The 126,666-nt window shown below is 41.7% G+C and overlaps 2 protein-coding genes, 1 long non-coding RNA gene and 2 pseudogenes across 5 annotated transcripts in view; 4 read left to right on the forward strand and 1 right to left on the reverse strand.

Annotated features, from left to right (window-relative positions):
- The window catches only part of syn3 (synapsin III), a 208,297-nt gene extending 192,620 nt beyond the window's left edge, over positions 1–15,677 (reverse strand). For both annotated transcript variants that reach the window (XM_088348464.1, XM_088348463.1), the window contains exon 1: positions 15,537–15,677. The gene's annotated coding sequence lies outside the window, so the exon portion shown is untranslated. The remainder of the gene's footprint in view (positions 1–15,536) is intronic.
- A 25,360-nt stretch (positions 15,678–41,037) lies between these two features.
- etv6 (ETS variant transcription factor 6) lies at positions 41,038–106,583 on the forward strand. Of its 2 annotated transcripts, XM_088348017.1 has the most exons (8): positions 41,038–41,336; positions 47,762–47,894; positions 74,324–74,488; positions 91,348–91,476; positions 95,084–95,614; positions 97,564–97,706; positions 98,705–98,805; positions 106,219–106,583. In XM_088348017.1, exons 1-8 carry the CDS (start codon positions 41,307–41,309, stop codon positions 106,319–106,321), a joined length of 1,335 nt encoding a protein of 444 aa, XP_088204143.1. In that variant the 5' UTR covers positions 41,038–41,306; the 3' UTR covers positions 106,322–106,583. The 2 variants fall into 2 exon arrangements, with proteins under 2 accessions (XP_088204143.1, XP_088204144.1); XM_088348018.1 differs by lacking the exon at positions 47,762–47,894.
- LOC148357376 (U2 spliceosomal RNA) lies at positions 99,490–99,638 on the forward strand (annotated as a pseudogene).
- On the forward strand, positions 99,611–101,493 carry LOC148357377 (uncharacterized). Its single transcript, XR_015852025.1, has 2 exons — positions 99,611–100,701; positions 101,118–101,493. It is a non-coding gene; the product is annotated as an uncharacterized LOC148357377 (long non-coding RNA).
- Positions 99,859–100,113, forward strand: LOC148357378 (U2 spliceosomal RNA; annotated as a pseudogene).
- Positions 106,584–126,666: the final 20,083 nt, after the last annotated feature.

Genomic DNA, 126,666 nt, shown 5'->3' on the forward strand with positions numbered 1-126,666 from the left:
CTTAGATTTAGCCATCCTGTATTGCCTAGCAAGATCAGACACTCGCACACCTCCTTCATATTTTGCTATTATTTCTTTCTTAAATGTAATAGTTGTACGCACTACTTTTATTTTTTCACCTGTAGCAACTTTGCTGCTTGCAGTGACTTTCTTCGGAGGCATAATTAGGGGCTAACACTTCGTACACCTATATTAAAAGCGAAAGCAAAACGAAGTACGTCCGCACGCGATAACAGTTGGTCACGAAAAGAGCGATCTACACCCATCGCCGCTCAGCATCGCACCCTAGCATACGCACTCACGCATTACCGGCGTTCAAAAATACTTCTTTGACCAAACAGCGAAGCAAGAATATCTAGAAATTTTTGGTCGGACTCCGATTTGTTCGAACTGAAAGGCGTTCGAAAACCGAGGTTCCACTGTACTTCCATATATCTTAAGGTTCTCCAGCAGTGGTGGAATTGATAAAGAGGGCTCTTTCAGCATTACCAACAAGTCATCTGCAAAAAGTGATATTTTGTTTTCTTCTCCTCCTTTATCGAATATTCCCCTTATTTGCTCATTTTGTTTCATTGATTCCGCGAGAGGTTCTATGCTTACTGCAAACAAGACTGGACTTAAACAGTCCCCTTGCCGGACTCCTCTTTTGATATCAAATAAATCTGAACAGTGACCATTGACTCTAAAACGAGATTTAGGATTTTTATAGATTATTTTCACCCACTCTGCAAACTTTTGAGGGAAGCCAAAAGCTATTAGTGTTTGATGTAAAGAGCTCCATTTCACCCTATCAAAAGCTTTTTGGGCATCCAAGCTCAGTAACATCGAGGGTTGGTGTTGGAATTATATACATATATTTATCCTACAGTTGACATTAATATGTTATAAGTGTTCTCAGCCCTTTTTGTTTTCAGCCGTAAGCTGTTCCTCAAGGCCATGAGTTATTTTTGTGCAGTCTGTTACACATTCCAGTGGGTGCACCCTGACCTGTGCATGCCATAACTCAAGTTGTTTTTCACCAAGAACCTTAATGAAAAGAAGGGAGGGATCGGAGATTTCTTCAGAGTGAGGAAGAGATTTGTAACAGCCTGGTCTCCGCTGCTCTCATTATAATGATTAATAAAATAACCAATTCTCAATGACCGATTCTCTATGTCTTCTTTTATTTCAGAGCGTTTTATTAAAAATGTTGGGGACTTAAACCTAACAGTTGGGCTTCATATTTTATGCTCGGAATTATGTTTAATATCCTCCTAATATTGTTTGCACCCTGTCTTCCCGGAATAAACCCTGTTTGATCATTTTTAATTAATCCCGCTATGAATTTCTGCATTCTTTTTGCCAATATGCTTGTAAGAATTTTTAAATTGTTACACAGTAAACTAACTGGTCTATAGCTTTCACACAACATTGGATCTTTTTCTTCTTTATGCAGGACTGTTATGATGGCTTCTGACCATGATTTGGGGGGGTCTCCTTTTGTTAGCACATAGTTAAATATTTTATGTAGTACTGGTGTTAATTCTTCTTTAAAGCTTTTGTCGAACACCCCTGGTGATTTATTTATTTTCAAGTTTTTTATTGTATCCTTTATTTCCTGTTTTGTAATGGGGCAAATAATTTCTAATGTATCGCCTCCTGATAAGAGTTGGTAAATGTAGTTTTTCCAAAAAGTTGCGTGCCGTGCAGTTATCCAAATCATTTTATGAGTCATTGTATAAATCCTTATAATATTCTGCAAACGCTTCTGCAATACCTTTGGGTTTTGTTACACATTGTTTAGAAATAGGATGTTTTATTTGTGAAATAATTCTGTTTGGGCCTTTCTAAGTTGGAAGGCTAGCAATCGACTGGCTCTATTGCCCATTTCATAATATCTCTGATTTTACAAAGTGCAAAGACCCTTCTGCCTTATTTGTCAAAGGTTCATCTAATGGTTATTTTTAATACAATTTCATTGGGCGATTAGGTTGGCCATGGTCCAAAAATTTTTGCTGTGTTTTTTTTTGCTAGTTTTTTTCCCTTTTATTTTCTTTGTTATTGTATCGGTTTGTCTTGCTGTCAGTCACCCCTTTTGGGGGATATGACCAAGGTAGATAGAGAGATAGATATCTTTAATACCTGCAATCTGGATTCATTTGGTGTTCTTTTATGTTCTGCTTCTAGTTCCTTTACCTTATCCTCCAATTCCTTTTGATTATTTAATCGGGCTCGTTTCAGTCGAGAAGATATTTGAATTATTTTCCCCCTTATTACAGCTTTCCCTCCCTCCCATAATATTGGTGGAGAAACCTCCCTGTTGTCATTGATTTGAAAACATTCCTTCATACTTTGTTTTATTTCCTGTTCTACATTTTTATCTGAGAGGAGAGATACATTCATCCTTCAATAACTAAAATTTGGTTCATTGGCCAACTTAATTTTAAAGTAATTGGCGCATGGTCACTTATAGTAATAATAATAATATTCTCTATACCACACTTCACTACTGAATGATTGTGGTTGTCTTGAAATGTAAAATAAATTAATCCTTGAATAGCTGCCAGGAGGGTTTGAATAGAAAGTATAGTCTTTAGTTTGGGGGTTCTTATATCTCCATGGATCTATCAGTCCGAATTCTTTAGTTATGATATTTAACACTCTCAACCTCTTTGTACTTGGTCCATGTACTGATGGGTACCTGTCAACTTTGCCATTTCGTACAGTATTAAAATCACCCCTTATAAGTAACATTCCCTTTGCACAATTTGTTACTTTGGCCAATAATTGAAAAAAATTTCCCTTTTCTTCAATTGGTGCATAATCATTATATATCGACCCAGATTGTCCTTCAGTCGAGAATATATTTCAATTATTTTCCCCCTTATTACAGCTTTCCCTCCCTCCCATAATATTGATGGAGAAACCTCCCCGTTGTCATTGATTTGAAAGTATTCCTTTATACTCTGCTTGATTTCCTATTCTACAGCTTCAAAACAATACATGTTACTAATACCAACCTTGAACTTATATAAACCTTAAACATACATTCCATACAAAAAAATAGTACTGGAGCAACTTACGAACAAATTCAATTTACGAACAATTGTCCGCAACCTATCTCGTTCGTAAGTAGGCAGCGTCTAAAATCTCATGACAGTATTTAGTAGTGACCTGTTTGTTCTCTCACTTCTGATCAGAGAAAAATATTTCAACTAAGACTTAGTTACTAAGTGAAGGGCTGTCAAACTCATTTAAGCTAGGGGAACACATAGTAGAAAAAACATTCTCATGGGGTCAGACTAATAGATAATGACATAGAAAGTGCCTTCGCTGGAGAGCTGGGGGTCTTTTTAGAGACTCACAATTAAATTATGATTTAGGGAAGTAAGATTTAATCATTAAACGCGTATTATTTGTATTGTTGATTTCTTTCCTTTGATAAGATTTAATCTCTTGTAGTGTTTATCAAAAGTGTATTTGTAAACAAAATAGAAAAGCAACATTTTAATTAATTTCTACCACAGTTGGGAAAACCCGTGTAGACTAGGAAGTGAGAAAACTAGCATAAAAACACAAATGTACATTATTGATAAATATGATTCAAATGTCTTCCTGCAACTCATCTTTGTATGAAAATGTTTACCCGAATATATGGGATCTTCACTGTTAGATTTCATAACTATTATAGAAAGAAGCTAAAGCTTCTTCAAACTTCTGCAAAGACACCCAGGTGCTATTTTTTTTTCCGTCTCAAATTGCGCGTCCGTAACCTTTATTCTAAATCAATTTTTGCTGGTTGATTTATGTCCAGTAGACTGTAGGTCTTTTTGGCTTACTTTTTTCATGTTTTTCTCTCAGCGTTGACTGGCGGCCCTCCTAAATGATGTGTTGCCTGCGGTCCATGAGTTTGACACATGTGACATAGTGTATTGCCCGAAACTATATGATCCAATTCCGCAAGAATTATATATGTTATTTGTGGTCTATCCATCCATCCAATACAGTGCATCGGGAAAGTATTCACAGCGCTTCACTTTTTCCACATTATGTTATGTTACAGCCTCATTCCAAATTGTATTAATTTAATCTCTTATCTCAAAATTCTACACAAAATACTCCATTATGACAATGTGAAAACGTTTTTTTTTTTTTTAACTTTTTTGGAATTTATTAAAAATAGAAAACTAAGAAATCACATTTACATAAGTATTCACAGCCTTTGCTTAATACTTTGTTGATCCACCTTTGGCAGCAAATACAGCCTCAAGTCTTTTTGAATATGATCCCACAAGTTTAGCACACCTATCTTTAGGCAGTTTTGCCCATTCTTCTTTGCAATAAGTCTCAAGCTCGATCAGGTTAGATGGGAGACGTTTGTGCACAGCCATTTTCAGATCTCTCCAGAGATGTTCGATCAGATTCAAGTCTGGACTCTGGCTGGGCCACTCCAGGACATTCACGGAGTGGTTCTGAAGCCAATCTTTTGAGATCTTGGCTGTGTGCTTTGGGTCGTTGTCCTGCTGAAAAATGAACCTTCGCCCCAGCCTGAGGTCAAGAGCGCTCTGGAGCAGGTTTTCATCCAGGATATCTCTATATATTGCTGCATTCATTTTTCCTTCTATCCTGACTAGTCTGCCAGGTCCTGCTGCTGAAAAACATCCCCACAGCATGATGCTGCCACCACCATGCTTCACTGTAGGAATGGTATTGGCCTGGTGATGAGCGGTGCCTGGTTTCCTCCAAACATGGCGCCTGGCATTCACACCAAAGAGTTCAATCTTTGTCTCATCAGACCAGAGAATTTTTTTTCTCATGGTATGAGAGTCATTCAGGTGCTTTTTGGCAAATTCCAAACGGGCTTCCATGTTCCTTTTACTAAGGAGTGGCTTTCGTCTGGCCACTCTACCATACAGGCCTGATTGGTGGATTGCTGCAGAGATGGTTGTCCTTCTGGAAGGCTCTCCTCTCTCCACAGAGGAACGCTGGAGCTCTGACAGAGTGACCACCGGGTTCTTGGTCACCTCCCTGACTAAGGCCCTTCTTCCCCGATCGCTCAGTTTAGAAGGCCGGCCAGCTCTAGGAAGAGTCCTGGTGGTTCCAAATGTCTTCCTTTTACGAATAATGGAGGTCACTGTGCTCATTGGGACCTTCAAAGCAGCAGAAATTTTTCTGTATCCTTCCCCAGATTTGTGCCTCAAGACAATCCTGTCTTGCAGGTCTACAGACAGTTCTTTTGACTTCATGCTTGGTGTTTGTGCTCTGACATGCACACTCAACTGTGGGACCTTATATAGACAGGTGTGTGCCTTTCCAAATCATGTCCAATCAACTGAATTTACTGCAGGTGGACTCCAATTAAGCTGTAGAAAGATCTCAAGGATGATCAGTGGAAAAAAGGTGCACCTGAGCTCAATTTTGAGCTTCATGGCAAAAGCTGTGAATACTTGTGTAAATGTGATTTCTTAGTTTTCAATTTTTAATAAATTCAAAAAAAGTTAAAAAAAAAACATTTTTCACATTGTCATAATGGAGTATTTCGTGTAGAATTTTGAGATAAGAGATTGAATTAATACAATTTGGAATGAGGCTGTAACATAACAAAATGTGGAAAAAGAGAAGCGCTGTGAATACTTCCCGGATGCACTGTATCTGCACCGCTTATTCTCAGTCGGGTTGCGGGTGTTGGTGGAGCCCATCCAAGCTATCTTCGGACAGTGGGTGGGGGACACCCTGAACCAGTTGACAGACAACTCACTTGCTCATTTACACCTTGGGACAATTTGGACCGGCAAATTAACCTGACATGCACAGAGAACATGCAAACTCTGCACAGGAAGGCTGGTAGCTGGGTAAATGGGTTGTTATGGGCAGGATTTATCAATAACTTAGCCGAATGAGAGTTAGGTTTTGCCTAGGGTGCTTTTTTTAACAGTCGATTTGGTGGAGTTCACTTAATTGAAAGATAATCATCAATAATTTATATTGTTGAATTGAAACACATATTTTAATAGGAATGCGCCATAATTATCAGACTGATAGTTAGCGGACCGATAACGGGCCAGTTGTTGTCCCAATCAAAAAAAATAAACCTGATGATTTGTCTCTTAATGTCACACCTCTATATTTAATTAATACTTGTTTTAAAGACACTTAACATTTGAGAACACTTCCAGTGGCGGCATGTGGTAGACGACAGCAAAGAAAGTAGCTCCGGCAAAAACCACTACAAACTAACTTAATACCTACTAGGAGAAAGACAGAAAGGGGATAATTTGTAACTCATATCAAAGAAAAACACTTCAATAAAATATGGTCAAGAAGGGGAGACTTGTTGAGGAAACTGGCACGAAGGAGAAAAAGAAAGAGGGAGCAGAGGGGACGGCGGGAGCAGAGGGGACGGCGGGAGCCGGCGGCGGACACGACTCGGCCATTCTCGAAGAGATACGTAAATTAAGGCAAGAACATACCGAAACAGCCAGCGAGAACAAGATTACCATGGCAAGACTTGAGAAAAGCATCAAAGAGCTTTTGGAAAGGGCTGTGTTGCTGGAGCAAAAAGTGGAGCGCATTGAGGAGCTAAACGCTAACACGGAAGAGCGAACGGCGCGATTGGAGCGCTGCCCAGCCTTCTTTCTCCAACAAGCCGCCAAATTAGCAACAAAGTATGAGGATTTGGAGTCAAGCTCAAAACGCAACAACATTAGAATACATGGCATTTTGGAGGGTACAGATAGGAAAGATACAATCGGCTTCATAACAGACTTCGTTAAGTCGAACATTCTGAAAACGGGGCACATGGACTTTCGTATTGAGAGGGCACACCACACAAGCCTCAAGGTAATACGGCACTGCCGCGACCAATTATCGTGCGCTTCGTTGACTCCAGATTAAAAGAATCCGTGATGAAGGAAGTATGGAAACAGAAGACAACGTACGTGGGCAAGACCGTTTACTCCAATCAAGACTACACCACGAAAATTCAAAAGAATAGAATAGAATAGAATAGAATAGAATATACCTTTATTGTCATTGTTACAAAATGGGTTAACATATTGTGACAACGAAATTGGGCATGACACTCCAGGTTTACACCTTCACAGTGAGGTATGAGCCAAGAAGATAAAGGAACAGAGAAGATAAGGTTATAAAACAAGGGGGTTAAGGCTATAGTTAATATTTACATGGTATTTACACAAGAAATGTCGAAAATGTGGGATGTTACATACAGTGTTATCGAGATACCGTTGGTATTGTAAGGGTTGTGCAATATTGCATTTGGTGCAAATTCATTATAGTGCAAACAAAAAATAGTCAGCATATGCATTGGTAAAAACATAGACATCATAGTGAAGAAAAAGGAAATGGTCAGACATTGTGCAGGGTGAGCAGTAAACGTAGTGCAGTCGGCATGTCCAAGAACATAGACATGAGTACCATTATATTCGTATGAGGTAGTGTTGGCACGAGTTTTCAGTTTTTTTGTGCGGTGTCTGTTTTGAGCAGTGAACAAACATAGTGCAGACAGCATGTATGTGAGTACCATTTTACATTCGTGTGAGGTAGTTTTTTGCAAGAGTTTTCAGTTTTTTGTGCGGTGTCTGTTTAGGGTGGTAATGGCTGTGGGGAAGAAACTGTCTCTGAGTCTGTTTGTTTTTGCTTTGTGTGACCTGTAGCGCTTGCCGGAAGGCAGTGGGTCGAAGAGGTGGTGGCCGGGGTGAGAAAAGTCTTTGATGATGTTTTCTGCTCTGCTGAGGTAGCGAGAGCAGGCAATGTCCTCCAGACTGGGCAGAGAGCAGCCGACGATTCTCTGGGCTGTTTTGATGATCCTCTGGAGCTTTTTCCTGTCTGCTGCTGTGCACCCAGCATACCACACCGTGATGCAGTATGTTAGAATGCTCTCCACTGTGGCTTTGTAAAAGGACACCTGCAGCTGCTGTTTTAGATTATTTTTCCTGAGCAATCTCAGGAAGTGCAGTCGCTGCTGGGCCTTCCCTACCACCGCTCTGGTGTTTGCAGACCAGGAGAGGTCGTCGGAGATGTGCACACCCAGAAATTTGAAGGAGTGGACTCTCTCTACACAGTCTCCTTTTATGGTGAGTGGTGCTGGATTCCTGCCATTCCTTCTGAAATCCAGAATCAGTTCTTTTGTTTTTGTGGTGTTCAATATGAGGTGGTTTTCCGAACACCACGTTGAAAGTGACTCCACCTCATCCCTGCATGCCGCCTCGTCCCCTTCAGAGATGAGGCCGATCAAGGTGGTATCGTCAGAGAATTTAATTATAGTGTTCGTGAGGTGGGTCGGTGAGCAGTCGGAGCTGTAGAGGGTGAAAAGCAGGGGGCTCAGTGCACAACCTTGGGGGGAGCCAGTGTTCAGTGTTAGGGTGGGAGAGACGTGGGTACCGAGTTTCACCGACTGTGGGCGGTTGGAGAGGAAGTCCATTATCCAGTGGCAGATGGAGGGAGAGAGTCCTAGGTGTGCAAGTTTCTCCACCATGATCTCCGGGATAATGGTGTTGAAGGCTGAGCTGAAGTCCAGAAAGAGCATTCTGACGTAGCTCCCCCGGTGGTCCAGGTGTTTCAGCACGGTATGAAGTGCTGTGTTTATGGCGTCGTCAGTGGAGCGGTTTGCCCTGTAGGCAAACTGGTGGGGGTCCAGTGTGAGTGGCAGGGAGTTTTTGATGTTCCGGGACACTAACCTCTCGAAGCACGTCATGACCACAGGCGTAAGAGCTACAGGCCTGTAGTCGTTGAGGCTTTCCACTGCTGACTTTTTGGGGATGGGAATGATGGTGGAGGTTTTGAGGCAAGGTGGGACGGTCGCCTGTGACAGGGACCGGTTGAAGATGGTGGTGAAGACCCCAGCCAGCGGATCGGAACAGTCCCTGAGTACCCTCCCTGGTACTCCATCTGGGCCAGTTGCCTTCCTGGGGTTTATGGTATTCAGCGCACGCCTAACTTTGTGCTCCTAAAATGTGAGGGAGTTGCTGCTGGTTGTTGGTGGGTGTGATGTGGCTGTTTGTGGCCGTCCAGCTTCAAAGCGAGCGAAGAACTGATTAAGGTCCGCAGCTAGTGAAGCCTCAGCCTCAACAGTTAGCAGGTTGTGGCCTCTGAAGTTGGTGATGTGTTGAAAGCCCTGCCACATCCTCCTCGGGTCATTTCCAGCGAAGAGGTGCTCGATCCTCCTTGTGTAGGCTGCTTTTGCTTTCTTGATGCCTCTCTTCAGGTCAGCCCTGGCCACCCCGTAAAGAGCCTTGTCTCCAGACCTGAAGGCGGTGTTGCGGTGTTTGAGGAGGGTGCGCACTTCGCTGGACATCCAGGGTTTTTGATTTGGGTAGTTTTTGATTTTTTTATATACTGTGACTTCATCCGTGCAGTATCGGATGTAGGATAAAACAGTGTCAGTGAATTTCTGGAGGTCATGGTGTTCAAATACCTCCCAGCAAGTTTGATCAAAACAGTCCTGCAGCTTAGAGAGGGCTCCCTCAGGCCACGTTTGTATTGTCCTCGTTACAGGTGTTGTTTTCCTTCGGATGGGGGTGTATGAGGGGGTAAGGGATAGGCATAGGTGATCGGAATTTACTAGGTGGGGTAGGGGGGAAGCTTTGTATGCGTTTTTGATGTTGCTGTAAACGCGGTCCAAAGTTTTTTCACCCCTTGTTGCACAGTTCACATGTTGAAAGAATTTTGGAAGAACAGTCCTTAAACATGCCTTATTAAAGTCGCCAGCGATAATGAAAGCTCCGTCGGGGTGTGCAAGCTGTTGTTTGTTGATGGCAGCGAGCAGGAGGTTTAGCGCTGTGCTAGCGTTAGCATCCGGAGGAATGTAAACAGCTATCACAATGAGCACAGTTAGCTCTCGCGGTATATAGAATGGTCTACACGATACTGCCAGAAACTCTATATCGGGTGAGCAGTGTGTATCAATAATTCTGCTGTTATTGTACCACGCATTATGTACGTAAATGCATAGTCCCCCACCTCTTTTTTTGCCGGAGTCTTCGTTGCGGTCGTATCGGTGTAGCCTGCGTCCTGCTAGCTGAACTGCGGCGTCGGGGATCCGCGGGTCAAGCCATGACTCCGTGATCACAAAAATATTGCTATTCCGTACGGAGGTGTTGGTAGCTATCCGCAGCTCAAGCTCACTGATTTTGTGTACGATGGATCTGGCGTTGGTCAGGGAGATACTCGGAAGCGCTTGTCGGTGTGGTCGCCTTTTTAGCTTCTCCGCTAAGCCTCCCCGAGAGCCTCGTTTTTGTTTACGTTCCCTCCGCCGTCTCCGTCGCTTGTTGGGCAGGCAGGTCACCCAAGGAGATCCCAGTGGTCTTCGTATGTCCTTTGGGATGTTGTTGTTGGTGTTGTAATCGTGAAATGAGTCGAAATCTAATCTTAGACCCAGGTTAATAAGTTCCTGGCGACTTAAGGTGATAGTTGCCGAGCAGGTATTTATCAAAGAAATGATGAGAGATAAAAGAACACTTAAAGTAAAAAGATTTACTGGAGAGACACGTGAAGCCGCTGCGTATAGACGCGCCGCCATGTTGAAAAAGAGGAAACAAGTAAGGAACATCATCAAAAAGCTAAAGGAGAAAAAGGTGAATGCACAATCCCTGTATCCCGCCCATCTGAAGATGTTTTTGGACTCGGGAATAAAGACATTTTTTCACTGATGAATGCAGCACCATTGCTAAAAGAAATAGGAATCAACGTGGAAGAAGACAATACGGAGACACTACAGAGGATGTTGGTGAAGAACATTTAGACCACAGTGACCAGAACGAGAGGAAGGCGAAGGAACACCCCCATCACAGAAGGTAACTTACAAGCTCTCATGGAGCAAAACAAAGCTATGTTCTGATTTGGGGTGAAGGGGTAAGGACCATTTCTACCCTTTCTGTTAAGTATTCAATAAGTTAGAAGTCAGTAAATTTATTATCTTTAAATCAAAACAATATTTTGGTGTTTTGTGAAGAGCTACACTAAAATATTTAGTTAGTTATAACTATGGACAACTGTACAAAAGTTGTTCAAGAGTGCATATTTCCAGGAGGGTAGCCACAACTCCAAGATTGGACTCTTGGAAGACATGTGTTTCTGTTTTTTGGGTGTGTTTTTTTTTTTTTCTTTTTAGTGGGGTCTAATGTGTGTTTGTTAGATAGATACTTTATTCATCCCCTAGTTAGTTTGTTTGTTTTTTCAATAGAGGTGTTAGTAGTTAATGTATTTTTTGTATGCTTCGAAAATCAGCGGGTCTCAATACAAATCATGAGCTATCTAAATCTTGTTTCATATAATGTACATGGGCTGAACCACCCCATTAAGAGAAAGAAGATATTGAATCAACTCAAAACAAATGCAAAGCTCAGTAGCTTTATTACAAGAGACACAATTGACAGAGATTGAACATAAGAAGTTAAAAAGAGAATGGGTTAACCAGGTGTTTTACGGCTCTTAACCAGACTTTAAACCTGGGGTTATGGATGTAGGATTTGAAAAATGGGCCAAAAAGTTTTGATGTTGATTACCCAAGTGTTTGAAGGACAGGCATTAAAATCGTCCGAACAACTCCAACAAGAATTTGACCTAAATGATTTTTACAAATATTTGCAACTAAGGCATTACCTCTAGAACAGGGGTCGGGAACCTATGGCTCGCGAGCCAGATATGGCTCTTTTGATGATAACATATGGCTCGCAAATCTGGCTCGCAGATTTGGGTTTAAAAAAATTATCGTTTGCTTAAATGCATCCATCGATTTTCTATTGATCATGTCTTGTGCAGAGTTGCAGTTGCACGAGCGATTGTCTATTTTAATTGGATGATAATACCCTATGTTGGCCGTTACTGGGGGGCACAGGTACACGCCCCCTTTTACGTCCATTGGCACTTGGCCGTTGGTCATTAACTCAAAGCTAACTCTTCGACGGAGAAGATGGCGAAACGAAAAAAAGATGATGAATATCGTACATTTTAGGACGAATAGCCCGAAGAATTTGCCTTTGTGAAGAGGTATGCCTAATTTGCAATGACAAAATTGCATCGATGAAACAGTCGAATGTTAAGCGGCACTTCGACACACGCCATGCCTCCTTTCCACGGTCTGCTTTTGCAGTGCAATGTGCGCTGGTTGTCAAGAGGAAAAGTGCTCAGCCGTTTTACGGCTTGCCTCAACGAAATACGGATTTTTCTTGAAACGAAAGGCAACGAGCATCCTGAGGTAGCGAAAATTGAGTGGCTCCTCAAGTTTTATTATCTCGTCGATATTACCGAACATCTAAACCAGCTCAACGTTAAAGTGCAAGGCGTTGGAAATACAGTGTTATTCCTTCAACACGCTGTGTTTGCTCTTGAAAACAAGCTGGAGCTCTTGATCAAGGATTCTGAAACAGGTCGCTCACTACATTTCGAAAAAAAGAGTTTACAGAGGCATACACAACAAGTGAGCCCACTCAAAACATCTCCACCAGCTAGCTGGCTTCACATCCGGTCTCCTCCAGTCGTTCAAAGCGCGCTTTGGAGAATTTCGTGAGCACTGTGGTCTTAAGTTCACCACCCATCCAGACGAGTGTTCACTGAACACAGCCGACCTGAGTTGCATTCCTGATGTCTCCCTGGTAGATTTTGAAGCAGAAGTGGCTGACCTGAAGGCCTCAGAGATGAGGATGAGCAAGTTCAAATCACTGAATGAAGAATTGGAAAGAATTGCACGACAGAAAGCGGAGTTGGCGAGCAAGCACATGAGGACAGAATTGGACAAACTTCAATCCAAAGATGAGCTGATTCTCAAAGCTTGGAACGCGCTTCCAGTCACATACCACACACTGAGGCGTGTGAGTATTGGTGTATTGACAATGTTTGGATCGACGTATTCATGTGAGCAGTCATTTTCACATCTCAAAAACATCAAGTCCAACCTACGATCACATTTAACGGATGAAGGCCTCAATGCCTGCATGAAGCTTAAACTCACCAAGTACCAACCAGACTACAAAACCATCAGCAAATCCATGCAGCACCAGAAGACGCATTAATGGTGAGTATTATAACATCATTATTTAAAATAATAAATTAAGACGCTTGTTATGCTGACATTTAATTGAATTCAGTCTTAAAATATATTATATGGCTCTCACTGAAACACATTTCCAAAAATTGTGCTTTTATGGCTCTCTGAGTCAAAAAGGTTCCCGACCCCTGCTCTAGAACCATGATGAATGGGGGGAAATATGTAAAGAGCCAACTAAAGTTGAGGAATTATTAATATCATTCTCAAAAGGACAATCAATAAAGGGGGTTATCTCAAAATTGTATAAAGCTCTGCGAATGGATCTAAGAAATGATGACATGGTGGTTAAGGAAAAATGGGAACAAGAAGCTAATGTAGTGATAAAAGACTACGAATGGGAAAAAAACTTTGAAAGAGGGACACAAAATAACCAGCAGTCCGACATGGAGGGAGTTTGAATGGAAAGTAAAAATGTTTCTATACACCTTCTACCGCTTCAAAATATAAAAATTGCTCCAATCTATGTTGGCGTAATTGTGGGAGGGTCGGAGATTTTACGCATATTTTCTGGAATTGCCCTTTAATATTAAATTTCTGGAGAGGTATTCAGACAAAAATAAAATTAATTATTGTTTGGGAGTTGCGGTTGGACCCAGTGACCTATTTATTAGGAATTTTGCCAGAAGAATTATTGACTGGTCAACATAAATATGTACTCAAGGTTATGCTTCTGGTAGCAAAGAAAATGATCAGTGTCCTGGCTGAAACCACAACCTGTTGACTTAAAACAATGGAGAGACAAATTAAAGCAAATGTACATTATGGAAAAAAATCACTGCAATACTTCAACTGAAACTAGATCAATTCGAGAAAAGATGGAAGCTTATCACACAATGTTTACTTGATGTCTAAACCCCTCACTTTTTATTGTATTTATTTTATTAACATTTTTTGTTTCTTTTGTTATTTATGGGTATGTCAATTGTAAATATTTTTTGTTTGTGTTGCTGTATGATGGAGGAATCGAACCTCTGTCAAAGTGTGTGTGAGAAATAAAAAGTAATAAAAAAACTAAAAGTTCAAATTGCTTTGTATTTTATCTCTTTTTTTGTAGATTTATGAATATTTTAATTAAATTTGCTGTGTTTTTCAGTGTTTATCTGTTAATATAAAAATGTAAAGTTTTGTTCTATTTTCTTATTTAATCCGTCTTTTCCTTTTGATAGTATTTTTTTGTTTTTGTTCTGTCCATTTTCGTCTTTATTCTTCTTTTTTTTTTTTGAGTCTTTTTAACTCATTCCATGAATAATGTTACATTGTAATTGGTAATGTAGAGATTAAAACAACAACAAAGAAAACCCTGAAGCCCTTTAGGACCCAAAAGTGCCGGCTCTTTTTGGTGAACCGAGTCAAAAGCTCGTTCCTTAAATATAATCGGAATTCCCATCCCTACAAGTAAACTCCAGTCAAGGACGTCACAGTGTTTCATATTTGTTTTTCAAATTATTTGGGATACAACAACATAATCTTATGGAAATAATGAATTTCCCTGGTAACTAGTTACAAATTGCTATTCAATACTAACTCAGTTACTTTTGGACACTGGGTGAAAGCATTTGTTGGCCTAGAGAGAGATGGGCTCCACTAGGCTGTACTTGCCCAATACACACCACAGGATATGTTGCCTCTATGACCCTAGTGGTTATGGGCTCCAACCAACCAACGAGTAAGTAAAAATATTTACCACTTTAAAGTAACCTGTGCAACACTGTCTGTTATTAGTATCAGTGAAGACATTCATTCATTCATTCATTCATTATCTGCACCGCTTATCCTCAGTAGGGTCGCGGGGGTGCTGGAGACCATCCCAGCTGTCTTCGGGCAGTGGGCAGGGGACACCCTGAACTGGTTGCCAGCCAGTCGCAGGGCACACAGAGACAGACAAGTCACTTGCTTAATCACTCCTAGGGACAATTTGGACCGGCCAATTAACTTGAAACGCATGTTTTTGGAATGTGGGATGAAACCAGAGTGCCCGGAGGAAACCCAAACAAGCACGGGGAGAACATATAAACTCCACACAGGAAGGTTCGATCTCATGACCTCAGAACTGTGCTGCACACGTGCAAAGCACTGCACCACCGTGCTGCCCCTCAATGAAGACGTATCATTTCAAAAACATTCCAAGCCCAAAGAAAGATATGTGCACCAACGAACATATAATTTATTTGTAAGGTATGAGAAATTAAAAACAGCCAAAATACGACCCCCGCCCGAGGCTTGACACCTGCCCAACACAAATTGCTGACTGGTTGTGGGAATCCCTGCACAAAGCTGCCTTGCTGTGACACCGCCCCCCACCCCCAAACACAGCAGTAAAATAAAAATAAAACAGCTCGATGCACCACACTAGCTTCCCTACCCATTCTCTTTTATTTTTTTTAAAGAAAAAAACAGTCCCATAAGGCAAAGGTTTCTTTCATTGCTCTATTTTTGACATAAAGCAACTCGAGCCTGGACAAGCTTATCAATGATAGCTTTTTTTTCTTACCTGAGCTGTTGACAGTGACGGGAGAAGCCGTTATTTAAATGTATTTTTGGGGCGGGGGGGCGGGCTTTCAAATGCGATGCTCCCTCTTTGCTATTATGCGATTAATTCCAAGCAACCCGGGCAAGTCCCCCCCTCCACACATTCACTCTCGTTCTCGACTCTCTCGCAATGCACGCCGGGAAAAAGAAGAGGGGTGCGTTCATTACCGCAGTAGCATCTCAACGATGATTGGACAGGAGGCAAATTGGGGGCGCGGTTATTTTGAATTCATAGCGTGTGACTCCAACAACTACAATTTAAAGACTCTTTGTTTATAACGCACTTATTGGTGGTGTTTATTATTATCATTATCATCATTATTTTTATTATTACTATTTATTATTATTATTATTATTACTTTAATAATATATTATTGTTGATTTTTCCAGTGTTTTTTGAATCAGTCATGAAAAGAAATCGTCTGTGAATGTGTCCAGAGATATAAACAGCATTATCTTATGGACAAATTAAACACAGGGGTGGACATTCTTTTTGAGTTGCAGGCCGTATTCACATTGGGGCGAGGCCTAAGAATAAAAATGGTTGATAAATGTACAGTGGGACCTCGCTACTTCGCGGGTTCAGAGCTTCGCAGGTCTAAAAAATAGTAATAATAAAATAAAATAATGAAAATAATAATAATAATAATAATAATATATATATATATATATATATATATATATATATATATATATATACATATATATATATATATATATATATATATATATAAAAATTCAAGCATTTTTGAAGGGGCGTTGCTACTTCGCGGATTTTCACTTTTCGCGGGTGGTTTTGGTCCCCATTAACCAGGTCTAAAAAATAATAATAATAAAATAAAATAATAAAAAAAAAATAATATTAATATATATATTTTTTTAAGCATTTTTAAAGGGGCGTCACTATTTCGCGGATTTTCACTTTTCGCGGGTGGTTTTGGTCCCCATTAACCGAGGGAATACTGTATTTAATTTTTTGTATAAGCTGATAGAGAGGTTGAAATCAGACAGTTTAGGGGGACTCGAGCATCCCCAAATTCAACACAAGCACCCCCCCTAAATTGTAGTATTTTAAAAATTCTCCTTTTCTTAATAAAAGACAGGATAGGATGAGATATGATGAAAAACGCTCAAAAAAATTTAAACAGTAACACAAAACGAAATTGTGAATGACGCACGATCAAAAATACTCCATTACTCTGCTCTTGGCCTCCTCCCTGCTCCTCTTTCGCTCGGCTAGTGTGACTTGCGGCATAGCGGTGGAGTCTGCGCAGGCTCTCTTGTAGTACAGTAGTGATACAATTCCAAATCCATTCATCCATTATCTTCCGCTTATCGCAGGGGCAGCAGCCTTAACAGAGAACCCCAGACGTCCTTACCTCCAGCCACTTCCTCCAGCTCATTTGACGGGATCCCGAGGCGTTCCCAGGCCAGCCTAGAGACATATAGCCTCTCCAGTGTGTCCTGGGTCGTCCCCGGGGGCCTCCCGGGGGCCTCCCGGGGGCCTCCCGGGGGAGGCGTCCAGGGGGAATCCTTTTAAGATGCCCGAGCCACCTCAACTGACTCCTCTCAATGCGGAGGAGCAGTGGCTCTACATAGAGTCCCTCCCGGTTGACTGAGGTTCTCACCTTACCTCTAAGGGAGAGCCCAGCCACCCTGCGGAGGAAACTCATTCCAGCCACCCTGCGGAGGAAACTCATTCCAGCCACCCTATGGAGGAAACTCATTTCAGCCACTTGTATCCGAGATCGCTCGCTGCTAGGGTCCTTCTGCTGTCTGTCATATCACTTACTCCACTACTGAAGGCAACGTGACGTCACTTGCAAAGGGTCAATACCTCTTCAGTGGGTGGTGCAGAGTGAAAAAGACAAAAAAGGCCAAGCAAGTGTCAAAAGAATCTATTTGTTTACTTTACGTAAATGACTTTATTGGGTCTTGAAAACAATCCTCTATTATAATCGCCTTTACATGTAGAATTGAAGCTTAACACTTAAGCACTTTTTCTGTTTTTTTGGGCGCAAGCTTGGATTAAATGCTGCCACAAGCTGGCAGTTATTTTTGAGAAAGTGTGGGCAGTGAACAAGAGCAATGTTCCTCGGCCTTTCTTTATTGATGTACCCTGGAATTTTTTCTGCCAAAGGACCTCCTAAGCAATACCTAATTACGACTCTTTGACATTTAACAATCATCCCATTGCAGATTATTTTTATTAGATTTGTTCTTTGAATTTATGTACTTTTATGTCAGGGTAAAAAAAAAACGCTTTGTATAGACCGTTTTCATTTTACTATATTTTTACCTTCTCTTTTAACTCTTCTAGCAAAGTAGGAGTAACTACTTGAAGGTGGGGTCAGCTGGCGAGCGCCTGGTGGCCGGACCTTTAACCCCAGGGTCCAGCCGGGCACATCCCGAAGGGACGACGTGGGACCCTCTTCCCATGGGCTCACCACCTGTAGGAGGGGCCAAAGGGGTCGGGTGCGCAGAGAGCTGGGTAGCGGCCATGGGAGGGGTCCTTGGCGCGACGATCCCCGGCTACAGAAACTGACTTTTGGGACATGGAACGTTACCTCTCTGGCAGGGAAGGAGCTAGAGTTGGTGCGTTAGGTTGAGAAATTCCGACTAGATATAGTCGGACTCGCCTCCACGCACGGGATGGGCTCTGGTACCAGTCCTCTCGAGAGGGGTTGGACTCTCTTCCACTTTGGAGTTGCCAGTGGTGAGAGGCACATAAGTCTGGGCATATAAGTTGCTCCACAGCTCGGCGCCTGTACGTTGGGGTTTACCCCAGTAGACGAGAGGGTAGCCTCCCTCCGCCTTCGGGTGGGGGGACGAGTCCTGACTGTTGTTTGTTGGTTGGATCCAACATGGCGGCGCGTATGGACGCTGCGGCTAGTTGCTCTCCAGCTAACCTTCTATTTACTACCGTTCTCTTATCCTTTTTGCTTTCTTTTTTGGACACATGCGTGGCCAATAAAACTTATTGGGAGGAACTTATTCAATTGGGTCGGCGTCTAAATTTCGACTTTTCGGGCACTTTTTATACCACCTATGATATCCCGAACGAGCTACAAAGGGCTCCGGCATCTCCGTGGTCGGCAACCCCACTTACGAGGCAATGGAGGCGCCGTAAAGACAGAAAGCAGAAGCGGGGTTGTCATGCAGGGAAGCGTGTGGAGTCGAAGGAGCAAGAAGGACACGAAGATGTGTCTAATTCAATCATTATTTCTTCATCGATCTTGCGGGTTAACCGATGCCTGAAACCCAACTCACCCGAAGGGCGACATCTGGTGATGATCTCTACAAAGACTACAAAGACTTCAGCTAAGTTAAATGATTCAGCAAAGCTAAAATTTGGTCTTTTAAATATTAGGTCACTTGCTCCTAAAGCTTTACTTGTTGATAATATTATTCGCGATTACAATCTTAACTTGATTGGTCCCTATGAAACTTGGTTGAGACCGGATGAGTTTTTACCGTTAAATGAGGCTTCTCCTCAAGACTACGTGAGCAGCCATGTAACACACCCTTTAAAGAAGGGTGGCGGTGTCGCGCTAATTTCTGAAAAAACGCTCAAATTTACTCCTCGTACCTCTAATAATTACAAGGCGTTCGAGGCTTTTGTAATGCGGTCCTCTCTATTGTCAATTTATGTAGTAACTATTTATCGCACACCAGGGCCATACACAGCTTTCTTGGACAAATTCGCTGAACTTTTGTCTGAACTAGTAACCTATGCAGACAAAATTATAATTATGGGTGTCTTTAACATTCATATAAACTCCCCACTCAGTTCACTTACTGTTGCGTTTCGGTCTCTAATTGATGCATTTGGTTTTAATTACCGTATTTTCCGCACTATATGGCGCACCATGTTATAAGGCGCACCTTCAATGAATGATATATTTTAAAACTTATGCCATACATAAGACGCACCCCATTATAAGGCGCTATAAGTGCATGCTGGTTTAAGATCAGGTAATTGTGCAATTTTGTAATTGTAATCCTGTGCAGTCCTTCGAGACATTTTTGGGATTAAGGGCTATTTACGGTAAATAAATGTGACGACTTGACTACAGTAGAGAATGTAGTTACTTTATGCAACCTCTAGATGTTGCCACGCTCAAGGGAATGTCAACAAAATATTCAAAAAGGTCAAACTTTATTAACAAACAAGCTTTCCACAACTCCATTCACTCCCAAAATAAACAGCCGTTTTATTATTTTCTCTGAGGTAAAGCATTTTCGTGACACATCTTTGACATCTTTGAACAACATCGACATATCATTTTATTTTTTGTCCATTTAGTCAACACGCAAAGAAAAAAACGTCTGATACTGTTATTTTAAATGAAACGTTAGTGCAATCGCAATAAAGTGACACTCGTAATGTGCAAAAACAACGAGTGCAAAGCAATAACATAATAACTGTAAAATGTAAAACGTAAACACACAAAAGAAAAACAAAGATCACTCTATAAGCTCCTCATCGACGAATCCCTCGAATTCTTCTTCTGCTGTGTTCGAATTGACCATATCTCAGTGAATGGGCCATCCAACACGTCCGGTGTTTTTGTGCCAGCGCTGTTGCCTTCATACGTATAGTTATCGTACTGACACTTCTGCTTGCCGCTCTTTGTTGAACAACCCACTGTTCAAGTGTCTCCTCTAACTCTGGCCATCTTGCTTTATTGCCACGGAAACTTTGTTGAGTTTTCCTTACTTGGCGGAGCTTATCTTCATCCTTTCTCCACTTCCGTACCATCGATTCATTTAAGTTTAACTCTCTCGCTGCCGCTCTATTGCCGTGTTGTGCTGCGTGACTGATCGCTTTGAGTTTAAACTCGGCGTTGTACGCGTGTCTCTTAACAGGAGCCATTTTCTTATACAAATGCACGTATGAAAGAGAATCTCGCTCTCTCTCTCTCTCTCTCGCTCTCTCTCTCTCTCAAACGTGACATTCTGAATAATTCTGCGTTTGTTTAAGGTAAATTGTGCTTTACATCTTCACCAGTCATAACCCTGGATTCAGACAAATACTGTATTTGTTGAATATGAATTAAGCAGTTTAATGGGGTAGCCATTTTGCCACTTAGTAAACAAATACAACACGAGCCCCGGCAACTACCAATCGTTTAATATTTCCCAGTATGCACAGCGCGAAAAATGGAGTCGGCGGCTGTTTCTCGTAGTTGCGAGACCTTGCGAATTTAATATTGAGCCATATATAAGGCGCACTGTGTTATAAGGCGCATGGTCAGCTTTTGAAAAAAAACAAGACTTTTAGGTGCGCCTTATAGTGCGGAAAATACGGTAACTGGTTAATTTGCCAACTCATAAAGATGGAAACACGCTAGATTTGGTTTTGACTCGAGGAGTTTTAATCTCAAACATGACGGTGTTACCGTGTACTACCGTTATCTCAGATCATTATTTAGCTACATTCAAGGTGCTAGCTAAATGTAGTACTAAAAAAGCTGAAGGATTTAGCGGACTGGCACAGTTTCTGAGCTCTCCGATCTTCTTTCAGGAGCAGTTGCGTCCTTTCCTTCATTTAAATGTTCTATCAACTCACTCATGAATGAGTTTAATGCTACCTTTGCTAGTGTCCTGGATTCAGTAGCGCCCATACGGCTTAAATCACGACCTAAAAGACGCACGCCTTGGTTTACTGATGAAACTAGATCCCTTAAACAAGAATGCAGGAAATCTGAAAGAAAATGGTGCGCTACCAAGCTTGAGGTTTTCCATCAAACCTGGTGTGACAGCTTGTTAAAGTATAAAGCAGCCCTTGCCTCTGCAAAATCACCCAATTTCGAAGGTGATTGCGTCACAAAAGAACAATCCCAAAGTCCTTTTCGACACTGTAGTGTAGCGACCCTCTTTCATGCACGACACAAGGTTTCACAATCTCTGGGTTTATTGCCTGCATTCAATAAACAAAACAATACAAAAGTCAGGGGCCTCTGTTCACGACTGCAATTATCTTCAACGCTTACAAACTCACTTCAGCTACGGCAAGTGCTGAAGCCCATAAAGTGCCAAACGAAAAGAACAGTCGCAGACGCCCATGACTTAACAACTGAATGAGGTACCGGAATATTAACAGTAATACAACAAAAACACAGATTTTGTGAGAATTCAAAAAAACATTCAAAACAATCAAATTTCAACTCTGTTACACCCACCCCCACCGAATTCTGGACAAAATCTGACACTTGGTTATAAAATCAAAATCAATATCTAACAGTAGTCATTGGGTCACACATATTAGGACCGACTTGAGAAGTATCCTTTAAGGATGCAGTGGACAGAGAAAATTCTCTGAACCAGCCACCGGCTATAGAATGCCTTACACATTCCACATTCACCCAAGACATATATAAGACATAAATGAGCACAAAACATTATCTCCAAAACCAAGTTATTTCAGAAGAATTTTAAAGGGAAAAAATGTCATGCCCCAAGAGCTCGAACTACTGTGTTACGCATAGTCTAAACATTACACTGTAGGTGTCTGGTGACATCTTGTCTAGCCGTAGTGTGAAGAAGCCTGTTGACTGGTCGTATAACACGACCCAGGCGTGTAGTGCGGTGTGGTGCAGACTCTGGTTGATCAGTGTGGCTAACGTTACCTCCAGAGACAGCAGCCACTACAGATTGAACATGATCATGCTCACTAAGAGTCGAAATGTCATCCCTAACAGCAGTGTCGTGAGTATGAGTGGTCAAGGAATGACCAGAGTGATCAGAACTTTCAGAGTTCAGCCCATGCACCCACTCTCTGGTTCTCTCCCCAGACGCAGGCGTGAGATCTGTGTAGTTGTCAGGGCCTGAGATGCTTACAAGACTCTGCGCATCATCTGCAGCACATCCAGACCGGTTTAGCTGAGCAGGCACTCGAGCATGAGATTCTTCGGAGACAGTGGGACTGGTCATTGAAGAACAAACAGAGGCAGATGATTGTGCAGAGGACAAAGATAAATCAGACTGGAGAGAGGGCTGGTCTTGAACTGGGAGAAAGTTAACCAACATCAGCAGGTTACGGTGAACAACCTTCTTATTCCCTGTGATGGTGTCTTGAATTTTGAATGTGTGTGTTTGAGGGTTAGTCTCAATAACAGTGTAGATGGTAGACTCCCACCTATCAGCCAATTTTCGCTTGCCCCTCTCATTTTTGTTCGCCACAAGGACTCTATCTCCAACTCCAATTGACGGCCCTTTTGCTGCCCTGTTATAGAGTCGAGTCTGTCTGCCCTGATCCTTTTTTGCATGTTCCTGAGCAATTGACATAGCCTCCCTCAGGTCTTCAGACAGTTTTGCAACATATCTGCCGTAGGTGGTAATGTCAGGGTCAGACAAAATGTTCCCAAACAGAGTGTCGACTGGGAGGCGAGGAACTCTCCCAAACATCAAGTAAAATGGTGCATATCCAGTAGTTTCATGAGCAGTGCAATTGTACATGAATGTGAGTGTTTGTAAACGTCTTGGCCAGTCCTGCTTTGATTCAGGGGGCAGAGCTCTGATCATATTGCCCAAAGTACGATTAAAACGCTCAACACTTCCATTTCCCATCGGATGGTACGGGGTAGTATGTGACTTACGCACCCCAGACAATTGTAAAAGTTCTGCGACCAAATTGCTCTCAAAGCTTGGGCCTTGATCACTGTGGATCCTCTCCGGAAAGCCATAAACACAAAAATACTTTTCCCATAGAACTTTAGCTACTTGCCTGGCTGACTGGTCTCTACATGGAAAAGCTTGTGCCAATCTGGGGAAATGGTCTGTTATCACTAATACGTCAACAGATTTGTTGTGTGAATCTTCAGCGGACCAGAAATCAATACAAACAAGTTGCAATGGGCGGGAAGTGGCAATGCTTTCCAGAGGGGCCCTCCCTGCAGGCTCAGTGACTTTGCTGACTATGCAACGCTGACATTGACGAACATGCATCCTCACATCTCTGTCCATATGCAACCAAAAGAATCTCTGTCTGGCGATGCTCAGGGTTCTTGACTGGCCTTGATGGCCCGCACTGTCATGCACCCCTTTTAAAACTTCGGCCTTCAGGCAATCAGGGACCACTAACTGATGGCGTTTTGCATTTGAAATCTGATTACGGGATACTCTGTACAAAACATCATCACTCAGAACAAACTTCTCCCAGTGCTTCAGGAGGCCCAGAACTTGACTTGTCTCGTGTGCCCTTTCACGTCTAGACGGTCTTCGAGACCGTTCTACATAAAACCGAAGACGAGACAAAACTCTGTCCCTGGACTGAGCCTCTCGCAGGTCATCCATAGAGAAGGCAGGCAGACTGGGTAGTGTATCTGGAATAAGGTGGGGCATGTGGCTTATCAGTTGAGCTGCACGAGTTCTCGCACCGGAGGCCCATTCAGTGTGTGACTGGACAAAAGCAGCAACTTCTTGATTGGATACAGTCTGGGCCGACACGAGTAATGACTGGACATTTGTAGCTATAGAATGGGACAGCTTCTCTGCCATGACAGGCTGATCTGTAGAGTCTCTGAGAGTCTGTTGGACGGCTGTATCAGACAAAACCGCAGCTTCCGCAGTGAGATCATGAAGAGGTTCACTGACTAGTCTGTGGCCAACATTCTGACAAAAAGGGACACGGCTGAGAGCGTCAGCAACCGTGTTTTTGGGACCAGGCACATATTTGATTTCAAAATTATAACTGGCCAGCTTTGACACCCATCTTTGCTCACAACAGTCCAATTTGGGTTTAGTCATAATGTGTGTAAGTGGATTATTGTCAGTCCAGACGGTAAACTCATGGCCTTTCAACCAATGGCTAAACTTCTCACACACAGTCCACTTCAGTGCAAGAAATTCCAAACGGTGAGCTGGGTAGTTCTTCTGTGACCGGGTCAAAGACTTGCTAGCGAACGCAATTGGCCTAGCCACTGTGTCACCTTCACGTACCTGGGACAAAACGGCTCCAAGGCCATCCAGTGAGGCGTCAGTCGACAGCAAAAATGGACGACTAAAGTCTGGATCAGCCAAAACCACAGAATGGATAAGGGCCTTTTTGAGGTCTGTAAATGCCTGGTCGTGGTCAGCAGTCCAGTCACCTGCTTTCAGTTTGCGGCCCACTACAGTGCATTGGGGCTTTCTGCCTTTCTTCTGTTTCTGGCCAGCCAGCAGATAAAACAAGGGCTTTGCGAGTGTTGAATACCCCGGAATGAAGTGTTGATAAAAATTTAACATGCCCAAGAAAGACCGTACACGTTTCTCAGAAGGTGTCGCTCCATCCGACTCCATCAAGTCCGCCACAGTCATTTTGCTTATACTTTCAACTTTTTCTGGATCGGTAGACACTCCATGTTCATCAATAATGTGGCCCAAGAATTTTACAGATTTCCTTAAAAAGTGACATTTCCTGGGGGCCAGTTTCAGATTGTGGGCACGGAGTCTGCTGAACACCATTTCAAGACGTCTGAGTGCAGAACTTTCATCAGGGGCAAAAACTAAAATGTCGTCCAAGTAGCACAGCAGACTTAAATAGTTTTGGTCCCCGAAAATGGAAGTCATCATCCTCATGAAACTCCCTGGGCTATTACAGAGCCCCTGTGGCAACCTGTTGTACTCATAAAGCCCCATAGGCGTAGTGAACGCTGAGTACTTCCTATCATCTTCGTGTAAAGGCATGTTGTAAAACCCAGACGTCAAGTCCATTGTACTGAAGAAGGAGTTGCCACCAAGTGCTGCTAAGCAATCAGCCTGATGTGGCAGAGGATGAGCGTCTTTCAGAGTCCTCTTGTTCAACCACCTAAAGTCAGTGCACACACGCATATCACCATTCTTCTTCCAGATGAGAACTAAAGGTGAAGCATATTCACTTGTCGACTTTCGAATGATCTCTTTCTCTTCCATTTCATTCAAGACTTGGCGTAATTTTTGATACTGACTCGGTGGCACACGTCTGAAAGGGAGTCTGAACGGCTTTTGGTCAACCAGATGGATTCTGTGAACAAAGTCCTTCGCCTTTCCGCAGTCAAGGTGATTACGCGAGAAGATGTCTTGGTAGTGAATGATCAGCTCTGACAACTTGTCTTTACATTCAGACGATGCATCACAACAGCCAACATCTAGTTCACCCAGGCCAATAGACTGTAGCTTCTCCTCAGCATTACTTACATCAGAGCAGACAGGAGGCAATTGCACAACGGAAGTACTCTGATGGCCACTGACCAGGTCTAGATCCTCCAAAGCAACACAAGGCACCAAGTCAGCCAGCTTTGTATTGCGTCTCAAAAACAGCGGATATTCTGTGACATTCATGACCTTCAGTGGAACCCATCCATCTGCCCACAGAGGTGTGACGATTCTGGCGACCATTAGACCCTTGGGGGCAGATCGTGCCGACGTAGGTTCTGTCATCGCTGCGCTCCCAGGAGATACTCGTGCAGTTTTTGACAGCTTCCCCCACAAGAGGTACTCACGGCCAGGCTCAAGGCATGTGGCTGAATTGCAGAGCACTGTGCCTATCTTCTCGGGCATTTCACCACCACTCCATCTATGCAAGCCAGCTAGCATTGAAAGAAATTGCTCCGTTTCAGCATTAGTGGATGATGGAGCAGAGATTGCTGTTCAGTACGCACTAAACTTCTTTGACTCATGCAATATGTTTCTGATAACATTAGTTCCAATGATTAGGTCATCAGGTTGCCCCTCAACAACAATTGTTGGCACAATCATTTTACAGTTATTGATTTCCATATGGATGTTGAAAGCTGACTTTGGGCACACTCGTCGACCCCCAACACCAATGAGTGTCACGTTGGTGGAAAATTCGTCTTCTGTACGTACTGCTCCAACAGAGAGCATCTTATGCAGAGCAGTCTCACTCACGGTACAGGCCATGGAGCCACTATCCAACATCCCCCCCAAAGTCATACTGCTCCCCACTCTAACTGGTACATAAAACAAACTATCGCTGCCCCCTACAGTATGTGTGTTTTGATAAACAATATTAGGCAACTGAGATTGTGTGAACGTGTCAGAATTAAAAACTTAATTGAAATTGAGATCAAATGGGTGGGAGAACTCATTTTGACCTGTACGGCCTCCCTCTGAATACAGGTCAGCTAGTTTCCCGAAACTGAACTGATTTGGGGAGAAACTTTGTCGGGGCAATGCTGCTTAGAGTGACCAGGGGCTAGGCACTTGAAACACAGATTATTCAATTTGCAATGATATAAAGTGGAGTGATCAGCGCCACCACACACCTTACATGGAGGGGAGTTGAAAGGACTTAAGCGCCTCTGAATACGCTCAGGATTGCGTGGCTCCACTCTAGACAAAACTCTCTCTAGCATGCTCATCATTCGGCCAAGGACATCACTGTCATCTTTCTGAGCAGGCTGTGGGACATGCTGTGGTAGGACATGCTGTGGTGGGACATGCTGTGGTGGGACATGCTGTGGTGGGACACGGACAGGCGGTGAGACATGCTGTGGGCGCTGGGCATGCTGTCGAACACACGAAAAATCTGTATATGGATCGGGGTTAACATGGTGGGGACAAATGGACTGGAGACCCGTCTCTATAGAGCCAGAGTAGGAACAACAAGAAGATTCACTGTCAAGCACTGCAGTCGGGTAATTCTTCAGTGGAGGGACACTGCAAGACCTAGTTGACGCCCCTGATTCCCTTTGATACTCATCTATCCTGAGTTGAACGTCCTTAGAGGTCCACTCATTAACAGGCTTGCATCTGAAAATGTTTGATAGCTGTGGATCAGGACAGTACTTTGCAAACATTTGTGCCACTTCCCCGCCAAGGTTTTCCATTTTTCTGCCCAAGCGACGCAAACCCTCATCAGCAGTATCTGCTGCTTTGTTTAGTCTGATCCAGTAGTCAACTGGATTTTCCTTTGGCGTGGGTAGCGTGGTGTAAAAATCTTGCAACGGGAGAGTTGACGAGGAATGACTAAAGTATCGTATTAGAATGTCATAAATGATATCTGGGTCTTGCCTCACATCAAGTGCCTCATCACTCCTGAGAGCTACTCTGACAACGTCTCTTGCCCTCCCTAAAAGCCTGCTTAGTATCTCATCTGCTTTTTCAGCTGTTGTATAAGACTGTTTCCGAAGCTGGGCTTTAGTCATGGTGATCCATTCTTGAATTGAACACTTGTCAGAACCATTTCCCCTGAAAGTCACAATTTCACGTTGAGTCTTGACATGGACAATTACCGGTGTAGTGTTTTCCTGCGTTGTGTTATGTGGTCTAGGGTCATCTTTAGTCATAACAGTCGCTGCTTTTCCAGTCATTGGTGTGTCATGTGCATGTGTGCGATCAATGAAACCAGAAGAGAGCAGACTAGCCAATACTGAGTTGCCTATCTGCTCTCCAATTCGGCCTACCATGTCAGTCAGGTGTTGCAGGGCAATATTATCACTCATTGGGGTTGAAGTCTGTGCACTCTCCCTCAAGAACTGTTCACTTGGAGACCAGTTTGGGCTCATACCACGCCCCCTGTCCCTCCCATCACTAACATGTTCTTGGAGACCACCTACACCTTCACTTCCATACCCACTAGTAAGTGTGTTTGCATTCAAACCATTAAAATGAACACCCCTGCCAATAGAAAAGCCCTGAAAATCGCCATTTTGACTACTATATCCTTCAGCCATTATACTTTCAGTAATACAAAGAATTGAAAATAAAAAAGGGATAAAATAAAAACCAGAAATGAACTAATAATTTACGTATTGATAGCAAATGCACAGTGGCACAAATACATAAAACGAAATCAAAGCGCCAATGCAGTGCAACAGTACCCTCTAGTGGACACAAGAAGAATATGCAGCAACGCCGGGATCTGCTCAGAGGCTGATCAAAATGATCCAGTTGTGTAGTCACGGCACTAGTGTAGCGACCCTCTTTCATGCACGACACAAGGTTTCACAATCTCTGGGTTTATTGCCTGCATTCAATAAACAAAACAATACAAAAGTCAGGGGCCTCTGTTCACGACTGCAATTATCTTCAACGCTTACAAACTCACTTCAGCTACGGCAAGCGCTGAAGCCCATAAAGTGCCAAACGAAAAGAACAGTCGCAGACGCCCATGACTTAACAACTGAATGAGGTACCGGAATATTAACAGTAATACAACAAAAACACAGATTTTGTGAGAATTCAAAAAAACATTCAAAACAATCAAATTTCAACTCTGTTACAGTAGCATCGCTTACAAGGCAACAGACTATCCCAGATAGTTCCACCCGTTCAGCCCATGACTTAATGGTCTTCTTTACTAAGAAGATTCAATGCATACAGGAAGAAATTGCTAAAGACAGTATTAATAAACCACATACTAAAGGGCTGAAATCTATAGATGGACGACATGGTGGCTGTCCAGGGAATTTGTCCCGTATTAGTGAACTGTCACTCGATAATTTTAAACAGGTGGTGAATACGGCCAAACCGACGACTTGCCAGTTCGACCCGCTTCCGGGTTCTCTTATTAAATGTCTTTTTGGCGTCCTTGGACCTTCAGTTCTAAATATTATAAACATATCACTCTCCTCAGGTGTAGTTCCAGCGCGGTTATTGACAGACACTGAAACGACCCAACCTTGATCCAGAAAGCTTATGTAATTATAGACCTGTGTCCAACCTAACGTTTCTTTTTAAAGTACTTGAAAAAGTAGTGGCACGGCAGCTGAATGATTTCATATCCGAGAACAATCTTTTTGAATCAATGCAATCAGGATTCAGGGCTAACCACTCTACTGAGACAGCTTTAATTAAGGTAACCAATGACCTCCTACTGGCAATGGACTCTGGCGCTTCATCACTCTTGCTGCTGCTGGACCTTAGTGCTGCTTTTGACACAGTGCACCACAATTTCCTACTAGAACGGTTGGAAAAATGGATTGGTCTCTCAGGAACCGTCCTCTCGTGGTTCAGATCCTACCTCTCTGATAGGACGCACTGTGTTGAATATGGCGAATTGACATCTGAGCCCTTTAGTGTTATATGTGGTGTTCCGCAGGGTTTAGTGCTTGGCCCCCTTCTTTTCAGCATTTACATGCTTCCATTAGGTGATATTATTCGCAAGTATAATATCAGTTTCCACTGCTACGCAGATGACACTCAACTATATCTTCCGTTGGAGGAATCTGCCACACTAAACTGTGGAAATATGGAGGCCTGCTTCACTGAGATAAAAGAGTGGATGTCACTCAATTTATTGCGTCTTAACTCTGAAAAGACCGAAATGTTAGTTATTGGTCCATCTAAATGCCGCGACTTATTCTCAAAAACTGCTGTGAACATTGACACATGTCACATCACACAGAGTGACTCAATTAAAAATTTAGGTGTCATATTTGACCCCGATCTGTCCTTTCAAACACATGTGAAGAAAATTACTAGAACCGCTTTCTTCCATTTTCGTAACATTGCTAAAATTCGTCCTATACTGTCTCAGTCGGATGCGGAGATTATAATTCACGTGTTTGTTACCTCCCGTCTCGATTACTGTAATGCACTTCTGTCCGGTCTCCCGAAGTCCAGAATCAAGAGTCTTCAGCTGGTACAAAATGCCGCAGCGAGTTTTTTAACTAGGACAAAAAAGTACGATCACATCACGCCGATTTTGGCTAACCTTCATGACTCCCTGTTACCCTAAGATGTGATTTCATGGTTCTCTTAGTATTATATAAAATCATACATGGACTTGCTCCCTCATATCTTTCAGATCTGATTTCCCCCTATGTTCCGGTCATAAGCCTTCGTTCTGAGAGCGCCGGTCTTCTGGTGATCCCAAGAGCCAAGAAGTGTTCCGCTGGTTCGAGAGCGTTCCATCTGGGCACCGGTGCTGTGGAATGCTCTTCCCCCTGAGATCCGATCTGCAACCTCAGTGGAAATGTTTAAATCCAAGCTTAAAACTCACTTCTACTCTATGGACAATATCTGTGTATTATTTGTGATTGAACATCCTTTGGGATACCACATGTGCGGTCCCTTCACAAGGTTTCTTCATTTTCCTCATGTCGAAGTTTTTTGAGTTTTTCCTTGCCCTCATGTTGGATCCAGATCAGGGGATGGTGTAATAATATATATATATATATATATATATATATATATATATATATATATATATATATATATATATATATATATATATATATATATATATATATATATATATATATATATTAAAATAGTCTGTGTAATAACCTGTGAAGCCCTTTGAGACTATGTGATTAAGGGCTATACAAATAAAAATGACTTGACTTGACTTGACTTGTGCTTATGCACCAAATAGCAGTTCAGAGTACCCACCCGTCTTGGAGTCCTTAGAGGGTGTGCTTAAGAGTGCACCCCCTGGGGACTCCCTTGTACTGCTGGGAGACTTCAACGCTCACGTGGGTATTGACAATGAGACCTGGAGGGGCGTGATTGGGAAGAACGGCCCCCCTGACCTGAACCCAAGTGGTGTTTCGTTATTGGACTTCTGTCATAACGAACATCATGTTCAGACATAAGGGTGTCCATATGTGCACTTGGCACCAGGGTACCCTAGCCCGTAGTTCGATGATCGACTTGGTCGTCGTTTCGTCGGACCTGCGGCCGCATGTCCTGGACACTCGGGTGAAGAGAGGGGCAGAGCTGTCAACTGATCACCACCTGGTGGTGAATTGGCTTCGATGGGTGGCGAAGATGCCGGTCCGACCCGGCAGACCCAAGCGTTGTCACAGACCAGTACGAACACAGGACTCAATTGCATGTGCTTCTCAGATTTTATTGAAAGAGAGTGAGAGTAAGGCTTGTTTGATTGCTTGGTTCCAGGATTGGCGAAGAGCGGGAATGAGCAAAGCGGGAGTGACACCCCTAGGACGACCTCGGCGAGGAGCAGGCTGGTCCGGATGCTGACGATGGAACTCCGTGATGATGGACCGGCCCAGAATTTGTCGAGCTAGGATCCACGAGCGCTCCTCCGGACCATATCCCTCCCAGTCCACCAGGTACTGGAATCCCCTTCCCCTACGACGAGAGCGAAGAAGGCGACATACCGTATAGATGGGATCACCATCCAGAAAGCGAGGGGCTGGAGGAGGAGGAGTCTCAGGAACCAGCGGGCTCTGGCGGACCGGCTTGATCCTGGACACGTGGAAGGTAGGATGGACCCTCATGGTACCAGGCAGACGAAGTCTGACCGCAGTAGGACTGATTACCTTTTCCACCGGGAAGGGACCCAGGAATCGAGGTGCCAGTTTCTTAGACTCCACCCGCAGCGGAAGGTCCCTGGAAGACAACCATACTTGTTGGCCCACCTGGTACACCGAAGCCAGAACCCTCCTATGGTTGGCCACATTAGAGTAGGTGTTGATTGCCCGTAGAAGATTGGCACGTGCCCGAGCCCAGATGTGGCGACAGCGTCGGGCGTTGGCAAACGCCGAGGAACAGGAGACCTCACCCTCCTGGCTGGGGAACAGAGGTGGCTGGTAGCCATATACGCACTGGAAGGGGGACATGCCAGTGGACGAGTTTATCAGGGAGTTATGGGCGTACTCCACCTACACCAACTGTCTGGCCCAAGAGAGGGGATCCCTGGAGGCCATACAACGAAACGCTGTTTCTAAATCCTGATTCAGCCGCTCGGACTGACCATTGGACTGCGGGTGAAAGCCAGAGGAGAGGCTGACCGAGGCCCCCAGAAGACGGCAGAACTCCTTCCAAAAGCTAGAGGCGAATTGGGGACCTTGGTTGGAAACCATGTCCATAGGTATCCCATGGAGCCGGAAGAGGTGTAACTGGACCGCCTGTGCAGTTTCCCTGGCGGAAGGTAGGGACCATTTTACTGAAGCAGTCCACGATCGTCAGGACAGTCGTCATCCCTTCCGAGGCAGGCAGTCCAGTCACAAAGTCCATTGAGATGTGGGACCAGGGGTGATTGGGAACCGGAAGGGGTTGTAGCAGACCTGCAGGAGGTCGGTTAGACGCCTTGTCCCGGGCACAGGTCTGGCAAGCTCCGACGTACTCCTGAACTTCCTTAGCCAAGGAGGACCACCAAATAACTGTACCAGCAACTTCCTGTCCCAACCACCGTTGAAACAGGAAGATGCTGGTACGGGCTGCTCTCGGGTAGCAAGAAAGGCGGGAGTTGTGCCCCCATTGGAGGACCTCGGGACGTAATCCTTCCGGAACAAAAAGACGACCCTCCGGTCATGTACTGGGTCCTGCTTGGTCCTGGAGAGCCTCTCGGACGCGATCCTCAATGTCCCAGGTGATCGTGGCCACCACCCGGGAAGCAGGAAGGATGGATGCCGGGATTGGTTCTCCTCCTTTTGAAACTGTTAGAGGACCCCGGGCGATAGGAGAGGGTGAAATTAAACCTGTCGAAGAAGAGGGACCAGCGGGACTGTCTCGGGTTCAAACGTTTTGCAGAGCGGATGTACTCCAAATTTTTATGGTTGGTCCACACAAAGATGCAACCGCCACCCCCTCCAGCCAGTGACGCCATTCCTCTAATGCCAGTTTGATGGCTAACAGTTCGCAATCCCCCACATCATAATTACGCTCAGCGGGGGAAAGACGTCGTGAGAAGAAGGCGCAGGGGTGCATCTTGTTATCATCAGCCGACCTCTGGGAAAAAAACGCCCCAACTCCTACGTCGGCGGCATCCACCTCAACCACCAATTGACGCTCTGGATCAGGCACTTGCAGGATAGGAGCCGTTGAGAAGTGGTTCTTGAGGGTGGTAAAAGCATTGTCGGCCGCTGAAGACCATCAGGACGCACCTTTTGGACTGGTGAGAGCCGTGAGGGGCGCTGCTACCATGCTGTACCCCCGAATGAAGCGATGGTAAAAGTTGTCGAAACCCAAGAACTGTTGAAGCTTCTTCCGGTCATGGGGAACGGGCCAGGAGGTAACCGCTGACACCTTCGTGGGGTCCATCTGTAGCCTCCCCTCCACCACGATATATCCCAGAAAGGATACGGTCTGAGCATGGAAGTCACATTTCTCCGCCTTCACAAAGAGGGAGTTCTCAAGCAGTTGGCGAAGGACGAGTTGGACGTGCTGCGTGTGTTCTTCCTGGGACTTGGAAAAAATTAATACATCATCCAGATAAACGAAAACAAACCGGTTGAGCACATCAGGCAACACGTCATTGATGAGGGACTGGAAGACAGCGTTGTTTAGTCCAAAAGGCATGACCAGGTACTCATGGTGGCCTGTGGGCGTATTGAAAGCAGTATTCCACTCATCCCCCACCTGGACCAGGAGATAGGCGTTTCGGAGTGCTAACTTTGTGAAGACCGTGGCCCCTTGAGAAGCTCAAAAGCGGAGGAGAGCAATGGTAAGGGGTACCAATTATTCACTGTTATGTCGTTGAGCCCCCGGTAGTCGATGCATGGCCGTAAGAAGAACCTGGCGTCCGCCGGCGAGGAGGATGGTCGTATAATGCCGGCTGCCAGAGCATTGGAAATGTACTCCTCCATCGCTTGCCTCTCGGGTGCTGAGAGAGAATAGAGTCGACCCCTAGGGGGAGTAGAGCCAGGCAGGAGGTCAGTAGCACAGTCGTAGGGGCGATGTGGAGGTAATGGAGTAGCCTTGGCTTTGTTAAATACCTCCCGTAGGTGGTGGTAGCAGGCAGGAACCTTGGACAGATCAGGGGGAGGCTTAGAAGCAACGGGTCGGTCGCGGTGAGATGCGGCGTGCAGACAGGTTTTATGGCACTCGACGCCCCATTCCATCACGGTTCCAGAACGCCAATCGAAGTGGGGGTTGTGCCGTACCAGCCAAGGATGACCCAAAACAAGCGGCTGACCGGGGGATGGGAGCAGGTGGAACCGAATCCGCTCCTGGTGGTTGCCTGATAATTTCATCTCCACCGGTTCGGTAACTTGCGTGACTTTACCCAACAGGTGCCCGTCTAACGCTCGGGCAGTGATCGGGGACGAGAGAGGAACCTAGGGTATTCGTAATTTGCGTGCAAGGGCGATGTCCAAAATGTTCGCCTCTGCGCTGGAATCGATCAACGCAGGTAGGGACTGGGGAATACCGGAAATCACGAACCGAGCCGAGAGGACAGTGCTTGGAGTTCTGGAGGTTGGAATAATGCCTTCTAACGATCAAGATGAAATTCGATGTCCCTCGCCGCCACAGTATAGGTAAAGCCCCTCGGAAATCCTTCGCCGGCGTTCCTCCGCAGATAACGACGTGTGATCCACCTCCATGGCTTCGTGAGGATTCAAATTCATGGGTTGTGCAGTTGTAAAACCCCCTGGCTCTTTGGGCGAATTGGTGGTGAATCGTCTCGGCTAGCCCCGCTCCTGTCTTCGTGCCTGGACTCACCGGTCAATTCGAACCATCAGAGCAATAGCTTCGTCGAGGGTAGTCGGTGGGGCATTGAGACACCAACTTGTCTTTCAAATAGTCTGCCAGACTGTGGAGGTAAGCGTCGACCAGCGCCTCAGCTTTCTGGCTGGCCAGGGTCCGAAAATCAATGGAGTAGTCGGCGACTGTGGGTCTACCCTGGCGGAATTTTCAGGAGGGAACGGAATGCATCGGCCGCTGAAGATCCAGTGTCAAACACCTTTACAATCTCCTGGGCCAAGAGATCGAATGAAGTGCATGCCCCTGAACCACGCTCGAACTCGGCGGTTCCCCAGAGTCGAGCTCTTCCGGTCAGATGATTGATGGTAAACGCCACTTTCGCCGCTTCGGACGCGAAGTTACCAGTTTGAAACTTGAAAATTAGACAACAGTTCACCAGAAATGCACGAACTTGTGCCGGATCTCCACTAAACTTTTCAGGTGCGCCCACTCTGCCAATCTGATGACGTGAGAGGTAGGAAGCAGCATTACCAGCGTCGTCGATCGGGTGCTCGGGGACGGAATGTCAGAAGGCGAAGCTGATGACGTCAGTTGTCTTGACATCTGTTCTGTTAGTCTGAGAGTAAGGGTTGCTTGATTGCTTGGTCCGAGGACTGGAGAAGAGCGGGAATGAACACAGCGGGAGTGACACTTCGTGTCGGAAGAAAGGCAAGTCGTTTGACCAGGGATGGAGATCAGAGGCGATGTAAAGTTCATAATAGTGGTCGTAGGCAGGCGGCAGGAAAAACAGGCGTAGTCAGGTTCTGAAACGGGTCAAAAAACGGGAATAAGGCAGGAAACAGGTTTTAACAGGGACAAAGTCGGACGGGAACGCTCACTGAGTGAAAAACAACAGCTCGCAACGATCTGACAAAGTTTGAACTGAAGTCGGGGCTTAAGAAGGGTGTGGCCACCAATCAGCTTGTCCGGGCTGTTGGCACCAATCAAGCTGCCACAGGTGTTCCAAATAGGGTAATCATGACAAGCGTGTTGTGAGGGTCTGTTGGGAACGCCTGGCAGAATCTCCTGTCAGAAGAAATTTCAATTCGCACCTCCGGCAGAACTTTGCCCATGTTCCGTGGGAGGCGGGGGACATTGAGTCCGAGTGGACCATGTTCCGCGCCTCCATTGTCGAAGCGGCTGATCGGAGCGGTGGCCGTAAGGTAGTCAGTGCCTGCCGCGGCGGCAACACTCAGACCCGTTGGTGGTCACCGGCGGTGAGGGATGCCGTCAAGCTGAAGAAATCGGGCCTTCCTGGCCTGTGGGACTCTGGAAGCAGCTGGCAGGTATCGGCTGGCCAAGCGGAATGCGGCTTCAGGGGTTGCCTAGGCAAAAACTCGGGCATGGGAGGAGTTTGGCAAGGCCAAGGAAGCCGACTTCCGAACGGCTTCGAGGAAATTATGGTCCACCATCCGGCGTCTTAGGGGGGGAAGCGGTGTGCCATCGACACTGTGTATAGTGCCGACGGGGCGCTGCTGACCTCGACCCGGGACGTTGTGAATCGGGGGGCGGAGTACATCGAAGACCTCCTCAATCCCACCGACACGTCTTCCTCTGGGGAAGCAGAGCCGGAGGACTCTGAGTTGGGCTCTCGCATCTCTGGGGTTGAAGTCACCGAGGTGGTCAAAAAGCTCCTTAGTGGCAGGGCCCCAGGGGTCGATGAGATCCGCCCGGAGTTCATTATGGCTCTGGATGTTATACACAACAGATAAGATAAACAATTTGGACATAATTGTAGGCATAGAAAATAAAAAGACAGCTTTTACTGTGAGGTATGAATCATGAAAATATGTAGAAATGATCTTTTTTTCATATCCAATGACAACTCTTTTGAATTAAATTCCCTATGAACTAAGGTGTTTGGGTCCTACAGGGAAGTTTGGTGACGATCATGTAAGCTTAAGGGTCAGGTGTACTGTTCTTGTGTTTGCTTACTTTTCATCGTGTCACACATTAAAGACCCCTACTATATGTCATAAAATGGCATTAAGGTACTAATAAGTAGGTTGTCATTTATGTCTACACAAACATAGGGTATTATGCGTGCGTTGTACGTTAACCCTTACGGTATTTGACCGAACGGGTCATTTGATTTTATAATTAGTGGACGTACCTTGTAAAGATGAATCAGTGCTACATAGCGCCGAAGCAGTCTTCAATATCGCGCATTTCTCCTCCGTTTATTGGAGACACGGAAAAGGTGATGAGCTTCCAGGCAATCGGTAATAACACAGCTGTAGCGGGCATTTTTAACGTTGCACGGACTCTCCAACTGCCACACCACAGGTTGAGACTCAAGTTGTTCACATGTGACGTAGGCCAATACGTCACTGAGGTCTCGACCATTTTGTATTACGGCCATCTACTGGACTGGGGTGGAGCCTTGCAAGCCCGTCCAATTTCTTAGGGGGCAAATCTTCACTTTGCACTCCACTCATCGAGGGGATTTCCCTATGGAGGGACCTCACTGGAGGGTTCTCAGGGCCAAGTGAGAGGAATGGGATTGGGCCTATGTCTCTCGGCTGGCTTGGGGACGCCTCGGGATCCCGTCAGATGAGCTGGAGGAGGTGGCTGGGGATAGGGACGTCTGGGCTTCCATTTTAAGGCTGCTGCCCCCGCGACCCGACCTCGGATAAGAGGACGATAATGGATGGATGGATGGAAGAAAATAAGAAGCCCTATAAATAGAAAAAGTATTCACTAATTTCATTTACTGAAGAAAACCAAAATAACTATCATAGTTATTAAACACTAATTTCCTGTAGGTGTAGTGCAGGAGTGGCCAACCCGGTCCTCGAGAGCTGCATGTCCTGCATGTTTTATCTGCTCCAATACAGGTGATTCCAATCACATGCATCATTATCAAGCTCACACACAGCTTGGTAACAAGCTAATAATTTACATCCTCCTAGTTCAAGAGAAACTTCCAAAACATTGGTGTAGTGCAGGTAGAAGGTAACCAAGTGTTTTCATTGATTATTTTCTAAATAGATAAAGAAATCTCATGCACTCCTTAAAATGTATCTAAGGGCCCGGTCACACAGCCGTTTGCATCTGTATCGCGGGTAAAATTTTGCGTTTTTTTTTGCCCGTGGTTGCCCGCGATGGAAAATGCGCAATATTGGCCAACCCGCTGTTCATCGGTGGTATGCCCGCAAAACAGACGCCGGCGACTGTTCCGCTTCCTCATGGCGTCATTTCCGCGTCATTTTCTCGTGTGGACCACGGGTATAAAAACTGCCGAGCCGGCGTTATGCCGAGAAATGCATCCTTGCCGAGATTTGCATCCCCTCGCTACTACAACCACTTTTACCTCGTTTTAACTAACTTTTATATCACTTTTAGGGAATTTAATGGCGAACATATAACCAAAACTACTTCGTCTTGCATTTGTTGGGAATGTAATACAACTTAAACCATTCCGTCTTTGTATTTGTTGGGAATGTAATCGATCGGTAATGCACGGCGTATACAAATCACTTTTGAGCAGGTTACATATTTATTTTGCCTTTTTCTATTCAAATCGCTCGTATTGAAACTGTTATGCACTCTACCATAAAGCTTATTTCTGCATAATAAGCTTTACGGTAGAGTGCATAACAGTTCTCAAAAGTGATTTATATACGGTGTGCATTCCTGTTCCACCTTCCCAGCGAACAGATTGCTGTTTTTTTCCTCTCCCCCTGATCCCCCCGATACCTTTTATAAAGTGTTGTGTGAAAAATTACACATTTGGGTCCACTGTTTGTTCTGGTCATGACAGTACAGACTGACCAAGAAATGAACCCAGCAAACATTCGCATGAGCGCTGATCGGGAAGATACAAAGGCTCCCTCCGCCCTGCAGTATTTGCAATGGACTGAGGGGGAGGTCTGAGGGATGTCGGGTGACGTCTCCGCCCTTCTTCAGCATGTTCAACAGCTTCTTCAGCACCAAAAACAACTGGCTACGCTCACTGATCTCCTTACCTATCAGCTGCCGCCATCGGCCCCGCCCGCCGGGGATTCCCCACCAGTCGTCCCGCCGCTTTCCCTGCCCGTCTAGCTCATGGACTCAACTGCCATTGGTTTCGCTGAGCCTTGAGTCGGCTCTCCGGAGAAGTTCAGCGGCGATCCTGCTCAGAACTGGGCCTTCATTACCAACTGCAGACTGGTATTTGGTCTTCAGCCCAGGAACTTTGCCACCAAGGTGGCTAGGGTGGCGTACACTATCAATCATTTGTCCGGAAGGGCTCGGCTCTGGGGAAAGGCAGAGTTCGTGCGGGGTTCTTCGGCCTCATTCCATCTGCTCGCCCAGGAGATGATAAAGGTTTTCGACACTTGGTCATCATCAGCTGAGGCATCTAGAACCCTCATGAGCATCCGGCAGGGGCAGCGCACCATCGCCGACTACTCCATCGACTTCCATACCTTGGCCAGCCACAGCAACTGAAACTCAGAAAGCATTGGTTGACGCCTACCTCCACAGCCTGGACAATTACTTGAAGGATGAACTGGTGTCCCACGCCTCACCTGCCAATCTCGACTATGCAATTGCTCTGACGGCCCGCATCAATCGTTGGGTCCTGGTGCGACGCCGTGAGAGAGGTCGCCAGAGTCGTCCAGTTCCCTGTTCGTCCGTAGGGGTTGGCACCACCTCTCCATCACAGCCACCACCCGCGATCCAACAAGATCTTGTGTGAATATTGTGTAAATTATCTTCTTATCTTTTTAATTTTTTTTGTCCTTAAGTAACTGGAGTGCTACGTCCAATTTCGTTGTCACAATATGTTCAACCCATTTTGTAATAAAGGTATATTCTATTCTATTCTATTCTATTCTATTCTATTCTATTCTATTCTATTCTATTCTAGAAGCTATGGAGGTGGGTCGTGCATCCCTGTCGGTGGCAGAGCGCTGGCGATGTCTGTCTGAGGGCCTTTGTCTGTACTGTGGCGCGCAAGGACACCGGGTCTTATCTTGCCCATTAAAAAGGGAGAGCTCACCAGACGTTTGGACGAGTCCGACTGAGCTTAGCCCACCTCCAGACTTCCAAAACCAGAAGACCAGTACTCTAGGCCCACCTTCTTATTGCCGGTTCCACACAATCCCTGTCCGCCCTTGTTGACTCTGGCGCTGAGGCCATCATCTTGGACACGGTCTTAGCCCGGAGAATGGGGTTAAAGCTCTTCCCCCTTCCGACCCTGGTTCCTGCCTGACTAGTTCCAATCGACGACCACGTTTCGTTCTCCTGTCTCGGCTACCCGACTTGTTCCAATTCAAGACCAGTCCCCTGTCCGCTTCGCCACCTGTCACTGGCCGCGGGTGCTTCATGTTCCACCTGCCCATCGAGCACCAGATCGCTATTGTTTTGCTCTCTCCCTGATCCCTTAATAAATTGTTGTGTGAAACGTTACGCATTTGGGTCCACTGTTTGTTCCGGTCGTGACATGCGGCCTCTGTCATAATATTAATAATACGTGGCCCAGTAATGTTGACGGGAATATAGTATACTTTTTTATACACACGAAAAAGCACCTTTTGCCAGGTAATGGCCATCTTGCCTTTGGCATTTTATGAGATTTCAGCACACTCCATTTTCATAGTGGCGACTGTAAATTCAAGAAAGAAGGTTGACTGTAAGGACCGTCGCTTCCAGGACAAGAGGAAATTTGAATATTTTTTTCTCCAAATTCTATACAACTGCATCTGCCTAATTTGCCAAAAGACTGTGGCTGTTTTCAAAGAAAATAATATCAAGAGGCACTGTCAGACCATTCATGATTCCAAAAAGCTAACTTGAAACGAATGCTGTGAAATGGTGAAGCAACTGGAAGCTGTTTTAATGGCACAGCAACGCTTTTTCATGAGACCCTGTAAACCGCTATGAAGGTGTTCTAGGTGAATTTCTTAAAGACTGTTCAAAGAACGCCAGGCCCTCACACATTTTCAGTTTACCAAATGAGGCCCGCTTTCTTTGGACACCCCTGCTTTAAGAGATCAGTATGAGATTGTAAAAATTGGTAATTTACATTATTTTATGTCTGGCCCTTTAATAGTAGGCAAGGCCCAGTGCTGGGAATTGACGTCATTTCGCCGTTTTACACAGGTCTGGATCAATGAGCGCCTGAGTGCGCCTGCGCGCGCACGCCGCGCTTCCAGGAAGGGATTATTTGCGTGCGCGCCGCCGATACGCAAAAAAGGGAAACACACCAGGACGAGACAAAAGAAGTTTGTCTCTTCTTTCCGTGCAGAGTAAATGGAGCGTTGAGGCACAAGGAGGAAAAATCGACGGCAGTGTTTGCCGACGACAACTCGGCTACTCTGCTCGGAGAAACAAAGGAAAATAATCACTGTTTTTATTGGAGGAGGAGACAAGAAGTTGACGGGAGATCATGTCTGAATCCCCAACGGCTGCAACCAAGGTAACTAGCCACACGTTGGTGGTTGGTCTTGGGGTGCGTTTGTTTTGTTTTGCCCACTCATTTGTTCCACTCGCGCGCGTTAAAATCGTGACGGGTAGACTCAGTGTTTAGCACGACCACTTTAGTTTTGTCCCCGAAAACTAAAGGTAACAAAACGAAACCAATCCACGTGTTGCCGGAGTCGGAACTGTCTCTCCTGTGTCAATGTTCCACGCGCAGGGGCTCGCTTGTTATTGAAAGCAAACACACGTTAAAAGTAGAGCAGCTTCGTTTTTGGGGTTATTAACAATTAATTAAAGTACAGATATATTTGTATTGGTAGCTGTTTTACATTGATAAGCAAGCGTCAAGACTGTTCTTTCAATAAAAAAACACTTTGTTTGACCAGTTTCAATCTCTATTAACTGGGAGGCTGCTGGAGTTAAAGGTAATCCCATATTCATTAACATGGAAAATGTATGCAAAAACCACGTACCAATCTTTAAAAATGTAATCGTTATGTTCCAATTATTTTTCGCGATAACTCATTTTGAAGACTGCATTTCTTGTATTCGTCAACCTAAATTGTGACGTCACATGAGGAGCTCCAGCACCCTAGCAAGCCAGTTGCCAAAGTGTTTTACGTGTTGCAACGAACAAATGAACAAATAGCCTGAAGAGAAAAAAAGGATGATAAGTTAAAGCCAAAGGCTTATAAGAGACTTGTCCACCAAATAACTTTGGACGCTTCTTCTATCAATCATAGAAACTAATGATCACATCTTGCATCATTACTACAATCATTTCTCATCTCATTAGCTGCACCGCTTATCCTCAGTAGGGTCGCAGGGGTGCTGGAGCCCATCCCAGCAAGCAGTGGGCAGGGGACACCCTGAACTGGTTGCCAGCCAATCGCAGTGCACACAGGGACAGACAACTCGCTCGCTCATTCACACCTAGGGACAATTTGGACCGGCCAATTTCAAGTCAAGTCAATTTGTTTATATCACAACATTTTATGCAGTTTCTGAGTTTTTTTTTATCCAGAAACATTATTAATTTTGGCACAAGGTTATCAAAGATCATCTGGCTGGCTAGAGAAATTATATACAGTGAACCCTCTTTAGCACTTAGGTTACTCAGAAAATAACTTGTGATAGGCCACATTTATGAAGTAGAAACCTTTAAATCAACATAAAACATTAGAATAAAATAAAAGAGTGTACACTTAGTACTTATTATGTGTAACATCAGTGCATCTAATGAGATGGCATCATAAATAAATTTACACGAACTGTGTAGGAAAAAAATGTATTCCCCTTTTGTTGTAGTTATCCTTTCCCGTTACCATGTTTTGGATCTCGAACTAAGCTCAATAATTTGAGGGATGTATTGTAATGAGGAAGGTTCTAATCAGTAAAATATCAGTATGTGATGGGTAAGCTTGAATTACTTTGCAAAGCATTTTGGGAGGTCTTCAGTGAAAACCTGCTATATAAATGCAGACCATTTCCCATTGTCATCATTCTTCTTCCTACTTTCCAACAACAATATTTTGTGTAAAACCAGACGAATAGGCATGTTCTCATGAACATTTTGCAATAATAATTAAAAATATTTTATGCAAATACTCTAACATTGCCTAGGTCTTTTATCCACTTAATCATCAGTGTTTTAATCTGAACTGGGAGGCTTCCTTTAGTTTTAACAAAAACTTCACAAGTTACTGTCCAGGTAAAATCCAGAGTAATAGCACAAGGTAGTGAGAAGGAAAAAGCATCCTGTCTCGTGAGACTCCGTAAGTGATAAGTAGTTAAAGAGGTTATGAGTAAAATAAGCGAAATTGTTGTGGAGAATGCTTAGACTTTGTGTTGCAGGTGGAAGGAATAATTGTACAACAACCCGCGAGCAGCCCAAAAGGTGCTAACTGGCAAAAAAAAAAGAGGTTTAGCCATTAAGGCATTTCAATGTTCTCTAAAATCTTTTTTTTGCTGTTGCAATAAATAATAAGATCTAATAAGATAAGAATTCAAAAGATATCAATCTCTAATAAATAAAATAAAGTGGCAAATAAAAAGAATAAAATATATAAATAAAAGAAAAACAAAACTTTGACACCACGACTTTTGAATGTTTGTTGCATATCATTTTTAGTTGTTGCAGATGACCGCAGGGGAAAATTTCAAGAATAAAATAATTAATTTTAGTCCCAATGTGATCATTGAAAGTCATAATTAGTCACACTCAGATGTCATTGTCAATTTGTTGCCATGTTTCTCAACAAGTCTTAAAAAATAGTGATGACAGTGCTCTCTAGTGGCTTTTCTTCGAAATTGCATTTCTTCTTCCGTCGCATTTTAAAATGACCAATCGCTTCAAAACGCTGATTTAGCTGATTGTTTTCTTTAAGATGATTTAAGAAACTCATGCTGTCATGTGTGCTGCTTTAATAACCAATCTGCACTAATCTCATATCCTCGTATTGGAATCAAAATGGTGAAGAACAACACATGCCTTTTGTGAGTAAAGGCAAGTCATTAGGGAGCATGACGTCATTGCAGGGACTGGACTAACCGTCTGACAGCCTAGCACGGTCTTTTCTCTTAATTTTATGGCAAACGATGTGTGTGAAAGAGGAAATGGAAGCCTGAGCGATTGGTTTATGGCTTCCACAGGAAATTCCTGGTGCATTCAGTTGGTGCACGTTGGGGGGGGTCAGAAGGCTGAGGGAAGAAGGAACAACTGATCTTCATTTCCTCTTTTATTTTATTTTTTTAAAAAAGGGTTCTTGCTCTGCTCTGGCTCAGAAACAGAATGACACTCCGGATAAAGCTGACGTTTGGTCTTTTTCCACACAGAAAAGGAAATGTTTTCTCGCAGCTTACGGCTGAAATTTTGGAGCCCCGTGTTTTTCGTGATTATTATTATTTTTTAACCAATTTTTACATACCTATACCGAAGCCATATAGAACACTCACATTCATTCCACTTTTCTCTTGCCAACCTGACACCGAACATTAAGCCCACAGCACAACAAGGGGTGAGTTGCTGTGCCATGCAACCACTGATCAGCAGAGAGGCTTGACCGCATACAGTGGTTTACTCCCTCTGCATCCTTTATGTGTCAATATCAGTCCTTCTTAACTATTCTTCGCCATTCACATATATCCCTAGAACACACTCTTGCAGTCACTAAATGCAGTCACCTTACATCCAGACCTTCCTCTCATTCTATTTCCCACCATTTCTGCACTACATATTCTTTTATTCCAAAAGCCTTCAGCCATTATTTTATTATGTCCAAACCATCTCAGAACATTTTATTAACGTTCTCAGCCCACGCTTTCACCACACCAGTTATTCTCCTTACTTCCTCATTCCATGACCTGTCCACTCGTGTCCCTCTACATATACTATGCAAACATCTCATTTGAAAGGCATTTAACCTACTATGCTCATTTACCCTCAAACCCCACGACTCAGTCACACAGCATTGTTGGTACCACCACAGCGTCATACAATCCTCACTTTGCTCCCATTCCCAGAGCTCTACATTTAACCAATCTGTTCAGCACACCCATTGTCTTGCACCCTTAACTCAACCTCTTCCTCACATTTCTCACTTCGCTTGGATACCCTTTTCAAAATTATCCTCATCTTCAGAATTTACATTTCCCATGAGCAAATATTTGCCAATATTAATTGGTCACCGTGATAGGAGACCAGTTTCCGTATTTTAATGAACATAGGGCGCACCGTGTTAAAAAGTGCAGTCTCCATACCTGGTTCTATTTCTGTATTTTACACTACACGGGGCGCATCGCACAATAGGGTGTGGGGCCCCTTCTGCTTGCAGCCGCGTTACAACAACACAGACAACCATCAAAGTGTGCAAAAATGGAAGCAAAAATGAGTTCCGTCGTGGTTTATTTATGTATTGATTACAAAGTAAAACCCATGGATAAAACAAAACATTAGGAAAGAGCTTGTGAAAAACAGTTTGGCACTCACATTTTTTACCGGTCATCCATAACATAAATGTCAAAATCCTCGTCCTCTCTTTCTCACCTAAACAGCTTTGCTGAATCTCCATTAAAAAGTTCACTTTCTTCACTTTCAGGGTCACGTTCAGAGTCACTTTCCAAAAGCCGGAACACCAGCCCTGCCCAGGTGTTGACAATCAATTATTTTCATTATAATCTGCTGCAAGTTTTTGCGCCACCGTAGTCCTGATTCGGGTGGAACAATGACACAATTTCATGAAAAGAAAGACCCAAGACCATTTTAAAAAAGCAAATTTGCCACATATTTGTTGACTGGGGACACAGGCTGTGGCACTGTTATTTTTTTAAAAATGCTATCAAATTATCTAATGTCACAAACTAAACAAAAAAATGTAATTTGGTCCAAAGAGCGGGTTTGGTGGTTTTGCTGAATTTTGTCTTGAAATATATGGTATGGCCCACTCTCTCAAAAAAATTGTTATTAATTATAATAGAGACGGCAATATCCAAGGAGATGGGGCAGTCTTGGGACCAAAGAGGTTCGATTCTCTGCTCTTCTAAGTAAAATATGGGAGTTTCCTTGGGCAAGACAGTGAACATTTAATGCAGGGGTCTCCAACCTTTTTCAAGCGTCGGGATTCTTTTCGTCATTAATTAGCGCAAAGTGCACCCAGTTTGATATGTATTTCTAAAATAGAAACGTAGCTAGATGCTTTTCCAAATAGCAAAAAGAAGCATGAAAGTTAGCTAGAAAAGTAAACAAGTAAAAAACTAAAAGGAAGCTAGACATCTAGCTAAAAGAGTAAAAACCCAACTAAATAAACAGAAAGAAAGAAAAAAAAGCTTGCTAGCTATAAAAGAGGCCAAAGATATGTCAATACACATAAAATTGGAAAGCTTAAACTCGGGATTTAAGATATGATGACCATTTTAAAATAATACCCATCACATCAGTCTGAAACAAGCTACCCGAACTTATATAAACAGGATAGCTCACCTAAAAGCCCTGGGAACTTCTACTCAAGACACTATAACCAGCTCGGTTGCCTAGATGGTAGGGCGCCCGCTCTGAGACTGCGAGGTCGCTCGTTCAAGCTTTGGCCGAGTCATACCTAAGACTTACAACATTGGTACTCATTGCCTCCCTGCTTGGCGCTCAGCATTAAGGGTTGGAATTGGGGGTTTGGTCACCTAATGACTAAAAATGGCTGTGCCCTGTTTGGCTGCGGCTGCATTGGCTCGCTATAGTTTAACTCTACGGGTCAGGTGTATTGACATTTCGTTCAGTGTGCATTGTTACAAAGAATGACAATAAAAGTACATTTTATTCTATTCTATACCCCGCAAATATGGTGTGGTTACATTCACAACAGTCCAGTGAATCCATCCGTGTAAAATATTTACTCAAACACACGATTATGCCAACAGATTAAAAAAAGCATTCCTGATTTGTTTGATGATTATTGTTGTCTTTTTCGCTCCATTTTATTCTTTGACCTTTTGATTGACACCACTCTTGGCCAATTGAAACTTTTTTTCACGGTCCTTAGCCTGTGACAACCTATGAGTGCTTGTATTGAAAAAAAAAAAAAAACTTAATGACAAATTCAGCCTCAAGAATCTTTAGCTAATGGTAACCGATTCAAATGTGGGTAACACTTCGGTTGGCCAATGAAAATCCCAACGTAATTTTACGCAATTTTATAATCTGAATTAAAATCAAAGCCAAAAATAAATGTGTGCATATGCAACCCATGATCAATTTTTACGTGCAAGACTTGTAAAAAGAAAAGTCAAACATTTACAACTGTTTCATAATGTCTAAAAATTGCCCAAAGTAAAATACATAATGCAGAGGTTTTAGGGCTGGGATCTGGTCGTCTCCAAACGCCGAGACCTACCCTTAGAAAAATGTGTAAAATGTTTAGTTTTTCAGAGATCAAATTTGACAAGGTACTAAGTAGGGCTCCAAGTTATTGTTTCGTCTGTTTTCCAACTAAGATGCCTATGCTACACTCCTCTGCAGGCATTTGATTGGGAAAAAAGAAATTTAGGGGAAAATAAAAACCCTCTATTTCTGTGTGTTTCATTTGAGATGACTCGATGTTAATCACTTGCAGTGATTATTTCAGTTTGGGATAAAACTTCATAGTCTTACCTTTCAAACGAGACCAAAACCGTCCATATTCTCTAAATAGTTTAAGAACAGCATTCAATTTACTTTGGGTACGTCTTGGATTGGGATTTTAGGCGAATTTTACAGGAACCATAAATGGTTACGGATTGTTAACTTGCACATTTTAAGTGGAGAACCCCTTGAGTTGGAATAAAAAATGTTAACCCAAGGTGTATTTTGGCCTGATTTTGAGTGTCTGAGTTGAAGACCATTGGCGAGTTTGGCCCGTTTTGTGAGCCTGGCTTTTGTGATTCTATTCATAACAGGAGAGACACTCCTTCAGTCCTTCCGCCAACCCGCTGCCAAACTCTACTTCCTCCCCAGTCCACGGCCCCGCCCCCAACATCAGGCCAGCCAGCCGATTGGAGGACAAGCCTTCCAGGCTGCCAGCTCACCTGCGTGAGTCTTTCAGAATGCTTTAAAAAGTGTTCAGATGATAAAACGCGAATTTAATTATTTTGTGACCACTAATTGTGCAAGTTCCCCCTCTTGAAAATATTAGTGGGTCCTGCAATTGTCAGCATAGGTAAGCCTCAACCATTAGACAGAATGTGGGAGGAAAAAAAAGAAAATCACTGTTTGATTTTTTTAAAAATGTATTTGCAAATTATGGTGGAAAATAAGTATTTGGTCACACCAAAAGTTCATCTCAATAATTTCTCATGTAAAGTTAGTTGGCAATAACGGAGGCCAAACTTTTTCTTTAACTCTTCACAAGCTTTTCACCCACTATTGCAGGTATTTCGACCCACTTCTACATGCAGATCTCCTCTAAATCAGTGATGTTTGGGGGCTGTTGTTGGGCAACGTGGACTTTCAACTCCCTCCACAGTTTTCTTATGGGGTCGAGATCTCCACTCCAGGACCATGAAATTCTCCTCACGAAGCCACTCCTTTGTTTCCCTGGCAGGGTCTTTGGGATCATTGTCCTGCTCAAAGACCCAGCAACATCTCATCTTCAATATTTTTGATAGGAGATTTTCACTCAATCTCTTGATACATGGCCCGATTAATTGTTTCCTTTACACAGCTCAGGCGTCCTGGTCCCTTTGCAAAAAAGCAGCCCCCAAACTTGAGGTTTCCACCCCCATGCTTCACCGTGGGTACGGTATTCCTTCTCCTCCAAACACGAGAACCTGTGTTTCTACCAAAAAGTTTTGGTTTCATTCAACCATAACACATTCTCTCAATCCTCTTGCGGATATATTTTCCATTCACAATATCTGTGTATTAATTGTTATGGCAACATGTGTTGCAGCCTGGTCATCCTGGAAGGGGGATTACCTCATGTTCAGTCTCTTCTCAAGGTTTCTTCATTGACCTCTGTTGAGGTTTTGAGTTTTTCCCTGCCACTATTATTTTATTTGCAGCCTTTTGAGACTCCTTGTGATCTCATCTCATTAACTGTACCACTTATCCTTATTAGAGTCGCGGGGACTCTTTGTGATATAGCTATACAAATAATCATAATGTGGATCATCCTAATGCTTTCTAGCGAACCGCAGACGGGCTTGGTCGTGTGCTGGCTTCAGCAGGGGGACATGTCTGGCAGTGCAGGATTTGAGTCCCTGGAAAAGTACTGTGTTACTGATAGTTGCCTATGTTTCTGCGATTCCAGCTCTCTTAGGTCAATCACTAGGTGGCCCTACGTGGTTTGGGGATTTTGAATCACTTTTATTGTTATTATTTTGATGCCACGGGGTGAGATCTTGAATGGAGCCCCAGATCGAGGGAGATTATCACTGGTCCTGTATATCTTGTTTTCTAATAATTGCTCCCACAGTTGATTTATTTACATCATGCGTTTTGCCTATTACAGATTAAGTTTTCTCATTCTGGTGCAGGTCTACAATTTTGTTTCTGGTGTTCTTCGACAGAACTTTAGTCTTGGCCACTTCTTTTAGTATGTGGCCATTGTAAGTTTGGTGTGTGACTGATTGACGTTTGTGAAAGGTGTCTTTCATACTGATATATGGTTAAAACAATTGCCACCAATACAGTTAACGAGTGGAACCCCTTTAGACTCATTTGACAGACAGAAATTTTGTGGGTGACCAAATACTTATTTTACACTATAATTTGAAAATACATTCTTTAAAAATCAAACAATGTGATTTTCTGTTTGTTCTCTACATTATGTCCCCTATGGTTTGGGTTTACCTATGTTGACAATTACAGGCCTCTCTAATCTTTTCAAGTGGGATAAATTGAACAATTGGTGGTTAACTTAATACTTATTTGCCCCACTATACACAAACGGCATCTGGTTGTTTAATAACCTTTACATTATTTTATTACTATAATCAAGTGTTTCTCAACTGGTGGGTAGGGACCTTAAAGTGTGTCGTGGACCCCTTTTCAGTGGGTCGCAGGACTTTGCCAAAAATTTTTCAATATAACGCGAAGAAGAAAAAGAGAGGGTTAATTACACAGTAGATGGTGATAATACCCTGCTCAATATCTTCTTGCAGTTCAATCGGCGCATCTCAATTTTGTTTGAGAGTGACCACATCTCATTTTATTGTGATTTTGTTTTTGTTTTCCTGATAAATTAGCGATTAGGATGAAGAAAAAGTGAAAACCTGCGACAACAAAAATCAAGTTGAAATGATTGCAAAAATATTTTTCAATTTTCTTTCTTTAAAGAGCTGCTTGAAGGTTCAATAAATGGTTTAAAAAAGTTATATTTCTAGGTCTTTAACCAGTATATATTTTTTATTATGTTCACATTATAGTAATTATCGTTGTTTAGGTACATTTTTAAAAAATATTTTGGGTACCAACTTCTTTTAGTATGTGGCCTTTTTTAAAGAAGTTTCAGGGGGTCACTTATGTGCAATGTAGGCTGATATGTGAGTACTATCTCTGCTTTAAACTGCACAATAATTTCAGCCGTTAAATTGAATAACTTGATATTTTTACTTGATTTGGGTCACAGCTTATAATTAGGCTGGGATGTTGGGCCCTCAAGTCAGACCAGTTGATAGCCACTGTTTTAATTCCTCGTTTATCACGGTTAATGGGGACCAGACCCCATTGCGTAAAAAAACTTTTCTTAAATCAAATCTCCACCAAATATAAAACATTCCGAAGATTTCCAACATAGGAAATCAAGTTTTATGATTCTAGCACGTATGGTTGGAAAGTTATTGTCATTATTAGATGGTTGCTTTTTTGGCATCCTTGGGCTGACAGACTTATAGTCGCCCTTTTAGACTGCCAGTCACACTTTTTTAAAAATTTTGACCTATTTCAGCGCCTCTTGGTGGCAAAAGAAAAACCTATTTTGAAAAATCAAAACAATATCCATTTAAATAAGCATATATGAAATAACTATGCGTTTTTTATTTTTTTATAAATAGTTGTCGGTGGATAAATTAGCAATTATTTAACATGAGATAATCCTTCACCCCGAGGGAGCTGACGTTGGCTGCTATCTTTCTGAAAGGGTACCCTCGAAACCTGTATTTTTTTTTCTTTCTTTTTTTCCCTTTTGCACATCATTTTTTTTACCAATACCAGAAAACAATTTAGTAGCTAGAGGAAAAAAAGTTTCTACTGTAAGGTCATTTTTGCTCATTTGAAGTATTATTTTTGTTCTGACTTCTTTATTTTCTTTTTTCACCAGTTGTGATTCATTTTTACGCACCATTGTTATGTACATGTGTGCACCATCATTGATTTGCTTCTGAAAAGAAAAACCAAACATTTACAACTCTTTCAAAATGTCTAAAAAATGTACTAATCTAAAGTACAAATTTGCAAACGTTTTAGTGTAGTAAAGTGGTCGTCTCCAAATGGCCACTTTTGTAAACTCAGAAACCTTCCATTCGAAAAATGTGTAAAATACAATGTTTAGTTTTTCAGATAGTGGTCAAATTGTAGAAAGTACCAAGTAAGGCCTCAAGCTATTCCCCTGTTTTCCAGCTGAGATGCCCATGCTTCACTCACCTGCAGGCATTTTATTGCAAAATGAAATTCAGGCAAGAATAAAAACCTTCTATTTCTGTGTGTTCCAACTCAGATGACTCAATGTTAGTATTACTTGCCATGATTACTTCAGTTTGGGATAAAACTTCAGAGTCTTACCTTTCAAAAGAGAACAAAACCGTCCATAGTCTCTAAACTGTTCAAGAACAGCATTCAGTCTATAATGTGTATGTCTTGGACTGCGATTTTAGGCAAATTTTACAGGACAAGGGATTAACACGGCAAGAGACTGCAGAATAAAATGACTTGTATTATATTATTTTATTTTTATTTTTTTTAATGAAAATTTGAGTTGTCAATTCATTTCTCGGGCCGTTAGATAACATTTACAGGAAACTCTTCATGCTTTGTTAAAGAAAAAGGAAGTGGCGGCTTTTTGCTACCTTTTCCTGTAAAGTGAAGGCGACCGGGTCACTTCCACTTTTGCGGACGGAACTTTTGAGCGGCTATTCATTACGCCGACCCAGCAGGAAATGAGACGTCCACCCTGTTCAAACAGAGAAGAGAGACCAGAGAAGGGGGGGCGGAAGGGTGCTTGAAAAAAAAAAAGGAAGGAAAATAAGAATGTGGGAGGAAATTGCACTGTGGGCAGAAATCCGTCCTTCTCCATTTCCTGGGGAGGAAGTGCATCACATGCGGAGGGAGAAGCGGTAGCGGAGACCGGGTACAGTTGTAATACATTTTGCTTCCTCCCTCCCCATTTTATGATCTTTTGTGCTTGTCATCTTAAACTCATATTAATGGTACCTTAATCTGTTTTATACAAGTAGGCGTTAATGGTTGCTCCAAAAGTATGTGACAGTCTCTCAGAGAGATGCAGTGTTACACTGGTAGTGAGTAGACAGTTGTAACAGTGTGATTTATTATTACAAATAAGCTTTAAATACGCTAATACATTTCCTTTTTTCATGGAAAGCATTGCTAATAAGCCTGGCAAGGAATTGGGGCAAATGTACAGCCCCTAACAAAAAGTATGGAATCACCAGTCTTGGGCAAGCCCTCACTCAGACTTTTTTTTCTGTAGAAAAAAAACTAAGATCACAAACATGAAACAATCGTAAGAAAAAAGTAAGATCTATCTCTCTCTTTCTCTTTCTCTCTCTCTCTCTCTCTCTCTCTCTCACACCAACTCGACTATAAACAAATGTGTTGATGCAGGAAGTGCGGCTCTCCAGGACCGGGTTAGCCACCCCTGCCATATAGCGATACCCTTTCTAAACAAAGTCAGTTAAAAAAATATTTTTCCTTTATATTGCATTTATTCCATGCCTATTTACCATTCCTTTAATTTCAGGCCTCTTAAAGGCTGTAGGTATTTAAAAGCTTAAAATTTAAATGGTCTCAATTTTCAAAATAAATTCATATTAAAACATTATATATAAATTGTAATTTTTTTAACTGTTTGCCAGGTTGAACACTAGGAGTGGGGAATGGCAGAGCATACTGTAATGTTTGGTTGACTTATTATCGTAAAACGCCTTTATAACTAGAGGCAACATTTTCCCGTTGAAGGTACTTTGTAATTTGAAACTTTTTTTATGTAGAGATATTTGTAAGAAGAGGTAGCACTGTATATGGAAGTAAAAGCTTCCAGATTTAAGGCTGACTCAATGTCCATTGGCATCACCACAGCATGCTGCCTTTGCAAGCATGCATACTTGATGCACAGAAGTGAGTGGTTGAACGTATACAGTGCGTAAGTAATGAGTTATTACACGATACTACATAATAAGGCGCTAAATGTCCTTTTCGTGGTACTTTTCGGTGCCATTTTTTGTTTGTGTTTTTCTCGGGGGGAAAATTTCCTGCCCCTGGAAGCGGGCCTTGTCCTCAGGAATTTCCTGAGCGGGCAGACAGCGCTTCCTGAATAAGTGTGTGTGTGTGTGTGTGTGTGTGTGTGTGTGTGTGTGCGTATGCACGTTTTAACTGGGCTGCTTGTCTCCCCTACTTAGAAAGGGAAACTGTTCTCGCATGCGAGAGAGCGAACTGAATGCAACACTCCTCTCTTCCTGCTCTCCACACACACTCTGCATGAGAGGGGAGGGCATAAGGAGTGGTGGCTGGGGTTACTGACAACAACCTAATTCAGGGGTGTCCAATCTGTTCAGAACGCGGGCCAGATATGGTAAGCTCAAAATGTGTGAAAGCCGTCTACTCAGCCTGGTATTCTTCGAACAGTCTTCAATAAATTTACCATCTGTGAAAAGTTTGCAGTGCTTGGCAATCGGCGTCGGCTCCTAGTAGTTTGCCTTTGTCGCGTTTTCATATGATTCGCAGGGTCTCGTGTAAAAGTGCTCCTATGCCTTTTAAAGAGCTTCTAGTTGCTTCACCTTTTCACAGCGTTTATTTTCAGTTGGCTTGTCGTAGTCAGCATGTTTCGTCTAGCAGTGCCTTTTGATATTATATTCTATGAAAACGGCCAGTCTCTTGGCAAATCAAGCGTACACAGTTGTTCTGTTCTTTTGGTGAAACAATATTCCATATTTTCACTTCAGATTCAGATTCAGATCTACTTTATTGTCATTCTAGTACACGTGTATACAGAACGAAATGTCGATACATCTGACACGCACAGTTTCCTTGAATGTACAGATATAAGTAAAAGTTGTATTGTATTATGGCTACGTATAGTATTTTACCATAGTGCCGATAGTGCAAGAGGAGTAGCTAACCGGATGTGCAAAATGGGCAGTCAGGTTAACAAGGTCCTTGTCCTGGAAGTCTCAGCCGTCACAGTTAACTCCCTTTTTTAATTACATTCGCAATGTTGGAAAAGGGGTGGGCTAAAATTCTCACAGAAAGTTAAGGGCAAGGTGGCCATCATCGGGTCAAATGGTAACATTCTTATTCTATACTGCAATCAACATTACTGTGGCGGGCCACATATTATTAATTTTATGACTGAGGCTGCGGGCCAGGAAAAATTTGACAGCCATAACTGGCCCCTGGACCGTACTTTGGGCCTGTCCTAATGAACGCCCTCACTCGACAACTTACACATCCTGATCTTTGCAAAATTAAATTTACACAGCCAGTCTAAATGTATTTATCATAACAATATTCAAGCAGAATAAAGATTGTTTTTGGCTGCCTAGAGTGGAATTTGTCTGCCAGATGGTGTTAGAAACCCCATAGAAGTAGCCCACAAATGTTTATCAATTGTGTAGTATTTATTGGAGGTGCCTTGACTCGAAACTCTGCTGAAGACATTCGCTAAAGCCTAAAGTACAAATGCGTCAAGTTTCCTGAAAATTGGTTCAGCCGTTTTGCAGCCTATTTGTCTTATACAAGCACACAAATTGGGATTTATATAGTCGTTTGGACACGTATGTATATGTTTTCGTCTAGCAGTGCCTTTTGATATTATATTCTATGAAAACGGCCAGATATATGTATATATATATATATATATATATATATATATATACACAGTGGGACCTCGGTTATCGCGGTTAACGGGGACCAAAACTACCCGCGAAAAGTGAAAATCTGAAGTAGCGACGCCCCTTCAAAAATGCTTAAAAATATATATATATATATATATATATATATTTTTTTTTTTTTAAATTATTTTATTCTATTATTATTTTTTTAGACCTGCGAACGTGGAACCACGAAGTAGCGACGCCCCTTCAAAAATGCTTACAAAAAAATATATATTTTTTAAAATTATTATTTTATTTTATTATTATTTTTTTTTAGACCTGCGAAGCTCTGAAACCGCGAACATGGAACCACGAAGTAGCGACACCCCTTCAAAATGAAATATTTATCCATTTTAAAGTGTATTTATTGTAAAATATTTCTCTACTTTATTTAAAAGTATATTAAAATATATTTTTGTGTGTCTTTATTTAAATTATTTTAAAATGTCATGTTTAAAATATCTTTATTTGAAATATTTTCAAATGTAAATTCATCTATTTCATTATAATTATCTATTATAAAACACATTTATTTTAAATTAATTATCCATCCATTTTGTTTAAATTGTATATTTTTTCTTTTTACTGTAGAATTGGTGACTCTTTTCTAAATGATAGTATCATCCTTTACGGAATCTGCTATAGAGATCTATCTTATGAAAAAAAAAAAAGTTACGTCCTGTTTCAGGTCTAAATTATTCTTAATATAATATCCCACCACCACCACTCTTGGTTATATTGTATTCTTAAAATGTTTTGGGGGTCAAATATATCAATGAAAACAAGTTTAAGTGATCAAATTCTTGATTAATTGGCAAAATAATCAAACATGATTTGGTTCCATAGGTTTTATCAATTAGCATCTATTCAATTATAAACAGCAAATGTTTTTTTTATTCATAAAAAAATAAAATAAAAATTCTCAGAATCAGGTTGTCGAGTCTATGGCGCTGGTTTCCTTCATCTTTCACTGGGCTTTCGGATATTTTTTTCCGCTGATTTCCACCCACTTTTGCTTAGAAGTGAAAGCCAAACATTTACCGAAAGTTTGGCCTTTGGAGCAAAGTCCCGACTTGGCTGATAGAGCCGTGTTTGTTTTCATTTTGAGTGCAAGTTTGTTTTTATGACACGTCCTATTTTCAAAAGAAATCCATAGATCTTTTATTAGTGACTCTGATTATTTTTTTCCATGCAAGGACATATATATATATATATATATATATACAGTGTGCGTATATTGAATACATTTTATGTGAATATTTTAGCTTCATTTACCATCAAACCTTTATCTCTCTGTAAAAGCAGCTTTAAGTAAGCCAGGCATGTCCAAAGTGCAGCCCGAGAGCATTATACGGTGCATGATAGAATTTTAACTGGACCGCAACCTCCGTCATAAAATTATTATGTGCCCCGCCAGTAATGCTAACCGCAGTAAAAAATAAATGTATACATCAAAAAAAAGAAATCACCGCTTGACTAGATGATTGCCACAGCCCTTTACCCACATTGGCTTTCTGTGAGAATTTTAGCCCACCCCATTTCTGACATGGCAACTGTAAATAAAAAAGGAAAAGTTGACTGTGAGGGCTGCTGCTCAAGGTTTCTTAATTTCCTCTTGCTGAAGTTTTCCCTTGCCTTCATGTGGGTTTTGGATCGTGGGATGGTGTAATAATAGTCTCTAGTCTGTTCAGCCCTTTAAGACTTCTTGTGACTTGATTTGACTTGGGCTGTTTTCAAAGAATATGATATCAAGAGGTAATGGCAGACAAAACATGCTGATCACAAAGAACTAAATCTAAACAAACGCTGTGAAAAATGTAAATCAACCAGAAGCTGTATTAACAGCACAGCAGCGATTTTCACGAGATTTAGAGAGTCAAACAAACATGCTAAAAAGGCGAGCTTCCAGGTCGCGACGCTTATCGCCAGGCACTGCAAACGTTTCACGGAGGGTGAATTTATTTAAGACTGTTCAAAGAATGCCAGGCTGAATAGTCGGCCCTCACACATTTTCCCCTTACTCATATAAAAAGTGGCCTGCAATATGAAAAGTTTGGGCATCCATGATATAGGCTTTCACTTTATGCTTAAGTGTTAAAACTTTGTCTTAGTTAAAATGGTAATAGAGTGTTAAAGCAACTTGAACTCTTGGCTAAAGCAGCGTTAAAAGTTTTGACTCCGAGTTGAATCAGCATTGGGGGTCACTATCTTTAAGTGTATTAACATTAAAGCATTGAAAGTAGTGTTGCAGCCACAAACTTCAGCTTAGGCAGCATAAAAGCTTTAAAACAACTGTTAAAGCAGCATGGAAGCTATAAACATCCATCTTAAGCAGCATTAAAGCTTTAATTCAGTGGTATAGCAGAACTGTGGTCACTATTTTTTAGCTTAAGAAGCATTAATGCTTTAACTCAACTGTTAAAGCAACATTGAAACCACAAACATCCATCATAGGGAGCATTAAAGCTTTAATTCAGAATTAAGGCAGAATTGGGGCCACTACTTTCAGTTTAAGCAGCATGAATGCTTTAACTCAGTGTTGAAACCACACACCTGAAGCTTAAGCAGGGTCAAAGTTTTAACTTTAGGCTGAATTGGGTCCAGAACATTAAACCTGTTCCTGTAAAATTTGCCTAAAATCCCATCCAAGACATGCCCAAAGAATGCTGTTCTTGAAGTGTTTGGAGAATATAGACTGTTTTGGTCTCTTTTGAAAGGTAACAGGCTGAGGTTTTGTCCCCTACTGAAATAATCACCGCAAGTGCTACTAACCATGAGTAATCTGAGTTGGAAATCACAAAAATGAGTTTTAATTCTCGACTGAATACTCAACTTTTTTGTTTGCATTCAAACACCTACAAAAGAGTTTAGCATGAACATCTTAGCTGGAAAACAGAGAAGACGATATCTTGAAGCCTTACCTAGTTACCTGTCAAATTTGATCTCAATCCGAAAAACTAAACATTGTATTTCATACATTTTTCTAATGGTAGGTCTAGGCATTTTCAAAAGTGGCTATTTTGAGATGACCAGTTTACAGCCCCTAAAAACTTTGTGTTTGTGTGGCACGACGTATTTCAGTGACTGGTGACATTGTACAGACACGTATTTGTTTATCAAAAGTCTGGTGGCCCACCAGCGGGCTGGAGGATAGTTAAGGGGTTAAAGTATCGTATATTAACTCTTTCTGTGTACTTTCTTTCTCTGTAAATATCTCATGTTTCAATGTGGGCACATGCTGTTTATGCTATTGTGCGGTTTATGTAGGTACAAAATAAAATGTTTTTTACTTTAAAAATGTGCTGGGTGCGCCTTATAGTCCAAATTGTACGGTACATTTAATTTTGATGTGCCTTTCAGAACACCCAAAGTTGCTGTACACAGAATAACAGACAGCCATGTCAGCAATAAAAAAAAAAAAGAATAAATAGATAGATTCGGAAAAAAAGAACAAAAAATGGAAAAAATGAAACAAAAGGAAAAAAACAATAACAAAAGGAAAAAGAGAGATGAAGAAAAAAAGAAGAAACTTTACATTTTGATAACAACACATTGACACTACAGTAATTTAGATAGCACTTGTCAAATGGGGGGGCTCACACTAGAGAGAGATGGGCACCACTAGGCTGTACTTGACCAATACACACCACTGGCAATGTTGCCTCTACGACCCTAGTGGTTATGGGCTCCAACCAACCAACGAGTAACTAAAAATAATTACCTCTTTAAAGTAACGTGTGAAACACTGTCTGTTATTAATATCAGTGAAGACATTCATTTATTTATTCATTCATAATCTGCACCGCTGCCCATTTTGCACATCTGGTTAGCTACTCCTCTTGCACTATCGGCACTATGGTATGGTAAAATACTATACGTAGCCATAATACAATACAACTTTTACTTATATCTGTACATTCGAGGAAACTGTGCGGGTCAGATGTATCGACATTTCGTTCTGTATACACGTGTACTAGAATGACAATAAAGTAGATCTGAATCTGAATCTGAATCTTATCCTCAGTAGGGTCACGGGGGGGGCTGGAGCCCATCCCAGCTATCTTTGGGCAGTGGGCAGGGGACACCCTGAACTGGTTGCCAGCCAGTCACAGGGTACATAGACAGACAACTCACTCACTCATTCACACCTAGGGACAATTTGGACCGGCCAATTAACCTGACAGTTTTTGGAATGTGGGAGGACGCAAGTACGTGGAGAACATGCAAACTCCACACAGGAGGTTCACATAGGAAACATATCTAAAATATTTCTAAATCTACAAAAAATATGGAATACTAAACTATTTTAACCCTTCATTGACCAAGTATCCTACACACCGCTTGCAGTTTTTTGTTATTTGTTATAAGAGTCAGAACTTTTATGAGAGTGTTGAATGACTACTTTTGCCACTTTTTTCAGAACAAACCAAACTTGCATTTTTTTAACACATAGTTATGGTCAATATTGAAATAACTGTTTAAAATGAAAAATTAGATAAAACAGACTTGGGATTTTCAGGGTTATAATGAAATGGAGACTGGAACTGAACGTGAACACATTGTACGATAACAAAAACTGGAAATATAAACTGTTATACATATATATAAAAAGGTTTTTGAGTCTTGCTCACTCAGTGTCCTAATATTTCACTGGATCTCTGGCTCTGACTCTGACCCTGAATTTTCTCCAGTACATTGGGAGAATAGTGTTCAGCAGTATCATTCCTAAAATATAGGCATGTCTTGAAGGAGGGTAATTAATTGAAAGGTAGGTACACTGAAATAATAACAATAATAATAATGCACAATAAATTACAAAAATATAGTTGGATAAAAACTAAAAAAGTAGAGTAGAATAATAACATATACATGACCCACCAATTCACTCCCTTTGACAATCAAAACTAATAAATTATTGTTCAAAGGATTTCATTATTTTTGTTATTTTTCTAATTCTGGACAGATAACAAAAAATGTTTTACTTACCCTGGTTGAGATCAATCTGCTCCAGACAAACGTGTTCCTTCACCCAACCCTCCACTACCAATGCTGGAAAGATTATCCATTGAGGGAAGTTTCTGCCAAGCTGTGCCATACTACTTTGATATAATATTATTGAAATTAAGGTTTTTATCCAAAGCCCGCCTTCTTTTCTTTCAGAGTAGTTATTGAATTGTTTTTTTTTCGCCCCACTATCAAGGAGCTACAATAATTTAAATAGCACTTGTCAAATGGGGCGACTTGTGCCCCCAAGGTAAGTAAAAGGTTGACACTTTTGTGCTCAACGAATTAACAGTCAACAACACAGAATTCTAAAACAAGGCATATTGATAAATCTTAAGAGAAAAAAGTCGTCTCAGAGGGAATTGGCTGTTGATTTGTGGTGAGCCGAGTCAGGTGCTGTCAAAACTCAGTCGTCATTCGCCCTTTCTTTCGCCAAACTAGTAAATACTTTATTCGTAATCGCTATCTAACTATATGGTATTCACTATTTTGAAGGGTGACATGATCCAAAAATCCAAAAGTAAACCACTTGGAGATTAGAGAACCACGCGGCTGAACACTGTCAGGTTTGCGGGGGCACGCTTTCGTCAGCCTTTTGCAGCCAAAGTAACGCACTGCTTTTGACTGTCAGTAACGGTAATGGTGATGTAATGGTGGAAAAAATAAGTGGTTTGATTATCCTGTTACTGAACAGATTGCGCTTGTCCTCATTTAGATTTATTTACTTAGTTAGAATTATTTATTCCCAACACTGGTCAGGACTGAAATAGACCCCGGGTAAAAATTGACACCGATTCATAACTACATCAAGGTTAAAGCTACATTAACTCTGAGTTAAAGCAACATGGAAACTTTAACATAAAACAGTGTCATATTCGAGCCCACCTCCTGCTTTAATATATTTCTACTTGTTGCTTCCCAGAATAGATGTGATGTCCTTGCTCTGAACCGTTGGCCCACTCTCCTCTAGTATCTGTTCCCTCGTCTGTTTGACTTTCCCTCGCCATTGTAAATCTTTGAGGCCTCTCTATTATTTTTCTTTCATCAATCAATGTCCCTATTTCCTACGCTGACTTAGTCAGTTTGCTGGTTGTCACCATTAACCTTCTCCGTGCTAAAAGGAATCTCAAGCTGTATTGCTTACTGCCTGAGTGTGTTGCTTATTTTTATATAGATTTTTTCTCCCACGCTTCTTACTCAGCGGATAGACGAAAACGGACACAAAGGGGATTTTAGAGTGTGTTTTTTTTTTTTGCACACAAAAGCATTAATTTTATTTGTTGCAATTAACAATATTACTATTTGAATTAATTAAACATTGTTTAGAACATGAGAAAAACGACAACAAAAGAATTAAACAATATTAATGTAAAATGTCCGAAAAGGAATAAGAAGCATTTGCTTATTTACCCCATCGACTTCCTTAATAATCATGTCTCACAACTTGCTCCTCTGTGTATTTACATACAACAAACATCTCACAAATATACATATTTACATAGGTTCATATTCCAAGCAATAGTGAAATATTAATAATAATAATAATAAAAACATATGTAACGGGTGTAATAATAACTTTTATTTTATTGAAATTCCTGCTAAAATATGTGTATAGTTTTTGGTAAATGTCCTGCAATGATGAGTCACAACACCTCATCATCCAGTCCAGCGTGAATGTGGATCTTTGGTGGGACACGTACAACGCGGTTACACATATATACATATTTCTTCTTATTTTATACTCAGCTCTATAAAAATAGAACCAAAAAAAATTGGATAATAGAATGTAACAAAAAATAGCAGAAGAGGGGAGTGGGTGGAAGACATGCTTATTTGTGCCCACCCCTGTTCAATCTTTTATCTTCTGTTGATGTCACTTATCATCATAATCATCAGTAATTTTACCGTCATTATCATCACCATTGCTGTCTCTATATATGTTTAGCATGTTAAATAATATGAATATCGATTATAATAACATTAATAATAATTCTTATTGGTGATTATGGTGACAACTGACTGTTTTGTGGTGTGTGTTGTCCATCATACAAAGCATCTTCCACTTACTGCTGGAAGGGGGCCGCTCCCAGGCAGCAGGACAGGTACTTGGGTTGTTATGTGGCTGCAATTGTTGGAATGGAGTGCGAGGTATTTCACATAGTAAATCAAGGAAGCAAGGTTTTGGGTGCTCTGGGTAGAGTTATTAGCTACAAGAGTATGTGTATGGATGTTAAGAGGGGACCGTATGAGGGTGTGATTGTGCCGACTGTGTTGTATGGAGCAGAGACTTGAAGCCTGAATGCAGATTTGATAAGGAAATTCAATCTTTTTGAGATGAAGTATTGGAGGAGTATGTTAGGGGTGACAAGATTGGATAGATTGAGAAATGAAATTGTGAGAGACAGAACTGGAATAGTAGTGAAACTGAGCAAGCGTGTGGTAATGAGAGTACTCTGTTGGTTTGGACACATGTCGAGGATGGATGAGGAGCAAATGTTGAAGAGGATCTACAGAGCAGAAATAAATGGAAGGAGACCAAGAGGAAGGCCGCAATTGACATGGATGGATGGTGTTATGAGTGCACTGCAGAAAAGAGGTCTCAATATAGTGGAAGCTAGAGCTCTTGTTCATGATAGGAATGAGTGGGGATGTCTTGTAAAAGGATAGTGGGGTGTTTAGATGTGTTCTAAGGGATGGGCAGGGCACTTGTATGATGATCTGGAGGGACGAAAGCATAACCAACTTGGGTGCCGAGGTACTTAACTTGTTTGGGTGTTTGGACATTTGGGTTGGCCATGGTCCAAATTTTGTGTGTGTCTTTTGCTACTTTTCCCTTTTTTTTCTTTGTTCTTGTATGTGTTTGTCTTGCTGTTGGTCACCCCTCTCATGACCGACACCAGGGTAGATAGATAGATAGATAGTTTCGATTCCCGGCTCCTCCATGTTATATGTCCAAGTTTCCTTGGGCAAGACACTGAATCCCTAATGCCCCCAATAAGCAGGTAGGCGCCTTGCATGGCTGACTTCCGATTGGTGTGTGAGTGTGTGTGTGAATGGGTAAGTGTTAAGCACATTGTAAAGCGCTTTGGGAGGTCTTCATTGACTTGAAAAGTGCTATATAAATGCAGACCATTCACCATTTATTTAAAGTTATTTCTATGTGACTGCAGCCCCATTTATTTAGTTTTTGTTTAGTTTTCACCATCATCACTAACATATTTATTCACCTCATTGTTTTTGTTTAAATTCATAATAGAAATAATATTTTTAAGATTTTATTGGGTTTAGGAGGTCCAAAGCTACTATTAATACACATATACTCATCATATTCAACTTGACATTAGGGCTGCACGATTAATCAAAATCTAATCTATATTGCGATGTGATGTAGTGCGATTGTGTAATCACAAGACACTGCGGTTTGAGCCTTGTGTGAACAGACAGGAACTATAAAAAGCTTCCTGAAGTCAAGTCATGTTTATTTGTATAGCTGTTATTTTAAGATTAATATTGCATGTCAATATGATTAGGATTCATGTTGTCTTCCTTTGGAGGCCAATTTTTGTACTTTTTTTTGGAAAAGGTGAAACAACATTTCGTTTTTCTATTGTTTCGACCAATCTAGGAAAAGTCATTACATTTAAAGTTGAAGGGGGAATACGGTGTTTGAAAACTTAAGGCTGCAATCATGACTTTAAGCCAGTAAATGGCTGCAGAGTACCGTAAAATCCGGACTATAGAGCGCACCTGATTATAAGCCGCACGCACTACATTTTACGGGCATTATTGGTTTTGTCCTTACACAAGCCGCACCTGTATATAAGCTGCATGCGCCCACATTAAAACATGTAGCAAAGTCAAAAGCTTATCCCAAATTTGACTTGGTGCCGCGATTGTAACTGTAAATATAGTATACAATCCAAACACCACAATCGGCAACAAGAACGGAAAATGATACCTGTAATTAGAATTTAATGTAGACCTTTTAAGTCCGGGTCCCGTTGAAAGTAATTCAATGAAAAAAATGTATATTTCCAAAGTTAAGGGTGGGAAAAATATATACCGGTATCCACTATTGTCCGCTGCAACAACAAACAGATTTAACTAAGCTTCACCCCACTTCCCGTCAGCCTGCGTTTGCTCCGCCCCTTCTTTTTGATTCGCTCGTAGAAAACATATCACAATAAGTCTCTAAAATAAATACATTACAAAAATCTACAGTTGCAAATACATATTATACATGGTTACACATATTTACAAAGAAAGACTGTACACCGAGAGACTTTTCAAAGCTTTAATAATCTCATCTCATCAGCCGTACCGCTTATCCTCATTAGGGTCGCGGGGGGGCTGGAGCCCATCCCAGCCATCTCCGGGCAGTGGGCAGGGGACACCCTGAACTGGTTGCCAGCCAATCGCAGGGCACACAGGGACAGACAACTCATTCGCTCATTCACACCTAGGGACAATTTGGACCGGCCAATTCACCTGAAATGCATGTTTTTGGAACGTGGGAGGAAACCGGAGTGCCCGGAGGAAACCCACGCAAGCACGGGGAGAACATACAAACTCCGCACAGGAAGTCTGGAGCTGGATTTGAACCCACGACAGGTTCCCATGACATGAACTGTGCCGCACAAGCGCTAACCACTGCGCCGCCGTGCTGCCCAGCTTTAATAATAATAATATAATTTTCATCCCAAACCGTGCCTGTGAAAGGTACCAACGCGCTACCAATAACACGCTCGCAACGCATCATGCGTATCTGTTAAAAAAAGCCATACCGCAATTGCGAAATTAGAAGCTAGGTACTTTGGCTTTGATGCTAGGTCCTTAGCTTGGCCTCTCTGTCCACTCCACGCATCGGCCCGGTATTGCAGTACCTCCGGGAACGGTGCATTCGCAATGATCGCAACAAGGCTTTAGGGCTAGGACCTTAGCTTAGCCTTTTGGCTGAGAGTAAGTGTCCCGGCTCCTAGGCTTTGTAGCGTATAATGAACTGACCGATAACGGATAATGGATAATGAATAACGAAGATAGAACAATAACCCTTAAAAACCCCAAAACCCCATTCACGGTTAACCGTCCTCATCTTTCTCCTTATAACTGCCGTCATTAAGGGCGACTTCCTCATTATCGGAAAGAACCTTTGTCAAACTGACAATTCGTACGCAAACTAAGAGGATGCCGTCTACCTCGGCGCACTTATTCCACCGGTCTAAATCTTACTTTTTGTACTCGAGTGCCGCTGGTGGCAGTTAGAAAAATTACATAAATTCGCCGCTTCACTGAATAAGCCGCAGGGCTGAACATTTTGGAAAAAAGTAGCGGATTATAGTCCGGAATTTACGGTAATTAATACATGATTTGCTTTCAAAGGAATGGCATTTCTGAGAAGCGCTCAAATAAACCATTTTTCATCTTTTATGGTTTGGTTCCGCCCCAAACAGGCCTGATAAAAGTAAGATAATAGCAGATAGACGCAGTGGAAAATAAAGTATAAGGGCTCTTTGAACTTAGTTGGGCATTGTAAACACACACTTAATGGAGAAAATATATACTTTCAACATCCTCAAAAGACACACCCCAACTTTAAAGAAAATATAATTTAAAGGGATTTTTCTGTGTTTTTAACAGTGTCGGGTCTTTTCACCCGAGACAACAGGAGGGTTAAGTACTCACTAAACACAAAACTAGCTCAGAAAATAAACTTTACTCTTAAAATAGAAAATCGCATCATAATCGTAATTAGTTTTTTTTCCCAAAATTGTTCAACCATACTTGATGTTATTAATACCAATACAGTGGAACCTCTGTTTTCGAACGCCTCTCAGTTCGAACAAATCGGAGTCCGACCAAAAATGTCGAGAAATTCTTGCTTCGCTGTTCGGTCAAAAAATCGGAGATCGAACGCCGGTAATGCGTGAGTGCGTACGCTAGGGTGCGATGCTGAGCGGCGTACGGGTGTTTTAGCCCCTTATTATGCCTCTGTAGAAAGTCAGTGCAAGCAGCAAAGTTGCTACAGGTGAAAAAAGAAAAGTAATGCGTACAACTATTGTATTTAAGAAAGAAATAATAGCAAAATATGAAGGAGGTGTGCGAGTGTCTGATCTTGCCAGGGAATACAGCATGGCTAAATCTACGATCAGTACGATACTAAAGAATAAGGAGGCTGTGAAATCTAGTGATGTGGCTAAGCGAGTGAGTGTTATAAGCAAGCAACGGCCGTCCACCTGGGCCTTCTGTTGACCACCACAAAGGTAAGAAATCCCATCCATAATTCTTTTCTTTATGCTTTTTAAAAAAAAATTTACACGTTCATGTTAGCGTAATCTTTCGTACGGAAGATTACGAAAACGCGAACGTACGATTAGCCTGGGTTAGCTTTATGTGGGCGTTGGAACAGAGCCCAACTTTCAGGCTGTTGGAACGGAGCCCCCTTTCCAATGAACCGCTCACCACTTGTTGTGGAGACCCGGGTGCTAAATGACTTGTAAACGACTTAATTTTTTAAAAATTTTTACACGTTCATGTTGGCGTAATCTTTCGTACGGAAGATTGCGATAACGCGGACGTACGATTAGCCTGGGTTAGCTTTATGTTTACGTTAAACATTCAAGGTAAACATTCAGGGTGTTGGAATGGATTAAAACGATTTACATTATTTTTAATGGGAAAAATGATTTCGGTGATCGAACAAATCGGTTTTCGAACAGGGTTCTGGAACGGATTATGGTCGAGAACTGAGGTTCCACTGTACTGGATACTGACAACATTGGGTACACACCACCTTTTGAAATTCAATGACTTAATAAATGCAATATTCATCCCTTTTGATTAAAAAAAAACAAAAAAAAAACAGCACTACAGGACAACCAAACTCTTATCAAAAACTGTTACCGATTCCTTAAAATAAGACTCGCCCATCCCATAGTAAGTGTCAATATTTTTTTAATTTAAACTTGGCAATATTTTTGTTTTTATCAGTGTAGAGTAAGATCAGGCCTTGAGAATCCATCCCCATCCGACCCGGCCAGCAAATATTGAAACCCTACCCGAAATCCGACTAATTAACTAGATTGACAAGACCCCTCCGAAGCAAACCCCAGCACAAACTAGATAATTGATAAAGAATAAAACAATTTTTTTTTAGTTATTTGCATCGAAACACACACAAAAACAACCTGCATTAAGAAGCGTTAAAACAAAATTAATAGGAACTCTTTCAGAAACACTTTTTAGAAAAATGAAAAAATCACACCAAAAACAGATCTGCTGTAAAGAGTAACTTAATAAATAAACAAGCTAGATAGAATACAACATTACAAAATTGAATAAATAAGAACAAAAATAACGTAATAAGACAACTATTAAAATAAATTAATAACCAAACAAAGGTAAATATGAGTAAAAATAAGCCTACTAATACCGTAACTACTCCAACAAGAAAAAACAAGATAAAAAACAATCGTGTTAAAAAAAAAAAAAGCAATAGCTCAGTGTAATACAATATATTTCAAACATAAATAGACAAATAAATGTTATAAATTTTGCAACATGAATAGAATAAAAGCTTTGACTCTGCTATTGCCTTGCCAATGGTTTGCAAATTGCAGCCTCGTTTCTTGGTCTTCATTGCAGTGAAATAAAGGAAATGGTTAAAGCCCCAGAAAATAATTAAAATGTAAATTTCAAAAGCAGGATATTATTTTCGTGGTTTAGGAACAATATGGCAACTGCTGAGCAATGTTTAAAAGACATTCTCCGCTGATCTGTCGCTGCGTTAAAAACCCACTCGCTGGTTGCACTGTTATACAGCAAGGATCGTACTAAATTTGCAAGTTTGTAGTATAAAATGGAGCTTATTCCCCTGCATGGATTTAAAATAAGCAACAAAAGAGAAGTGGTGGTTTAAAAAACAATTTAAAAAAAAAAGCTGCGCCCGGCCCATTACCTAAACTGATGATTAACCTTTCAGGCCCGACCCAAATTTTGTTGGGTTCGGGTTTACGAATTTACCTCCAGTGTAGAGTAATTTATCTTTATTTTGAACTAAAATCAAATTTTACTTTGAAAAATAATCTGCAATTGCCTGGTATCGGCATAATACTGATACAGGACGATTTTTGGACGGCAAACTATTAAGAACAAAAAAAAGGACATCAATATCTATTCTTGGAATTCAGTTTGTTCTCGACAAAAATGACATCTATTAACTAAAAAAATATATATTTAAAATGATATGTTTAAACAATATTCAAGTTAGAGCAGCACGGCGGGGCAGTGGTTAGCGCGTGTGCGGCACAGTTCTGAGGTCATGATATCGAACCTCCTGTGTGATGTTTGCATGTTCTCCCCGTGCTTGTGCGGGTTTCCTCCGGGCACTCCAGTTTCCTCCCACATTCCAAAAACATGCATGTCAGGTTAATTGGCTGGTCCAAATTGTCCCTAGGTGTGAATGAGCAAGTGAGTTGTCTGTCTCTGTGTGCCCTACGACCGGCTGGCAACCAGTTCAGGGTGTCCCCTGCCAACTGCCCGAAGATAGCTGGGATGGGCTACAGCACCCCCGCCACCCCTACTGAGGGTAAGCGGTTCAGATAATGGATGGATTGATGAATATTCAGGTTACAAAATGAGCCACATTTTTCTATTAAATGTCAGGCTTTTGAATTTAGTGGGTAAAGTCTTCTTTCAATAAACAGTACATTTTTAAATCCAAAATAAACTTTAACTTTTTTTACTCATTTACTGTACAATTTTTGGGGGGTGAAAATTCTGTGTAGTAAAAGTTCCAATGGATAATAAAGACATAGGACTTTGCATCAGTATCAGTTTAAAAAATGGTATTGAAGGGCAGCACGGCGGCGCAGTGGTTAGCACATGTGCGGCACAGTTCATGTCCTGGGAACCTCCTACGTGGGTTCAAAACCAGCTCCAGACTTCCTGTGCGGAGTTTGTATGTTCTCCCCCGTGCTTGCGTGGGTTTCCTCCCGCATTCCAAAAACATGCATTTCAGGTGAATGGGTTCGGGTCCAAATTGTCCCTAGGTGTGAATGAGCGAGTGAGTTGTCTGTCCCTGTGTGCCCTGCGATTGGCTGGCAACTAGTTCAGGGTGTCCCCTGCCCACTGCCCGATGATTTCTGGGATGGACTCCAGCACCCCTGCGACCCTACTGAGGATAAGCGGTGCAGCTAATGAGATGAGATGAGAAATGGTATTGAACATCTCTAACTTTCATGAATACTATTTTTTTCCCTCTCATTTTGCATACTATATCGCATTTTCAACGAGCCAATCGTCACTACAATTTGTATGTATTGAATAAGTGCTCTAATATTTATATCACAAATTGGAAACATTTATATTTATTCCTTTAAAATATATACATGTATTAATCTTGCGGCTGTTTGATAAAAAATGTATGTTGGCCTTGGTAGGGACGGGTGCCAACAGGCTGTACTTGCCCAAGACACACCACAGGGAATGTCGCCCCTATGACCCGAGTGCAGTGTTTTTCAACCTTTTTTGAGCCAGGGCATGCTTTTTAAATTGCAAAAATTTTGCGGCACACCACTATACAAAAAATGTTATAAAATGACACTGAACAGTATGTTTAATTACAATATAATTTATAATACCCCCAGTTTTTACAGCACAGACACTTGACAATGACATAATATTTGTAGAAAATGATTCATAAATGTTTTATAAAATTTTTAATTTTAAAACGTGACATTGGATAATTCCTCTCGGCACACCTGACGATCTGTCACGGCACACTAGTAGTGTAGTGAATTTCCCTTAGGGGATGAATAAAGTATCTATCTATCTATCTATCTATCTATCTATCTATCTATCTATCTATCTATCTATCTATCTATCTATCTATCTATCTATCTATCTATCTAGTGGTTGAAAATCACTGCCCTAGTGGTTAAGGGATCTAACCAACCAACATGTGAGGATTCAAAGTAATGAATGCATTTGTGGGGACTATTTGCTGCTTCCTGTTCATTCCATTACTTTAACATGTTCAATGCTATTACATATAGATACGTTTCAGAAGCATTAACCCTGAGGGCAAAAAAAAAAAAAAAAAAATTTTTTTTTCTTTTTTTTTTCAAAAAACTCACAAAGGGTTTGGCCCTGGTCATCGGTAAGTATTAAGCCTCTAGGAATAATTTCAGTATTGAATGAAATACTTGAATGAAAACTTTATTTCCAACATTAAAATAAAAACAGGACAAAAACAATAACTCAACACCAAAAGAATGTTACATAACATGTTCGAAAAGGGGTAGTAAGAAGCAGATGCTTATTTTCCCTACCCCTTCATCTTCCCTATTAAATGCATTTTACAGATCCTCTTCTCCTCTTGTGTCTAATATAACAATGGATATACGTATTACATAGGTCGGATATCTATAATTATAATAATAACAATAGTCACATATTTTATACACTAATCTTCGTAGTACCCATCCTTCATAATGCCTCTAGTCACCAAACACCACTGCGTCACCAATGTTAATTACAACAATAGTAATAATGTAATTAATAACAGTTATGATATAACAATAACAACAATGTTAACCATAGTTGTAAACGTACTATTCCCAATCTCTCGTATCACTCATACCCAATTTTCTTCATCTCTGTATTCCTCCATTGTTTTTTTGTATTTATATTTGAACAAATGATTAGTTGGACATTGTTTGATCTCGTCTTGGAAATTGTTCCAAAGTTTGACTCCACACATAGACACACAAATACTTTTCCTGGTAGTTCTTACCTTTGGGATTATGAATTTACTACAGCCCCTTAAGTTGTAATTTCCCTCTTTCCAAATGAATCATTTTTGGATGTTTTTGTTGACCTTAAATACCAGTTGTGCAGTGAAAGATTTTACTAAATCATCCAATTTTAATAATTTGGACTGCAGGAATAAAGTATCAGTATGATCTTGATATCCTACCCTGTGTATGGTTCTAATTGCACGTTTTTGGAGTATGATTAATAACCATTCGATGGCAGCAGTGGCTTTAATCAGATCTTAGTCCACACATTGAGGAGGCCCAACTTCCTAGTGTTGCTTCCTGTTTCCAATGAATGAGTGTTTGTAGGCGTCCCGGTATAGCGAGTAGGCAGAGTGAAGCATCTGGTGAGTCGCGAAATATGGACAGATTGTAATAGACAAAAAAAAAAGACAAAAGTCCCATCGTTATTGTCCAGTCAGAGAGGTATGACACTTCTGCGTCTGCGGGAATGCAGTCGCCAGAGGGAACGTGATCGTCATGGTGATCAGAATCGTGTCTGTAAAGTAAGCTATTTTTAGTTGTGTATTTCTCAGATTCCGATGCTATGAAATCAACTTGTTTAACCTGTTTTTCTATTTTCAATATGCAAGTACCGTATTTTCCGCACTATAAGGCGCACAGGGTTATAGGGCGCACCCCGAAAAAATAGTTTTTGGTCCTATATTTGACATACATAAGACGCACCGGATTATAAGGCGCTACAATGGGAACGTCGACAAAACAGTCAGATAGTTTAACTTTCAAACTTATTACCCCCTTAACATTCCGAAAGCTTGCAAAGAAGCAAATACGTGTCGTAGACACGTGCGGATGCGGTGTCCGCACGATGTCACTCAAATGCATCGTTCCAAATATCATTCGGAAGGTTAAAGTCTTGGGATTCAAGAAATGCCAACCATTCCTTAGTTTCTATTGTCTTTTTCGCTCGCAACTTTACTGTGCATATGACAATAAACACTTGGAATTGAGTTTAATTTAAAAATAGACACTCCATTCCATCCATTATCTGCACCGCTTATCACAGAAACATCGAGTTGAGTCTGAAACAAGATACAGGGAAAATATATAGCCAGAGTAGCTCACCGAAGTCGTTGTGTTCAATAATAATGTGCAACCATGGTCCTCTTATATCCGTGAGTGTAGTAAATCCAGGAGAGTAAAATATTTACAAATACAGTACAGAATAGTAAAATACTGTTTTATCTATGCCGTCAACCCAACGTGCTATTCACATTCATCTTTTTCGGCCAATTGCAGGCTTTGTTTTGCCGCTTTAGCCTATGCCAGCCTGGAAATGATAAAAAGGATCCGCCCCCTTTACCTCCGAATAACTTTAGCCAATAGTGATTAATTCAACTGATGATTGACACATTGGTTAGCCAATGAAACGCCGGTAAATAAATCTCACCAGACACCACGGACTACTTGGCGTTCGGGGGAAAATCTAGTCGGGGGCTGCTGTATTAGTTGCAAGACTTTGCGACTTAATATTGATCCATAAATAAGGCGCACTGTATTATAAGGCGCATGGTCAGCTTTTGAAAAAAATAAAGGCATTTACGTGCGCCTTATAGTGCGGAAAATACAGTAATCATTACACACACACACACATAGTCACGTATCAAAGATCCATATTTTCAGTCTAATTCCATTGTTTTAATACGTTTTCAATGTGGATCTATTGTATGTAATGTAATATGCATGCGCGACTCTATCCATTCACTGCGCATGTGCGACCTTTCAATAAACCACGCCTACTGACCCGGATGTTGTCAGTTCGGCCTGGGCGGCCAGGCGGGATGGCGGCCGGGCCGGGCTCACTACATTTGCGCAGTAGTTTTGAACTTTATAAATGCCTGGACTTGAATATTTTTGCCAGAAATGGAGTTGTATTGATATATAGCTCGGACAGTGTCATCATTTCACCAAATTAATGCATTGTCTATGCATAGTTCATGCGTCCCTTCAGTTTTCTTCCAATACAGTGTTATTTTGCTAGCAAAGTGTGGGCAGCTCATTTGACAGTGTGTAATATTTAGTGCTTCCTGGTGGTACAAAAGATTAATTTACCAAAAAAGCAAAACATTAATTTGAATACTAGGAAAGATAAATGAAATTGCATACCACTTTTAATTTAAAAAAAAAGAAAATGTATATATTGTAGGTCGATACAATTGTATTTCTTTTACTAGTGGAATACCTACTTGGGTTGCCGGCATATTTGTGTGCCGTGGTTTTTGCTCGCATGAGACAACAGTGCCATGTAGTCAAATAGTACACACTAGGGCTCTGAGGGTGCACCCTGGTGCCCGTGGGCACCATGTTGGAGAGCCCTGATTAAGATATTGGAGGTAAGTAAATTTCTGTTTAATATGCATCCCAGAAACATACCTTATTTTCTAATGGAGGATGAGCCTTCAAGGTTTCTTTTGATGTCTTACAGCTATTTAACTACAATACTAAATTTTCTGTTGGCCTTCAAAATCTGATAAAAACATCAAATATTGAAAGAATCGGACTGTTGAGAAGCAAATGATGGTCTTCACGATGTCACCAGTCACTGGAAAGCTTTAACTCTTGGGATTCAAGATATGATGACCATTTAAAAATATACTCATCACAGAAACATCATGATCATTCTGAAACAAGATACTGGAATACTAATGAGCCAAAAACGTCATATTGCAGCTATCACATTCGATGTTAGTATACAACCATGACCTCGCTACATCTGCAAGAGTCTAGTGAATCCAGTGTGTAAAATATTCACTCTAAACACACACAATAATGACCACAGATAATAAAATAAGCTGAAAAGCATCTCTGCATCAATGGGCGTTCCTTGTTGCTAGCCGTCTGTCTAACCAATGTAAAGTAAAAATTAGCAAATATTTTAGGTTTGAAAACTGGTCGTCTCCAAATGACCACTTTTGGAAACCCCTAAACCAACCCTTGGCAAAATGTGTAAAATAAAATCTTTAGTTTTTCTGATTGTGATCAAATTTGCCAAGGCAGTAGTCAAGGCTTCAAGCTATTGTCTTACCTGTTTTCCAGTCATTTATTTGCAAAATAAAAATCAGGCGAGAATAAAAACCTTCTATTTATGTGTATTCTAACTCAGATTTGTCAATGTTAATAGCATTTGAAGTAAATTTTTGGGGAAAAGTTACCTTTCAAAGGAGACTAAAACCATCCATATCCTCCAAATGGTTAAAGAACAGCATTCAGTTTACTTTGGGTGTCTCATAAATTGGGATTTTAGGCGAACTTTACAGAAACGTTTAAGAGGTTAAAAGTGAGAAGCAAAAAATATACAAAATATGATAAATAACAAGTCTGGTTGACATTTTTTTTTAAACATTTTTATGTTAGCTGCTCCCTTACTTATTAATTTTAGACCTATCCTCTTTGAATATCTCATGGTTTCTCTCCTCCATCAGCTGACCTTTTTTTCCCTTTTATCGCTCCTTCCTTTTTATCTTCACTTCCTCAACATCCCCTTCACTGCCTCACTCCCCCGCACTAGATCCGGCCTTTCTGCTTTCTTTCCGCTTTCCCTTATTCCTAACTTTTCTTCCCCCTCTTCTTCCAGGTCTGCAGCCAGTGTTCTGGAGCCGGGATGACGTGGCCCAATGGCTGCGGTGGGCGGAGAAAGAGTTTGCGCTTCGGCCAATCACAAGTGGCTCCTTCCAGATGAACGGGAAAGCCCTCTTACTGCTCACCAAGGAGGACTTCCGCTACCGCTTGCCTCATTCTGGTACTCACTCTAGCGGACATTTTTCATCCAATTCATAATCTGAACAATTATTTGATTACAATAATATATCCAGGGACATGGATAGTTGTTCACAATTTCTTAACGTTGAATCTGTGGGGAATCGAACCAGGAGGCGATAGGGTCGGATTCTATCCACTAGACCACTAATAGATACATGTGAAGAGGCATTTAATCTTATAAGATTATCACACTATTTTTAGTCACGGTACCAGATATGTTAGATAAGAGAGAATTTTGTTTCACATGTTCCCTAGCTCAAACTAAACCTTGCACGGGACAAACGTTTTGATTACTTGCAACCATGTGTTTGCTTACAGTGCCATGAAAAAGTATTTGCCCCCTTCCTGACTTCTGTGTTTTTTGCATATTTATCACTCACAAAGGTTTCAGATCATTTAACCAATTTTTAAACCACAGAGACAACCCAAGGAAATACCAAATGCAATTTTGAAATTTTGATTCCATTAAGGCACAAAGAAAAAGAAAACCTATCTGGCCCCATGTGAAAAAATAATTGTCACCTAAACCCAATAGCGAATTGGGCCATTTGGCAGCAATAAAAGGGATCAAATGTTTAGGATAAATGGTAATCATGTTTATACAACCCTGTGAAGGAAATCTAGCCCACTCATCTTTGCCTAATTGAGGTGATGAGGTGCATGTAGATGATACCTGTGTCACAGCGCTCAGGGATCTACCCTGGTGAGAAGCAGGAGGAGCTAGGCCCGGAGCCAAACAACGGGGCCCAGAATCTCCGCGTGACACAAGCATCAAACCAATGCAGAATATCAGAACACTTCTCAGTGAAATGGCCCCAAACAAACAAACAAACAAACAAGGAGAAGGAGCGGCTCCAGTTTGATGCCAATGCATCTTGGATGCAACAGCAAAAGGAGACGCTGATCGACGTACAGACAATGACTACAATCATCAGATTTGGACTGAAGGAGAAGAAAGTAGTGAAGGTCCCTTACCTCATTAACAACATCCCTAACAAGATCTACCAGCTAAGGCAATAGCTAGAGAACCTGAGGAAGATGTTCAAGGGGACGAGGGAGGGAGAGAGAGGTCCTCGAGCAGAAGTGCAGAACAGCATCCGCAAGAATCTCATGACTCTGAGGAAGAGCAGAGTCATACATGAGAAGGAAAAAAGAGCAGGCCAGGTAGAGAGCTGCCTTTTATAGCAAATTTATTGGGTTCTCAAAGCAGCTAACCAACTTTTCTCATTACACACATTTCTTTCGCACTCCTAACCTAAGAGGCAGTGTTGTGGAATGCGAAAGAAGTGTGTGGAATGATAAAAATTGGTCAAGGTATTAGAGAAGGAAGTGAATGGTGGAATGATGAGGTCTCAGAGGCTGTGACAGAGAAGAGGCGTGCCTTTGAGGAATGGCTGCAAGATAAGAGTGGTGATGCGTATGAAAGGTATAAAGTGAAGAGAAGGTTGGTAAAAGCGTTAGTGGAAGCAGCGAAAAGGAAAGCGAATGATGAATGGTGTCGAAAGATAGGAGTGAACTTTGAGGAAAGGAGAAAAGTGTTCTGGAAAGAAGTGAAAAGAGTAAGAAAGAGCGAGTCTGGAAAAGAAGAGAATGTGAAAGATAAGGACGGTAGATTGCTGGTTATCAGTAGTGCAGTCAGGACGAGATGGGAAGAGTATTTTGAGGAGTTGCTAAATGTGAAGGATGGGAGAGAAGTGAGAGTCGAGGTGATCGGTGGTATGGGGAGAATGCCCGTGTTGGGTGATTTAAATGTGAAGCCTGTGGAAACATAAGAGGTGTAAGAAATGAAATAAGGAAGGCGCCTGGGTTGGATGGTTGTACTGCTGAATGCTTGAAAAAAGGTGGCATGGTTATGATTGACTGGTTAGTACGCTTGTTGAATGTATGCTTTTTAAGTGGTGTGGTTCTTATTGATTTGCGTAGTGTATGTGTGGTGCCATTGTATAAGGGTAAAGGTGATAAGTATGATTGCAGCAATTCGAGAGGTATCAGTTTCTTGTCTGTGCCGGGTAAGCTGTATGGAAGAGTCTTGATTAAGAGAGTGAGCGGAAGAACGAATGAGGTGGTGATGGAGGAGCAGAGTGGTTTCAGGAAAGGAAGAGGATGTCTGGATCAGGTGTTTACAGTACGACAGGTGTGTGAGAAATATTTTGCAAAAGATCGGATGTTTATTTGGCTTTCATGGACTTGGAAAAAGCATATGACAGAGTTGATAGAGAGGCGTTGTGGCAAGTGATGGTAATGTATGGAGTGGGTGGAAAGTTGTTGGAAGCATTGAAGAGTTTTTATGTGAACAGCAGAGCATGTGTGAGAGTAGGGAGTGAGACAAGTGAGTGGTTCCCTGTGTTTTCAGGTGTGAGACATGGGTGTGTGATGTCACCATGGCTGTTTGATGTGTACATGGATGGTGTGGTGAGGGAGGTGAATGCAAGAGTATTTGGCAGAGGTGTAGAGATGATGGACAACAGTGTGGCAGGTAAGTCAGTTGTTGTCTGCAGATGACACAGCGCTTGTGGCTGATTCTGAGGAAACATTGAGAAGGTTGGTAATGCAGTTTGGAAGAGTATGTGATAGGTGTAAGTTATGTGTGAATGTTGGGAAGAGTAAGGTGATGAATTGTTCGCGTGATGGAGTGGGCATTGCGTTAGAAATAAGGTTGCATGGACAGGTGCTGGAAGAAGTTGAAAGCTTTAGGTACTTGGGTTGTGATGTGGCTGCAGTTGGTGGAATGGAATGCTAGGTATTGCACAGAAGCAAGGTTTTGGGTGCTTTGACGAGAGTGATGAGCAACAAGAGTATGAGTGGATTTTAAGAGGGGACTGTATGAAAGTGTGATTGTGCCGACTGTGTTGTATGGTGCAGAGACTTGGAGCCTGAACGCAGGTTTGAGAAGGAAATTAAATGTTGAGATGAAGTGTTTGTATGTTAGGAGTGACAAGATTGGATGGATTGAGAAATTAAATTGTGAGACAGAACTGGAGTAGTAGTGGAACTGAGCAAGCGTGTGTATTAGAAAGTACTCTGTTGGTTTGGACACATGGAGAGGATGGATGAGGAGTGAATGTTGAAGAGGATCTACAGAGCAGAAGTAAATGGAAGGAGACCAAGAGGAATGCCGCGAGTGACGTGGATGGATGGTTTTATGAATGCACTGCAGGAAAGAAGTCTAAATCTAGTGGAAGCTACAGCTCTTGTTGGTGATAGGAATGAGTGGAGAGGTCTTGTAAAAGGATAATGGGATGTTTGGACGCGTTCTAGGGGATGGGCAGGGCATCCGTATGATGCGGCAGGGGTAAACCAGTGAAAGCTGTCGGGCCCTGCTGTTGAACAGAAGAGTGTGTTGTGTCACCCTGACCAGAGTAACATGGGCGCTTTCTTGTGTCTCGTTTCATCTGGAGGAACAAAAGCATGACCAACTTAGGTGCCGAGGTGCCTAACTACTTTGGGTGTTTGGGTGTTTGGGCATTTGGGTTGGCCATGGTCCAAAAATGTTTATTTTTATTTTTTAATTTTTTTTTTTCCTCCCCCTTTTTATTTTCTTTGTTATTGTATGTGTTTGTCTTGCTGTCGGTCACCCCTCTTGAGGGATATGGCCAAGGTAGATGGATAGACAAAGCAGCGACCTTGCAAGAAGCGTCCAGCTCAATTGCTCCATAGAGGGGACTGACCTCCACTTTAAAAAGATTGATAGATACTTAATTCATCCCCGTAGGGAAATTCGCAGTTCCAGCAGTATCCTTGTGTTGAAAAATAAAATAATAAAATAAAAGATATAGAATACAAACATACCCAATATAACGTGTTGATATAGAGTATTTAAATAGTACTACGGAAAATACACATTGTAATAAAAATAGGGTAATATGCAAATGTGAGGGTGGGGTTTAATGTGGGCTTTTAGTCCCCCGGGTGGAGTTAAAGAGCCTCATGGCATGAGGAAGAAATGGTCTCCTCAGTCTGACCGTGAAACAAGACTGTGACAGCTGTCCTTCTGTTTGGAGATGATGCTATGTAGTGGATGTGATGAATTTTCCATGATTGACCGCAGCTTGTTCAGTGCCCGTCTCTCAGCTACAGTTGTCAGGCTGTCCAGCTCTGTGCCCAAAACAGCCCGCTTTCCTCAGCAGTTATTTAAGACGAGAGGTATCCTTCTTTTTAGCGCTGCCTCCCCAACACACTGCCGCATAGAAGAGGGCGCTTGCCACAACAGTCTCATAGAGCATTTGCAGGAGCTTTTTGCAAGATGTTGAAGGAGAAAGTACAGTGTCAGAGTTTATAAAGATATAAACTCTTTGCTAGCTGAATTATTCAGATAAAAACACTTATTGAGTTTTGACCTCCTTCGCGAATAAAGCGAGCACGGCCCAGTCGCCATCTTACCCGGGTCGTACTGACTACATCCGGTCAGTAGGCGTGGTTTATTGACGTCACACATAAACAGGAAATCAAGTCACACATGAGTGTCATATTACATTACAATGAAATTAGACTGATCTTTGAAACGTGACTGTGTGTGTGTGTGATGATTACTTAGACTGATCTTTGTAACGTGACTATGTGTGTGTGTGTGAAGATTACTTGTATATTAGGAATACAAAAACAGGTTAATTTCATAGCATGGGAGTCTGATAAATACACCACTAAAAATAGCTAACTTTACATTTCCCCCCTGTTGTGAATTTCAAAGAACATCAATAAAAACAATACCAGCGGTTTCAAATTAAAACATCGTAAAAGAAAACATCAGATTGGTAATCTCATGGAGAGGCAAAAACCTTCAAAAAGGGAAAAAAAAATCCTCTCCTCTCAGGAATGTCTTTTTCTGGAAAAACAGGATAAAACACAAAGACACAAAAAACAAACAAAAAAATTGGACAACTAAAATGAACAAAAACAACAAAAAAAGCTTATTTTTTAGTGTAGTTCATTCTTCTCAAAAATGAAAACAAATCTCCAGTTAAGCAATCGTTAACTATAAGGGTCATTGATGGAGACCGCGAGAATTAAAATAAACAAAATAAAAAGGAAAGAACCCCAAAATCCTTTTCAAAACTTGCATCGCTAACTAGGCAACAGATTATCTCATATACCCATTCAGCCCATGCCTTTATGGCCTTCAATGCGTACGGGAAGACCTTTCTAAAGACATTGTTAATTCATCACATTTGCAATACCATTGGAACGCCCGCTAAAAGTAGCATCAGATTAGAATATGATTGCCTGGTGCCAAGATTGATCCTTCATTGAGTTTATAAGACCCAATGTCGAAATGCATCAGAAAAATCTTCTTTGAGTGATAAGATGTATTTTCTTTTAAATGTAAATACCTTGTCATAATACGTTCATTACATGATCTGATTAAAGTGAAAAGACTGTCAAGATGACAGGACTAAACTACAGGCTTTCCCCATAAGACCTTTTTTCCTTCTGTTATCTCAACTGTCAAAGTTGTTGACCTAGTATTTGAACCTAGTATTTGTTGAACAGAGAATAAACAAAAAATGTCAATCAAAGAATCAATCAATGAATCAGTGCTATTTTTGATTAGACCAGTAACTATGATGTTTATCGTGCATCCCCCTAGTGTAAATATATGAGACTTGTGCAATATCCGGCTATTATCAATGAAAGTGTGTGATGTGTGAGAGCTGATACTAATGTAGTAATGCAGCCTTTAATGTCCAAAGATTTCAATAAAACAGTAGCAGAAGTCGAACCGATCTCCTTTCTTCTCACTGTTTTTGCAGTTGGGGTCTTCTTTTGGTGCTTTTCTCTAAAGCTTTCTTGGAAAGGCGGCCACAGGTGTGTTCGAACATGAATTTGTATCCTGGGATGTGTCCTGTAAATGACGGCACCACCCCACCGTGGGCTGATGAAGAAAAACCATGAATTTGGTCGCTACCGCCTTGCTGCTTCTCAAACTGGAAGAGGGCCTCGCTTGTGGCAATGGGGTAGCCTTTTCCGATCAGGAAACGGGATCGTGGAACATGTCCGGTGGGTTTTGGCGTTGTTTCGTTTCGCATCGTTTCGTTGGCGTCGATGTAAGCAGGGGCCCGACTGGCCTTACCCGCTCGGATCTTCATAGTGGCTAGGGGATCGATGATTGTCTCATTTTCATCCCCCTGCAGTGTCCCTGGTGAATCCAGGCACCCCAACAGCCGTGGGGGCGATGAACAGAAGGGCCATTCCAGCGTGGACTGGACCAGGCCTTTTTATTTTACCAGCATCTGATCACCAGGGGTCACTGTCTCCTGTGTGGATGAGAGAAACCAAGATAATTAGAGAGAAATAGAGATAGAGAGAAAGAGAGAATGATAGATATAGAGGTAGAGACCTAAAAAAAAAATTTTTAATTGGGTAATCCTAATAAGATGTTTTATTCCCCCCTGTTGAGACAGTCATGGCTCAATTTAACCTGAAAAACAATTAATTCATTTATTTATATAGATTCGTATATTTTCTTAAATTATCTTTATTTATTATTAGTTAAAGCAAAATCCCCGCTATAAGTTGCCGTATCCATTCTGAGCATTTTATCCCAGGACTTTAAATCAAACATAAACAATTTATTTTTCAAAATTGTTAGCTCTAAGTCTCAAATTTAGCCATTTACTAATTCCAGTCACTGAATTTGTTTAATTATTATCATCATCAGAATCACTCACCCTGATTTGAGTGAGATGGTGTTTTCTTGTTTGTGGATTGGTCATTGTCCAAAAATTCTGTGTGTGTATTTTTATATTTTCCATTCTTAATTTTCTTTTCTTGATTCTTATATGTGTTATCTTGCTGTTGGCCATCCCTCTCGAGGCAGATGACCAGGGTAGATCATTAAATCATTAACTTAGCCAAATAAAACGCGTTTACTGTTATGATTCACTCTTTGTTTAGCTTTTTGTAAAAATCATAACCGATGTATTATCTTTTCAGTAAGTAAATTTGTTTAAAGTAACAGTATTTTACAAAGAAGGCAGGTAATTCACGCTCAAAGTGAATGACTTTGCCAAAAATGAAAAATACCATCCAAAAAAGTTTTCAATGTGGGCGATACTCTAATGGTGTATGGTCATTCTAATTGATTATTGCTAAGCTATTTGACAAATATTTGAATTGTTTTATATTATAGCATATTCTTTTTGTGTAATATTTTTATATCCGTCCAAAACTTCATAATTTGAATTAAAAAAAAAACAGTTTTATGGAGAGCTTATTCAGAAGACAATTTTACATCAATTGCGGACAAAACTAGTGGAAGATTTTAACTCTTATTATACTGAATTCTGAATTTCACGTGTCTTGTTCTGAAGTTAGAATTTACCAACCTCTTAAAAACTTCCCCCCAACTGAGTTCAAAACTCAGTTCAACTTCTATGAATATAAGTGAAATAAAACGGCATATATAATTTTGCAGGATAAATGTATAAATTTTCCTCATGTACATATACACTTTGCATTAACAAGACTCTATATAACTTCAAGCAGACGTATTCTTGAATGTTCTTATTTTCCAGGCTTTGATTTGCGTTTTCCACAGTACATTCACCATTCGAATGTTGCTCTTGGTCCATCAAAAGTACTTTTTCAAAATGTGTCCATCTTTTTGTCAGTTCCACTGACAACCACTTCAGGTATCTCCTGTTAGCTGTCCGAAAAGCAGCTGGGGTGTGCTCCATCACCCCCGTGACCTCGCTGTTGATAAGCGGCGCAGACAATGGATGAATGGATGTCTTTGTTAATTTTTCTCAACTGTGTTCCCCATCACAGCAAATAACATTTTGTCCATCTTTATTCTGATATGCCCCCTTTTTGACAGGTTGATATGTCCTTTGGAGAGTGCATTGATTTTCAAAAAAAAAAATATTTACTCTTTAGTGGAATTCAGTGGCACTTAAGAGTCTCGTTAATTCTATCGTGCTTACGTACTGGGATGTTTTAGTAAATTAGCTGGACTATTCGATGGCCTAAATTTTTCTCCAAAGTAAAGTAGTAGTAGACATTATCTTAGTTTAATTAATTTCTATCCATTCATTTCCCATGCAGTTATACTTTTAAATGATCATGATCTGTCTCGAGATCAATTATTCCGTTATGTTTAAACTCCTATGATCTTTTCCAGGATTTGTCTATCTGTTTCTCATTGTTTTCTAAAATGCTCTTTTCCATAGAGACTGTTTCCTTTTAATTTAACCAAACTATAAGTCAGCGTTTGTTACATATTTATTCATCATTTGTCAATTGTAACACGCTCATTCTTAAAAAAATTCAGTGTGGAATCAATTGTCCTCCCAAAGGATCTTGTCCTTTGGGCTAAACTCATCAAAATTCCAAACCCTCACACTGTCTAAACATCAAAAATCTCAAAAAATGCCAAATAGAACTCAATGTCAAAACTTTTTAATTGTCATTTCCTATAATCATAATCAATCTTTTCTCATTGATTCAATATAAAACAATGCACACTTGTCACTTATGAATTATCTTGTTGACTCGTATTTATTTTATTTTATTATCATAATCTCTGTTCTGTGCAATAGTCTTTGTTCTGTGCAGCCCTTCGAGATCTTTTGGGATTAAGGATAAACAAATAAACATGACCTGGCCTGACTATTAGTACTTGTGTATCCTTTTTATTCTTTAAAAAAAAAAACACATTTCATTCAGTGACTGAAATAGCTTCAGCTACGTTATTAATGATTTCTAGTCTCAAATTTTCTTTTCTGTGTTAATGCGTCGTTATTTTCAAACTTATTTCAAAATTTTGATTATTTGAAACGATTCAGATCACCTGCTCTTTTGTGTGCATTATTCTATTGAGACTAATCTGCTATAGAATATGGGTAAAAACTATGGAAAAAATATATCTCCGTATTACGCCTCTTTTGAATTTGTACATTTACGAACTAACGAGAAGATGGAGACTAAAATTATGTAAGTTCCCAGTCGCAGTTTTTGCTTTACTCGTCTTTGCTTTATTAGTAGGAGCAAAACTACACGTCTTAGAATTTTTACCCTTTTGCTTTTCGCATGTTCAACAAGAAATGATTAGTCTTTTTATTTACATATTCTTTCTTTTCAAACTATTCTGTATAATTATCTCGTATTATACACTCAGTATTCTCGTTTGCCCACGTACCTGTGTCCTAAACGCATCATTTTTGCTAGGGATGCATAGTCTCAAATCAAGGTGTGTCCCCGGGACACAACTTTTTGCCATAAAAATGTCATTATTACCTAATTACTCTGTAACAAAGATTTACTGCACTCCAAGCATTTCATCGTTGTTTTGGTCTTGCGGTTCAAGTTTTTATTTTTCTGCACGCCAATCTTGGCTAACGAGATCTCGTCGCTTCGAGATTACGTCATTGTTTGTATTTGTCGTCGAACGAAGGTTAAGTCCGTCTTTTTTAGAGAACCGGCTTTTTTGGCTCAACTCATCAAAGGGAGCCGGCTCTCAAACGGCTCACCTACTTTGATGATTGATGTTAGGAATTATGTTGTATAAAGAGGTTAAGGAAAGAAGGAAGTATAAAAGGAGAAAATGAAAAAAGACAGGCCTGTGGCCATTCCCCCGATCGGTACTTTACCAACAACAATTCAATGCAGAAAATGAATTAATGATTTGATGATTAAAACTGAATGAATATATAGATCTCTACTGTATATTTGTCACCGATTTACAACCTCACCCTCGATACCACTAAATCTTGGGGGCCCATAGATCTCTGCCGGGACCCACAGATCCCCGAGCATGCGAGTCCCCGGGACCCACCAGCCCCCAGGGTCAAAATGAACTCTGTACACTACAATATCTCTATTAATCTATTCTTTTACATCTATCACATTATCATTATTGAAAGTTCAGATGTCAAATGATTTCATATATATATATATATATATATATATATATGGGCAGCACGGCGGCGCAGTGGTTAGCGCTTGTGCGGCACAGTTCATGTCATGGGAACCTGTCGTGGGTTCAACTCCAGCTCCAGACTTCCTGTGCGGAGTTTGTATGTTCTACCCGTGCTTGCGTGGGTTTCCTCCGGGCACTCCGGTTTTCTCCCGCGTTCCAAAAACATGCATTTCAGGTGAATTGGCCGGTCCAAATTGTCCCTAGGTGTGAATGATCGAATGAGTTGTCTGTCCCTGTGTGCCCTGCGATTGGCTGGCAACCAGTTGAGGGTGTCCCCTGCCCACTGCCCGGAGATGGCTGGGATGGGCTCCAGCCCCCCCGCGACCCTAATGAGGATAAGCGGTACGGCTGATGAGATGAGATGAGATACATATATATATATATATATATATATAAATATACATACCGTAAATTCCGGACTATAGAGCGCACCTGATTATAAGCCGCACCCATCACATTTTAAGGGGAAAATCGGTTTTGTCCATACACAAGCCGCACCTGTATATAAGCCGCATGCGCACACATCAAGAAACACGAAATTAATCCAAACCAAACTTCAAGTACCCCGGTTGAAACTAAATGTGGGATTTTGTAAGGTTTATTGTTCTACATTCTTTATCAATTATCTGTTATCGGTCAAATCATAATACGCTACAAAGCCAAGGGGCTGAGTCAAGGTTCTAGCCACAGAGCCAAGCAGCGGGATAGGACACAATTTTCGAGCCACAATTCCTTCAATGAAGCACACAGTCCAAAAATCACAGCCGCCAAAATGAACGCAAAATGATATGGGTACTTAAAATTTGTTGCAGACCTGCAGATTCTGGGTGCCCGTTGATAGTAATCCGAGGAAAAAAAGTGTATATTTCCAAAGGTAAGGGTGGGAAAAATATATATCCATTATTGTCCGCCGTGTCCACAAAAACTCACCTTTACCGGTCCCCACTTTCCCATCAGCCCGCGTTTGCTCCGCCCCTCTTTTTTTAATAGGCTCGTGCAGAATAAGTGTCTCAAATAAATACAAATGAATAAATTGCAAAAATACAGTTGCAAATACATATTACACATATTTACAAAGAAAGACGGTACATCGAGAGAGTTTTCAAAGCTTTAATAATAATAATAATAATAATATGACTTTCATCCTAAACCATGCCTTTGAGAGGTAGCCTCACGCTACTAAGAACACGCTCGCATACCAGCAAATTAGTCTGTCAGGGAAATAAGTGCCGTATTCGTTAGAATCACGGCAGACCATCCGCTTCTTCCTCCCTGTTAATGACATCTATGTTGTCTTTCTCAATATCGGAAAGAAACTTGATCATGTTGACGTCGTCCCACGCTCCCCTACTTTAATATATCCCAGCAATATGCCCGTTTGCTTGTTAGTTGGAAGCTGCGTCATGAGCCCCATTTTGCGCAATTTGCACGGTGAAGGTAGGTTTACGCTCAGAAGTTGTGATCTTCCTCGCCGCATATATTCCACCGGTCTAAATCTTACCTTTTATACTCGAACGCCGCTGGCGGCCGTTAAAAAAATTACATAAATTGGCCGCATCTCTGACTAAGCCGCAGGGTTGAAAATTTGGGAAAAAAGTAGCGGTTTATAGTCCGGAATTTACGGTATGTGTGTGTGTGTGTGTGTATATATATATATATATATATATATATATATAAAATGTGTTTATGGTTCATACCGGCCAAATACAAACACATAAAACATTTTCTGGTTTCTCACCTATAACGCCCTTAGTCGTTGGCATACTCCTTTAATATCATCAACACTGTTAGCTAACCTTTATTATTGATACCTTCCTTTTGTTTTCTGTACCTCCTTGGTCTGGCCATGGGGGCTCGCCATATGGAGTCCAAATGAGATAAGGACCACATCTTATTGTTATCTTCATCTCTTAAACTTAGAAAGCAGCGTTAGTGCAATAGTTTTACTGTAAAATCAAATTTTAAAGTATTCCCATGGTAGAATTTTCATGGTAGTTCCATAATAATAATTCCGTAATATATCTGTAATATTTTCTCATTGTAACAATGAAATAATGTAATCTTTGTATAGTATTTCTATAGTATTGTTGTAGTAGAATTTTGATTATCGTAATACTTTGCCATTGCATTCATTTTTCCTTTTTGGATAACTGCAAATAGATGGCTGGATTAAACCTGAGAGGTTTAGCTCGGACCCAAGTGTGAAAACATTTCTTCGATTAATTTGCTTACCACTGTGCTCAGCATCTTTTCTCTATAATATCAGTCGTTTATGTATTCTTTGGTATTTATTTCTTATTCTAAAGCAAAACAATATGTCATGTCCATGTTCATTTGCATTCAATTAGATATTCATCCTTGTAATAATTTTTTTTATTTTTGTAGCTTTACTATAAAAGTAATGTTATAAATAGTAAAATGGTCTGTATTTATACAGTGCTTTTCAAATCAATGAAGACCTCCAAAAGCACTATATAATGTGTTGTGTTGTGTTTCATACCTACCCATTCATTGTAAATCGGCTAGATTTAAAATGAAATGATCTGCATTCATATAGCTTTTCGAATCAAAACGTCCCCAAAGCTCTTTATAGTGTGCTTCACATTTCCCAATAGCAGCCTTGCAGCCATGTAAGGCGCTAACCTGCTTATTTGGGCCATTAAGGACTTAGTGTCTTACCCTAAATTAAATTTTAAATTATTTAATTAACTTTTTCCCATTTACATTGTTCTTTCCTTTTCTTACGCGCACTCTCACACTGGCTCCCTAGCTCACCAGTATAATGCGAAAACAACGTACGATCTCCCACTTAATTTTAATTTTTCCTTCAAAACAATTAAATCTACTATTTTAGCTTCACCTATTTAATGTGAAAATGACGCATCTTGATCTGCAACAAGTTATCTTACTCATTTAATGCATTTTCATTCCATCATTTTTTAGACAAAAGTATTTATTAATGACATTTCAATTTTTTTTGTATAAAAATGCCTTTACTCTAATTAATCTATTCCAATTCACTCAAATAGATTTTTCCTCGTCTTTCCAGTCCTTAATTTTCCAATTTTGAACTGAAAACAGGAATATTTTATCTTTTTCGGTATTATTTTATCTTTTTCGGTATTATTCTGGCATTATCTTGATTTAACGCATCTAAAATCACTCACTCATATTTTACCTAAACTTCTCACTCCTTAATTTATCGATTTTCAATTAAAAAAAAAAACAACTAAAAACTTGGACCGGAAAATACACCCTAATTTTTAACTGGTATTTTCTTGGATGAACGGGTAATATACTTAGCTATGATTTTTACGGCCTCGACAGGCCTGGCGTGCACTGTCTCGCTTCACTATCGGACCCCCCTGTTGTATCGGTTTATTTGATTATAAAATGCCTTCTTTTAATATATTAATATTAATACATGAATTTACCTGAATACGTACGTCAACTTGGTTCGAATGGACATTTTCTGAGTCGATTTCAACAACATCTTTTGTTGTTAGCCTGATGTTCCTATGGCTGCCATTTTTTTTTCGCCACAAGGACGCCATGCGTTCGTCTGCAATCCGCGAAAATCAGCCCAAAAAAAAACATCCGGGTCATGGCACAAAAAATGTCAGAGTTTATAAAGATATAAACTCTTTGCTGGCGGAATTATTCAGATAAAAACACTTATTGAGTTTTGACCTCCTTCGCGAATGAAGCGAGCACAGCCCAGTCGCCATCTTGCCCGGCCCGTGTGACAGGTGTATCTGATTCAGGATGATACATGGAGTGCAGGTGAACTTCTAATGGGTGGACTAACTGGTCTTTCAGGGTCAGAAGTCTAGATGATACAGAGGTGCTCAAATACTTATTTGCAGCTGTATCACACAAATAAATTGTTAAAAAATCATAGATTGTGATTTCTGGATTTTTCTTTTTAGTGGAAATGCACCTACGATGAAAATTTCCGATCCCTCCATGTTTTCTAAGTGGGAGAAATAGCAAATTGCAGGGTGTTTAAATGCTTATTTTTTATACTATGTGTGTATGTATGTATGTATGCATATGTACAAAAATCGATTTTTATTTTTGTCCCACACCTGATAAATTCCTATATCAGCCTTGTTTCTCACATATTGTAAAAGTTATTTTTCCTTTCCAGGCTACCAGGATGTTCTTTCTGCGTTATGTAGTTTGTTTTTTTTAAAACCTGTTTTGATCCCATTGTTCCCATTGCCGTGATAAGTTAATCATTTAGCCAACTTCCCTCTTTCAGTTTTGGGGACTCTTTAAGGACAATGGCGGACTTGTCGAGGGAGTGGCCGGAAATTAAATTGATATATGATATTGATATACGATCATGCTCTCTCGCTTTTTTTCTTTTAAACAAATTAAGGGTTTTTAAAAAAGTTTTTAAAAAAAATAATGCACAGGAAAGTGAAAACAATCGAACAAGCCTTTTTTTCTTAAAACAATAATAATAAAAAAAAGATTTCAAATGTTAAATATGATTTGGGCTTAGGATTTGTACGGGTGTTTAAAATCCTTGAAAATTTTTGAATTTTAATGCTGTGTTATACTCAGGTTTTACTGTAGTTAATCACTCTAAGTAAGCAATGATTGATCAGACAACAAATATCGCTGATTGTATTTGCAGTGGCAATTGAACCCGGAACGCATCAGTGAGAGAGCCTAAAACCATACCTGCCAAGTACTACGGTTTTGCCGTAATGAGTACGGTTTTCTTTAAACCACTACGGTGATACGGTGCCATGACAGAAACTACGGGTTTCCACCGCAAGATGGAGACAAAGTACCATTTCAAACAACGGCTATATCAGCACTGCCAGTCCTGGTTGCTTATGCTTTAGCTCAATTGGAGCACCGCCATTGTTTAATTGGCAGCGGGGATAGAGGTCATGGAGTCTACCGGAGAAGTGCAGAAAGTTGTATAACATGGAGAACATTTGGATATTATTAATTTTGCTGAAGTGAATCAACCCATGAATGTTTATGGCTTTTCAGCGAATAAAAATCTTTCAGCCTCGCATGTTCAATTGACTCTGGTGTGCCTTGCTTCACTTTGAGAAGTGACTGATTCAGTGGAGCAGTGACACTTAGAAATGTGCCAGTGAAATTGTTTGCATGATATATATAGATTTAGCCTTTAGTTTGTTTATTGCTTAAATATGTGCTGAAGTCAGTTAAGTGAAATTGGGAATTTCTAAGATGAGAAGTGACTGCCTCAATGGACATACACTTGTATGCAGTGCAGTGACACTTGGAAATGTGCCAGTGAAATGTTTTCTTAGTTAGATAATTAGTTTAATTATTGTTTGCCAAATTTTGTTTTATCTTCAACTGCTTCCAATAGTTAAATTGCATGTAAAATTTAACTATTAGTCAGTGTTGGGCCTGGTTGTTATTTTATTTATATAAAAACTGATCAAAATCAATTATATAATTATTCACTCACAAATATATTGGAATATCTCAAATAACAAGTTTCCAAACTAACCTGAAAACCAACCCAAGAACCAACACTGAATAATATTACTTCAATGATAAAAAATTAAATGTTTTGTTTCTTATTGTATCAAATATTGAAAAGAAAAGAAAACTATGAGGGTTTTCTATGACTTTGTTATATTAAATACATTGTTGAGCTTTAAAGAACTTTCTTTTGATTATTTCCATCAGTACAGTTTAGGTAAATTGACTGTAAACATGAGGTTGTGATTGTGAAAAAAATGTAAAATTTGTTACTTCTTAGCTGCATTTTAAGCCCTGAAAATGCTAAAAATCCTTTGACTTCAGGGGGGCTTCACCCCCCTGAACCCCCCACCGGACATCGTCCTGGACCTGACCAGGGCCTGCGGCCCCTGGACCCTAGCTACTAGGCTTTTTCACTTTCAAAAGTTGGCAGGTATGTAAAACTAACCACTAGGCCACTAAGATTGTAGATGTCAAAGGAAAAGGCATCATCTCACTCTTGTTACTCACGGTGCCAAGTTGCACAACGTTGTAATAGAGCATTATAGGAAAACGTTTGGCCAAAACAACGTACAACATGAGGACAGATAGTGTTACAATGAGAGCAAATCTAATGTTTTTTCCCATGTCATCTTGATCAATTGTTCCACCATTCCACCCTAATGTCAAGCTGTGACCCAAACAAGAAAAAATGTCCACTTTTAAGATGTATCCAATTAAAGGATTGTGCAGTTTAAATCAGATATAGTGGTCAAGTCATGACATGTTTATTTATATAGCCCTTAATCACAAAAAGTCTCAAAGGGCTGTACAGACTTAGGACTACTACAGACTACAGAATATTAATACACAGACTATTCTTACACCAGTAGACTCTTCACCTTTTTGTCAAAAAACAAAATGTCCAGAGAACCAAATGATGTCAAGTATGGTATATACTCGCGTATTAGCCTACATCGTATATAAGTGACCCCCTAAAATTGCTCTGAAATAGGCTTGTACTAAAATTAATTCAAAATATTAAGAAAGCGTGTCCCTAAACATCGATATTTTTTTCTTGTATAGTTAATAATATACTGGTAAAAAGCTAAGAACATAACATTTTTTTAACCAGCAGCACTTTTTCACAAGACCCTGCTAGTCAAATAAAAATGCTACAAAGGAGAAGTACGAGGTCGCAACGCTGATCACCAAACAATGCAAACCTTTCATGGAGGGCGATTTTTTAAAAAATTGCTTAAAGAATGCTTTGCTGAATAGTCGGCCTTCACACATTTTTTTATCTTACCAAATCTGGCCCGCTTTCTGAAAAGTTTGGTCGTGATTTTTCCGTCATTGCATCTTAACGCTGCCTGGAAATCACACAAGTTGTCATCTTCCTTCGAAATGTGAAATCCCAACTTCCTGTTTTCACAACGTTCATCAATTTTTGTTCTTTCTTTCAGGTGACGTCTTATACGAGCTTCTTCAGCACACTTTAAAGCAAAGAAAGCCCCACATCTTCTACCCTTCCGGTTATTTCCCTGGAAACTCTTTGCATTTGCAACACGAAAGCCCCGCCCTCAAACTCGAAGGTCAGAAAGCAAACCGGAGTCATTACGCCAATACTACATTGGTTTTTCTTTTTCATTTCTCTTTTTGATTCTTCTCTTTTTTCTAAGTTTTAATGTTTCTTTTCCCTTTTTTCTTGAGTTTTAGTTTTTGTCTTTTTCTTCTTTTTAAAAAAAAACTTATTCTCTTTTGTTTTTTAATTTTTTTGGTCCAATTTTTTATTTTATTTCATTTTGTTTTCCATTTTATTTTTTTTATTTCTCCAAAAGTAATAAGGTTTTCTACATTTTATCTATTTTTCTCAAATATCAGAGGTAATACACAAAATAAACAAATGATATCTGCTATAGGCGATTTTTTTTGGGGTGTTATAACTTTTTTCTGTAAAATTTGAAAGATTATTACTTGATTTCATTCATTTTTTTTGTTACGTATTTCAATTTAAATGGCTATATTAAACAAGTTTCTTCATACATTAATGAGCAAAAAGTTTGGATACGATAGAAAGAATATCTGCTTCCACCTACTGATATGTATGAATGTTAGTTTCTTGATTGACCTATGGAAGAAAGCAAAGGCACTTAACAATGGCCTGTTTTTTTGCAAAGATAAAATTGGGAAATTTCCTTTGGCATAGTGAACAAGTTTTAATTATAACGCTAATTACTTATGCCGTTTTCTGGCACCAAGGCTATGCTTTGTGCTGAGATGGCCAATAAAGTCAACCACACGGTTTTATGAAACCTGTTCCACCAGGAAACGGCGTCATGTCCAAACACGCGGCTCTTGTGCATGATCGTAAATTTTTAAATCGAGTTACACTCGTCTGGTTAGTCATGCAAAGTCGGTGATTTATTTGAGCGCAGTAAATTCATAACCCGTGAACGTAACCTCGGGTGTTACAAACAACGTTCCGTGTGCACTGGTCTTGAGTAATCACACAACATCTGTGAGCATCATTTGTAACAATCGTGAGCAACATCAATCCCAAGTGTGGCAACAAATCATCAGCAAACATGTCCAAAACCTGACATACAATCAAGTTGTATTTTGCTGGCTTTCTGGCAACACTAGTTAGTTTTTAAAATGTTAATGAATTGGATAATGTAACATTGAATAGGTTGTACGGCCCACACGCCAGTTGTTTTCTACATGAGATTTCAGTTTTGTTGATGTATTTAGTTGGTCGCACAATACATAACTATTTGCTCACACTTTTAGGTGGAAGTATAACGTTGGCAAAAAGGTTGACTTGATATATATTTGGAAATTATTTGACTGTAACACGAGCGATATTTTTCTGGCATTTTTTCTTTAATTTTTTTTTTTACCCTTTTCGTTAGTTTTTTTCTTATTTTGTTTCTTTTTTCCAAGCTTTTTACTTATCTTTTTCTTTTGTTCTCTAGTTTCATTTTTTTTTTCTTTTTTTTCCTCGGTTTCTTTTTTTCCTGCTTTTTCTTTTTTTCCAACTTTTTTTCCTTCTCTTGATTTTTTTCCTTTTTTCCTGTATTTTTTGTTTTCGAGGTAATTTTCTCTTTTTTTTGCTCTATTTTCGCATTTTTCAAGTCATTTTGTGCATAATGTTTCATAATACTTGGTAAAATATGGTAGAAAGCAACAAAAACAATCTGAAGAGCCGTTTGGGAGTTGAAAGAACCGTTTTTTTTTGAGTGAGCCGAGCCAAAAGAGCTTCTTTTCCCCAAAAAAAGACTTGCGTGGCAACACTGATGTAGTCACGTAAGTAAGAAAAGACACGTAGCTACGTAGTCTAGCTGTGCAGGCGATCCAGTAAACCACACTGGTACCTGTGTATTTTATTGTCGTAGCACTAAAAAATGATACAATAATGATGTGTTTTTTTAAAAGCGACAAGACACCATTCGGGTTAGTTTTTATGCGCAGGATAATTTTTTTGCGCTAAGAAACTCAGGCCAGTGTGCAATTGCACAGACGCACAGCTTAGATGGAACGTTGGTCAAATAAGAGTTTACAGTATATGATCCGACTACAGCAGTGATTGTCAAATAGTGGGGCAAACCCCACTAGGGGGCGCGAGTTTCCGTCAAGGATAGTGCGTTTGACTTTGGGGAACCTTTATTTAAACTTTCCCAGAATAAAGTGCAATGCACCATGGCTGTCACGATGAGGAATTTCTAAATTAATTGTCACACAAGCAATCATGATTGCCGAGTGTAATGTCAAATTTTCCCCCTTTGCAGGATATGCTGTTATGATCAAATGAGCTTTATATTACATATACTCTATAGCTTAATAGGGATCGACCGATATGGATTTTTCAGGGCCGATACCAATAATTAGTATTAAGAGGAGCCCAATACCCAATGATTGCTGTGAAAGCTTAAAAATTGGCAGGAAATAAAATTAGGCTTATCAGCAACTCGTATAAAAGTACATAAAAACTATAATAGCTCCATGAAACTTTTTAAAGTAAATTAGAACGTAAACACAACTAACATGGATTATTTTCCACTTAAACCGAAAACTAGCAGTCCAGGAAATACAATTAGGCTCAGAAGTAACTTGTATGAAGGTACATTACAACCTAAATAGCTCCCTGATTATGTTTTCTCACAATAAATAAAAATACAACCAACATAACTTAAATTAACCTCAAACAAAAAGTGCATGGGCATTTCGATGGAGCTGATGAATGGAAATGTGTTTAAGAGCCAGATTGACAAACTGATGTCAAGCGTGCTTTGTCCTTTCTCAATTACAAATACACATGCTTGACTGACCAACTAATGTTATGATAAGAGCTAATATAACAGTGTACACCTGAACCTGCTCCCTTATAAAAAGCAAACTACACCTTTACGCTATCTCTTAATCACACACACGCTTTTCTACGAAGGCACGACTTTTTAAAGATCTCAACATTATCAGTGGCTAGATTCCAGTCTGTAGTGTGTGGAGTCCGGCAAGCTTTTGTTTTAGTGGCTCCACCCGCGATCGCTTTTCCAATAAGAAGACTCAGGGTCGGAAGAGAGGAAGGGAAGGGGAGTTGCGAGTGATAGAACTGGCTTGGCCTCAAAGCAAAGCTCTCTCCTTCTCCTCTAACCCAGTTTATAATATATTTTATTGACTGGTTAAATAAATAAAAAGTTCGATACCGATATCCGGCAAAATCCCAATTATCGGTTTTAAAACATAACCATGACCACATAAGAGTGCCAGTGTAGTCTGCTTCCGCGTGTTTCACCGCACGCTGACGTCTATTCATTTAAGTCAAGGGGGATCACAAAAGGGATTGAAAGAAAATAAGACAGGAATGTCAAAAATATTGTTGATTAGACTAATATGTCGTATTTGCGACAGCACAAAGCCAAATAAATTAAGCTGACATTTCAAGACATTGCTTAAACTAAGATTATGATATGTACATGAATATTTTTTTTGTCCGACCCTTATTTACTAGTAACTGTTACTGATTACATTTTTAAAGTAATGCTCCCAACCCTGCTGACTGAACACATTGTTTTTTCCCTCACTGTTTAAACACAAATGAGTTTGCTTTAAATATATGAAATGCCAGTCCTATGCCTGACATGAATTATAATAATCTTTTACTGCCATCAAACGCTGATTCTATTGCTCTCATCCCTGCAGAAACGGTACGCCGGCCGCCATCCGCCACGGAGCCGCTCCCCCAGCATCCACCTACCATTGAGCTGCGCCACCGCTCCCGCTCGCCCCATCACCCACCGCCCCGTCCGTCCCCACCGGACCACATAGCACCTGATGACCCCGCCCAGCCCTTCTCCCAGCTGCCAGACAGCAACCACCACATGCTTGAAGACGCTTACAACCCGCCCCTTTCCCCGGGCACCCCCAATGGCCGCTGCGCCAAGGAAACGGCGGGAAGCCCCGAGGTGGGCCCGCCCCGAGTCATCCAGCTTATGCCCAGCGCCATCAGGAACCCTCTGTTCCCCAACGGGATCAGGGGTGGAGGAGGTGGGATCCCTGCCTCGGACTTTCGGCACAACCGTGGCGGGCCCGCGAAAACTGAGAGGAGTCCACAGGTGACACCCGCCTACCAGCCTGTGCAGCACCATTTGCAGGAGGAGGCGCTCTACCGGAATTTCCTCATGCCCGTTTCACCGCCGGATGAGCACCAGTTGCCTATGGGGCGGATAGCAGGTAAGCCACACACCCTTTTGGCAGGCCCAGGGAAAATGGATAGAGTAATCTAAGTAGAATAAAAAAATAATAGAACTGTCTTTATTTTCAACGAGACTCAACATGGGTAAACATGTTATAAAGACTTTAAAAAGAAAAAAAGATAGAAATCATCAGTTATTATAATGGTGCAATAGTGATTCGACGCAATAGTGCAATGAAAAGTACCGTATTTTCGCAACATAAAGCGCACCGGGCTATAAGGCACACCTCCAATATTTTCCATACATAAGGCGCACTGGACTATTGGCGCTCAAAAAAACAGTCAGATAGTTCAGTACAACTTAACCCATTACCATTCCGACGGCTTGCAAAGAAGCAAATACGCTTCATTCCACGTATCATTAGGAAGGTTAAACTATTTGGATTCAAGAAATGCCAACGATTTCTTAGTTTCTATTTTCTATTTTGCTGGAAACCGTGTGGACAGCAAAGTAAGAATTTCATTGTGCTGGGAAACATGGTTCTTTACTGTGCAAATGACGATAAACACTTTGATTTGAATTGAATTTTAAAATGAACTCATCACAGAAACATCAAGATCAGTCTGAAACAAGATACTGGGAGAATATAGAGCCGGGGTAATTCACCAAAGTCGTCTTGCAGCCTTCATGTTCAATAGTAATACGCAACCATGGTCTCTCACACCCGTGAGTGTAGTAAATCCATTTGTGTGAAATATTTACACACTCAAACACGCAATAATGCAGACAAATAAAAGAAAAAAATCCATCTAGAAGCATCTGCATTGATGGACGTTGCTTGTCGGTTTAACCCCATTATTCCTGTTTACAAATACAGACTGCAGTAGTAAAAATGTTTTCTCTATGCCGTAGACAACCAAACTTGCTATTCACATTCATCTTTTTCGGCCAATTGCAGGCTTTGTTTTGCCCTGCTTTGGCCTATGCGAGCCTGTAAATGCTAAAAAGGACCTGCCTCCTTTACCTCCGAGTAACTTTAGCCAATAGTGACTGATTAAAATGATTGACACATTGGCTAGGAAATGAAACGGCGGTATATACTGTATGTCCCAGCATACACCGCGGACTTTTCGCCTACGGGGGATAATCTAGTCGGCGGCTGCTTGCCTTAGTCGCGAGACCTTGCGACTCAATATTGATCCACATTTAAGGGCTGGGGCATGGTCAGCTTTTGAGAAAAATAAAGGCTTTTAGTTGCGCCTTATAGTCGTGAAAACACGGTAGTTGCAATAACATCAGGAGCAACAAAATTCCCAAATAAGTCTTGAGATATATATTTCCACATATTTTCTAAATATAATTATGTTTCTACATTTCTTTGTTTTTTTTTTCAAAATATAGGAGATTTTTATTTATTTATTTATTTACTTATTTATTTACTATTTTTATCTAGGTTTTCTATGCAGAGCTACAAAATATGACATATAAAGTAAAATACAAACATTTATTTGGCAACAGTTTTTGTAGGGATAAAAGTTTGGATGATGTAATATTGTAATACACTAAGCAAAGTTATCTAACAGAACATGAACAATGAACTCAAAAAGATCATTATTTTACTTATATTATAAAACGTCTTCTAAACCGTGACAGTATGGAGCTGCAAGCATTGGATGAAAAAATATTAAAATAAGGGAAAAAAAATTAAAGCAATAATAGATCTGCTAACACGCATTTTTGTGTGTGTGTGTGCCTATTTTTCTTCTGATTTTTTTTACCAACTGGACTTTTAAGGATAAATGGGAAAGAAGCCTCAGATGACTGTTACAATGTAAAACAATTCCAATTGTTTAGAGCTAGCCACCATAACTCAATTTCTTTGGTTAATATCATGATTTCAAAAATACTGACACCAAAAGTGACCCAAATAAGTAAATATTTGATCTTATAATGTCCAAATATTTGACTTACCGGTTGTGTGGGCAGACTGCAGGCTACTATGGGATTACGTCTACCAGCTCCTATCAGACAGCCGCTATGAAAATTTCATCCGCTGGGAAGACCCGGAAAGCAAAATCTTCAGAATCATGGACCCCAATGGCTTGGCTAGGCTGTGGGGAAACCACAAGGTAAACAAAACCAGGCAAAGAGTCATATTTTCCAGACTATAAGGTGCAACCAAGTAGGCCACCAAAGTACTGTTGGCGGGGCGCGGCGGGGGTCACTCCCGGGCCGCGCGACGGCGGGAGTTTGGCGGACGCAGCGTCACACGGCGCGACGCGAGAAAAGGCGGCGGCCGTGATCGGGCTATCCCTGTAACTGGGGGGGGCCCGCTCGTCCGACGACCCCAGTAGCGCGGTGCGACGACAGGCGGCCGTCTGCGCGCGGCGGGCGAAAGGCGGCGGACGTGCGCGGGACCCCCGTAACTGTGTCGGTGTCGTGCGTATCGCGCCCAAAAGTACCCGCAACGCGGGTTAGGGGCTCGCTCGCGGGAGCGACCGTACGGCACTCGCGATGCGGCGCAAGTAAAAACCCTGTCGTGAATTTGTCTCCGATCGTCCCGAGCGGACGTAAAATCGCCCAGCTGTACGACTCCTAGCGGTGGATCACTCAGCTCGTGCATCGATGAAGAACACAGCTAGCTGCGAGAACTAATGTGATTTGCAGCTGCAATTGGCTGGCAACCAGTTCAGGGTGTCCCCTGCCCACTGCCCGGAGATGGCTGGGATGGGGTCCAGCCCCCCCACGGCCCTAATAAGGATAAGCTGTGCAGATAATGAGATGAGTTTTTTTTTTTTAAGTTTTTTTTGAAGGGGCGTCGCTACTTCGCAGATTTTTACTTTTAGCGGGTGGTTTTGGTCCCCATTAACCGGGTCTAAAAAATAATAATAAAAAAAAAAAAACTTTTTTCTTTTTTTTTCTTTTTGAAGGGTCGTCGCTACTTCGCGGATTTTCACTTATCGTGGGTGGTTTTGGTCCCCATTAACCGCGATAACCGAGGTCCCACTGTAGTTTTTTTTTCCTTTTGTGCAGATAATTATGATGTCATATATGGCCGTTATCAGTCCTTTAGTTATCATGTATCGTTACTATTAACCCAGTACTGCCTTTATTTTTGATCTTCCAGAACAGGACCAACATGACCTATGAGAAGATGTCCCGAGCACTGAGACACTACTACAAACTCAACATTATCAGGAAAGAGCCGGGTCAAAGACTTTTGTTCAGGTAAGAACAAATACCTTGATCTCTTCTTGTTGCCATGACAACCAGATGACATGACTGGGCAGCTTACTTTAAAAGTGGAATCCGATACAGTTATCAGTTACCTGTTAAAAAATGTACCGTAAATTCCGGACTATAAGCCGCTACTTTTTTCCCAAATGTTCAAACCCTGCGGTTTATTCAGTGAAGCGGCTTATTTATGAAATTTTTATGCGCAGCGAGCATGTTGGGAGTAGCGTGGTGCTACCTTTCACAGGCACGGTTCGGGATGAAAGTTATATTATTATTATTAAAACTTTGAAAACTCTCTTGGTGTACCGTCTTTCTTTGTAAATATGTGTAACCATGTATAATATGTATTTGCAACTGTATATTTTTGTAATGTATTTATTTTAGAGATTAATTCTGTTATGTGTTCTACGAGCCAATCAAAAAGAAGGGGTGGAGCAAACGCGGGCTGATGGGAAGTGAAGTAAGGCTGAGTTACCAGTAGATCTGTCTGTTGTCGCAGCGGACAATAGTGGATATATATTTTTCCCACCCTTAACTTTGGAAATATACATTTTGTTTCCTTGGATTACTTTCAACGGGACCCGGACTTTACAAGTCTGCATCATACGTTAATTACGGGTATCATTTTCCATTCATGACGCTGAGCACTCATGATGCCAATCATGAATATAAGATTGTGTTTCATGAAATATTTTGTGAAAGGAACTTCTTTACTATCGTACTGATAGTAGATTTTTGCATTCCGGAGATGGAATAAGAGCTTGCTCTGTCCACTCCGCGCATTGGCCCGGTATTGCAGTACCTCCGGGAACGGTGCATTCGCAATGATTGCAACAATGCTTTAGGGCTAGGACCTTAGCTTAGCCTTTTGGCTGAGAGTAAGTGTCCCGGCTCCTAGGCTTTGTAGCATATAATGAACTGACCGATAACGGATAATGGATAATGAATAACGAAGATAGATCAATAACCCTTAAAAACCCCAAAACCCCACTACCTCCGGGAACGGTGCATTCGCAATGATCGCAGCAAGGCTTTAGGGCTAGGACCTTAGCTTGGCCTTTTGGCTGAGAGTAAGTGTCCCGGCTCCTAGGCTTTGTAGCGTATTATGAACTGACCGATAACGGATAATGGATAATGAATAACGAAGATAGATCAATAACCCTTAAAAACCCCAAACCCCACTCCAGAATTGTGTACTGATCTTTGATTTTTGCATTCCGGAGATGGAATAAGAGCTTGCTCTGTCCACTCCACGCATCGGCCCGGTATTGCAGTACCTCCGGGAACGGTGCTTTCGCAATGATCGCAGCAAGGCTTTAGGGCTAGGACCTTAGCTTGGCCTTTTGGCTGAGAGTAGGTGTCCCGGCTCCTAGGCTTTGTAGCGTATTATGAACTGACCGATAACGGATAATGAATAACGAAGATAGAACAATAACCCTTAAAAACCCCCAAAACCCCCCCACCAAAACTGTTCATTGCTTAGACCTGTAGCTAGGACATTGGCCCAATCCCATTTCTCTCACTCGGCCCTGAGAACCCTCCAGTGAGGTCCCTCGATAGAGGAGTGCCCTCCGCGAGTGGAGTGCAAATGGAGATGGTTTGGACAAGACTTGCAAGGTTCCACCCCTGTCCAGGAGATGGCGGTAATATTAATTGGCTGTAGACCTCAGTGACGTATTGGTCTACGTCACATGTAAACAACTCGAGTCTCAACCTGTAGTGTGTCAGTTGGAGAGTTCGTGCAACGTTAAAAATGCCCGCTACTGCTGTGTTATTACCGATTGCCTGAAAGCTCTTCATCTTTTCCGTGTCTCCAATCAACGGAGGAGAAATGTGCTATACTGAAGATAGCTTCGGCGCTATGTAGTGCTGATTCATCTTTACAAGGTACGTACACTCATTAAAAAAATGACCCGTTCGGTCATATACAGTAAGAGTTAACATACAATGCACGTTCACATAATACCCTAGTTTGTGTAGACATAAATGGCAATCTACTTATTAGTATCTTAATGCCATTTTATGACATATTGTAGGGGTCTTGAATCTGTGACATGACGAAACGTAAACAAACACAAGAACAGTCCACCTGACCCTTTAGCTGGCATAATATCGTCACCAAACTTCCCTGTACGACCCAAAAACCTTAGTTCATAAGGAATTTAATTCAAAAGAGTTGTCATTGAATATAAAAAGGTAATTTCAACATTTTTTCATGATGCTTACATCACAGTTAAAGCGGTCTTTTTCTTTTCTATGCCCACATTTATGTCTAAATTGATTTGTTATCTATTGTGTTCCAGAGTGGCTGTCCCATAAGCGTGGACAGGTTGGACAGGAATGTTCCCATCCTGTGCTTATGGTTGGATGTGGAGTCAGAACTCATTCAGGACTTAAGGTTGAGCAAGAAGGTTATGTGGGCCCTGCAGGAGCTGCTAAAGAGGGAACAGGGCCATGGCTGGAGGTCTTGATCTACGTGTACTGGCTGGTCCACGCTCTGTCCTACCGTGTGGTGTCACGGGTCTTCAGGGTTCCCAGGTCCACCGTACAAAGAATTGTCCACAGTTAATATGGAATAAATTGCCCAAAAGCCATATTTTAGGCTCTGGAAGTCAGACCCACATTTGCATTATGTGCTTTTCTGCATTACTATTCAATAAACATCTTCATTTTGAGTAACACCTTGGTGGTTTATTTCATAATGATGTGAGATACTGTGTGTGAACTATGTGACTGTTGGACAGAAAACAACTACAAATCACTCCAGCTTAAATAATAGTTTACTTTCAGAAAAACAAACTCACATTGGGCCAAAATACATAATAGTAAATAAATAATGTGTCACAAATTTTAACAAAAATATACCAATACTTCCATAAAGCTGGAAACACAAACTGGAACTTCATTGAGTTCTTAATAATAATTTAAAAAAAATCCTTTTATAAAACAAAGGGAAACATTGCAGAGATGTCACTGTTCTGGAAATTTGTCCACGAGCTTCCCAAAAAGGACAGGAACCGCTCAGTTTTGGCCACAGTTTCTTCGAGCCTTTTCCTCACTCCGGCAGACTCCGCTTTCAAAAAGTCAAGGAGTGTATCGTGCTTCCTTTTTTTTCTGGGTGATTTGGGGTTTGGCGCCCGATTAGAAGGTGCCAACGACGTGCCCGGTGGTGTGGATGGCGTGGTAGCTGTGATGGTGACCAGCTCTTCCACGGGACGTTCTAGGTGGCCTTTAGGTTGGGTGGAAAAAACAAGAATTACTTAATGCTGATGTATTGTACAAAAACAACTGTGTATAGGATGCTCAACAAGTTGATATGAGACAGGAAATTATAGGATGTGTTCTGGATAATTATTTGATAGTGAATAGATACAAAAAAATGACATGTTATTCTTATGGCTGTATGAACCTTCTATTGGCCAGCATCACATATGCTTTAGAGTTGTCTCCACATTTGGACAACATTTTGAGAAGGTAATTAGTTTACTTAATATGTGTTTACAGAGAAGGCAGTGGACTATGTGATAGTAGTTTGTTTCAACTGTATTTCCACGAGAAATTCGGAGACATTACTCATAATGCATGATGAAAACTAATGCATTCTGATCTCACATGAAAGAATCATATTGTAAATAAAACGCGACACCCGAAATTGTGTGCAGTAAACAAGCGCTATGTCCAGAACGGTATTCTGACTATGCTCCTTTAGCGACTGGCCATGTAAATGTAAAAGCACGACTCGTTTAAGATAAAAACAGGGATGGGCTGAACTGTGATTTTCTGCAGTTATCCTACTTTACAGTTTGTAGCGTGAAGATTTTTTTTTGCCAGCTCCCTTGGTAGATTAGTGCACTTCGTAAAGTAGCGATTTTGCAATGTTCGTGTTTTAACGCGAAACTACGATTTTCTATTGCATTTACGTCTAACTAAGATATCTCAATACATTTTGTTGCAAATACATGCGTGGTTGTGGAAAACTACTTACATTTGTGCGGTTCCTTTTCGGGCATGTTTGTTGATATTGAGAATTCGCAAAGCTTTCTGGGTAGTCACTTCGCCGCCAAGTGAGGTCGAGAGCCCCCTCGGTCTTGAAGTGGTTACGACATGGTTTGAGGGCACTTCTGCCTCGGTCTTGAGAGTATCGGGACACACCCCATTTTCACGTGAACGCGCAAACCGAGTGACTAGGGCACATAGCGAGTGGAAGTGCGAAGAATGGGACGCAGCCATTGACTCTGCCTCTTGGCTGGGAGCAAGTGTCTTGGCCTCTTGGATTTGTAGTATATTATAGTATGACGCGCAATGGATAACTGATAAGGAATATAGAATAACATACCTCTACAGAAGTGAAACATAAAACCTGATCTGGGTTAAGGCTGCGATTGTGTCACAAGTTTTAGTGCGTGCGCATGCGGCTTGTACAGAGGTGCGGCTTGTGTAAGTACAAAAGTGGCAAATCACCTAAAAAGAGGTGGGTGCGGCTTATAATCAGGTGCGCTCTATAGTCCGGAATTTACGGTAGTCAGTAATATAATCTGAATACAATATTTTTGCAGTTATGCAATGCGTCTCAACTATTTTTTTGTCACACCCTCCCTCGGAAGAAGAAATCAACTCACGCCTTCCTGTAAAATAAGCCTAAAATCCCAATCCAAGACGTACCTAAAGTAAATCAATGCTTTTCTTGAACGATTAGAGATGATGGACGATTTTTGTCTCTTTTAAAAGGTAACACTGACTTTTTGTCCCAAACTAATGTAATCACTGCAAATGCTACTAACATTGAGTAATCCGAGTTGCAACACACTGAGGGTTTTTATTCTCGCCTGAATTTTTTTAAAAACCAAATGGCTGCAGCTGAGTGTAGCATGGGCATCCTAGCTGAAAAACAGGATACAATAGCTTGAAGTCTTACCTGGTACCTTGTCAAATTTGATCACAATCTGAAAAACTAAACATTGTATTTTACACATTTTTCTAAAGCGTTTCCAAAAGTGGCCATTTGGAGACAGTCACTCCACTACACTAAAAAGTTTGGAAATTTGTATTCCACTCCGGCCAATTTTTTAGACATTGTGAAAAAATTGTAAATGTTGGACTCATCTCTCCAGAAGTAAACCAATAATTGTGTACACTTGCGTGAGATAATGGTATGTAAATATACTCACGAATTGCGTTGCGCAAAAAAAAGAAAAAAAAACAATAGTAAAAAATAAACGAGTGGGGGGAGAAAAAAAAGGAGGAAAGATGAAAAAAAGCCGGGGAAAATGAATAAAAAGACATGACAAATAAAAGAAAAAAAGAAATATAAGAACAAAAGTAGGAAAAAAAGCAGGGAAAAATGTAAAAACCTAGGGTTAAAAACAAAAAGCTAGGAAAATACAAACAAAAGAAGAAAGGTTAAAAAATAAAGAACAAAAAAGGGGGGGAAATTACACGTTTTTTGGGGTCTCTGATGGCTCTTGTGTTACATACAAATAATTTGCAAGCAGGGTTGGGTAGGGTTACTTTAACTGGATTACTTTCAATTACTTTTGGATGACTCCAATACCAAATATGCTAATAAAAGACAAAAGAAACCAAATATGAATAAAATTACTAAATTTTGTGCAGGCTTGGGGAGTAACGGAATACATGGAACAGCAAAAATGATGTTGGCAAGCTGTTTGGATTTATTTTCATTTTCTTTCTGTCGCATTTTATGTTAGTTTTGCCGGAGATCAAAGAGATCAAAGCCAGGAGAGAAAGCTTACCACGTGTTGTGGGTCATCATTTTATTCATATTTAGTTTCTTTTGTCTTTTATTAGCATATTTGGTATTGGAGTAATCCAAAAGTAATTGAAAGTAATCAAGTTAAAGTAACCCTACCCAACCCTGTTTGCAAGTTACATGAATGTAACAGTCACCTTTGTAAACAGTGTACTTCCACTAAGAGTGTGATGAATAAGTTTTGTAATGTGCAACCATCTAAATAAATCCACAAAATGTTAGCATTATTTAACATACTTTTTTAAAAACAGAAATCTAATGTAAAAGTTGTAAAAAAAAAACCTGCATGTGAGCAGAGCAACCATTGCAATAATACATTTGCCAATTCATTTGAAAGACTAACCAGTGTTACCGGAAGAGCCAGCAAAATGCAACTTGATTTGGTGTAAGGTTTTGAACATGTTTGCTCATGATTTGGTTGCCACACTTGTTGTTAATGTTGCTCAGCTTTGTTTCAAGCGACGCTCACGGATGGAAGTGCACAGGGAACGTTGTTTGTGACACCCGAGGTTATGTTCACGCGTTATGAATTTACTGCGCTCAAATAAATCACTGACTTTGCATGACTAACCAGACGAGTGCAACTCAATTTAAAAATTTGTATTATTTTTTAACTAGGTGTGCGCATGTAAACACTTCATTGTTTATTTTTTCAAAAAGTGATTGTTACCTGTCCCTGTCTTTTGCAGTTATTCTGACAGATTATTTTGCATTATTTTGTAAACATAAGCCAGAATGAGTGCAAGATTGGGCGGCACGGTAGATGAGTGGTTAGCGCGTCCACGGCACAGTTCTAAGGTCATGGGTTAAAATCCAGCTGCCAGCCTTCCTGTGTGAGGTTTGCATGTTCTCCCCGTGATTGTGCTCCCCCACATTCCCAAAACATGCATGTCAGGTTAATTGGCCGGTCCAAATTTTCCCTAGCTGTAAATGAGTGAGTGAGTTGTCTGTCGCTGTGTGCCCTGCGACTGCAAAAGTTTAGGGTGTCCCCTGCCCACTGCCTGAAGATAGCTGGGATGGGCTCCGGCACCCCCGCGACTCTACTGAGGAGAAGCAGTGCACATAATGGAAGGATGGAAGTGCAAGTAGTGTCTTTAATTTCATTGGACGTTGAAAATGTCTCAAAAAGACTTCAATTTAAATGGAAAGATCCTGGGGGGAACCCTGTAAAACAAAATGTGTACTTTAAATTAAACCCTTAATAAAACTAATTTGATCCCCCAAAAAATCTGTAATTGTAATGGTATACAATTACATTTTTGTTATGTATTCCAATTACATAAATGTGTTACATTTATTGCGTTACAGTATTTTCCCGCCCATTTGCGCACCTACAAGTCTCAAATCTTTAAATTGTGCGGTGCGCCTTCTATGGGAGTGCGCCCTGCGTCTCATGCAAAGTGACAGACCAGCTCGGAGGCCTTAGAGTTTGGCGCCTGCCCCAAAAATAGGGGGTCACAGGTTTGAGTCATGGCTAAGTCGAGACTTATTTTGGGTGAAATCCAATGTTTTTTTGAGATCGTTCACATTTCCAAATAAATGCGACTTCTATGAGTCTCCCGAGACTTTTATTGGTCAAAAAAATACAGTACTCAAAGTCTAAAATTGAGCATGTTTTCTTCCACATCGGACAGGTTCATGAAGACCCCGGACGAGATTGTGAACGGCCAGACGGACCGCCTGGAGCATCTGGAGTCCGACTCGTACGAGCAGATTTACATCAAAGAGGAGTGCTGAGGAATTGTGGGAAACTACTGCAAAAGCCGCCGATGCCTTTTTTAGAAGCAGCTTGAACAATCAAGACAGATTATGTCAAAGATTTCTAGAAAAAAGATGATTTAATGTCATTTGAATTTGCCTCATGGGCAGCGCTGAATATATATTTTTTCGTTAACTGCTAAAATAAACCAATTAATGTGTCCTTTTTTAGGGGGTGGTGCTATTTACGTTAAATGTGTGTGTGTGAAATTTCCCAATGGAATAAACATTTTAGAATCAAGTGTATTGTTTTTGTGTGTTTAGGGTTTAGGTTTCTGCTTTTTCTCCCCCGTCCCGGCCATCGACCTGTTTTATTGCTGTCAACGACTACCCTCGCTCGACGCGGAAGTGGCACTTCCGCGTCCCTGCCATCAACTACCCGTGACTGACGATCATCGGATCGTGGGTGCAAGCACTGCTCTCTTTCTTAATAAAAATTATGTAAAACGAACGCTATCAGGTCCTGTCTCCGTTCCTGGCTTGACAGAACGGTCTGACCCGAAATGGACCCAGCGGACGTTTCTCCGAGCGGAGATCGAGGCAACTCGGAGACTCCCTCCGCCTTGCAACGCTTGCATTGGGCCGAGGGCGTGGTCCAACAGGTCACGAGTGTCGTCGCTACCCTTCTGCAACAACTGCAGCGACATCAACACCTCCTAGAGCAGGGGTGGCGAACACGTGGCTCTAGAGCCGCATGCGGCTCTTGGCCCATGAGAATGCGGCTCTTTGCCTCATCATATATATTGTGGCTCTTTGCCTTGTTTCATGTTTAGTTTTTTTGTGTGTATTGAGGGTGGACACTTTCTTTGAAATCAACACAAGAACTATACTTGTTGTATTGTAAGGAGAGGAGTGTGTTATGGGAAACAATATGTTTTTAATTGTGTGTTTGTGTGTGTCTGCCTGTCATGGCAGGTCAGTGGTGTGGCTCTTTGACTTTCACAGTTAAAAATGTTGGCTCTTTGTGTCAAACTTGTTCGCCACTGCTGTCCTACAGCAACAACACCAGCAAGTAGCAAAATTGTCAGATCTGCTGTCGAGGCAACTGACGTCATCGGCTCCACCTACCAGTAATTTCCTCCGAGCATACAGCCGCGCTCCCCGGCCATGCCGCTTCCAAACCCGCCAGCCATCGGAGCGGTGGAACCGTGAGTGGTTCGTGCCTTCCTAGTGAACTGTCGGCTCATTTTTGATCTACAACTCCGCAACTTCGTCTTCGAATTGGCCAAAGTGCCCTTCACAATTAATCATTTTCCCGGAAGGGCTCGACTCTGGGGAACGGCAGAATTCGAGCGGGGTTCAGCGGCGTGTTCTTCGTTCTATCTCCTGGCTCAGGAGATCCTAAAGGTGTTCGACACGGGATCTTCTTCAGCCAATGCGTCCAGGGCCCTAATGAACATACGCCAGGGAAGACGCACGATCGACGATTTTTCTTCCGAACATTGGCAAGCCAGAGTGATTGGAACGCGGAGGCGTTAGTGGACGCTTATCTCCACAGCCTGGCGGACTACATGAAAGACCAGTTGGAGTCCCACGCCCCGCCTACCAACCTCGACGAGGCCATTCCGCTAAAGGCCCAGATCGGTCGCAGAGTCCAAGCGCGACACCAGGAGAGGGGCCGCCCGGGACGACCATCAGCCGTCTCGTTCAAAGAGGTGGGTAGTTCCCCGACATCCCGACCCGCGGTTACCAACCCCCACCAGGCCATGGAGGTGGATCACGCTTCACTATCCGTGGAGGAACATCAGCGGCGATTCTCCGAGAGGCTATGTTTGTATTGTGGCGGCAAAGGACACCAGGTCTCTTCAGGACACCAGGGGGAGCTCGTCGGACATCGGAGACGTCCGATTGATCTCAGCCCTTATCCCAACCTCCAGAACCCCTAGACCTGTCCTTGAAGCTCGCCTCCTGATCCCCGGCTCCCCCCAGACTCAATCGGCGCTGGTAGATTTCGGCACAGAGGCGAACATCCTGGACATCTCCCTTGCTTGTAAGCTGGGATACAGCTGACTCCTCTACCGACCCCAGTATATGCCATAGCGTTAGACGGTCAGCTGTTGGGCACCGTTACGCAGATCACTTAGCCGGTGGAGATGAGGTTATCCGGCAATCAGGAGCTGATTCGCTTCCACCTGCTTCCTTCCCCCGGTCAAGCGCTCATTCTGGGACACCCATGGTTGGTGCAGCACAATCCCCACCTCGATTAGTGCACCGGGGCGGTGCTGGAATGGGGTGTCGATTGTCACCGGACCTGTCTGCACGCCGCCTCTCATCCCGACTGGCCCGCTTCCTCGAAGACTCCACCTGACCTGCCCAAGGTTCCCGCCTGCTACCACCACTTACGTGAAGGTTTTAGTGAGGCCAAGGCCACCTCCTTGCCTCCCCATCGGCCCTATGATTGCCATTGACCTCCTAAATACTACTCCTCTTTGGGGCCGGCTCTACTCCCTTTCAGCACCTCAGAGACAGGCCATGGAGAAGTACATCTCTGATGCCTTGGCGGCGGGCATCATACGGCGGTCATCATCGCCGGCAGGTGCTGGCTTTGTCTTCGTAGGGAAGGACGGTTCTTTACACCCCTGTATTGATTACTGGGGACTAAATGAGATCATGCTCTCCTCTGCCTTTGAACTGCTTCAAGGGGCCACGGTTTTCACTAAAGTAGACCTCCGCAATGCATACCATCTGGTCCGTTTCCGGGAGGGCGACGAGTGAAAGACTACTTTCAACACCCCCAGGGGGCACTACGAATACTTGGTCATGCGCTTCGACTAACTCACGCCCCCGCCGACTTCCAGTCCCTCATTAATGACGTGCTGCGTGATGTACTTAACCGGTTCGTGTTTGTTTACCTGGATGACATCCTGATTTTCTCCAAGACCCTGGAGTAACTCACGCAGCACATCCAGCTCATCCTTCGTCGCCTCCTCGAGAAGTGGCTCTTCGTCAAGGCACAGAAATGTGAATTCCACGCCAAAACCATGGCCTTCCTGGGATACATCGTGGCAGAGGGGAGGCTACAAATGGACCCGGCGAAGGTATCGGCATTCACCTACTGGCCTGTCCCTGGTTGCTGCAAGAAGCTCCAACAGTTCCTGGGGTTTGCCAATTTTTACCGTCGGTTCATAAGGAACTACAGTTCGGTGGCAGCCCCTCTCACGGCTCTAACCAGTCCCAAGGGACCGTTCCGATGGTCTACCACGGCCGACGATGCCTTCACCACCCTCAAAGCCCACTTCTCCATGGCTTCCATCCTCCAGGTGCCTGACTCTGAACGTCAACTCGTGGTTGAAGTGTACGCTTCAGATGTGGGGGTTAGTGCGGTCCTGTCCCAGAGGTCGGCCGAGGACCACAAGATGCACCCCTGCGCTTTCTTTTCACAGCGCTTATCCCTACGTGGGGGATCGAGAACTGTTGGCTATCAAACTGGCACTGGATGAGTGGCGGCACTGGCTGGAGGGGGTTTCGGTTCCGTTCCTTGTGTGGACTGATCACAAGAACTTAGAGTACATCCGCTCGGAAAAGCGTCTGAACCCGAGACAATCCTGCTGGTCCTTATTCTCCGCCCTGTTCAACTTTACTCTTTCCTACCGCCCGGGGTCCCGTAATGTCAAGCCTGATGCCTCTCCTGCCAGTTCCAGAAGAGGTCTGGCTGCCATCCTCCCTGCTTCCCGGGTGGTTGCCACACTCTCCCGGAACATTGAGGCGCCGGGATCAAGCGGGGCCCAGTACCTGTCCAGAGGGGCGACTGTCCCGGAGGGCCTACGGTTAGAGGTTTTCCAATGGGGCCACGACTCCCGCCTTTTCCTGTCACCCGAGTAGCTTCCTGTCCAGACACTTCTGGTGGCCCTCCTTGGCAAAGGATGCTCTGGATTACAAATGGGTTGTCAAACCTGCTGCCGTCTTCTAATCGACCTCCTGCCGGCCTGCTACAACCCTTGCCTGTTCCTAATCGCCCATGGTCCCATATCTCAATGGACTTTGTGACTGGGCTGCCTGCCTCGGAAGGGATGACGACCATTCTCACAATAGTGGATCATTTCAGCAAAATGGTTCACTTCTTGGTTCTACCCAAACTCCCTTCCGCCAAGGAAACGCCGCAGGCGGTCCAGTTGCACGTCTTCCGGCTTTTGGAAGGAGTTCTGTCAACTTCTGGGGGCCTCAGTCAGCCTCTCCTCTGGTTTTCATCCCCAGTCCAATGGACAATCTGAACGCATAAACCAGGAATTGGAGCGCCATGCTCCGTTCTTGTGTGGTGGATTGTTTTTGTTAGTTGGTGTTGGAATTTTTCCTTTTTCTTCTTTTTTGGTGGACTTCGGGGGCCGTCCCATGAGGGGAGGTTCTGTCATGATTCGGGCACCTGCGGCTGCCCCGTTGGCGCCAACAGCCACGGGACCTGATTAGCTGTTGGACTCTTTTTAAACTCCCATCTTCCGAAAGAAAGCCGTCAGACCGTCTGCGAAGTTATGCTCTCCACTAGGCAAGCTTTTGTACTCCGTACATTATCCTGCCATGTTTTCCTGCCTGATACCTGTTGCCGACCCGTTTCTGCTTTTGCTTCTCCGTCCCGGCCATCGACCTGTTTTGCCCTGTTACCTGCCTGATACCTGTTGCCGACCTCTTTTCTGGACCCGTTTCTGTTTTTCTCCCCCATCCTGGCCATCGACTTGTTTTCTCGCTGTCAATGACTACCCTCGCTCGACACGGAAGTGCCTCTTCCGCGTTCCTGCCATCAACTACCCGTGACCGACGATCATCGGATCGTGGATGCAAGCACTGCTCTCTTTCTTAATAAAAATTAAGTAAAACGAACATTTTGGGTCCTGTCCCCCTTCCTGGCTTGTGACAGCTATTGCAAATATTACGGCCACTAAATCCTTTAGTTTCTTCAATACAACACTTAGCCAGCACCTCAAACGTAACTAAAGATCAGAAATAATGGTAGTACGGTAACAGTGTAACATTTGAACCAAGTCAGAACCAAGTCTAGCGTGTATCCATCTTTATGGGTAAGAAAATCAGTTGATTCAAACCAAATGTGCCAATTAGAGACCGAAACGCAACAGTAAGTGAACCAAGTGGGGAGTTCATATGAATGTTAAAATCCCTCATAATTATTATTTTGTCTGCATAGGTTACTAGGTCAGACAACAGTTCAGAGAATTCATCTAAGAAAACTGAGGATGGTCCTGGTGCACGATAAAGATTTATTACAAAAATTGACATTAAAGAGGACCGCATGACAAGAGCCTCAAACGCCTTATAATTATTAAAAGGTACAGGGAGTAAGTTTGAGTAATTTTTTTCAGAAATAAGCGCAACACCGCCACTCTTCTTCAAAGAGCATGCTACATGACAGATCACGTAGTCTTGAGAAGAAGCCTCATTTAACGTTAACAACTCATCCCAACTCAACCAAGTTTTACATTGACGAATCAGGTTAAGTTTGATCACGAATAAGATCATCAAGTAGAGCTTTAGGAGCAAGCGATATGATATTTAAAATAACAAAGTTTTAGCTTTGCTGAATCTCTTAACTTAGCTGAAGTCTTTGTAGAAATCGCCACAAGATGTCGCCGTTCGGGCTTGTCGAGTCTCTGTTCGGTTGACAGACAAGATCGATAAAAAATATTGGTGGAATTAGGTACAGTTACGGCCTTAAGTCGTTTGTCTTGATGCGTACATGTCTTCCTTGGCCTACCGGTACGCTTCACTTTAACTACATTTCCATGCTGTCTGTACCTGGTCCAAATCTTCGATACAGCTGACTGTGAATAGACCACATAGTTGGCAACCATATGAGTAGAAGTTACCTTCTTCAAGAAGTTTGACAATCCTGTCTTTGGTCCCAAGAGACATCTCTCTTGTTGTAGCCATGATTCTTTCCAATGCACTTAGTCAAGGAGCCCTCCAAGATGTGACATCTGCACTGTTTTTAATTGCTGACTAACAAGTAGACTTAATCTAAGTCAGGTGCCCAATTAAGGAAAGGAAACTGACTGGGTGTTTGCTTATTTTCAACTAAAAATGCACTGATCCCATACTTTTTCCTTAAAATTGAGTGATTACATATTTATTTCCCTACACTTTCTCTATAGAAGTAATATTTACTGCAATGCTTTTCCTTAATTTCATTTGGTGTTTCGGAATGCCAATATGTTGTTCTTTGGAAGGACCTTACACTTGTTTCATGTTTGTGTTTCGAGTTTTTTCTACTGGATAAAATGTCCGAGTGCCCAAGACTGGTGATTCCATACTTTTTGCTAGGGCTTGTACGAAGCACAAAAACATTACAAATTACATAGACTTAAAGAGAAAATGTGAATCACTTAGCACCTCCTTGTGGTGAAAAATAAATTTAATTCATTAAAGAAAATAAAAAACGGGCCGCATGGCAGAGCAGTGGTTAGCGTGTATGCGGCACAGTTCTGAGGTCATGAGTTCAAATCCAACTATCAGCCCTCCTGTGCGGGGTTTGCATGTTCTCCCTGTACCTGCGTGGGTTTCCTCCGGGCACTCAGGTTTCTTCCCACATGAAGTTAGGCGTGTGCTGAAAACTATAAACCCCAGGAAGGTAGCTGGCCTGGATGGATTGTTCTGATCCGCTGGCTGGGGTCTTCATCACCATCTTCAACCGGTCCCTGTCACAAGCGACCGTCCCACCTTGCCTCAAAACCTCCACCATCATTCCCATCCCCAAAAAGTCAGCAGTGGAAAGCCTCAACGACTACAGGCCTGTCGCTCTTACGCCTGTGCTCATGAAGTGCTTCGAGAGGTTAGTGTCCCAGTACATCAAAAACTCCCTGCCACTCACACTGGACCCCCACCAGTTTGCCTACAGGGCAAAATGCTCCGCTGACGACGCCATAAACACAGCACTTCACACCGGGCTTAAAACCCTGGACCACCGGGGGAGCTACGTCAGAATGCTCCTTCTGGACTTTGGCTCAGCCTTCAACACCATTATCCCGGAGATCCTGGTGGAGAAACTCACACACCTAGGACTCTCTCAGTCCATCTGCCACTGGATAATGGACTTCCTCTCAAACCGCCCACAGTCTGTGAAACTCTGTAACCACGTCTCTCCTCTGAGCCCCCTGCTTTTTACCCTCTACACCCCCGACTGCTCACCGACCCACCCCACAAACACAATCATTAAGTTCGCCGACGATACCACCTTGATCGGCCTCATCTCTGAAGGGGACGAGGCGGTGTTCGTAAAACCACCTCATACTGAACCCCGCAAAAACAAAATAACTGATACTGGACTTCAGAAGGAATGGCAGGAATCCAGCACCACTCATCATAAAAGGAGACTGTGTAGAGAGAGTCCACTCCTTCAAATTTCTGAGTGTGCACATCTCCGACGACCTCTTCTGGTCTGCAAACACCAGAGCGGTGGTAGGGAAGGCCCAGCAGCGACTGCATTTCCTGAGAGTGCTCAGGAAAAATCATCTAAAACAGCAGCTGCAGGTGTCCTTTTACAAAGCCACAGTGGAGAGCATTCTAACATACTGCATTACGGTGTGGTATGCTGGGTGCACAGCAGCAGAAAGGAAAACGCTCCAGAGGGTCATCAAAACAGCCCAGAAAATCATCGGTTGCTCTCTGCCCAGTCTGGAGGACATTGCCTGCTCTCGCTACCTCAGCAGAGCAGAAAACATCATCAAGGACTTTTCTCACCCGGCCACCACCTCTTCGACCTACTGCCTTGCGGCAAGCGCTACAGATCACACACAACTAAAACAAACAGACTCAGAGACAGTTTCTTCCCGAGAGCCATTACCACCCTCAACAGACATCGCACAAAAAACTGACAAACTCTTGCAAAAACACTACCTCATACAAAAGTAAAATGGTACTCATGTCTATGTTTCTTGCACATGTTGACTGGCCGACTGTGGTTTTTAAACCGTGCACTTTATGCTCAGTTGGCTTTATTCGTGTTGCGGTTGATGGTGGACGCATCAGGTTAGCACTGCTCGTTCTATGCGTTTATACTGTCATTGGCGTCGGTTTTAAGAGTATTGTTAATTATTAATTTTACAATTCTAACCATTTTAACATAGTTAGAAGTAAAGCAGCCGAGTCCTGCCATGGCCGGGCATTATACCGGCGGGCGGAGACGTAACTGCGTGAGATTCTTGCTCAAAGATGTTGTGGCAATTTCGGAGGGAATGTCAAGGACGGATTTTATTAACAAGTTTGTTGAAAAGATTCTGAAGTTTAAAAAGGAGGAGGTACATGCTGTCATAAAAATGACTTCTGGCAAAGGCTTTGATGTGAGTTTTGAAACGGCAGCTCTTTATCAAGAGTTTTGGAATCGCTTTGAGGGAGTGAGGTCCCAGTTTTCAGGATTTACAGTGGAGAAGCTGACTGATAATACTAACAAGATTGTCGTTGTTAAAATGTTTAGTGAAATGATCAGTGCTGATGACGTCTGTTATTGGTTGAGTAGATACTGCTCAGTAAAAGGCCAGGCTATGAAGGTGAGGTGTGAGAAAGGCTATTGGAATGGTGCCTGGAGGGTACCAGTCCAACTACGGCAAGATCCTCAGGGCTTTCAGGGAATGAAACAAATTCCGTCGACTATATTGCTGGGGGAAAACCGTGGCTTTATCCACTATCAAGGGCAACCGAAACTCTGTCGCAAATGTGGTGAGCATGGGCATCTGGCTGAGGTATGTGATCGAATTTTTTGTGGAAAGTGCAGAACAATTGGACATTCCTTTGAGGAATGTAGCAATAGCAGAAAATGCAATCTCTGTGGAGAAACGAATCACCTCTTTAGAAACTGCCCGAATTCGTTTGCTAACAAATTGAAAGCTAGGAAGGCAGTTAACAAAGACAACAAAGACAATGAAATGATGTCAGACAACATAGATAATGAAATGAATAAATGTCACAAAGACAATGAAGTGAATAAAGATAACAAAGACAATGAAATTAATAAAGTCATGGAAATACAAAATGAAAATGAACAAGAAATTAATGAAGTTATAGAAATACCCAATGAAGATGAACAGGAAATGAATAAAGTTATGGAAATACCCAATGAAATTAATCAAGAAATGCACAAAGAAATTGGACAAGACAAACAAATTGAAAAAACAGATGTACCTACCAAAACCCCTGGAGCAGAGACCAGAGAATCAAAATTGAAACAGGAAGAACCTGGAAATTCTGATTCGATTTCTCATAAAATACCCGAATTTGGACATGACAAACGAATAGAAAAAGCAACTGCCACTCCGAAAACACATATTAATCAGGAAGGGCCTGGAAGAGAGTTCAAATTAGCAAATTTGTTTGCTACGCCATTGCCGGGATTTGGAGAAGTCAAACAAATCGAAAAGGCGAATGACTCTCCAAAAACCCATATGGGCACTGGAAAGAGGAGTAAAAGTAAGACAAAATTGGGAGTGGTGAAAAAACCAGAAACAAAGATAAGAGATTTAGAAGAAAGCCGATTGCCGGTGAATAAGCCCACAAGGGAACTGTATGAAGTTGAGACGGAGGAAGTCGGGGAGGGAAAAAATCTGACCCTTAGTGGGCAAGGAAGTAAGAGACCCTTTGATAGGTCCTCTGGCTCACCCCCTAACCCAGAAAAAAGGGGAAGACCTGGAACCACAGACAGAGAGTCAGAGGGTCCCAGAGTTTTCCCCGGTGAGTCTCAAAATGAGGTACTACTCTTAAGTGATGTGTCTGACACAGGTGACACTCTCGATGATCTCGATGATCACCAAAGAATGGACTCAGATCCCCCGGTTTTGTCTAACTAGTTTAAATACTTTAACAACAATTATGAACATTACATTCTCTACTATCAATGTGAGAAGTGTGAGATCAAAGGTTAAGGCTCACAGTGTTTTATCGTTCTTAAAAACTATCAGAACGGATGTGTTTTTACTACAGGAATGCTGCATCCCCTTTCTAAAAAATTATAAACAGTGGGAAGAGATTTGGCCATATCCGTCATTATGGAGTGGCTCGAATGAAAACCGTAACGATGGGGTAGCCATTTTAATAAACAACCCTCAACTCATCATAAAGGGGAGTACTGTGATAAGAGACGGACGCGCAATCTTAGCAAGACTTTCTTATATAGGGAATGATTTTAACCTCATTAACATATACGGCCATGCCGACAGACAACTCAGGTACGAACTTTTAGAGGACATCCAGTCGCATATGCTAGGCCATCAACCACTAATCGTGGGAGGAGATTTTAATTGCATCCTAAGTAGGAAGGATAGAAAGAGGAATGATGAGGAGTTTAAAGTAGATAAAACATCAACTTTATTACAAGACATGTGCCGGACATTTAAACTGGTGGACTGTTTCAAATCCATACATCCAGGAGAGGAGGGCTTCACCTGGTTCAGTAGTGACAATGCCAGAGCCTCTCGAATAGACTACATATTTACGAGGGGTTTAGCACAGAGTGATGCAAGATTAATTCCAGTTTTTTTTTCGGATCACTTGCTACTGTCCTGCTCTTTCTCATTTCCTTCAGGTATGACTGTTGGGAAGGGTTTGTGGAAGTTAAACTGCTCCCTGCTGGAGGATGAGGCTCTAGCCGCACAATACAGGGAGCTGTACAAAGACTGGCAGACCCTTCAAGACTCGTATGATTCACGAGCACAATGGTGGGAAATGACAAAGAAACGAACACAGACCTTTTTTAAAAATGCAGGGAAAAACAAGAAACTCAAAGAGATGAAACGCATGTCGGGACTACAAAGAAGACTCCAACGCTATTTCATCCTAACAGAAAAGGGGATGGACTTTAATGATGAAATCAAAGAGATCAAACAAGAACTAAACGCTTTGGCGGAAATAAAGAGCAAAGGCATCATAATAAGAAGCAGAGAAAGAGAAATAGAAGAAGGGGAAAAATGTACACGCTACTTTTTAAAAAAAATTATGGGCAAAAATGAGGGGATTTTTAAACTTCAAAACGAAAACGGGCAAATAACAAAGGAATGTAGTGAAATAACCAGATTGGTCGAAGACTACTACAAAAAATTATTTGAAAAGAAAGAAACATATGAGAATGAAATGGGGCATGTATTAGATCATATTTCAAGATCAGTGCGTCAAGACCCATTTTTAACATCGGACTTTACCCAAGACCAACTGAATGATTGCATAAAGACTATGAAAAAAGGCAAATCACCCGGGGAGGACGGACTCAACCTCGAATTTTACCGGACTTTTTGGGATATTTTAGCACCAGATCTGTTAACTGTTTTTAACGAATTTTCCAGTCGAGACCATATGCCAGACAGTTTCAGAATCGGGATAGTTACTCTATTGCACAAAAAAGGAGACAAAATTGACTTAAAAAACTGGCGACCCATAACGCTTTTAAACGTGGACTGTAAAATTTTCAGCAAGCTTCTAGCAACACGAATGTCTGTTGTCTTGGGAGACTTGGTTGATCCAGACCAAACCTGTGCCATTGTGGGAAGGAAGATCAGCGACAGTCTCATGCTGATCCGTGACACCATTTGTTATGCAAGAGACAGAAACATGCGACTAGCGGTCCTAAACCTAGACTTTGAAAAAGCCTTTGATCGAGTCTCGCACCAATACCTCTTCAGGGTATTGCAAAAATGTGGTTTTCCCCAAAAATACATCAATTGGGTAGGACTGCTATACCGAGACATCTACAGCAAATTCATGATTAACGGGAATTTATCGGAAGCAATCGAGATCAACTGCGGTGTACGTCAAGGTTGCCCTATGTCTCCCCTTCTCTATGTTCTTTGCATTGAACCTTTGGCACAAATGTTAAGAAAAGATAGATTTGTCGAAGGCATCAATATCCCAGGAAGTGGGGGACAAATTACCAAGTGTGTTTTGTACATGGATGATTTTAATATTTTGTGTACTGACCGCGCATCTGTTGAAAGAGCCCTTGACTTGACTGACCTGTTTGGGAGGGCGTCTGGGTCAAGGCTAAATAGAGAAAAATCACAAGTGAAGTTTTATGGAATGTGGAAAGAGACAGAAAAGGCAGGACTCCCGCTGACGGTGTTAAAGACAGACCAGAAAATCCTAGGGATAAAATTCAATGCGGATGGAGGAGGCGAGACCAACTGGGATGACGTGACAAGGAAAGTTAAGCAAAAACTTGTTTTTTGGTCACTAAGAAAACTGACAATAGAGGGGAAGGTCCTAATCATCAAAGCGATCATCCTCCCAATGCTTTTGTCAATCAGTTTAATTTTTATGCCTAAAAGAAACGTGCTGTTACAAATGGACCGAGCCATCTTTCGCTTTGTCTGGGGCTCAAAGTGGGAAAGGATAAAAAGAGATACGATGAAAAAGAAAAAGGAAAAAGGGGGGAAAGGAGTGCCTGACCTCCAGCTTTTCCTGGGAAGCAAATATGTCTCTCTCCACTTCCAAAACGCTGTGGGCCCACCCAACAACCCGAAAAGTCAAGCAATGACCCGTTTTTGGATGGGCTCATATTTGCGGAAGCTAAAGCTTGTACCAGACAATCGTTTGATTCCAGTTTCGTTTAACTTGCCACCAACACATCTCTTTATCCGGGATTTTTTGAAGAAGTTTGATTTGGAAACACAAGAATGTCACACTTTACAAAACCACAGGGCCCTTATTGCTATTGTGCAAGAGCGAGCTACAGTAAGCCCTGTGCGGGGGCTTGCGTTTGGCGAATCCACAACGGTTTGGAGCAACGTCAATCATCCTGCCCTCCCAAACAGACTACGAGACTTGTCATGGATGGTGGCTCATGAAGTTCTCCCAGTCAGAGCTGTAATGCACCACCGAGGAATGTCAGCGACTTCGACGTGCCCTCGACCTGGCTGTGGCGCCCAGGAGTCGGTGAGGCACCTTTTTTGTGAGTGCAGCGCTGCCAAGGTCTTGTGGACAATGGCCGAACAACTAGGAAAGTTCCCGGACTTGCCAGCAGGAGAGGTCCCTGATGCACAGTACGTGCTTTACGGGGTGAGTCGGTCGAGGAGGCATCGGAACGACTTTGCCAGGGACTGGCTCACTCTCGCCGCCATCAAGGACGCCATCTGGACCTCCAGAAACCTGCTGGTATGGAGGTGCAGGCAGATCCCCCCCCGTGGCTGTGCTCCAAATGGCTGCAGATACCATACAATCTGCGAGCGGCGGGCCTAGGACGCAGCCATAAAGAAGACTCGTCTGTACCCACCCGGAGGGGGGAGCCGGAGCTACACTGTGGGAGTCCCGGCAGCAACGGCCTGGGTTGTGGAACCCAGAAGGGAGAGGACCCACGCAGAATGGAAAGGACCCACACAGAGGACTGGAAGAATGCTGCTTGGGAGGGTGGGATGGCAGAGCTATGCCCTTGCACAATAGTATTGCCTTTTACACGCTGGTTAACTACTGTTAAAAGAAAATAACTCTGAAATTGTTTAATTGATGTTGAAAATGTCAGGAAAAAATGATAAAACGTCATATCGTCACGTCATATTGTCAAATATAAAAAAAATGTGAATATGCTTGATGGCTGTGTTTTGCTGCTGTTGGTGTCAGTGGATTTGTTCAGACCGAGGACAATCGACTTTGGCCTGGACGGATCTATTGACACTAACAAAGATGTTATATAATGAAATTGTGAATATGTTTGATTTTCGAGAATGTTTGTTCAAACCTCACTTTGTGTTTGCTGTTAAAAACGTAATATTGGAATATAATATTGTGAATGTGCTTAATTGCTGTAAAAAAAAAAAAAAAAAAATGTTGACTGCACTATGTTTACTGCTCACCTTGCACAATGTTGACTATTTTTTTGCACTATGATGACTATTTTTGCACCAAATGCATAACTGCACAAACCCTTACGATACCAAACCTTATTACGATACCAAACTGTATGTGACATCCTACATGCCGACATTTATTGTGTAAATATTGTGTAAATTATAACTATATACCTCCTGTATCCTCCTTGTTTTATTACCTTATCTTCTCTGTTCCTTTATCTTCTTGGGTTTTTTACCTCATTGTGAATGTGTGAACTCGAGTGTCATGCCCAATTTCGTTGTCACAATATGTTAACACATTTTGTAACAATTACAATAAAGATATATTTTATTCTATTCCAAAAACATGCAGGTCAGGTTTATTGGCAGGTCCAAACTGACCCTAGGTGTAAATAAGAGAGTGACTTGTCTGTTCCTGTGTGCCCTACGACTGACTGGCAACCAGTTGTGGGTGTCCTCTGCCCACTGCCCAAAGATAGCTGAGATGGGCTCCAGCACCCCTGCGACCCTTCTGAAAATAAGCAGTGCAGATAATGGATGTATGGATGAAAAAAAGCATTCATTTAAATCAATGGTCTCAAACTAGATTTACTTGTGGGCCGCCAGATCTAGGGTCTGGGTGAGGCTGGCTCAAATCGCGTTTTCAACAAAAAGCTCTGATAAAAGCATTCCACTGTTCTAAAATATCTTCGATAAAATGTATTGTAAAAAATGAGATCTTAAGTAAAAAAAAACATTACAAATTATTGGGAAAATAAACTAATCAATCAATGAATCACTGATAAAGGAGTCCATAATTTGTATTTGTAAAATAAAGAGAGGGTGTTATATTTGACTACTTCATGTCGCTCTATAGCAGGGGTGTCAAACTCATTTTAACTCGGGGGCCACACGATAGAACAAACATTCTGTCAGGAGCCAGACTAGTAGATTAAAGAGAAAGAAAAAGAGAGATAAAGAAATAAAAGAAAGGGAGGGAAAAGGAGAGGGAGTGGGACAAAGAAAGAGAGAGAGGGAGAGAAAGGAGCTGAAGAAAGAAATTCAAAGAGAAATAGAAAGACAGAAGGAGAGAAAAGAGAAAAGAAAGTGCAATGGGTACGAAGAGAGAAAGAGAAAAGGATCAAAGGAAGTTAGAGCAAAAGAAGTTAAAAAGACACAGAGAGAAAGAGACAAAGAGCAACAAAGGAAGAGAAAAAGAGATGCAGAGAGTGAAAGAGAGAGAGACAGAGAGTGGGGGAAAAGGGGTGGAAGAGAGAGAGAAATACAGCTCCAGTTGCTTTGTTCGAGGCACCTTTCTTTGGCAACATCAAGTTGATATATTTTAACCTGCAGCTTGTTTTTCTCTTGCGCTTCTCTGAGTGTTGTCTCGCGGGCCGGATTCAATTCCTTAGCGGGGCTAATCTGGCCCGCGGGCTGTGGTTTTACTTTTTATTCTTCCTCTCTTTGCTGTTTTTCTTTTCCCTTTTTTCTTTTTTAAATTTACTTTATTGATTCCTTTTTTCCTTTACTTCCTTTTCTGTTTTTTATTTTATCTTTTTTCCCCATTTCTTTTGCTCTAATGAGTTTTCTTTTTTTTTCCATTGCACTTATGTTTACAACTTTTTCTTCTTTTCCCCCACTTTCCCTTTTTTCTCTTTTTATTAAAAGACGCACAAAATGATTTGAAGAGATATGAAATTTGGCCACTTTAAGTCACTGTAGTTTGTATTCTTCCCTGTGCTTTGTAGCACTTGTTTGCAGTTACACTACTCAGTAAAGCAACATCTAATGGTAAAATATTACACAGTGTAGGGATGGGTGCTGCCAGGCTGTACTTGCCCAAGACACACCACACGAAATAGATATAGAGTGTTCTGGCAACCAGTTCAGGGTGTCCCCTGCCCACTGCCCGATGATTGCTGGAATGGGCTCCAGCACCCCCGCGACCCTACTGAGGATAAGCGGTGTAGCTAATGAGATGAGATGAGACAAGGTAATTAAAAGAGTTTTTCTCATTATCCCCAAATCAGTGATGATTTAAAAAAATATATTTACCACTAGGAGGCGCTAATTAATACACACTTTCCCCTTGAGTTAGAACGCACAGTACTTAGGTTGTGTTGCGTACTTTAAAGAATCACCGCTTGAGAGCACTGTTGTACAAGTTAACAAGGGGAAGTTGTTGTTTTCAAATATAGAAAATTAAACACAAGCGATTTGAAAATAGTATACAATGTATTTATATAATGAAACGTACAAAACAATTATCGTGTTTGAATTAATGTACCTTTTTTCCCCCTTATTAATTTTCAGAACTGTTTCAAACTGAATTGTAATTGTGTGTATACTCTTTAGTGTAAGCAGCTCCAATACATTTAAAACTCTCGAAGCGGTGGTCTCCAACGTGTTGCCTGCAGGAAGCCCCGTAAGAGCACCTAAGTAGCCCGCGGACGGATTATGAAAATAGCTCACAGGGGTCATAGTGGGTTTCTAGGAAATGTGATTTCTAACTGGTATGAGAAATGATTGACATGAACAGTGTCTTTAAAAAAATAATTTTTCAGAGGTTGACTGCTTATTTTAACTGTCTTTTTGATATTTACAACCTGGTGATGACATTATAACATTGTAACAAAATAGCAAGTTGATAAATTGATATTTTAGAAACACATTTCAAACTGTAGCCCTTTGCACTAAACGGTACCAAAAATGGATTTCTCAGGATCAAAAAGGTTGGCGAACTCTGTCTTAAAGGGACAGTGTGTATTATTAGGCGCCTACTAGTAGTAAGAAAAAGCCCAATTGATTCAAACTAGATTACTAATTTAAGTAATAAGCAAAAATAAATCAACTTTCATAATATTAATAGGGTTGAAGCAGTGTTTCTCAATTATTTTCTTTTATGCCCCCCTAGGAAAAAGAAAACCTCTAATGCCACCCCAAGCGAGAGTGCCACTGCCCCTTAGTGTAGTGGAGGTGCAGTTCTGCTTTATTCGAGGACAGTTAAACGTTTAAAAAACTTGGAGGTCAAACTCGCGTCCCTTGACAGCCTCGCGCCCGCCCCACTAATTAAGAACCACTGGATTGGAGGGACTAGACCTTGACTTAATCAATCAATCAATACTTACATTCGGGGGCGGGCAGTGCCCACTTACGCATACAGTCTGCACACCCAAAGAAAAGTGGATGTAGTAGTGACGGCAGTCTGGGCAGTACATTAGCTATCACATTCATATAAAGTTGTATATGTCAGCGGACACTAGTGGGGACTCTCCTGCTCCCTCCAGCACTCAGTGTGCATTGGTCCTCACAGGGGGAGCAGCCCCTCCCCGTTGTCATGGGAATTCCGTCTCAATTCCGTTTCAAGAAGCAGCTCTTTCGGCTACCAAGCGGCTTTTTTGTTTCTTTAATCAATTCATTATTAATTATTATGTAACATTTTGCACAACATGAGGTAAAAAGGGGAAATACGACATAAAAGGACAACAATAAAAAAACAAAACAAAAGAAGAACAAAAGAAAATAATATATTACCAACAATTTTCTATTATTCTATTATACTACTAAGTTATTATAGCATTTAATTTTTTTACTTTATAGTGGACTTTTAAATCATTTAAACCTTTTTATACAGACGCTGACCGACCTACGAACGAGTTGATAGTTCGTAAGTTGAATTTGTTCGTTTGTATGAAATGTATGTTTAAGGTTTATATAAGTATGTTTAAGGCTTGTACTGTATATGTAACCTGTAAAAGATGGACGGAGTCCTCTTTAAACCCAACATGAACTTGTTTATTTACAGAACACGATATAGCGTCTTTGCTAGTTTACAAACATGTCTCCAGATCCCACGCGGTCTTCCTGTGTGTACCGTAATAACGCGTCTGCTGCGCGGGCACAATCAATTACCGTACATGACATCTCCCCCCCTTTTTTTTTCTTTTGAAAGAAACAAATAGCAGCATCTCACAAGGCTGTCTAAAACAATAATCGGTAGATCTGACATTATCTTACCACAGGGAAAATTATTAACAATAAATCAAACAATCAACGGTCAATTGCACATTGCTAAATGAAATTGGCATTCAAGTCACTGTTTTGGATTCAAAGCAGTAATTGCAACTACAATCCAATGTGCAAACAATATGTCATTTCAATCATAACATTTGGTCACAACTCACATTTCAGGGACAATGTTTTCTTTTCTTTTTTTTTTTTTCACAGTATTATCATCCGAAAAAAAGAACAATTAGTCCACTGTGTGTGTTGTCTCTTCTATTTCTTAACCCCTCTCCCCAAAGGCCATAATGAATTTTAACTCATTCACAGGTCAAGTCTGTTAACAGGTTTACACACCCTTCCAGACCTTGTCACAATCTGTCTTGGTGGAGGTGTGTCGGATGGACATGTAGCCTGGACTGCAGGGACAGTCTCTTCTTGAATGGTAGACTGTAACTGCACTTCATCACTTTCTGTAGACGATGCTTGAGTGCGGCGTATAGCTGACGATGTCAGGAGATGACGACGATTCCGCCGTAGAACAGCACCGTCTTGGGTGGTGATATTGTAGGATCTACTTGTAGCAGCCTCTCCTGAGACCACAGCTGGTCTAGACCATGATTTTTCTTGATCCAGCCTGGTGTAGACCGTTGCTCCTGGTTGTAGAGCAGGTAGGAGTCTGGCTCCGTGACGGCGGTTGAAGTAATGAGCTTGCACTGCTTTCTGCTTGGCGTCGTTCACTTTTACCGTTTTCCTGCCTGGCCATCTGGGCAGGAGATTCTTCTCCAAGGTTGGAACTGTCGTCCTGATCCTCCTTCCCATTAGCAGTTCAGCTGGGCTGTAGCCCGTGGTGGAACATGGAGTGGATCTGTAGATCATCAGGGCTAGCAATGGATCTTTTTGATTCAGGATTTTCTTAGCAACCTGTACTGCTCTTTCGGCATGTCCATTGCCTTGAGGATGATTAAGGACTGGATGTTATATGTTCAAAATCCAGCTCCTTTGCAAAATTCTGAAACTCTGCACTCGCAAATTGTGGACCGTTATCGCTAACTGCCTGGTCAACAACCCCAAATCTAGCGAACACTGTTTTAAGATTCTCAATTATGTGTGAACTAGTGGTTGAGGACAGGTGCAGTATTTCCAGGAATCGAGAGTAGTAGTCTGATATTATCAGGTAGTTGTGGTGGTTGTGTTCGCACAGGTCCAATGCAATTCTTTGCCATGGTCGATCAGGTAGTGGTGTGGAGATAAGAGGTTCCTTTTGTTGTTTCCTTCTCATTTCCAAACACACTTGGCATGACATCACTGTGTCCTTTAACTGCTTGGACAGCCCTGGCCACCACACTGATGTTTTGGCTCTCGCTCTACATTTGATCAGGCCTTGGTGCCCCTGGTGTAGCTTCTCCAGAATTTCGGCTCTCATAGAACGTGGCACGACAATCCTGCACCCCCTTAAGACTAGGCCGCCTTCAACGGAGAGCTCTGACTTCACTTTGGTAAACTCCCTCGCATCCAAAGGGACACTACTTATGTGTTCAAGCCACCCTGACCTGATAAGCTTACTGACAAGTTGTAACTCTGTGTCAGTTGCAGTGACGTTTCTAATGTTTTCAAGTCTCTTTGGTGAAGCTGGTATTCCCCCGACTACTGAGGCTACATAGCAGGCTACATCACTGTGTGTATCCACATCCCCTTCACTACATGTCAGTGGGCTGCGTGACAGTGTGTCTGCTACCACAAGAGTTTTACCTGGTGCATACTCGGCCACCGCGCTGAATCTCATGAGCCTCATCAGTAGACGCTGACATCTGAGAGGAACATTTTCCAAGCTCTGATTGTTGATAAGGGGTACCAACGGCTTGTGATCTGTCACTAACCTGAAACGTTCAAGGCCATTTAGGTATCTGTGCATTTTCTCTCCGAGTACAGGACAGTGCTGTAGTGCTTCTTTCCGCTGCGTGGCGGTGTGAGAGATCACCCAGCATCCACACCGAAGAAGAAATCCGGTTTCTACTTCCTGGTTCGTGTGTATAACAACATGAAGTTTCCCAGACACTCCTTTTCTATCTGGGCATAACGTGTTTCTGCATCAGATAGTCGTCTGGAGCAGTATGCCACTGGTTTCCAGTGTTCTCCATGAAGTTGTAACAGCACACCCCCCAGTCCAAAACTGCTAGCATCTGCTGACACTGCCGTGGGTTTGGTGACATCATAGTAGGCCAGCACCGGTGCAGTAGTCAGTAATTCCTTTATGTTTTTGAAGGCTGTCTGTTGAGCATGTCCCCACATCCAGTTATTCTTGTCCTTCAGCAACTCATGGAGCGGCTGCCCCACAGTGGAGAGGTTGGGAATGTACCTGCCAAGGAAAGTCACCATTCCCAGGATTCGCTTTAGCTCAGTGACATTTACTGGAGGTGGCATTTTCCGAATTGCTGCAACCTTTTCAGGATCAGGTCGAATCCCTGACTTGTCGATGAGATGCCCCAGGAACTTTAGTTGGCTTTGCCTAATGGAGCACTTCTCCTTATTCAGTTTAAGTCCAGCTGACTGAATACAATGCATCACTTTGTTGAG

Source organism: Urocampus carinirostris, chromosome 11 (genome assembly GCF_059441175.1).
Source record: "Urocampus carinirostris isolate Australia breed hairy pipefish chromosome 11, RoL_Ucar_1.0, whole genome shotgun sequence".
Taxonomy (NCBI): domain Eukaryota; kingdom Metazoa; phylum Chordata; class Actinopteri; order Syngnathiformes; family Syngnathidae; genus Urocampus; species Urocampus carinirostris.

Excerpts from the sequence above, each read along its gene's own strand:
- etv6 (XM_088348017.1), top strand. The coding sequence starts at position 41,307 with ATGTCTGAATCCCCAACGGCTGCAACCAAG. Across the intron at positions 47,895-74,323 it reads CAGGCTGCCAGCTCACCTGC|GTCTGCAGCCAGTGTTCTGG; the intron begins GTGAGTCTTTCA and ends CTCTTCTTCCAG. Across the intron at positions 91,477-95,083 it reads CCCCGCCCTCAAACTCGAAG|AAACGGTACGCCGGCCGCCA; the intron begins GTCAGAAAGCAA and ends TCATCCCTGCAG.